The sequence below is a fragment of the Pristiophorus japonicus genome, chromosome 2, assembly GCF_044704955.1.
Source record: "Pristiophorus japonicus isolate sPriJap1 chromosome 2, sPriJap1.hap1, whole genome shotgun sequence".
Lineage (NCBI taxonomy): Eukaryota > Metazoa > Chordata > Chondrichthyes > Pristiophoridae > Pristiophorus > Pristiophorus japonicus.
In genome coordinates, this window is record NC_091978.1 from 66704969 (window position 1) to 66816983 (window position 112015).

Genomic DNA, 112015 nt, shown 5'->3' on the forward strand with positions numbered 1-112015 from the left:
CCTTGGTGAGGCCCCATCTGGACTATTGTGTTCAGTTTTGGTCTCCTAACCTGAGGAAGGACGTTCTGGCTATTGAGGGAGTGCAGCGAAGGTTCACCAGACTGATTCCAGGGATGGCTGGGCTGTCATATGAGGAGAGACTGGATCAACTGGGCCTTTATTCACTGGAGTTTAGAAGGATGAGAGGGGATCTCATTGAAACATATAAGATTCTGACTGGACTAGACAGACTAGGCTTTGTGTCTTAATGCGAGGAGTATCCGCAATAAGGTGGATGAATTAACTGTGCAAATAGATGTTAACAAATATGATGTGATTGGGATTACGGAGACGTGGCTCCAGGATGATCAGGGCTGGGAACTCAACATCCAGGGGTATTCAACATTCAGGAAGGATAGAATAAAAGGAAAAGGAGGTGGGGTAGCATTGCTGGTTAAGGAGGAGATTAAGGCAATAGTTAGGAAGGACATTAGCTTGGATGATGTGGAATCTATATGGGTAGAGCTGCAGAACACCAAAGGGCAAAAAACGTTAGTGGGAGTTGTGTACAGACCTCCAAACAGTAGTAGTGATGTTGGGGAGGGCATCAAACAAGAAATTAGGGGTGCGTGCAATAAAGGTGCAGCAGTTATAATGGGTGACTTTAATATGCACATAGATTGGGCTAACCAAACTGGAAGCAATACGGTGGAGGAGGATTTCCTGGAGTGCATAAGGGATGGTTTTTTAGACCAATATGTCGAGGAACCAACTAGGGGGGAGGCCATCTTAGACTGGGTGTTATGTAATGAGAGAGGATTAATTAGCAATCTCGTTGTGCGAGGCCCCTTGGGGAAGAGTGACCATAATATGGTGGAATTCTGCATTGGGATGGAGAATGAAACAGTTAATTCAGAGACCATGGTCCAGAACTTAAAGAAGGCTAACTTTGAAGGTATGAGGCGTGAATTGGCTGGGATGGATTGGCGAATGATACTTAAGGGGTTGACTGTGGATGGGCAATGGCAGACATTTAGAGACCGCATGGATGAACTACAACAATTGTACATTCCTGTCTGGCATAAAAATAAAAAAGGGAAGGTGGCTCAACCGTGGCTATCAAGGGAAATCAGGGATAATATTAAAGCCAAGGAAGTGGCATACAAATTGGCCAGAAATAGCAGCGAACCTGGGGACTGGGAGAAATTTAGAACTCAGCAGAGGAGGACAAAGGGTTTGATTAGGGCAGGGAAAATGGAGTATGAGAAGAAGCTTGCAGGGAACATTAAGACGGATTGCAAAAGTTTCTATAGATATGTAAAGAGAAAAAGGTTAATAACGACAAACGTAGGTCCCCTGCAGTCAGAATCAGGGGAAGTCATAACGGGGAACAAAGAAATGGCGGGCCAATTGAACAAGTACTTTGGTTCGGTATTCACGAAGGAGGACACGAACAACCTTCCGGTTATAAAAGGGGTCGGGGGTCTAGTAAGGAGGAGGAACTGAGGGAAATCCTTATTAGCCGGGAAATTGTGTTGGGGAAATTGATGGGATTGAAGGCCGATAAATCCCCAGGGCCTGATGGACTGCATCCCAGAGTACTTAAGGAGGTGGCCTTGGAAATAGTGGATGCGTTGACAGTCATTTTCCAACATTCCATTGACTCTGGATCAGTTCCTATGGAGTGGAGGGTAGCCAATGTAACCCCACTTTTTAAAAAAGGAGGGAGAGAGAAAACAGGGAATTATAGACCGGTCAGCCTGACATCGGTAGTGGGTAAAATGATGGAATCAATTATTAAGGATGTCATAGCAGTGCATTTGGAAAGAGGTGACATGATAGGTCCAAGTCAGCATGGATTTGTGAAATGGAAATCATGCTTGACAAATCTTCTGGAATTTTTTGAGGATGTTTCCAGTAGAGTGGATAAGGGAGAACCAGTTGATGTGGTATATTTGGACTTTCAGAAGGCGTTCGACAAGGTCCCACACAAGAGATTGATTTGCAAAGTTAGAGCACATGGGATTGGGGGTAGTGTACTGATGTGGATTGAGAACTGGTTGTCAGACAGGAAGCAAAGAGTAGGAGTAAATGGGTACTTTTCAGAATGGCAGGCAGTGACTAGTGGGGTACCGCAAGGTTCTGTGCTGGGGCCCCAGCTGTTTACACTGTACATTAATGATTTAGATGAGGGGATTAAATGTAGTATCTCCAAATTTGCGGATGACACTAAGTTGGGTGGCAGTGTGAGCTGCGAGGAGGATGCTGTGAGGCTGCAGAGCGACTTGGATAGGTTAGGTGAGTGGGCAAATGCATGGCAGATGAAGTATAATGTGGATAAATGTGAGGTTATCCACTTTGGTGGTAAAAACAGAGAGACAGACTATTATCTGAATGGTGACAGATTAGGAAAAGGGCAGGTGCAAAGAGACCTGGGTGTCATGGTACATCAGTCATTGAAGGTTGGCATGCAGGTGCAGCAGGCGGTTAAGAAAGCAAATGACATGTTGGCCTTCATAGCAAGGGGATTTGAGTACAGGGGCAGGGAGGTGTTGCTACAGTTGTACAGGGCATTGGTGAGGCCACACCTGGAGTATTGTGTACAGTTTTGGTCTCCTAACCTGAGGAAGGACATTCTTGCTATTGAGGGAGTGCAGCGAAGGTTCACCAGACTGATTCCCGGGATGGCGGGACTGACCTATCAAGAAAGACTGGATCAACTGGGCTTGTATTCACTGGAGTTCAGAAGAATGAGAGGGGACCTCATAGAAACATTTAAAATTCTGATGGGGTTAGACAGGTTAGATGCAGGAAGAATGTTCCCAATGTTGGGGAAGTCCAGAACCAGAGGTCACAGTCTAAGGATAAGGGGTAAGCCATTTAGGACCGAGATGCGGAGGAACTTCTTCACCCAGAGAGTGGTGAACCTGTGGAATTCTCTACCACAGAAAGTTGTTGAGGCCAATTTACTAAATATATTCAAAAAGGAGTTAGATGAGGTCCTTACTACTAGGGGGATCAAGGGGTATGGCGAGAAAGCAGGAATGGGGTACTGAAGTTGAATGTTCAGCCATGAACTCATTGAATGGCGGTGCAGGCTAGAAGGGCCGAATGGCCTACTCCTGCACCTATTTTCTATGTTTCTATGTTTCTATGCAAGAAGAATGTTCCCGATGTTGGGGAAGTCCAGAACCAGAGGACGCAGTCTTAGGATAAGGGGCAGGCCGTTTAGGACTGAGATGAGGAGAAACTTCTTCACTCAGAGAGTTGTTAACCTGTGGAATTCCCTGTCGCAGAGAGTTGCTGATGCCAGTTCATTGGATATATTCAAGAGGGAGTTACATATGGCCCTTACGGTTAAGGGGATCAAGGTGTATGGAGAGAAAGCAGGAAATGGGTACTGAAGGAATGATCAGCCATGATCTTATTGAATGGCGGTGCAGGCTTGAAGGGCCGAATGGCCTCCTCCTGCACCTATTTTCTATGTTTTGGTGTTTCTATGTTTCTTCAACCTGCCCAGCTTCATTCCCCAAAACTAAATCCAAGAGCGCCCCATCTCGTGTTGGGCTTGCTACACACTGACTAAAAAAGTTCTCTTCAATGCATTTCAAGAATTCTGCATCCGCTATACCCTTCACACTAAATTTGTCCCAATCAATATTTGGATAGTTAAAATCCCCTACTGTTACTACCCTATGATTTTTAAATTTCACAGCAATTTGCCTACATATTTGCTCCTCTATCTCCCTCCCACTGTTTGGGGGTCTATAATACACTACCATCAGTGTGATCGCCCCTTTTTTATTTTTCAATTCGACCCATATGGCCTTGCTTGATGATCCCACTAACATATCATCCCTCCTCACCACTGTAATAGTTTCTTTAATTAGTACTGCAACTCCTCCCTCCCTTTTTACCCCCCTCTCTATCTTGTCTAAAAATCCTGTTGCCAGGAATATTGATCTGCCAAACCTGACCCTCTTTCAGCCATGTTTCTGTAATGGCTATAATGTCATACTCCCAAGTGTCTACCTGTGCTCTTAGCTTATCTGCCTTTTTCGCTATACTCCTTGCATTAAAGTATATACCATTCAGCACAGGAAGACCTCCTTGCTTACTACATACGAAGCCCCGTTTCCTCTATCTTACAGATTCGCTTTCTAGATTCTTGCTATCCAACTTCTGCTTTACTTACTTCCCTTTTAAATTCGTTCTCAGGTTTCCATCCCCTGCCAAGCTAGTTTAAACTCTCGCCAACAGCACTAGCAAAACTCCCCGCGAGGATATTGGTCCCGTCGCAGTTAAGCTGCAACCCGTCCAATTTGTACCCAGTAGTGGTTCCAATGCCTCAAGAATTTAAAGCCCTCCCTCCTACATCAATTTTCCAGACACTTGTTCATCCTCTCTATCCTTCTAGTTTATACACATTAGCACATGGCACCGGTAGTAACCCGGAGATTACTACCTTTGAGGTCCTACCCTTTAATTTTCTTCCTAGCTCCCGAAATTCTTCCTGTAGGATTTCATCGCTCATTTTACCTATGTCGTTGGTCCGGATATGGACCACGACCTCAAGTTGTATGGACCACGACCTCAAGCTGTTTACCCTCCGCCCCCCCCCCCCCGGAAGCCCTGTGTCCGCTCTGTGACATCCTTGACCCTGGCACCAGGGAGGCGCAAAACCATTCGGGAGTCACGTTTACGGCTGCAGAAATGCCTGTCTGTTCCCCTAACTATAAAATCCCCGATCACTAGGGCTTTTTTTGTTCTTCGTCCCTCCCCCTGTGCAGCTGTGCCACTCATGGTGCCTTGGAATTGGCTCTGGCTGCACTCCCCAGAGGCTCCATCGTCATTAACGATACTCACAATTGAATATTGGTTTGAAAGCGAGATGAACTCATGGGAGTCTCCTGCGCTAGCTGCCTAGCACACTTACTACGTCTGCTGGTCACCCACTTCCCCTCTAACTGCACGCCTTTAAGATGTGGGGTAACTGTTATATATGAATAAAGAGTCTGACTGGATACTGTGAGCTCAAAGTAAAGTGTGACCTTAGTCTTTTATTGCAGGTCTCCAAGGTGCCGCTCAAGCCTGTGAGTCCTCCTTAAGTACCTGTGCTCCGGAGGGATTGTGGGATCCTTTGGGACTCTGGGGGATGAGCTCTCTCGTGGCTGTATAAGGTACATACAAGTTCACATACATAACATCAATCCTCCCCAAAATCAACAGTGTAACTATTTACAAGGTGAGTCGATCTGAGGCCTTTTTTTCCCTGGTTGATCGTCTCGGTGCAAATACTTGTTTTGGTGAATCATTTGTTGGGCTCTCGCTGGGCTGCTGTGCAGCTGGCCTTGCTGGGCTGCCTGGTGTGGTGAGTCCTGCTGGGCTGCTGCAGGTGACGGGTTCTGCTTCCTGGCCAACCGCAGCCAGGTTGCCACTGGTGTGTATGTTGGGGGGTCAAAGAAGGTAGGGTCCAAAGTTGGTTGCTCAGGATAGTCCGTGAATCTGAGTTTGATTTGGTCCAAGTGTTTCCGGCGAATGAGTCCATTTGAAAGTTTGACCCGAAACACCCTGCTCCCCTCTTTGGCCACAATAGTGCCGGGAAGCCACTTGGGACCTTGTCCATAACTCAATACAAATAAGGGTCATTGATTTCAATTTTGGTGACACATTAGCGCTATCATGATATGTACATTGTTGAAGCCGCCTGCTCTCTACCTGTTCATGTAGATCAGGATGAACTAACGAGAGCCTTGTCTTAAGTGCCCTTTTCATGAGCAGTTCAGCAGGTGGAATCCCAGTGAGCGAGTGGGGTCTCGTGCGGTAGATAAGCAGAACTCGAGATAGGTGAGTCTGCAGTGAGCCTTCAGTTACCATCTACAAGCCCTGCTTGATAGTTTGCACTGCTCTCTCTGCCTGACCATTGAATGCTGGTTTGAACAGGGCAGATGTGACATGTTTGATCCCGTTATGTGTCATAAACTCTTTGAACTCGGCACTGGTAAAACATGTCGCGTTGTCGCTCACAAGGACATCAGGTAGTCCGTGCGTGGCAAACATGGCCCACAGGCTTTCAGTGGTGGCAGCGGACGTGTTTACCGACATTATCTCACATTCAATCCATTTGGAGTACGTATCTACAACCAGAAGGAACATTTTACCCAAGAACGGGCCTGCATAGTCGACATGGATCCTGGACCACGGTTTGGAGGGCCAAGACCATAAACTTAGTGGCGCCTCCCTGGGTGCATTGCTTAACTGCGAGCATGTGTTACATCTGTGCACGCAGGACTCTAAGTCCTTATCGATAGCGGGCCACCACATGTGGGATCTGGCTATCGTTTTCATCATTACGATGCCTGGGTGGGTACTGTGGAGGTCACTGATGAAAGTGTCTCTGCCCTTCTTGGGGACCACTACCCGATTGCCCCACAGAAGGCAGTCTGTCTGTATAGACATTTCATCTTTGCGCCGCTGGTACGGCTTTATCTCTTCCCGCATTTCCACTGGGATACTGGACCAGCTCCCGTGAAGCACACAATATTTTTACTAGGGACAGTAAGGGCCCTGGCTTGTCCAGGTTCTAATCTATTGGGCTGTGATGGGTGATTGCTCACTCTCGAATGCTTCCATAACCATGACTACATCTGCGGGCTGCGCCATTTCCACCCCCGTGGTGGGCAATTGCAGCCTACTGAGAGCATCGGCACAGTTTTCTGTGCCTGGCCTGTGGCGGATGGCGTAGTTGTATGCGGACAATATAAGCACCTATCTTTGGATGCGGGCCGATGCATTAGTATTTATTCCCTTACTCTCAGAAAACAGGCATATTAATGGCTTATGGTACGTTTCCAATTCAAATTTTAGCCCAAACAGATATTGATGCATGTTCTTTACCCCATAGACACACGCTAATGCTTCTTTTTCAATCATGCTGTAGGATTTCTCAGCCTTAGACAGAATCCTGGATGCATAGGCAACAGGTTGCAATTTCCAAGATTCATCAGCTTGTTGCAATACACACCCAACGCCATACGACGATGCATCACATGCTAGTACCAAACACTTACATGGATCATACAACAAAAGCAATTTGTTTGAGCATAACAATTTTCTAGCTTTTACAAAGGCATTTTCTTGGCTTTTGCCCCATAACCCATTCATTTCCTTTACGCAGTAAGGCCTGCAGTGGTTCTAACAGTGTGCTGAGACCCGGTAAGAAGTTACGAAAGTAATTCAGGAATCCTAGAAATGACCGCAGCTCCGTCACGTTCTGTGACCTCGGTACGTTCTCGATTGCCTCCATCTTCGAATCGGTGGGCCTGATGCCGTCAATCGCGATTCTTCTCCCCAGAAACTCCACTTCAGGTGCCAGGAAAATGCACTTCGAGTGTTTCAACCTGAGCTCCACGCGGTTGAGTCGACTAAGAACCTCCTCCAGGTTCTGCAGATATTCGACTGTGTTCTGACCTGTAACCAAAATGTCGTCCTGGAAGACCACCGTGCGCGGGACCGACTTCAGTAAGCGTTCCATGTTTCTCTGGAATAGCGCAGCGGCTATCGAATTCCAAACGGGCATCTGTTATAAACGAAGAGACCTTTGTGCATATTGATGCAGGTGAGGCTCTTCAATGATTCCTCCAGCTCCTATGTCATGTAGGCCGGGTCAAGTCCAACTTCGTGAACGTTTTTCCTGCCGCCAGCGTAGCAAAAAGGTCATCAGCCTTTGGTAGTGGGTATTGGTCCTGCAGGGAGAAACAATTGATAGTTACTTTGTAATCACCACAGATTCTGTTGGTGCCGTCTCCCTTGAGGACTGGAACTATTGGACTGGCCCACTTGTTGAATTCGATCGGCGAAATGATGCTCTCTCGTTGCAGCCAGTCCAGCTCGATCTCTACCCTTTCCCTCATCATGTACGGCACTGCTCTTGCCTTGTGATGGGTGGGTCGTGCCCCCGGAATTAGATGGATCTGCACTTTTGCTCCTTGGAACTTCCCGCTGCCTGGTTCGAACAGCGAAGGACACTTGTTTAAGACCTGGGCACACGAAGTGTCGTCAGCGGGTGAGAGCGCTCGGACGTTGTCCCAGTTCCAGCATATCTTTCCCAGCCAGCTCCTGCTGAGCAGTGTGGGACCATCGCCCGGTACCACCCATAGTGGTAGCTTGTGCACCGCTCCATCGTAGGAGACCTTTAATGTAGTACTACCGATTACGGAAATCAGTTCCTTTGTGTAAGTTCTCAGTTTCGTGCGAATGGGAGTCAAGACTGGCCTTGAGGCCTTGCTACACCACAATTTTTCAAAAGTCTTTTTGCTCGTAATGGACTGGCTCGCGCCCGTGTCCAGCTCCATTGACACTGGGAGTCCATTTAATTCAACCGTCAGCATTATCAGGGGACACTTTGTGGTAAATGTATGCACCGTATATACCTCTTCCTCCTCGGTCTGAGGCTCTGGTTCGTAGTGATCCTTCGTGGATCTGTCCTCCTCTGCAACATGGTGGTTTGCAGGATTAACAGCTTGCCTGCACATACGTTGGAGGTGTCCCATTGCTCCAAACCCCTTGCAAACATACCCTTTGAAGTGGCATGAATGGCAGTGATGATCACTCTCGCAGTGCCAACAAGGTGTTAATGGCCTTGCAAACATCACCCTTGATGGTGGATTCTGAGACATCTGCGGGCGTGCATCTGCAGGCAAGTGGGGCCTGCCCTGTACGTTGCGATTTGAAAACAACATCACTTTGTTCACAGTACTTGTAACAGCACTCGAAATTTGCTTAGTATTGTCACTGGTGGCAATGAACGCCTGGGCTATCGCTATGGCCTTACTTAAGGTTGGGGTCTCTACAGTCCATAGTTTGCGAAGTATCACTTCATGGCCAATGCCAAGTACGAAAAAGTCTCTGAGCATGTGCTCCAAATGTCCTTCAAATTCGAACTGTCCTGCAAGGCATCTTAGCTCGGTGACATAACTCGCCACTTCCTGGCCTTCAGACCTTTTGTAGGTGTAGAACCGGTACCTCGCCATCAGAACGCTTTCCTTCGGGTTCAGATGCTCTCGGACCAGTGTGCACAAATCGTCATATGATTTCTCTGTGGGTTTCACTGGAGCATGCAGTTTTTTCATGAGGCCATACGTTGGTGCCCCGCAAACGGTGAGGAGAATCACCCTTCGTTTGGCAGCGTTCGCTTCTCCTTCCAGCTCGTTGGCCACGAAGTATTGGTTGAGTCGCTCCATGAAGGTTTCCCAATCATTTCTCGCCGAGAATTTCTCCAGATGCCCACTGTTCTCTGCATCATTGGGTTTGTCATCTGTATCTCGTCGCCTGTTGTTATATATGAATAAAGAGTCTGACTGGATACTGTGAACTCAAAGTAAAGTGTGACCTGAGTCTTTTATTGCAGGTCTCCAGAGTGCCTCTCCAGCTTGTGAGGCTTCCTTAAGCACCTATGCTCCCAAGGGATTGTGGGATCCCTTGGGACTCCAGGGGACAAGCTGGTGGCTGTACAAGGTATATACAATTTTACAAGCACAATAGTAACCATCTCCTGAAACGTGCTAGCCATGTAGTTCTCAGCCTCACGGATGCACCCTATTGACTCCACCCGCTGCTCCAGCTCCAAAATGCGGAGCTCAAGCAGTTGAAGCTGGAGACACTTCCTGCACACATGGTTGTCTAGGCTACGCGAAGCGTCCAGGACTTCCCACATGCCGCAGGACGTGCACTCCATGGGACTGAGCTGCACTGCCATCCCTCTAGTTAGCCTTATCTAGTTTAAAATCTACTTAAAAAGAAATAGAGAAAAGAGAGCTACTCACCAACTCATCTCACCAACCTCTATGGCCTCCCGATCTCCGAACTCCCGACCTCTCGGCCTCCGAACTTCCGACCTACTTAAAAAGAAATAGAGAAAATAGAGAAAATAGAGTTACTTACCAACTCACTTCTATGACCTCCTGGCTTCCGAACTTCCACCCTCTGAACTCCCGACTTGCCGACCTCAGGGCCGACCGACTCCCTGATCTCAGGGCCTACCAACTCGCCGACCTCAGGGCCTACCAACTCCCCGACCTCAGGGCCTACCTACTAGCCAACCTCAGGGTCTAACGACTCGCCAACCTCAGGGCCTACCGACACGCCGACCTCAGGGCCTACCGACTCACCGACCTCAGGGTCTAACGACTCGCCGACCTCAGGGCCTACCGACTCGCCGACCTCAGGGCCTAACGACTTGCCGACCTCAGGGCCTACGGACTCGCCGACCTCAGGGCCTACCTACTAGCCGACCTCAGGGCCTACCGACTCACCGACCTCAGGGCCTACCGACTCGCCGACCTCAGGGCCTACCGACTCGCCAACCTCAGGGCCTACCTACTAGCCAACCTCAGGGTCTACCGACTCGCCGACCTCAGGGCCTACCGACACGCCGACCTCAGGGCTTACCTACTCGCTGACCTCAGGGCCTACCGACTCGCCGACCTCAGGGCCTACCTACTAGCCAACCTCAGGGCCTACCGACACGCCGACCTCAGGGCCTACCTACTAGCCTACCTCAGGGCCTACCGACTCACCGACCTCAGGGCCTACCGACACGCCGACCTCAGGGCCTACCTACTCGCTGACCTCAGGGCCTACCTACTAGCCAACCTCAGGGCCTACCGACACGCCGACCTCAGGGCCTACCTACTAGCCTACCTCAGGGCCTACCGACTCACCGACCTCAGGGCCTACCGACTCACCGACCTCAGGGCCTACCGACACGCCGACCTCAGGGCCTACCGACACGCCGACCTCAGGGCTTACCTACTCGCTGACCTCAGGGCCTACCGACTCGCCGACCTCAGGGCCTACCTACTAGCCAACCTCAGGGCCTACCGACACGCCGACCTCAGGGCCTACCTACTAGCCTACCTCAGGGCCTACCGACTCACCGACCTCAGGGCCTACCGACACGCCGACCTCAGGGCTTACCTACTCGCTGACCTCAGGGCCTACCGACTCGCCGACCTCAGGGCCTACCGACTCGCCGACCTCAGGGCTTACCTACTCGCTGACCTCAGGGCCTACCGACTCGCCAACCTCAGGGCCTACCTACTAGCCGACCTCAGGGCCTACCGACTCACCGACCTCAGGGCCTACCGACTCGCCGACCTCAGGGCCTACGGACTCACTGACCTCAGGGCCTACCGACTAGCCGACCTCAGGGCCTACCGACACGCTGACCTCAGGGCCTACCGACTCGCCGACCTCAGGGCTTACCTACTCGCTGACCTCAGAGCGTACCGACTTTCCCAAACTCTCGGACTTTCCAGAACCCTTGGACTCTCCCAAAAATCTGGCAGATGGAATATAATGTGGGAAAATGTGGGTTATCCACGTTGGCAGAAAAAATAGAAAAGCAAATTACAATTTAATGGGGAAAAATTGCAAAGTGTTGCAGTACAGAGGGACCTGGGTGTCCTTGTGCACATGAAACACATTGGGCCCAAGTTTCCACATGATTTGCGCCTAATTTTTAGGAGCAACTGGTGGAGAACGGACTATCTTAGAAATCGCAATTCTCCATATTTTTTTTTCTGCAGTTCTAGTCAGTTAGAACAGTTGTACTTTGGAACAGAATTTTTTCTTCAAAGGGGGCGTGTCCGGCCACTGACGCCTGATTTGAAAGTTTCCACAGTGAAAACGTACTCCAAACTAAAGTAGAATGGAGCAAGTGAAGATTTTTGTAGAACTGAAAAAACCTGTTCTACACATTAAAAAATCAGGCGCAGGTTACAAATTAGGCGTCCAGAACGAGGTGGGGGGGGGGGGGAAGTCATTAAATTCTACAATAAATCCTTATTTATACTTCTACAAATATTATACAAATAAATCCAATCTGAATAAACATTTATAAGCAAAGAAAAGATTAAATAAACCATGTTCCTACCTGTGTGAAAGTGCTTCAGGCACGGAGAATGCTGCAGTCAGCCTGAAGCGCCCGTTCTTCCCGCGGGGGGAGGGGAGAGGAGGCGCCCGTTCTTCCCGCGGTGGGGGGGGGGGGGGGGAGAGGAGACAGTGAGAAGGCTGCAAGTGCTGATGGCAATGTGCTTTTATTTAAAAATGTTAAAAAATTAAACAGCTACAAAGAACTACAAAAATGGCCGAGTGCCAATGTTTTTTTCACACTGAGGATGCGCAAACGCTCCAACGCGCACGCGCAGCGTTGCCGGCAGGAAAAAATCTAATTTAAATAGTACCCGCTCCCTCCCACTTACAAAATCGGCGCGAGTGTAGGCTCCGCCCCCCTGGGCGTCGCGCCAGGCAGACAAGGAGCTGCAGAACGCTCTAGAATTGCGATTTTTTTTTTAGGCGCCGTTTTAGGCGCGAAAAACGGGCGCCCAGCTCAGAGCGGCGCCCGTTTTTTTATCGTGTGGAAACTTGGGCCCATAAAGTTAGAATGCAGGTACAGCAAATAATCAGGAAGGCAAATGGAATGTTGGCCTTTATTGCAAGGAGGATAGAGTATAAAAGCAGAGAAGTCCTGCTATAACTGTACAGGATAATGGTAAGGCCACACCTGGAGTACTGCGTACAGTTTTGGTCTCAATGACCCAGCCGCCACAGCTCTCTGGAACAGAGAATTCCACAGGTTTACAAATCTCTGAGAGAAAAAATTCCTCCTCATCTCAGTTGTAAATGTGCGACCCCTTATTCTGAGACTGTGTCCCTAGTTTTAGTTTCCCCTATGAGTGGAAATATCCTCTCTGCATCTACCTTGTCGAGCCCCCTCATTATCTTATATGTTTCAATAAAATCACCTCTCATTCTTCTGAACTCCAATGTGTATAGGCCCAACCTACTCAATCTATCTTCATAAGTCAACCCCCTCATCTCCGAAATCAAACTAGTGAACCATCTCTGAGCAGCCTCCAATGCAAGTATATCCTTCCTTAAATACGGAGACCAAAACTGTACACAGTACTTCAGGTGTGGCCTTACCTGTACAGTTATAGAAGGACTTCTCTGCTTTTATACTCTATCCTCATTGCAATAAAGGCCAATGTGCCATTTGCCTTCCTGATTACTTGCTGTACCTGCATACTAACTTTATGTGTTTCATGTGCACAAGGACCCCCAGGTCCCTCTGTACTGCAACACTTTGCAATTTTTCCCCATTAAATTGTAATTTGCTTTTCTATTTTTTCTGCCAAAATGGATAACCTCACGTTTTCCCACATTATACTCCATCTGCCAAATTTTTTCCCACTCACTTAGCCTGTCTATGGACCCAATTTTGGCCATGACTTGCTCTAATTTTTTTGAAGTAAGTTGGTTTTTCTGGCGTAAGTTAAAAAAATGCCCTTTTCCCCAATCAACTTGCTCCAGAGTAACTCAGTTAGGTACAATTTTTTTTAATTCAGGTTGTTTTTTTCAAGAGAGGGCGTTCCCAACCATTTACGCCAGTTTTGGCCATTTAAGCAATTCTGACCAGCTCAAAGTTACTCCAAATCCACTTAGGTCAATGTATGTAGCCAGCTCTGAAAAACCTTGTGGGCAGTTAAGAAATTGGTGCAGGTAAGTAAATAAGGACCTGCATCCAAGCATCAAGCACCAAACATTGCAAATAAAAGTTGAAATAACTCAATAAAAATAAAGAACTCAGGTAAATAATTGTAGTAAATCCTACTTGCATTGAACTCCGCCGGGGAAGGCAGCGGGCCGGCCTGTACGGGAGGCCATTCGGCCTGGGAAAGGGGCGGCCGGCAAAGACGCATCGAGAGGCTGAAGGGAAGGGAAGGGAAGGTAAGGGGAGGGAGGCGGGGGGGGGGGGGAGAAGCTGGGCTGGGCTGGCTGGGTTGGGCAGAAACGTGGCAAAGTATCGGGAGCCCGATTCTACTGCGCATGCGCAATCACGATCCTACTGCGCATGTCCAGCGTCTCGACACTGTTTCCAGCGCAGGACATTGGCTCCGCCTGCAGGCCCAGTTGCCATGCCACGCCAGCAGCTAGAAGGCCCGGGACAGCGGCCAAAATTGGCCCGAAGATATTTGCTGCACTTCCATGCGTGGAAAACTGCCACACCTCTGGCAAGTACGCCAGAAATCTCTAGTGGCCAAATTTGAGCCCTAAATCCTTCTGCAGATTTGTTGTGTCCTCCTCACAGTTTGCTTTCCCACCCATCTTTGTATCATCAGCAAATGTGGCTACATTACAATCGGTCCCTTCACCCAAGTCATTAATATAGATTGTAAATAGTTGAGGACCTAGCATTGGTCCCTGCGGCACCCCACTAGTTACTGTTTGCCAACCGGAAAATGACCCATTTATCCCGACTCTCTGTTTTCTGTTCATTAGCCAATCCTCTATCCATGCCCAACCCCGTGAACTTTTATCTTGTGCAGTAACCTTTTATGTGGCACCTTATCAAATGCCTTCTGGAGATCCAAATACACCACATCCACTGGTTCCCCCTTATCTACCCTATTCATTACATCCTCAAAGAACTCCAGCAAATTTGTCAAACATGATTTCCCTTTCATAAAACGATGCTGGCTCTGCTTGATTGAATTATGCTTTTCCAAATGTCCCGCTACTGCTTCCTTAATAATGGGCTCTAGCATTTTCCCAATGACGAATGTTAGGCTAACTGGTCTATAGTTTCCTGCTTTTTGTCTGCCCCCTTTTATAAATAGGGGCGTTACATTTGCGGTTTTCCAATCTGCTGGGACTGCCCCGGAATCCAGGGAATTTTGGTAGATTACAACCAATGCATCCACTACCTCTGCAGCCACCTCTTTTAAGATGCTAGGATGTAAGCCATCAGGTCCAGGGTACTTGTTCGCCTTTAGTCCCATTATTTTACTAAGTCCTACTTCATTAGTGATAGTGATTGTATTAAATTCCTCCCTCCCTATAGCCCCTTGATTATCCACTATTGGGATGTTTTTAGTGTCTTCTACTGTGAAGACCGACACAAAATATTTGTTCACAGTCTCTGCCATTTCCCTGTTCTCCATTATTAATTCCCCAGTCTCATCCTCTAGGGGACCAACATTTACTTTAGCCACTCTTCTTTTCCTTTTTATGTACCTTTGGAAACTCTTACTATCTGTTTTTATATTTTGTGCTAGTTTATTCTCATAATCTATCTTCCCTCTCTTTATCAACACCACTGCTAGAAGTAGCTCAGAAATAGGGCTTACCTGTCCTGTGATAAAACTTGGAAACTTCGGGTGGAACCAAACCCTCCGGGACATCAATAGAGATCAGGCAGATAAATCATGACTGCCTGAATGGTCACACACCAAAAGAACACTTCTACTCAAATAGGAATTCAGAAACAACCCCCCAGTAGTATTAACACTTGTCATCTATAGAGAGGTAACTTAGCCCTTCACCTAAATGTCCATTATTATTAAATGTCCATCTTACTCATGACTGTACTTGTATGCTCATCTACAAAAGTGTTTAACAAGACATTGAAGATATAAGTAAGGTGAAATGTTTAGTGCATCAGTTGTGGTTCAATAGGTAAAGAATCCAGCTGGCTTTAAAAAAGCCTCATGAACTATGAAGGATACTGCTTCAGAACATAAATGTCTTATCTTGATCATAATCACGTAAAGTGAAGTAGGTATGATAGACATTAAAGCAAAACTTCTGAAGCAATGTGGAAAGACATGATTGATCACATTATTCTCTCCCCAGATCATGCCATATGCATGCTCAGTCTGTTGGCCAATGGATAGGAATCATCCAAGCACATAAAAGGTTGCAATATATTGATCTCATCCATCATCCTATTTGATCTCAAACTTCCAGAATACCATATTCCCATTACAGCATCTAGCTGTTTCTTAAAAGGAGTCTAAAATTCTGGCTTCAGCCATCCTTCCCAGCAGTCCATTCCAGCGGTTGATTGCCCTTGGTGTAAATAAAATGCTTATGGTCCAAAAAAGGTAGGAAGCATTGCTGGATGTAGCTCTCGGAAATTTAGTGAGGTGAGTAGGTAACACAAGGGTAGGAGAACATCTTAGGAACAGCAATCATAACATAATTAAGTTCAAAATAAAAACTAAGAAGGAACAGAACCCATGATAAAGGTACCCGACTGGAGGAAAAAAGCCAATTTCAATAAGCTAAAAATAGAATGAGCCATGATAAATTGGAAAGAAAAATTGATAGATAAGACAGTGCACAAACAATATGAAATATTCAAAAAAGAAATATTCAGAGTACAAGTTTATATATTCCCACAAGTAGTAAAGGAGATGCAAGAAAAGCTGGAGTTCATTGGAAAAGAAGAGAAATTTAAAGTTAAAATGAGACTTGGAGGCACATGGCAAAACTCGAGCTAATAAAAGAAAATCAAGCTGAGAATAATAACATAAAAGAGAACCAAAAAGGATTACAAAAGTAAAAGGCAGTATGAAGAAATACTGGCAAGTAAAATAAAGGGAAATAGCGAGGATTTTATAAATATATATAAAGTAAAGTTAAAAGGGTAGGGCCAATTAGAGGTGAAAAAGTAAATCCAGTGGCGGATGAAAGAATGGCAATGTTAACGAGCCATAGTCATGCGAGTTCAATAAATGACAGTAAGACAATACGCTGACAAGCAAACCATCACTTATTTATAGTTGAGTCCTTCAAATGAGATAAAGTATTTACAAACTGTTGTGTATGTATAATATAAGTATATACCCTGTACACTCAATGTACAGTTAAAAAAGACCACTGAATGTAACTTCACACTGTATATACTATGCCTGTACCACCAGAGGGTGCAACTGGTGGAGACCTAGGGGGTCACCTGTACACTGCAGGTAATCAAGTATAAAGGGGAGCTCACCTTACTGTACCCTCATTCAGGAGCTACAATAAATGGACTAAGGCCACAACAGTTCAAGTGGAGTCATTACTAGAGTGCTTACAGACATAACAATTGGCGTCGAGATTACGAATTTCCATGCAAAAAATGGCTAATCTTGGCAACTTTCAAAAATTCGCTGATGGGGAAGATTGGGATGCCTTTGTGGAAAGGCTTCAACACTTTTTCATTGCGAACGACCTGGCGGGAGACATACCGACCTCGCTGGCTGATAAGCGTAGAGCTATCCTGCTCAGCAGTTGTGGGCTCACCATCTATGACCTTGTCAGGGACTTGCTAGCCCCAGAGAAGACGACAACCAAAACATACGCGGAGTTCATAACGATGATTCAGGAACAGCACAAACCTAAAGCGAGCATCCTCACAGCCAGACGCTGGTCCTACACACACCGGCGGCCCGAAGGCCAAGAAATCGCAAAATATGCTACAGACCTTAGATGATTGGCTGCACCGTGTGATTTTGGCAACCACCTCACCGAAGCACTGAGGGACATCTTTGTTATTGGAATTCGCTACGAGGGCTTCCTCCACAGACTGCTCTCTGCGGACACCATGGTCACCCTGCAGAAGGCAATTAACGTCAGCCAGGCGTTCATGGCTTCGGCCTGCGATTCCAAGAGGATGATGGCTCACCCCCAGGACCCCAACCCAGTAAGTACTGTGAATCGACTGGCACCCTTTAGAGGCGAGCTGTTACCCCGAGTCCCGTAACACTGAGTCCGCCGCATGGGGCCAACCGATTGGACAATCCAATCGAACGACCTAAAATGTTCTTGATCCAGGTGAAGCTGCTCACCTACACAAACGACACCATCCCAGTCATTGGCAGCGTGGATGTCCAGATGTGCCACAGCAGCGCGATGCATAACCGACCTTTATGGATCATTGCTGGTGATGGTCCAACGCTGCTAGGAAGAAGATGGATGAAACAAATCCTAATCTGTTAGAGCTGGGAAAGCCTCCAGGCCTCAGTGATCGACGTCCTATGTGGCCCCAAATTTGGATCCATCACAGCACCTGAAAATCCAACCGTCCAACTCGACTGCGCGGCGACGACACAAACCGTTCAACCCAACGGCGAGATGATCCAGCCCAAACGACCAGACCTCACCTTCCAGGCTCCAGTGGCAGGACTCCAGAGGAAGAAGATCGGCACAGAAGGTAACTTCCCTGTTTCTGTGGCAGAACCTGGGGAGAAAAGGATCACCGCAGCCTACCTCGTGGAGAGAAAGAAGATGGCGCCCGCACCACGAGGTGAAGCGCCTGAAGTCAAAATGGCCACGACTAGACCACGAGGGGCACCGTTGAGGGAGCAACACGTGATGCCGAGCAGCGAATCGGATTGGGGTAAAGATTGCAAGGCCCTCTTAAAGGAGACCGGCAAGCCAGCACAATTAAAGGGACAGTTCCACTCTTTGTACAGCGATGCTAGTGATGCACATATAAAAGATGTAATTAACAAATGCAAGTATCTAAATGTATGTTTGAACAGCGATGCCGGTAGTATACATGGAAAAAATGTAATTGACAAATGCAAGTATCTAAATGTAACCTTGTACAGCGATGCCGGTAGTACACAGGGAAAAGATGTAATTGACAAACGTGAAGATGTCATTGACAAATGCGAATATGTAAAGACAACTAACAGTGTCAAGTCGGGTGATTGCGGTCGGAGCCAATGTACCATGATTGTAAATGAAGAAATGATTTGCGATGCCGGGTTCTACATGTACACCGACAAAACCAAGGGCAACCTCCCGTCGGAAGCACCCAGGTCCAGCGGGCTACCCGATCATGTAGCCTGCACCTCCGGGACCAATGTGATGCCCCAGGGAGTGTGGCCACACACAGAGGGAGCATACCCACTGCAGGGCCAGCGATCAGCGGACGGCAAAGGCACCACTACTGGCACCCTGCCCCAGATTGGCTCTACCTCGTTGGCCACCAGGGCCATTACCAGGACCAAGAGGCTAGCACCCTCCAGCCCTCCCAACGGGACCTGGGATGACCAGCCTCCCACTACCGCTGAAGGGCAGCAGGGAGACACTGCAGCCCTCAAAAGAGGACAGGGAGGCCACACATTCTTGTGGCTCTGCCCACCACTAGGCAACAGCAAAGGACCTGAGACTCAGCCAGGTGAGCGATCCGAGCCCACCCAGCTGACAGGGGGCGCAGCACCGCCATCAGACAACCTGGACACAGTCCGGTCACTCTGGAACGAGCGTCCTCACCCACCTGCACCTACACCCCAAGGGCAAGACTGTGATACCACGTATGTACCTTACCTGTAAAATGTACTTGTTCCACTACTGCTAAACCCAAACAGTGATGTAACTAATCCTATTTTTTCTCTGTACATGTATGCACATGCAGGTGTTGAGCCACACACATGGTCTATGTATGGGGGAGGGGGGGAATGGATGTATGTAGCCATGGACACACATGGATCACACCCAGAACCCACTCAACCCCCATACAACCTCCAACTATCCACTGCTGACCATTTCCCAATGTTGTGGCAATAAGGACTTGGGGATCTACAGGGAGAGAGCCATTCCCAAGCACAGACAAGGTGCAAGGGCTTTGGGCACTCAAGTCGAGGATCAGAGCACACAGTGCAAAGGCCAGTTTCACAAGACTTAGGGGGGAGTGATGTCGTATATGTATAATATAAGTATATACCCTGTACACTCAATGTACAGTTACATAAGACCACTGAATGTATCTTCACACTGTATACATTATGCCTGTACCACCAGAGGGTGCAACAGGTGGAGACCTAGGGATCACCTGTACACTGCAGGTAACCAAATATAAAAGGAGCTCACCTTAATGTACCCCTCATTCAGGAGCTGCAATAAGTGGACTAAGATCACAACAGTTCAAGTGCAATACCTTACCTTGTGGAGTCATTACTGGAGTGCTTACAGACACAACACAAACCAAGCAGGGCAATGATACCATCGAGCATGCTATTCGCAGCTCAATCTTCCCAGGTCGAATCCAAATTCCCGTTACATATCGTTCATTTATATACCTTTCCCAACTATAAATCACAAATCTAAATGCCCTTGCGATATGACTACTGGGTAAAGTTATAAAAGGTCGCCAAACAAGCTTCATTTAAGTCCCAGACTGTGCCATGCATGGTTTCTTTTAGGGTCTGAGTTATGATAAGCATGCAGTTTTTTATCTGTCTTGGGAGTCAGGCTTTAGCATTCTTGTAGAAAAGGTAAAAGTATGAAAATCCGATGTCTTAAACTACATATTAACCATTTTCTGAAGCCTAAATCTAGGTTATTCCTCTTGAATTATTAATGTATGGCCAATTTTCAAACATTATTAGTGAAAGCACAATAAATGTTCACAATTTTTAATGCCACTGATAAATTCCCCGCCAACCACATTAGGTGATCGAAACAAATCCAGGAGATCACTCCGGCTCTGATATGGCTATGCAGTACCTACCTTTTGTACTAGGTGATCGCCACCCCAGCCAGAAACTGATCCAGCTCTCATTGAAGAAAATCAGCGATTCGGCTTACATAATAAGAACATAAGAAATAGGAGCAAGAGTAGGCCATTTGGCACCTCCAGCCTGCTCTGCCATTCAAAAACATCATGGCTGATCTGGTCTTGGCCTCAACTCCACTTCCCTGCCCGAAAGCAGGAAATTATAGACCAGTTAGCCAGCATCTGTCGTTGGGAAAATGCTGGAGTCCATTAGTAAGGAAGCAGTAGCAGGACATTTGGAAAAGAATAATACAGTCAAGCAGAGTCAGCATAGTTTTATGCAAGTGAAATCATGTTTGACAAATTTGCTCCAGTTCTTTGAGGATGTAACGAGCAAGGTGGATAAAGGGGAACCAATGGATGTGGTATATTTGGATTTCCAGAAGGCATTCAATAAGGTACCACATAAAAGGTTACTGCACAAGATAAAAGCTCACGGGGTTGGGGGTGATATATTAGCATGGATAGCGGACTGGCTAACTAACAGAAAGCAGAGAGTCAGGATAAATGGGTCAATTTCCAATTGGCAAACGGTAACTAGTGAGGTACCGCAGGGATCGGTGCTGGGGCCTGAACTATTTACAATCTAAATTAATGACTTGGATGAAGAGACTGAGTGGAATGTAGCCAGGTTTGCTGATGATATGTAGATGAGTGGGAAAGCAAGTTGCGAGGAGGACACAAGAAATCTGCAAAGGCATACAGACAGGCTAAGTGAGTGGGCAAACATCTGACAGATGGAGTATAATGTGGGAAATTGTGAGTTTATCCACTTGGGTAGGAAAAATAGAAAAGCAAATTATAATTTAAATGGAGAAAAATTGCAAAGTGCTGCAGTACAGAGGGATCTGGGGGTCCTTGTACATGAAACACAAAAAGTTAGCATGCAGGTACAGCAAGTAATCAGGAAGGCAAACGGAATGTTGGCCTTTATTACAAGGGGGATGGAGTATAAAAACAGAGAAGTCCTGCTACAAATGTACAGAGTATTGATGAGGCCACACTTAGAGTACTGCATACAGTTTTGGTCTCCGTATTTATAGAAGGATATACTTACATTGGAGGCTGTTCAGAGAAGGTTCACTAGGTTGATTCCGGAGATGAGGGCGTCGACTTATGAAGATCGGTTGAGTAGGTTGGGCCTATATTTATTGGAGTTCAGAAGAATGAGAGGTGATCTTATCGCAACATATAAGATAATGAGAGGGCTGGACAAGGTGGATACAGAAAGGATATTTCCACTCATAGGGGAAACTAAAATTATGGGGCATAGTCTCAGAATAAGGGGCTGCCCATTTAAAACTGAGATGAGGAGGGATTTCTTCTCTCAGAGGGATGTAAATCTGTGGAATTCTCTGCCCCAGAGAGCTGTGGATGCTGGGTTATTGAATATATTTAAGTTGGAGATAGACAGATTTTTTGAGCGATAAGGAAATATAGGGTTATGGGGAGCAGGCAGGGAAGTGGAGCTGAGTCCATGATCAGATCAGCCATGATCTTATTAAATGGCGGAGCAGGCTCGAGGGGCCTACACATCCTATTTTTTATGTTCTTATGTTCATCTCAGGAATCAATCTAGTGAACCTTCTCTGAACTGCCTCCAATGCACGAATATCCCTCCTTAAATAAAGAGACCAAAACTGCATGCAGTACTCCAGGTGTAGTAAGACTTCCCTACTTTTATACTCCATCCCCCTTGCAATAAAGACCAACATTCCGTTTGCCTTTCCTAATTACTTGCTGTACCTGCATGCTAATGTTTTGTGTTTTATGTACAAGGACCCTCAGATCCGTCTGTACCGCAGCATTTTGTAGTCTCTCTCCATTTAAATAATGTGCTTGAAATTCCGGCCTCGCCGGATCCGTACGGAATACATATGGATCCGGCAAGGCCCCGCAAAAGCCAGTTTTCGGCATATAATGCGCACACGCCGAAAACCAGCTTTTCCAATCTGTCAAGTTTTAGCTTGACAGATCCAATGCATCCCCTCAGCCAGGACATGCGCTTGGGTGAGATTGCTCTATTTGCCCATCTCTTGCCTAGCAAATGTCCACTCTACCTAAACGCACGCAGCATTTGAAATAAAGTAAATAAGTTGACGGCACAAATCATTACAAATGGGTTATGATTTGGTGGCCATTACAGAAACATGGTTGCAGGGTGGCCAAGATTGGGAATTAAACATACAGGGGCATCTGACGATTCGGAAAGATAGACAAGAAGGGAAAGGAGGTGGGGTAGCTCTGTTAATAAAGGATGATATCAGGGCAATTGTGAGAGATGATATTGGCTCTAATGAACAAAATGTTGAATCATTGTGGGTGGAGATTAGAGATAGTAAGGGGAAAAAGTCACTGGTGGGCGTAGTTTATAGGCCCCCAAATAACAACTTCACGGTGGGACGGGCAATAATCAAGGGAAAAATGGAGGCATGTGAAAAAGGAACGGCAGTAGTCATGGGGGATTTTAATCTACATATCGATTGGTCAACTCAAATCGCACGGGGTAGCCTGGAGGAGGAATTCATAGAATGCATACGGGATTGTTTCTTAGAACAGTATGTTACAGAACCTACAACGGAACAAGCTATCTTAGATCTGGTCCTGTGTAATGAGATAGGAATAATAAACGATCTCCTGGTAAAAGATCCTCTCGGAATGAGTGATCACAGTATGGTTGAATTTGTAATACAGATTGAGGGTGAGGAAGTTGTGTCAGAAACAAGCGTACTATGCTTAAACAAAGGGGACTACAGTGGGATGAGGGCAGAGTTGGCTAAAGTGGACTGGAGACACAGACTAAACAGTGGCACAATTGAGGAACAGTGGAGGACTTTTAAGGAGCTCTTTCATAGTGCGCAACAAAAATATATTCCAGTGAAAAAGAAGGGCGGTAAGAGAAGGGATAACCAGCCGTGGATAACCCAGGAAATAAAGGAGAGTATCAAATCAAAGACCAATGCGTATAAGGTGGCCAAAGTTAGTGGGAAACTAGAAGATTGGGAAAATTTTAAACAACAGCAAAGAATGACTAAAAAAGCAATAAAGAAAGGAAAGATAGATTACGAAGGTAAACTTGCGCAAAACATAAAAACAGATAGTAAAAGCTTTTACAGATATATAAAACGGAAAAGAGTGACTAAAGTAAATGTTGGTCCCTTAGAAGATGATACGAGGGATTTAATAATGGGAAATGTGGAAATGGCTGAGACTTTAAACAATTATTTTGCTTCGGTCTTCACAGTGGATGACACAAAAACCATGCCAAAAATTACTGGTCATAGGAATGTGGGAAGGGAGGACCTTGAGACAATCACTATCACTCGGGAGGTAGTGCTGGACAGGCTAATGGGACTCAAGGTAGACAAGTCCCCTGGTCCTGATGAAATGCATCCCAGGGTATTAAAAGAGATGGTGGAAGTTATAGCAGATGCATTCGTTATAATCTACCAAAATTCTCTGGACTCTGGGGAGGTACCAGCGGATTGGAAAGCAGCTAATGTAACGCCTCTGTTTAAAAAAGGGAGCAGACAAAAGGCAGGTAACTATAGACTGGTTAGTTTAAGATCTGTAGTGGGCAAAATGCTTGAAACTATCATTAAGGAAGAAATAGCGGGACATCTAGATAGGAATAGTGCAATCAAGCAGACGCAGCATGGATTCATGAAGGGGAAATCATGTTTAACTAATTTACTAGAATTCTTTGAGGATATAACAAGCATGGTGGATAGAGGTGTACCGATGGATGTGGTGTATTTAGATTTCCAAAAGGCATTCGATAAGGTGTCACACAAAAGGTTACTGCAGAAGATAGAGGTATGCTGAGTCAGAGGAAATGTATTAGCATGGATAGAGAATTGGCTGGCGAACAGAAAGCAGAGTCGGGATAAATGGGTCCTTTTCGGGTTGGAAATCGGTGGTTAGTGGTGTGCCACAGGGATCGGTGTTGGGACCACAACTGTTTACAATATACATAGATGACCTGGAAGAGGGGACAGAGTGTAGTGTAACAAAATTTGCAGATGACACTAAGATTAGTGGGAAAGCGGGTTGTGTAGAGGACACAGAGAGGCTGCAAAGAGATTTAGATAGGTTAAGCGAATGGGCTAAGGTTTGGCAGATGGAATACAATGTCGGAAAGTGTAAGGTCATCCACCTTGGGAAAAAAAACAGTAAAAGGGAATATTATTTGAATGTGGAGAAATTACAACATGCTGAGGTGCAGAGGGACCTGGGGGTCCTTGTGCATGAATCCCAAAAAGTTAGTTTGCAGGTGCAGCAGGTAATCAGGAAGACGAATGGAATGTTGGCCTTCATTGCAAGAGGGATGGAGTACAAAAGCAGGGAGGTCCTGCTGCAACTGTATAGGGTATTGTTAAGGCCGCACCTGGAGTACTGCGTGCAGTTTTGGTCACCTTACTTAAGGAAGGATATACTAGCTTTGGAGGGGGTACAGAGACGATTCACTAGGCTGATTCCGGAGATGAGGGGGTTACCTTATGATGATAGATTGAGTAGACTGGGTCTTTACTCTTTGGAGTTCAGAAGGATGAGGGGTGATCTTATAGAAACATTTAAAATAATGAAAGGGATAGACAAGATAGAGGCGGAGAGGTTGTTTCCACTGGTCGGGGAGACTAGAACTAGGGGGCACAGCCTCAAAATACGGGGGAGCCAATTTAAAACTGAGTTGAGAAGGAATTTCTTCTCCCAGAGGGTTGTGAATCTGTGGAATCCTCTGCCCAAGGAAGCAATTGAGGCTAGCTCATTGAATGTATTCAAGTCACAGATAGATAGATTTTTAACCAATAAGGGAATTAAGGGTTATGGGGAGCGGGCGGGTAAGTGGAACTGAGTCCACGGCCAGATCAGCCATGGTCTTATTGAATGGAGGAGCAGGCTCGAGGGGCTAGATGGCCTACTCCTGTTCCTAATTCTTATGTTCTTATGTTCTTATGTCCTTAAAACTCTTGCACCTGGTTAAAGCAGGCGCATAGCCCACTTTTACCAGTGTAAGAGTTTTAAAACAAATAAAAAACACATAAAAATAAAATTAAAAAAAACATTTTTATGTTAAAAACCCTGTCCACTAAGGTAAGTTTATTTTAAACCCTAATTACAACAGTTAAAAAAAAATCCAAAAATATATTTTTTTCTGACACATTTCATTAACTTTAATTTTAAATTAATCTTAAATATGTGAGGTGTTTTTAAAATTGTTTATTTGTGTTTGGGTGTTTGGGGCTGGTGTTTCTCATTCATAATAATGAGAACTCCTACTTATGGAGTTCCCATTATTATGAATGAGAATACGGTACCTTCGTTGGCTGTCCAGTGCCACATGACTCCAGCTCCTCCCGCCGCATCTCCAAGACCTGAACACGCTCCGATGTGCATGAAGAGGAGCCTCCGACCGGAATCGCTGGAGAGCGCAGGTGCAAAAGGTAGGTGCGGATCTTTTTTCTTATTTACAGGCGAGTGCCCGCGAAAAGCCCAGAACCGATTTCAAGCCAAATAATTTGCTTTTTTTTTCTACCAAAGTGGATAACCTCACATTTTCCCACATTATACTCTATCTGCCGAATTTTTTCCCACTCACTGAACCTATCTATATCCATTTTCAGATTCTTTGTGTTCGCTTCACAACTTGCTTTCCACCTATCTTTGTATCATCAGCAAATTTGGCTACATTACATTCGGTCCCTTCATCCAAGTCATTAATACAGACTGTATATAGTTGAGGCCGCAGCACTGACCCCTGTCATCATCATCATCATAGGCAGTCCCTCGAAATCAAGGAAGATTTGCTTCCACTCTAAAAGTGAGTGCTCCGGTGACTGTAAAATCCAATACAGGAATTACAGTCTCTGTCACAGGTGGGACAGACAGTCATTGAAGGAAAGGGTGGGTGGAGTCCAGCACTGCCTCCAGTGTGCCAGTGCAGCCTTTAGCTGCCTGAGGAGGAGAGTGTTCAAAGATCAGTCCCTCAAATCTGGCACCAAGCTTATGGTCTACAGGGCTGTAGTGATACCTGACCTCCTATATGGCTCAGAGGCATGGACCATATACAGTAGACAGCTCAAATCGCTGGAGAAATACCACCAACAATGTCTTTGCAAGATCCTGCAAATCCCCTGGTGTAGACGCACCATCAGTGTTCTCGATCAGGCTAGCATCCCCAGCATCGAAGCACTGACCACACTCAACCAGCTCCGTTGGGTGAGCCACATTGCCCGCATGGCCGACAGAAGACTCCCAAAGCAAGCACTCTACTCGGAACTCCTATACGGCAAGCGAGCCCCAGGCGGGCAGAGGAAACTTTTCAAGGACACCCTCAAAGCCTCCTTGATCCCTTTGGCACCCCATTAGGTACAGTTTGCCAACCTGATAATTATCCCGACTCTGTTTTCTGTTAGCCAATCCTCTATCCATGCTAATATATTACCCCCAACCCTGTGAGCTCTTACCTTGTGCAGTAACCTTTTATGTGGCACCTTATCGAATGCCTTCTGGAAATCCAAATACACTACACCTACTGGTTCCCCTTTATCCACCCTGCTCGTTACATCCCCAATTTGTCAAACATGAGTAAATGGGTATTTTTCAGAATGGCAGGCAGTGACTAGTGGGGTACCGCAAGGTTCTGTGCTGGGGCCCCAGCTGTTTACACTGTACATTAATGATTTAGATGAGGGGATTAAATGTAGTATCTCCAAATTTGCGGATGACACTAAGTTGGGTGGCAGTGTGAGCTGCGAGGAGGATGCTGTGAGGCTGCAGAGCGACTTGGATAGGTTAGGTGAGTGGGCAAATGCATGGCAGATGAAGTATAATGTGGATAAATGTGAGGTTATCCACTTTGGTGGTAAAAACAGAGAGACAGACTATTATCTGAATGGTGACAGATTAGGAAAAGGGGAGGTGCAAAGAGACCTGGGTGTCATGGTACATCAGTCATTGAAGGTTGGCATGCAGGTGCAGCAGGCGGTTAAGAAAGCAAATGGCATGTTGGCCTTCATAGCAAGGGGATTTGAGTACAGGGGCAGGGAGGTGTTGCTACAGTTGTACAGGGCATTGGTGAGGCCACACCTGGAGTATTGTGTACAGTTTTGGTCTCCTAACCTGAGGAAGGACATTCTTGCTATTGAGGGAGTGCAGCGAAGGTTCACCAGACTGATTCCCGGGATGGCGGGACTGACCTATCAAGAAAGACTGGATCAACTGGGCTTGTATTCACTGGAGTTCAGAAGAATGAGAGGGGACCTCATAGAAACATTTAAAATTCTGACGGGGTTAGACAGGTTAGATGCAGGAAGAACGTTCCCAATGTTGGGGAAGTCCAGAACCAGAGGTCACAGTCTAAGGATAAGGCGTAAGCCATTTAGGACCGAGATGCGGAGGAACTTCTTCACCCAGAGAGTGGTGAACCTGTGGAATTCTCTACCACAGAAAGTTGTTGAGGCCAATTCACTAAATATATTCAAAAAGGAGTTAGATGAGGTCCTTACTACTAGGGGGATCAAGGGGTATGGCGAGAAAGCAGGAATGGGGTACTGAAGTTGAATGTTCAGCCATGAACTTATTGAATGGCGGTGCAGGCTAGAAGGGCCGAATGGCCTACTCCTGCACCTATTTTCTATGTTTCTATGTTTCTATGATTTCCCTTTCATAAAACCATGCTGACTCTGCTTGATTGTATTATTATTTTCTAAATGTCCTGCTACTACTTCCTTAACAATGGATTGCAGCATTTTCCCAATGACAGATGTTAGGCTAACTGGTCTAAAGTTTCTTGCTTTCTGTCTCCCTTCTTTCTTGAATAGAGGAGTTACATTTGCGGTTTTCCAATCTGCTGGGACCTCTCCAGAATCCAGGGAATTTTGGTAGATTACAACCAATGCATCCACTGTCGCTATAGCCACTTATTTTAAGACCCAAGGATGCAGACCATCAGGTCCAGGAGACTTGTCCACCTTTAGTCCAATTAGTTTGCCTAATACTTTTTCTCCAGTGATTGTGATTGTTTTAAGTTGCCCCCCTCCCTATAGCCCTTGATTATCTATTATTATTGGGATATTTTTACCGTGTCTTCCACTGTGAAGACCGATACAAAATACTTGTTCAAAGTCTCTGCCATTTCCCTGCTTCCCATTATTAATTCCCTGGTCTCATCCTCTAAGGGACCAAAGTTTATTTTAACTATTCTCTTCCTTTTTATATACCTGTTGAAGCTCTTACTGTCTGTTTTTATATTTCTTGGTGGTTTACTCTCATAATCTCTTTTCTCTCTCTTATTTTTTTAGCTGTCCTTTGCTGGTTTCTAAAACATTTCCCAATCCTCTGGACGACCTGAGGACTGGGAGAAATTTAGAATCCAGCAGAGGAGGACAAAGTGTTTAATTAGGAGGGGGAAAATAGAGTATGAGAGGAAGCTTGCTGGGAACATAAAAACTGACTGCAAAAGCTTCTATAGATATGTGAAGAGAAAGAGATTAGTGAAGACAAACGTGGGTCCCTTGTAATCAGAATAAGGTGAATTTATAATGGGGAACAGAGAAATGGCAGACCAAATGAACAAATACTTTGGTTCTGTCTTCACAAAGGAAGACACGAATAACCTTCCGGAAATACGAGGAGACAGAGGATCTAGCGAGAAGGAAGAACTGAAGGAAATCCTTATTAGTCAGGAAATTGTGTTAGGGAAATTAATGGGATTGAAAGCTGATAAATCCCCAGGGCCTGATAGTCTGCATCCTAGAGTACTTAAGGAAGTGGTCCTAGAAATAGCGGATGCATTGGTGATCATTTTCCAACAGTCTATCGACTCTGGATCAGTTCCTATGGACTAGAGGGTAGCTAATGTAACACCACTTTTTAAAAAAGGAGGGAGAGAGAAAACAGGGAATTATCGACCGGTTAGCCTGACATCGGTAGTGGGGAAAATGTTGGAATCAACTATTAAAGATGAAATAGCAGCGCATTTGGGAAACAGTGACAGAATCGGTCCAAGTCAGCATGAATTTATGAAAGGGAAATCATGCTTGACAAATCTTCTAGAATTTTTTGAGGATGTAACTAATAGAGTGGACAAGGGAGAACCAGTGGATGTGGTGTATTTGGACTTTCAAAAGGCTTTTGACAAGGTCCCACACTAGAGATTGTTGTGCAAAATTAAAGCACATGGTATTGAGGGTAATATACTGACATGGATAGAGAACTGGTTGGCAGACAGGAAACAGAGAGTAGGGATAAACGGGTCCTTTTCAGAATGGCAGGCAATGACTAGTGGGGCACCGCAGGGCTCAGTGCTAGGACCCCAGCTATTTACAATATACATCAATGATTTAGATGATGGAATTGAGTGTAATATCTCCAAATTTGCAGATGACACTAAACTGGGTGGTGGTGTGAGCTGTGAGGAGGATGCTAAGAGGCTGCAGGGTGACTTGGACAGGTTAGGTGAGAGGGCAAATACATGGCAGATGCAGTATAATATGGATAAATGTGAGGTTATCCACTTTGATGGCAAAAACGTGAAGGCAGAATATTATCTGAATGGCGGCAGATTCGGAAAAGGGGAGGTGCAACGAGACCTGGATGTTAAGGTACATCAGTCATTGAAAGTTGGCATGCAGGTACAGCAGGCAGTGAAGAAGGCAAATTGCATGTTGGCCTTCATAGCTAGGGGATTTGAGTATAGGAGCAGGGAGGTCTTACTGCAGTTGTACAGGGTCTTGGTGAGGCCTCACCTGGAATATTGTGTTCAGTTTTGGTCTCCTAATTTGAGGAAGGACATTGTTGCTATTGAGGGTGTACAGCGAAGGTTCACCAGACTGATTCTCGGGATGGCAGGACTGACATATGAGGAGAGACTGGATCGACTGGGCCTGTATTCACTGGAGTTTAGAAGGATGAGAGGGGTTCTCATAGAAACATATAAAATTCTGACGGGACTGGACAGGTTAGATACAGGAAGAATGTTCCCGATGTTGGGGAAGTCCAGAACCAGGGGTCACAGTCTGAGGATAAGGGGTAAGCCATTTCGGACTGAGATGAGGAGAAATTTCTTCACTCAGACAGTTGTGAACCTGTGGAATTCTCTACCACAGAGTGTTGGTGATGCCAGTTCGTTAGATATAGTCAAGAGGGAGTTAGATATGGTCCTTATGGCTAAAGGGATCAAGGGATATGGAGAGAAAGCAGGAAAGGGGTACTGAGATGAATGATCAGCCATGATCTTATTGAATGGTGGTGCAGGCTCGAAGGGCCGAATGGTCTACTCCTGCACCTATTTTCTATGTTTCTATGATCACTAATCTTCACAACATTGTATGCCTTTGTTTTCAATTTGATAACATCCTTAACTTCCTTAGTTAGCCACAGATGGTTCATTCTTCTCTCTTTGCTGAGAGTTATGAAATATGTCCTTAAATGTCTGCCACTGCTTTTCTACCGTCTTACCCTTTAATCTATTTTCCCAGGCCGCTTTAGCCAACTCTGTCTTCAATTGAAATTGCCTTTATTTAAGTTAAGGATACTCGTTTGAGGCCCAAGTTTCTCACCCTCAAACTGAATTTTAAATTCTAACATGCTATACTCACTCTTCCCTAGAGGATCCTTTACTATGAGATCATTAATTAATCCTATCTCATTACACATTACCAGATCTAAAATAGCCTGCTCCCTGGTTGTTTCCACAACTTGACCCCAAGGCTACCTTTGCCAATTTGATTTGTCCAACCTATATGAAGATTAAAACTGCCCGTGATTATTGCTGTACCTTTCTTACAAGCCTCCGTTATGTCTTGATTTATCCTCTTCCACCACATGAGCCGATTCCACAGGTCCACTATCCTCTGGGAAAAGAATCACCTCCTGACATCTAACCTAGGTCTGGCCTTATACTTCCCTGGTCCTCCATAACCTAGATAATTAAAATAAAGTAGAAAACAATCATCTTAGAAACTTTGATCAACTCAACTCTAAGTCTCATACAAAAGCAGAATACTGCGGATGCTGGAAATCTGAAATAAAAACAGAAAATGCTCAGGTCAGGCAGCATTTGTGGAGAGAGAAACAGAGTTAACGTTTCAGGTTAATGACCCTAGTTCTGATGACCTGAAACGTTAACTCTGTTTCTCTTTCCACAGACGCTGCCTGACCTGCTGAGTGTTTCCAACATTTTCTGTTTTTATTTCACCTCAAATCTACACTTCTCGAAAGTGTGGAGTTCCAGCTCTTCTTGCCTATCTTGATAACTAAGATGCTTCAAAGTGGGAATTAGTGGCCCTCCTCTGCCCCCTTTTCAAAGCCTCAATATCACCTACGATGTGAGGAGATCAAAACTGCACACAGTATTCTAAGTGAGGTCTGTCCAAAGTCTTGTACAAGGGTAAACTAATATGATTTGTCTTATAGTCAATTGTCCTGTAAATGTACCCCTATTTGCTGAAGCTATTGCTTCATGACATTGCTCATGAATCTTTAAAGATCCATGCACGAGAGTGCCTAGATCGTCCTTTCTTCACTTGCTTTGTTAGAAATTACGGGTACCTAAAATGTGTATGTTTACGTGAATGAAATTGTGACTGTGTTTAGATGATTGTATTAGAGCTTGAATGCATAAGTTATGTTTTACTGGAATGGCTTAAGTTTTGTTTACCTGGAAAATTAGTATGAGGTAAGAGACTCTAGGGAGCCTTGGGAGGACAGGGCCGGATGTTTTAAGGGGAAGACAGTCCTCAACATGCTGTAAAGCCATGATTGATCAAGTGCAGCATCCACATATAATGGCTATGAGGACCCTTGACAGGTGGAAGATAACAGAGAGTTGGCCTTTTTCCATGGCTTAAACAAAGAGCTCGACATACTATTGGGCACCTTGTTTTAAGGGGAACTATTATAGGTTAAATGGTCTTGTCCATATTCTACTCCATGTCCCTACAAAGAGTACAAAAGAAAGACCTGAAAAGCCCTTAATGCAGATGGTGGAGTGAGGACTCCTGAGAGTGGATCTAATGCTGACTCCGGTCTAACACTCTTGGGTAGTTCAGGAAAAGAGAGGAAGAAGAAGAGCTGTTCATGCACGACAGCCATCTGTCCGATCGGGGCCGGTAACAGCTAATTCTCATGGTTGTATGTTTTTGCTGTATAACCATTGTGTTATATTTCATCTTAAACTATGATTAAACGCAATATACCCACCATATTGGTTTGCACTTGATCCTGATTATTTGAAAGACCAGAGATAAGTTAATCTCAACAGCTTTTCCCTTAGGGGTGTTTGTAAGTCTTCCTCGATTCCGAGGGACTCCCTATGATGATGTAAGTTCAGCATATTCAGAGAGGGGTGGGGAATGTATTCATTGTTATGCGCAAGATATCACAATTTTGTGGGACACACTGGATGTACGAGTAGGTATTTTTCTGTCCATCGTACTTTGTATGTTCATATGAAAGCATGCAGCAAGACCTGGACAAGATCCTGGCTTGGGCTGGTAAGTGGCAAATAATATTCGCACCACACAAGGGCTAGGCAATTACCATCTCCAACAAGACAGCCTAACCACCTCCCCATGCTATTCAATGACATTACCATCTCAAAATCCCAATCTACATCCTGGGAATGAGCAATGACTAGAAACTCAACTGGACCAGCCACACAAATGCCGTGGCTACTAGAGCAGGTCAGAGCCTGGTTATTCTGCAGTCAGTGGCTCACCCTCTGAATCTCCAAAGCCTCTCTCCCAGTGACAAGGAGCAAGTCAGGAGTATAATGGAATATCTTCACTTGCCCTTTTTAAAATATTCATTCACGGGACGTGGGCATCGCTGGCAAGATCAACATTTATTGCTCATCCCTAATTGCCCTTGAGAAGCTGGTGGTGAGCTGCCTTCTTGAGCTGCTGCAGTCCATGAGGTGAAGGCACTCCCAGTGGCGATAGGGAGAGAGTTCCAGGATATTGATCCAGCGACAATGAAGGAACGGTGATATATTTCCAAATCAGGATGGTGTGAGACTTAGACAAAGAGTGTTATGGTGATGGTCTTCCCATGTGCCTGCTGCCCTTGCCCTTCTAGAGTCATGGGTTTGGAAGGTACTGTCGAAGAAGCCTTGGTGAGTTGCTGCAGTACACCTTGTAGATGGTAAACACTGCAGCCACGGTGCGTCAGTAGTGGAGGGGGTGCCAAACAAGTGGGCTTCTTTGTCCTGGATTGTGTCGAGCTTCTTAAGTGTTGTTGGAGCTGCAATCATTCAGGCAGTTGGAGAGTGTTCCATTATACTCCTGACTTGCGCATTTTAGATGGTGGAAAGGCTTTATGGAGTTGGGAGGTAAGACACTCATCACAGAATACTCAGCTTCTGACCTGCTCTTATAATCATACTATTTATGTGGCTGGTCCAGTTAAGCTTCTGATCAATGGTGACCCCCAGGATGTCAATGGTTGGGGAGTTCCGTGAGGGCAATCCTGTTGAATTTCAAGGGAGTTGGTTAGATTGCAAGATAGTCATTGCCTGGCATTTGTGTGGCACGAGTTACTTGCCACTTCTTAGCCCAAGCCTGAATGTCATCCAGGTCTTGCTGCATGTAAGCACTGACTACTTAATTATCAGCGAACCTCCCTACTTCTGACCTTATGATGGAGGGAAGGTCATAGATGAAGCAGCTGAAGATGTTTGGGCCTAAGTCACTGCCCTGAGGAACTCCAGCAGCGATATCCTGGGGCTGAGGTAGTTGACCGCCAACGACCACAACAATCTTCCTTTGTGCTAGGTATGACTCCAGCCAGGAGAGTTTTCCCTCGATTCCTATTGACTTCAATTTTACTCGGACTCCTTGATGCCACACTCAGTCAAATACAGTCTTGATGTCAAGCGCAGTCACTCATCTCACCTTTGGAATTCTGCTCTTTTATTCATGCTTGCACCAAGGCTGTAATGAGGTCTGGAGCTAAGTGGTCGTGGCGGAACCCAAACTATGGTATACTTCCTTATTAAGGTGGAGAGTGACACAATTAATTCAGAGACTAGGGTCCTGAACTTAAGGAAAGGTAACTTCGATGGTATGAGATGTGAATTGGCTAGAATAGACTGGCAAATGATACTTAGAGGGTTGACGGTGGATAGGCAATGGCAAACATTTAAAGATCACATGGATGAACTTCAACAATTGTACATCCCTGTCTGGAGTAAAAATAAAATGGGGAAGGTGGCTCAACCATGCTAACAAGGGAAATTAAGGATAGTGTTAAATCCAAGGAAGAGGCATATAAATTGGCCAGAAAAAGCAGCAAACCTGAGGACTTGGAAAAATTTAGAATTCTAAATGGTAGACTTCCTTATTAAGGTGGAGTGACACAGTTAACTCAGAGACTAGGGTCCTGCACTTAAGGAAAGGTAACTTCGTTGGTATGAGATGTGAATTGGCAGAGGAGGACAAAGGATTTCATTAGGAGGGGGAAAATAGAGTATGAGAGGAAACTTGCCGGGAACATAAAAACACAGAACTTATTTCTTCCTATATCGACTATATCTGGTCCCCTCCCTCACCTCTTTTTCCAGTACATTGATGACTGTATTGGTGCAGTTTCCTGCTCTCACCCTGAAATTGAAAATTTCAATTACTTTGCATCCAATTTCCACCCTTCCCTCACCTTCACATGGTCCATCTCCGACTCTTCCCTTCCCTTCCCTTCCTTTACTTCTGTCTCCATTTCTGGGGATAGACTTTCAACCAGTATCCACTATAAGCCCACTGACTCCCACAGCTACCTGGACTACACTTCCTCCCATCCTGCATTTTGTAAGGACTCCATTCCATTCTCCCAGTTTCTCCGTCGCATCTGCTCGGACGACGCCACCTTTCACACTAGTGCCTCTGACATGTCTTCCTTTTTCCTCAATGGAGGATTCCCCTCCGCCGTGGTTAATATTGCCTTCTCCCATGTCCCTTCTATTTCCCGCACCTCTGCTCTCACCCCTTCCCCACCCTCTGAGAACCACGACAGGGTTCCCCTTATCCTCACCTTTCACCCCACCAGCCTCCACGTTCAACGGATCATCCTCCACCATTTCCGCCACCTCCAGCATGATCCCACCACCATTCACATCTTTTCCTCCCCATCCCTCTCAGCATTCCAGAGGGACCACTCCCTCCGCGACACCTTGGTCCATTCCGCAGTCACCTCCAGCAGCCCCTCCCCTTCCCACAGCACCTTCCTGTGTAAGCGCAGGAGATGCAGCATCTGCCCTTTTAGCTCCTCCCTTCCCACTATCCAGGGCCCCAAATACTCCTTCCAGGTGAAACAGTGATTTATTTGTACTTCTTTCAATTTAGTATACTGTATTCACTGCTCACGATGTGGTCTCCTCTACATTGGGGAGACCAAGCATAGATTCAGTGACTGCTTTGCTGAACACCTCCGTTCAATCCATACGTATGACTCTGCGCTTCCTGTCGCCTGTCACTTTAATTCTCCACTCCACTCCAAGTCTGATATCTCTGTCCTCGGACTCCTACACTGTTCCAATGAAGCTCAACGGAAGCTCGGGGAACAGCACCTCATCTTTCACTTTATGGCCTTCTGGACTCAACATCGAGTTCAACAATTTCAGAGCATAACCTCTGGCCATTTTTAGCTCCCTTTCCCTCCCCCATCTTATGTTTTTCTCCCTTTTTGTTTATAATGGTAGCTGGTCATTACTACGCCATTCATACCATATCCAGATTAATCTTTTTCTAACTTCTGTCATTACCATTTCAATTCAGCCTCATCATCCCTTTTGTCTCTCTAATCTCTCCTGCCTTCCACCCGATCACAGACCTTCCCTTTTGTTCTTTCTTCCCCTCCCCCTTTCAGTGCTTAAGAATGTGCTCTTTTCAAACATTCATCAGTTCTGACGAAGGGTCGTCGACCCGAAACCGTTAACTCCATTTTTCTCTCCACAGATGCTGCCTGATCCGCTGAGATTTCCAGCATTCTGTTTTTATTTCAGATTCCAGCATCCACAGTATTTTGCTTTTTTATTAGCATTAGTTGCTGTTTGTGAAAGAAACCAAACTTCTACCACCCTTTTGTGTGTAGAAATGTTTCTTAATGTCACTCCTGAAAAGTCTGGCTTCAATCTTTAGATTATGCCCCCTAGTCCTTGACAGTCCAACCAGCAGAAATATCTACCCTATCTGTTTCCCTTTAATATCTTGAAAACTTTTTTTATCACCACTTAACCTTCTAAATTCCAAGGAATACAGCTCTAGTTTGTGGAATCACTCCTCGTAACTTAACCCCTGGAATTCGGCTATCATTCTGGTAAACCTACGCTGCACTCCCTTCCAAGGTCAATATATCCTTCCTCAGGTGTCGTGCCCAGAACTGCTCACATACTCCAGGTGTGGTATATCTTTGTACAGCTGTGGCACAAGTTCTACCCCCTTGTATTCTAGTCGTTCAGATATAAAGGCTAGCATTCCATTAGCCTTTTTGGTTATTTTCTGTACCTGTCATGACATTGACCCAGTGACAATGAAATTGATACGTGTCTAATTCAGGATGGTGTGTGATTTGGAGTCATTTGTGGTCCCACAACATTGCTGCTTTTGTGCTGAGTGGCAAGAGATTGCAGGGGTGAGATGTTGTTGAAGTAACCTTAGTGAGATATTGTAGTGCACAGTGTACCAGTAAAGGTGGTGATGGAGCACTTTTATAAACTCCAACACTGTAGCTCTCCCTTTGTGTCAGCTCGATTATGTTCTCAACTCATGACTCACCCAAATTATTAAGATATCTTTTCCTTTCATATACGGATCAACCTGCTGTGTAATTTCAGCATTTCCTACTAACCACACCCCCCCCAAATGAAATCTATAAATGAATAAGATAGGCATACAAGTACAATTTTGAACTCCCTTTTCTCCCTTTTCCATTACTATTATACAACCATTAGTTATTTTTAGATTAAGAATCTTTATATTTTGCCTCATCACATTCTCAGGACATCTCAAGGTGCTTTGCTTTTGGAAATAATTTGAATGTAGATCATTATGTACAAGGCCCAAAAACATCAAGCAGAAATAATTAGATTAACACAGTGCATTTCACAAACTCAGGACGCCCCCCCAAGCGCTTTACAGCCAATTAAGTACTTTTGAGGTATAGTCACTGTAATGTAGGAAATCACTGTAATTTACACACAAGGTCCCACAAACAGTAATGACATTGAGCAGCATCTGTTTTTTTAATGATGTTGATTGAGGAATAAATTTCGGATAGGAATCAGGAGAACTTCCCTGTTCTTCAAAATAGTGCCAGAGTATCTTGGACATCCACCTGAGATGCAAACTCGGTTTAATATTGCATCCGAAAGGCAGCACACCCTAATTACTGCACTTGTGTCAGCCTAGATTTTGTGCTGATGTCCTGGAACGTGACTTGACCCCACAACGCTTTGACTCAGAAGAAAGAGTACTACCAACTGAGGCAAGCTGACAGTTCAACCTTATTTCCAGGATTTTTGGGGGGAATTTTTTCCACCCCACAACTTCCACAAATATGTTCTGAAATGAACCACCAAGTGTTTCTGTGCATTGTTCTGGCAAAGTACAAGATATCTTTTATTTAGAATAGATGACATTCTTTCTCCACAAGAACTGTCACACAAAATTCCATCATAAGAACATAATAGGAGCAGGAGTTGGCCATTTGACCCCTCGAACTGCCATTTAATATCATGGCTGATCTGATCATGGACTCCGCTCCACATAACCCTTTATTCCCTTATCGCTCAAAAATCTGTCTATTTCTGCCTTAAATATATTCAATGACCCAGCCTCCACAGCTCTCTGGGGCAGAGAGTTCCACAACCCTCAGAGAAGAAATTTCTCATCTCAGTTTTAAATGGGCGGCACTGTATTCTGAGACTATGCCCGCTAGTTTTAGTTTCCCCTGAGTAGAAATATCCTCTCTGCATCCACCTTGTCGAGCCCCCTTATTATCTTATATGTTTCGATAAGATCACCTCTCATTCTTCTGAACTCCAATGTGCATAGGCCCAAACTACCTTCTCAAAGTAGAATCAACCAAATGAACCTTCTCTGAACAGCCTCTAATGCAAGTATATCCTTCCATAAATACGGAGACCAAAACTGTACGCAGTACTCTAGGTGTGGCTTCGCCAAAATCCTGTAGTTGTAACAGGGCTTCTCTGCTATTATACTCTCTCCCCCTTTCAATAAAGGCCAACATTCCATTTGCCTTCCTGATCACTTGTACCTGCATACTAACTTTTTGTGTTTCATGCACAAGGACCCCCAGGTCCCTTTGGACTGCAGCACTTTGCAACTTTTCTCCATTTAAATTATAATTTGCTTTTCTATTTTTTCTGCCAAAGTGGATAACCTCACATTTTCCCACATTGTACTCCATCTACCAAATTTTTGCCCACTTAGCCTGTCTATATCCTTTTGCAGATTGTTTGTGCTTTCCCACCCATCTTTGTATCATTAGCAAACTTGGCTACATTCCATTCAGTCTCTTCATCTAAGTCATTAATATAGATTGTAAATAGTTGAGGCCCCAGCACTGATCCCTGTGGCACCCTATAAGTTACTGTTTGCCAACCGGAAAATGACCCATTTATCCCAACTCTCTGTTTTCTGTTAGTTAGCCAATCCTCTATACATGCTAATATATCACTCCCAACCCTGTGAACTTTTACCTTGTGCAGTAACCTTTTATGTGGCACCTTATCGAATGCCTTCTGGAAATTCAAATGCACCACAGCCACTGGTTCCCCCTTATCTACCTTGCTCGTTACATCCTCAAAGAACTCCAGCAAATTTGTCAAATATGATTTCCCTTTCATAAAACCATGCTGACTCTGCTTGATTGAATTATACTTTTCCAAATGTCCTGCTACTGCTTTCTTAATAATGGACTCCAGCATTTTCCCAATGACAGATGTTAGGCTAACTGATCTATAGTTTCCTGCATCTTGTCTGTCTCCTTTTTTAAATAGGGGCATTAAATTTGCAGTTTTCCAATCCGCTATTCAAAAGAATAGTGATTACTTACATTGCATAATTGAATGTGTTCGTAATCTATTTATTGATAAGTCACCATTCTCTTTATAAACAAGGGTTTCAGATAAAACATTTTTTACAATATTTAACTGTTTCCATCACTTCACGTTAAAACTATGGTCAACACCTTTCCTCCATTTTGTTCTTTCTATTTTCAATTTTTATTTCAACATAAAAAATCATTACCAGTGAAAGAGATGCACCATAATTTTACTTTTTAAGTTAGTCTCAACATATTTGTATGTTGATATCATATGACAACACAGCACAAGAGTCACTGTTTGCATATAGTTATTTAAAGCCTATCTGGCACCGACTGGCCAATACCTGCTACATGAAGGATGATCATGGATATGTGAAATACAAGGTATTTATTCAAAATAAATATTTCCAAGGCACTAAGAATGACCTAATGCAACCAGATCATCATCTGGAAACTCACTTAAGCCGTAACTTGTTACTGTTCACGAGACTATAAATTTTTGTTCTACATTGATTTCCTTACCACTGGTGGTTTTACCAGCATGTAATCAGTATTCTATGAGGCAAGACAAAAAGGTATTTCTGATTTATAATGTATTGAATCTAGGAAGGCAAAGTGGATCAAATGATGAGACCTCTTGTATTACTAAGTTATTTTTAACAATGGTTAGATTATAGATGTAAATATAAACAATGATGAATTTATGGTAAGAGTTAAACTGTGCATTGCATAGTTCAGTGCTGTAAACAATAGGTGAAACTAGCAGTGAAGGGAGCTGGGTTTGTGGGAAGGAGGGGGGGGGCGTCAGGGAGAAGAGTCCGAAAGAAAAGTGAAACCCTCCATCCAAAGAAAATATATGGAAGTGCATGGACTCAGACAGAAGAGGTCCTTTTCTGGTGAAACAACATTCATTGGCTCCAAAATTAACAGCTGTATCAGGACTCAATATTGAACATAAATTAATTCATACAAAACAGGATACCAAACGAGTTACAGGTTTCCAACCAGAAACATAGGAACAGAAGTAGGCCATTCAGTACCTCAAGCCTGTTCTGCCATTCAATGAGATCATGGCTGATCAGTGACCTAACACCTAACCAGTGACCTTTGCTCAATATCCTTTTATACCTTTGGTGAACAAAAATCTATCAATCTCAGATTTAAAATTAACAATTGACGTAGCTTCAATTGTCATTTGCGAGAGAGAGTTCCAAACTTCTATCACCCTTTGCATGTAGAAATGTTTCTTAACGTCACCCCTGAAAGACCTGGCTCTAATTTTTAGACTATGCCCCCTAATCCTAGACAATCCAACTAGCAGAAGTAGTTTCTCTTTATCTACCCTATTCGTTCCCCTTAATATCTTGAAAACTTCAATCAACCTTCTAAATTCCTGCGAATATAACCTTAGTTTGTGTAATCTCTCCTTGTAACTTAACCCTTAGTCCAGGTATCATTCTGGTAAACCTACACTACGCTCGCTCCAAGGCCAATATATCCTTCCTAAAGTGTGATGCCCAGAACAGCTCAGAGCACTCCAAGTGTTGTCTAACCAGGGTACTGCATAGCTGCAGCATAACCCACTTGCAAACAAATTGCATGCTATGTCATAAAAATATAGTACAACACTGTACAATGCATTTATAACCCCAATAATTGTAGAGTGTGGTCTCACTTCAATTCAATGTTATTGCTAGGCCGAGTGAATTCCAGCCTCAGTTTTTTCTTTCAAGTAGTTTCCTTTCCATATCTGAATTGGTGTTTCTTCTAAACACTGAAATAAAGCCAGTGCTTTTCTGTCCATACCAGTAATTTAAAATAACTTATAAATTGCACTTGGTAAATTATTTAAAATAGTCTAATTCAGATTCTACAGAAGTAGTAAAGACATGTGAGTAAGCCTGTTACAGTACAGCAGTATCAGTGAGCAGGAAATAGCATCTCATCATTCAATACAGAACATCAAACATCTCTCTTTTCATCTGGAATTTATTTTTAATTTTAACAGATAATCGGTTTAAAAAAAAAATATACAAACAATTGGCACTTAAAACATTGTTAAAACTATCTAACTAGAAAAAAAATAAAGCACCAACACAAACTATTGCTTAAGGAAACCCCAAAAAACTTCATGGAAGAATGATGGATGAGCAAAAAATAACTGACATTCCCTTTAGGAAATTAGGGTTAATTTTCTTTGCTTGATTTCTTTTAAAATCAGAAATTGTTTGTTGCCAAAAGGAGAATTTCATGAACTGAATTAAACGTGCAAATTAAGAATTATTTGTAACATATGGAACTCTTCGACGAAGTAATGGAGAAGGTTGATGTGAATATGAATTTGAAGAAGTTGTTTGATAAAGTACCACCTAATAGACTTATTAGCAAAAATGAAGCCCATGGGATTAAAGGGGTAGTGGCAGCATGGATATAAAATTGGCTGAGAGACAGAAAGCAGCGAGTAGTGCTGAATGGTTGTTTTTCAGACTGGAGGAAAGTATACAGTGGTGTTCCCCAGGAGTTAGTATTGGGACCACTGTTCTTTTTAATATATATTATTACTGACCTGGATTTAGGTATACAGGGCATAATTTCAAAGTTTGCAGATGATATAAAACTCATAAATGTAGTAAACACTAAGAACAATAGTAGCAGACTTCAGGAGGACATAGACTGGTGAAATGGGAAGACACATGGTAAATAACATTTAGTGAAGAGGAGTGTGAAGTGATGCAATATTAGAAGATTGAGAAGAGACAATTTATCTGGTACAATTTTAAACAGGGTGCAGGAACAGAGGTACACATACACAAATCTTTAAATGGTGGCAGGACAAATTGATAAGGCTGTTAAAGCAAATGGGATCCTGGTCTTTACAAATAGAGGCATAGAATACAAAAGTAAGGAAGTTATGCTAAACCTTTATAAATAGTTGGTTAGGCCTCAACTGGAGTACTGTGTACAATTCTAGGAATTAAGGGTTATGGGGAGCGGATGGGTAAGCGGAGCTGAGTCCACGGCCAGATCAGCCATGATCTTGTTGAATGGCGGAGCAGGCTCGAGGGGCTAGATGGCCTACTCCTGTTCCTAATTCTTATGTTCTTATGTTTTTATGTAGTCACCACACAAGGATATCAAGGCCTTGGAGAGGGTGCAGAAAAGATTTATTAGATTGGTATCAGGGATGAAGGACTTCAGTTACGTGGAGAGACTGGAGAAGCTGGAATTGTTCTCCTTAGAGTAGAGAAAGTTAAGGGGAGATTTAATAGAAGTGTTCAAAATGTTGAATGATTTTGATACAGTAAATAATGAGAAACTGTTTCCACTGGCAAGAGGGGCAAAAAAGATGGGTGGATGAGAATTAAATTTTTTTTTTTAAAAACGCAGTGCATGATGATGATCTGGAATGCACTGCCTGAAAGTGGGGTGGAAGCAGATTCAATAGTAATTTTCAAAAGGGAATTGGATAAATACTTGGAAGTGGAAAAAATTGCAGGGCTATGGGGAAAAAGCAGAGGAGTGGGACTAACTGGATAGCTTTCAAAGAGCCGGCTTAGGCACGACAGGCCGAATAGCCTCCTTCTGTGTTGCTGGATTCCATGATAGATTATGGGAAAGAAATAATGGTTGTAAATGTCAAATCCAATAGTCATTTGCTCAATCTCAACACTACAAATTCTGTGATTATAAGTCAGAGACAGCTCAACAGTCCAACCTACTTTAGTAGATTCTCATCAGCTTTTAAGCAAAGCTGATAGGAGAGATCTGCCTCTACAGGATATCTTATTGCTGCCTATCAACCCTCTATGTCTACCACTGGTGGATAAAAAAAAACTCTTCGCCATATCTGTGTAAGTTGATCGCAAAAATACATGGATGATTAAAACAGGTCCAGGATATTGAAGGACAGTTTATGTAGTCTAGCCTTATTGTATATTTGAATTTAAACAGCAGACAATACCAGATTATTTAACGAACATGTGCAATGATGTGTTTCCATCTCACTGGAGTTGCTCTGTTGCAAAGTAGGTCCACTGCATGGAAGCATATTTCCTAATTCACACAGCAGCATCAGTCTTAGTAACTGCTTCTCAGCGTGAACTTCTCAGTTCTGCTATCCCCTTTTACTGTACCCTACAGCATTTTATTTGTTCCCTTTACATATCAACATGAGGCACTATTTCATAAACACTGAATTCCAAATATAACATACAAAAGGGATGAATTTCAGAGGATATAAGCCATGGTGCAAGGCCAATGAGGACATCCATTTTGTCCCACCATCTACCACTTCACATAATACATACATAGTATGCTTCTCATCTTGTTTCTGTGCAAGAAAAATGACCTACAACACATCGTATGAGAACAGACTACACAAAAAGGGGTGATCAATCACAGAAAAATAATCTGTGTGCATATACATTAAAACTTGTCATTTCTTGGAATAGGATTTTCATAAAATCTAAAGGGCAAAGTAATGCACTCTGAAAAGAGAGAAACTGGATGAGTAGGATTGACCTTTAAGATGCGTTTTACCCTCTTTCTCTTTCCCTCCCTCCTCCCCCAAACCCTAAAAAAAAAGTGTCAACAGTTTAGATACTCTACTTTGGTCAGCAGAATTGGGGGGGGTTACACTTTTTGATTCTTTTTTTCATTATTTTAGCATTTAATTTTAGATGACTATGGAGATTTCCATTTTATTTTGTTGCAAATGGTTTTGAAATGGTCTGTTTCTCAAACATGCTGCCGCACTAGTGACTGGACTCAAATGTAGTAAGTCAAAAATGCAAATTAATGTGTTAAAGCTATCTTGGACAAAACAAAATAAATGATTGTTAACAGAGTTTTCGTCCATTAATACGTGGGTTTATTAAAACAATAATCTCTGCCGTATGAATCGTATTCAAAAAACTTATGCCTATAAATCTTTAAGTCACATTTTAAGTCTCCCCTGCTTGCCTGCCCTCATCAAAAAAAGGGAAGGAACCAGATAACAAGAAAAAAATGCTCATTAAACTGGTGGAAATTAAGCATCCTTATCCATGCACAGTGCTTTGAGAATAGTGCAAAGCTGTCACATTCATTAACTCTTCATTAAAAAGTCTGCTTATTACTGCAATAAAGGATATAGCTTTAGAAGTGATTTGAGCTTATTTTTAAACTCAGCGTAGATGTTATTTCAGATATCATCACGGCAAAAAACAAACAACTAAGATGACCATTTGATTGAGGCTTTTGTGAAGGGCAGAAAATTCCAGGCCACAAGTGCCATTTCAGAGATTCTGATTAGCAAAAAATGCCTTGGTCTCTCCACATACTGGATTAACACAAAGTGGACAACGTAGACTCAACTGCTTGGAAGAGGGTTCTGCTGATTTTAGATGTGTATTTACCAAATCTGCCAGAGCCTGGAAAATAACAGTAATTAATTAGTACAAAAAATTCACACAAACAAGCACTTTTACTCAGAGAACCATCATTATCAATCAATAAGAAAATATTTACGATCAAGTAAATGAGTCAGGCCATGAGAGTACAGATTGTGGTGGAAAACAATTCAATTGCTGCTGATGACCTCCGTTTTAGGCTGCTCGGTATAACCTTGGTCTGTCCCACTTAGCATGGCCGTCAAGCCACACTTTATTAGTTTGTGGGACCATCTCTTCCAACCTGAGCATCAGACCCCAAAAATTAGTGGGGAGGACCCTTCAGGGTCAACTGGGTTAACATTGCTCAAGTCTTGTCTTAATATGATGTCTAAATCATAGGTCCAGTCACTTTTTCCCTTGTTATTGAACCTTGCTAACAACAGAATGATTTGCTAGGCCACTTCAGAGGGCAATAAGAGTCAACCACTTAATGTCAGACCGGACTCACCTGTATGGTAAGAGTGCTAGGTTCCCTTATTATTGGACATTAACAAATCAATGGACTTTTATGATAATCTGGCAGCTTTCATGGTCATTTTTTTTGGTACTACCTCACAAATTTCACAAGTTGCCATGGTGGAATTTGAACCCACGGCCTTTGGGTTGAGTGAGAAAGAACTGTAGTGAGTGGTTGTTAAATAACTATATCCAAGCCTTTACACAAAATGTGTAGCTGTGATACAGAGCCATACTGACCCAGATCTCTGATCTGATCCTGCTCTTTACTGGGTAGGCCAATTTCAGCCAGAGCAGCAGTTGAGATGCTGTAATCGATCTCAGTATCCCTGGACTAACAAGCTCAGCTGTGGCACTCTCTACGGGCAAGTCAACTCCCAACACTCATGATACAAGCTTACAAATGACACTTGGGAACTTAGCTGATGCACTGGAGGGCTGATGCTATCCCAACCCCAGCATGACTTTAGGAGAGGCCATGAAATAACAGAAATGATGAAAGACCAACAATTTCTACTGGATATCTGGTTGCTTAATCTAAAATCATTTAAATTATTTTTCATTCCGCTACCTCCAACCACCCCCCCGCCACACACACACACACACACACACCACACATACTAAAAGAAGCTCGAGACAAGAGTAACAGACAGCACATAATTTTTCCATTTCAAAGTTACTGTAATATATTAGTCATGATATACTGTACATTGTTGGCATAGTACCCTGGGTTCTGCACCCTCCATCCCCATTTTTACTTCTGTATTTCAGTAGAGAGTGAGCATGATAATGTGCTAAACAGTTTTTGTGCACAGGGGACTTGCAATACAGCATCCAACAAGCTTGGCAATTTCATTAATGTTTAATGCGCTGCTCTAGGTAAGTTTATTACATATATGCTACAAAGTTGAGTTTGCTTATTTTGTAAATTTAATCAAAAGGTATGCTATCTGATTTTTTTTTTTAAAGTCAATTTATCAAATGTCTGTAAGAACATAAGAAATAGGAACAGGAGTAGGCCATACGGCCCCTCGAGTCTACTCCACCATTCAATAAGATCATGGCTTATCTGATCATGGACTCAGCTAAACTTCCCTGCCCGCTCCCCATAACCCCTTATCCCCTTATCGTTTAAGAAACTGTCTATTTCTGTCTTAAATTTATTCAATGTCCCAGCTTCCACAGCTCTGAGGCAGCGGATTCCACAGATTTACAACCATCTGAGAAGAAATTTCTCCTCATCTCTTTTAAATGGGCGGCCCCTTATTCTAAGATCATACCCTCTAGTTCTAGTCTCCCCCATCAGTGGAAACATCCTCTCTACATCCACCTTGTCAAGCCCCCTCATAATCTTATACGTTTCGATAAGATCACCTCTCATTCTTCGGAATTCCAATGAGTAGAGGCCTAACCTACTCAACTTTTCCTCATAAGTCAATCCCCTCATCTCCAGAATCAACCTAGTGAACCTTCTCTGAACTGCCTCCAAAGAAAGTATATTCTTTCGTAAATATGAAAACCAAAACTGCACGCAGTATTCCAGGTTTGGCCACACCAATACCCTGTATAGCTGTAGCAAGACTTCCTTGCTTTTATACTCCATCCCCTTTGCAATAAAGGCCAAGATTCTATTGGACTTCCTAATCACTTGCTGTACCTGCATACTAACCTTTTGTGTTTCATGCACAAGTGCCCCCAAGTCCTGCTGTACTGCAGCACTTTGCAATCTTTCTCCATTTAAATAATAACTTGCTCTTTGATATTTTTCTGCCAAAGTGTATGACCTCACACTTTCCAACATTATACTCCATCTGCCAAATTTTTGCCCACTCACTTAGTCTGTCTATATCTTTTTGCAGATTTTGTGTCTCCTCCTCACACATTGCTTTTCCTCCCATCTTTGTATCGTCTATTAATGTTCATTATTGATTAAAAGCTTATGTAGTGTGAGAATGGACATAATAGCATCAAAATCAAGATGAGATTTTAGAGGACCTCTCAGTGAAATATAAAGACAGTCTAGTAATACTGATGTAGGACTAACGACTGACCTTGTGTTAGCCTGCTTTCAAGAAAACACTGTTGCAAAAAAATCACTAGTTTCATACAATACTGATACATATAAAAATATGATGCTTTTCTATCTATGGACTAACACCCAAAGATTTACTATTAGTACACTACTGGTATTTGTCATTTGATAGCTCAGACAATTATCAAATTCTGTACTACATAGAAACATAGAAAATAAGTGCAGGAGTAGGCCATTCGGCCCTTCGAGCTTGCACCATCATTTAATATGATCATGGCTCATCATGCAACTTCAGTACCCCATTCCTGCTTTCTCTCCATACCCCTTGATCCCTTTAGCCGTAAGGGCCACATCTAACTCCCTTTTGAATATATTTAACGAACTGGCCTCAACAACTTTCTGTGGTCGAGAATTCCACAGGTTCACAACTCTGAGCGAAGAAGTTTCTCCTCATCTCGGTCCTAAATGGCTTACCCCTTACCCTTAGACTGTGACCCCTGGTTCTGGACTTCCCCAACATCGGGAACATTCTTCCTGCATCTAATCTGTCCATTCCCGTCAGAATTTTATATGTTTCTATGAGATCCTCTCTTATTCTTCTAAATTCCAGTGAATATAAGCCTAGGTTATATTCACTGGTTCAAGACACTTATTCAACCCCTTTATTTTCTCTGCTAAAATTGGCAACAGACCTGTAATCGGCAAACTATCCTTTCACAAAAATAATCTCACAGGGAAAATAAATGTCTTTAGAAAGTTAGATAGAATAAAAATATATTACCTTTATAAAAAGCTGATTTCCATTTAGTGACTCAGCTCGCCTAATGTTCTCTACACCACACTGAAATGGATATCATGGAAGACAAAAAGTTTTTTTAAAGTTACTTAGAAACACATCTCACCAGTACTGCATTAGTTTCCTACTTTACACAAACCTAATTGATAGGAGACTAAGTGAGCAGTGGCTCATTGCACTGCCTTTTCATCACTGGGGTCAAATCCAGCTCGCACTGATGAAATGGAAATCTTTCAGATTTGTGCAGACGCAATCCAATTCCTAGTTGTCATAAGTGCACAGCATAAAAGTGTCCCTAATATAGCATTCATTGGCAATGTCACGCACGGGCTTTAATGATGGCTGATGTGAGAAGTGGAAAAAGTTACATGAGTGCAGTAAGGCATGCCTTTGAGGTTGGGGGTTAAGGTACATTAATGGGGCACAATAAAAGGTTTACACTGCAGCCCGCATGAAGTAACAATGACGACATTGAAATTTTTTTTTTTTAAGTATCTCGCTCCCCAGTATTCTTCACCTCAATGAGCAGAAGAGTCATCCATCAAATTCTTGGAAAAAATTAATTTGAACAAGCACAAATGATGCGCTCAATCTCATTTGTTCTGTCAAAAAGATTGAATAAAGATCAGGATCAGAGGGAGGAAAAACAAACGCTAGCCAAGCTATCACCTTGGGCCTCTCTCATTCCCCTCCAAGTGGCTGGATACAAAGCAACAAAAGCAGAGTCCAGATACATTTCATCTGCCTGCTTTATGTCAGAAAGGGCTCATTGATAGGAAGAATGCAGATAGCTTATGAGGGGGAGGAGGGAGGAGAAAGGAAAGAGTTAAACAATATATTTTCTGCAGTTTGACATGTGACTCTACAGCAAACACACAGCAGCTTTGTTGTACTAAACTTGATGGATGACAGATAAGTTTATTATAATGTGTTGTCACTTTTATAGAACTACTAGTTATAGTTATAGCAGATGCATTCGTTATAATCTACCAATATTCTCTGGACTCTGGGGAGGTACCAGCGGATTGGAAAGCAGCTAATGTAACGCCTCTGTTTAAAAAAGGGGGCAGACAAAAGGCAGGTAACTATAGGCCGGTTAGTTTAAGATCTGTAGTGGGGAAAATGCTTGAAACTATCATTAAGGAAGAAATAGCGGGACATCTAGATAGGAATAGTGCAATCAAGCAGACACAGCATGGATTCATGAAGGGGAAATGATGTTTAACTAATTTACTAGAATTCTTTGAGGATATAACAAGCATGGTGGATAGAGGTGTACCGATGGATGTGGTGTATTTAGATTTCCAAAAGGCATTCGATAAGGTGCCACACAAAAGGTTACTGCAGAAGATAGAGGTACGCGGAGTCAGAGGAAATTTATTAGCATGGATAGAGAATTGGTTGGCGAACAGAAAGCAGAGAGTCGGGATAAATGGGTCCTTTTTGGGTTGGAAATCGGTGGTTAGTGGTGAGCCACAGGGATCGGTGCTGGGACCACAACTGTTTACAATATACATAGATGACCTGGAAGAGGGGACAGAGTGTAGTGTAACAAAATTGGCAGATTGAAGTTGAATGTTCAGCCATGAACTCATTGAATGGCGGTGCAGGCTAGAAGGGCCGAATGGCCTACTCCTGCACCTATTTTCTATGTTTCTATGTTTCTATGACACAAAGATTAGTGGGAAAGCGGGTTGTGTAGAGGACACAAAGAGGCTGCAAAGAGATTTGGATAGGTTAAGCGAATGAGCTAAGGTTTGGCAGATGGAATACAATGTCGGAAAGTGTGAGGTCATCCACCTTGGGAAAAAAAAACAGTAAAAGGGAATATTATTTGAATGGGGAGAAATTACAACATGCTGAGGTGCAGAGGGACCTGGGGGTCCTTGTGCATGAATCCCAAAAAGTTAGTTTGCAGGTGCAGCAGGTAATCAGGAAGGCGAACGGAACGTTGGCCTTCATTGCGAGAGGGATGGAGTACAAAAGCAGGGAGGTCCTGCTGCAACTGTATAGAGTATTGGTGAGGCCGCACCTGGAGTACTGCGTGCAGTTTTGGTCACCTTACTTAAGGAAGGATATACTGACTCTGGAGGGGGTACAGAGACGATTCACTTGGCTGATTCCGGAGATGAGGGGGTTACCTTATGATGATAGATTGAGTAGACTGGGTCTTTACTCGTTGGAGTTCAGAAGGATGAGGGGTGATCTTATAGAAACATTTAAAATAATGAAAGGGATAGACAAGATAGAGGCAGAGAGGTTGTTTCCACTGGTCGGGGAGACTAGAACTAGGGGGCACAGCCTCAAAATATGGGGGAGCCAATTTAAAACCGAGTTGAGAAGGAATTTCTTCTCCCAGAGGGTTGTGAATCTGTGGAATTCTCTGCCCAAGGAAGCAGTTGAGGCTAGCTCATTGAATGTATTCAAGTCACAGATATAGATTTTTAACCAATAAGGGAATTAAGGGTTACGGGGAGCGGGCGGGTAAGTGGAGCTGAGTCCACGGCCAGATCAGCCATGATCTTGTTGAATGACGGAGCAGGCTCGAGGGGCTAGATGGCCTACTCCTGTTCCTAATTCTTATGTTCTTATGTACTGTACTTATCCCCTGACTGGTATCCATTCATTGTTCAGATACAGCATCACGAGTCAGTAAGTACAGTATTCAACTTGTATCCAGAGCTAACAGATGCACAAATTTAGTGAAAGAAGGGGGCAGTGAAATAATTAAGCAGTACTAAGGGCTGCAACAAAATATCACAAGGTGGGGGTGGAGGACATTGGCCCTGAAATTCTGGCCGGAGGCTTCCGACCCAAATTTTTTTTACGAAAGTAGCTGATGGTCCCGGAAGCGCCTTCGATTCCGGTCGGAGGCCTTCTTTTCCTGTGCATCGCAGCACGTCCCCGTCTTCGAGATACGGACGGAGAAGCTGGAGTCACGTGGGCCTGGACAACCAATCACGGTACAGTATTCTCATGATAGTAATAGGAACTCCGATTTTACGAGTTCCCATTACTATCAGAGAATAACTCCCTAAAACACCCAAACACAACATGATTCATTTTTTTAAAACTCATATATTTAAAATTAATTGAAATTAAAGTTAATTAAATGTTTTAGAAAAACAAAATATTCTGGGGATTAAAATTTGTTTTAACGTGTTTTAATAGGATTTAAAATAAACTTGCCTTAATGGACAGGGGTTTTAACTATAAAAATGTATATTTAAATTTAATTTTTATATGTTTTAAAACTCTTACGCTAAAGCAGGCGTAAAAGTTTCAAGGACATTCGCTGGGCAAATAGCCCAATCTCGCCCACGCGAATGTCCTTGCTGCAGGGATGCGGAAAAAACGGCTTTTGCCAGGCCTCGCCGGATCCATACGCATTCCGTACGGACCCGGCGAGGCCGGGATTTCACGCCCATTATTTAGATTTGGTGCAGCTGATTGTTATAAAATGTTCATTATGAGAGGATGTAATGTACTTTTCGGATGAAAACAACTTCATTATACAGCTGAAAAGAAAGCAAAGAAAACTAACGATGGCATCCTCATACCACATCTCAATTCTGCACAAAACGTAACTTGTAACAAACCCATGCATACTCTACCAGAGACCAACAATACACTCTTAAGAGTGCATTAAAAATGCAAGTAAGCCACCTTGACTGAGATTTACACTTGCATTTGTGGACCTACGGTTGTCTACAGAAGCTCTATTGACAGCAGTACAGTTTGGCCAGTATGTCACCGCCATGCCCCCACCCCAAACAAAAAATAAATGCCTACCTTCCTCAACCAATTATAAGGGGAAATTCTATGCACAATGGTCATATATCACAAAAACCATGGCAACTTACCTCATTGGCTAAGATTTGTGCATATTCTATATCAAGTTCATGGAGCGTTTCAATATGATCGCTGGTGAAAGCTATGGGGACCAGTAGTAAGTTTTTCTTGCCTCTCTCACACAATCCTTTGATGGTGTCATCCGTCGAAGGGCCAAGCCAAGGCATGGGACCAACCTGTATTAAAGAAAAGCATCGCAGACAGAGTTAATGGAGGTATCTTCACATCATCTCCAGGAGCTGCAGCACAATGTAATCAGTTCAGGTTATTTGCATTTTGTGTTACTGTATTTATGAAAGGAAACTCAATGATGCCAACAGATGCACGAATACATAACTGAATCAAATAAGTGTCAACAACAGTTGCAATGCATGTCATATGCCAGTAGGTGTCACTTGGTGACAGCATTTCATGTCAACTTGAAATCAAAAACCATTCTACTCTATAGTCCAACAATTTTCCTTCACGTAATTTTAACAGCTACTCTATAGAACCTCTATTTTGTCATTTCTGTATTCTAATCCAATTCAAACACAACTTGGTCGACTAAAATTTATTTGAAATTATTTCCAATTGGGGAAAAAGGCAAAGCAAAAACAGTTTGAACTGGACAGGTCCCAAAAGTACACAGCAAGGAGAAATTAACATATGAAGCTTCATTTTAGCTATACAGGATCAAAGGCTCCCAAGCAGGCAGGAGTCCCAAACTGGTATCTGTAGTACAAGTATACCATAAAATTCTCCAAACTGAATTATGCAGTTATGAATGATGATAGGTATTCAGTTGGACTCTAGATCTAGATCTACTGATGCTTCGACTATTTTATCATCATCATCACAGGCAGTCCCTCGGAATCGAAGAACACGCTTAAAATGAGTCTTTAGGTGGCTGAGTAGTCCAATACGAGACCCACAGTCCCTGTCACAGGTGGGACAGATAGTCGTTGAGGGTAAGGGAGAGTGGGACAGGTTTGCCGCACGCTCTTTCCACTGCCTGCGCTTGGCGATGAGACTCGAGGTGCTCAGTGCCCTCCCGGATGCACTTCCTCCACTTAGGGCGGTCTTTGGCCAGGGACTCCCAGGTGTCAATGGGGATGTTGCACTTTATCAGGGAGGCTTTGAGGGTGTCCTTGTAACGTTTCCTCTGCCCACTTTTGGTTCATCTGCTGTGAAGGAGTTCTGAGCAGAGCGCTTGCTTAGGGAGTCTCGTGTCTGGCATGTGGACAATGTGGCCTGCCCAGCGGAGCTGATCAAGTGTGGTCAGTGCTACAATGCTGAGGATGTTGGCCTGGTCGAGGACGCTAATGTTGGTGCATCTGTCTTCCATGGGGATTTGTGGGATCTTATAAGAACATAAGAAAAAGGAACAGGAGTAGGGCATATGGCCCCTCGAGCCTGCTCCGCCATTCAATAAGATCATGGCTGATCTGATCATGGACTCAGCTCCACTTCCACGTCCGCTCCCCATAACCCCTTATCCCTTTATTGCTCAAGAAACTTGTCTATTTCCGTCTTAAATTTATTCAATATTCCAGATTCCACAGCTCTCTGAGGCAGCAAATTCCACAGATTTACAACCCTCAGAGAAGAAATTCTTCCTCATCTATTTTAAATGGGCGGCCCTTATTCTAAGATAATGCCCTCTAGTTCTAGTCTCCCCCATCAGTGGAAACATCCTCTCTGCATCCACCTGGTCAAGCCCCCTCATAATCTTATACGGTTCGATAAGATCACCTCTCATTCTTCTGAACGCCAATCTACTCAACTTTTCCTCATAAGTCAACCCCCTCATCCCCGGAATCAACCTAGTTAACCTTCTCTGAACTGCCTCCAAAGCAAATATATCTTTTCGTAAATATTGAAACCAAAGCTGCACGCAGTATTCCAGGTGTGGCCTCACCAATACCTTGTATTGCTGTAGCAAGACTTCCCTGCTTTTATACTCCATCCCCTTTGCAATAAAGGCCAAGATACCACTGGCCTTCCTGATCACTTGCTGTACCTGCATACTATCCTTGTTTCATGCACAAGTACCCCCAGGTCCCGCTATACTGCATCACTTTGCAATCTTTCTCCATTTAAATAATAACTTGCTCTTTGATTTTTTTCTGCCAAAGTGCATGACCTCACACTTTGTCATCTTGCAGAGACATCGTTGGTGGTATTTCTCCAGCGACTTGAGGTGTCTACTGTACATGGTCCATGTCTCTGAGCCACACAGGAGGGCGGGTATTACTACAGCCCTGTAGACCATGAGCTTGGTGACAGATTTGAGGGCCTGGTCTTCAAACACTCTTTTCCTCGGGCAGCCAAGGGCTGCCCTGGCGCAATGGAGATGGTGTTGAATCTCGTCATCAATGTCTGCTCTTAACTACTGTGCTGGCACCTTCAAATGGCATTTCACATGGTTGGCTCACACTCAAAGGTCCTGCTCAACATTGGTTTAAGTAAGGCAAGCTATGAAGGGATGAGAAATAAATTTACCACAGTAAATTGAGCTGAAAGATTAATGGGTAAACCGACAAACAATGGGAAGTATTCAAAGAAGTACTTGGTACGATACAAACCAGTACATCAAGTCATCGACCGGAAACGTTAACTCTATTTCTCTATCCACAGATGCTGCCTGACCGACTGAGTATTTCCAGCATTTTCTGTTTTTATTTCAGTACATCAAGGGATATGGAACAAAGGCAAGTTAAATAGAGTTGAGGTACAGATCAGCCACAATCTATTTGAATGGCGCAACAGGTTCAAGGGGTTGAATATCCTATTCCAGTAATGTAACCTCCTATAAAAAGATTAATAATTGCATACACTAGTGGAAGTTACCTTAGATTGCCACACCAGTCTAAATGGGTTACTGAAATGTAATGTTTCCATGACTCGTTGGACAGTTGCTCCCACTTCCTGAGGATAGGGGTCACCTCGATTCACTACCTGAAATATAGACATTGCTAAATTTAAAAAAAAATAGTTTTGCTGGATGGGAAAATATAGTTTGTTTAAAAACAAAACTTGTTCCCAATTAACACCATATATAATGAAACTATTCCAGTCAGCTTATTGTGAAAGACCTCACAACTGGAGTTTCCATCCAATATTATTCCAGTTGTTCACTTTATAGACAGAGTTTATTTTCATACCTTTCAAAATAGAATGAAGATATGGGGTGTCAGATCCTATTCACAGCACCTCTTTAGCCTACCCAACCCCATAACAGCCATATTTATTTTTTTGCATTTGGCACAGAAAGAATCTTTACAATATACTGCATACTTGACAACCAATACAAGTTTAATGTCTAAATTCATTACACAGAAAACGTCCATGGTATTGGCCCATAAATTGTATACAGCGCCAAAGGACAAATTACAACAGTATTTCCTCGACTAACAATTCAATTATTCAAAAATCAATATTAGATCCCACCCTAATCTGGTGCTACTGTCCATCCTCACAGTTGCAGTACAAACACTATGCATAATCATTTCCCTAGGCACAAAGCTCCACATCAGTTCCAGACAGAATTTGAACAGACTATGATTTAAAGCAGTTAACAAACAGGTTTCCTCACCGGAACAAAAATACTAGTTATTAGACCAAATTTGGTTTTGTTCCAAGGACTATTATAGCTCCGAACATTGCTCCAACTCCCCGCAACAAATTTTTCCAAGAAGGTAGAATTTTTGAAAAGATTACATGCAGTATTCAAAACTCCTCTAACACAACATGGATCTTGGTGAGCTCATGAAGTTTCAGCAGTGAGGATACTTGGTATCCTGACCAACATTTATTCCTCAAACAACACAACCAAAACAGTTATACAGGTGCAACGTTCCGAATCCGGAACTCCGAAAAGCGTAATTGTGCGAAAACCGGACAATTTGCGCATAGCGGATGGAGTCGCCTGGAATCAAGTCTGAAATCCGGAATCCTCGACCGAATCCGTGCCGGATTTCAGACCTCGACGCTCAAAACTCGGCACGGATTTGGTTGAGAATTCCGGATTTCAGACTATTAATTTTCTTGTCTGATATCTGTAAAAACCGGAACGGACTCGGTCCCAAGGATTCCAGACGTGGTACCTGTATATCTCGTTTGCTGTTTGTAGGATCTTTGTAGAAAACTGGCTGTCACATTTGCTGACATAATAAGTGACTTCAAAGATAACTAATTGGCTGTGAAGTGCTTTATTTTGGGATGTCCCAAGGACATGAAAGGCACTATATAATGCAAATTATAATTTTTTTTCTTTTTTGCCACATCTGTAGTCTTGATCGTCACCCGCTCATCCCTCTCCTCCAGGCTCTGGTCAGTGCTATAAAAGGGTTCCCCCGTCAACTCTAACCAGTTTTGGAGAAGGACCTCCAGACAAAGCATTAGCCTGTCTTTACTTCTTTAGATGCTGACATTTTCTGATTTTAAAATCAGATTTATGGCATTTTTGTCAGTGATACTGCTTTGTAGATCCAACATGAAATCTACCAAAGCTAACTGATTGCTTCCTACATCACAAATTGACACAATCAGATAAACTGTTAGTTGCTCAAAATAGTTGCATTTCTGCACTTGGAAAAATAAGCATCTAAACAAACCTAGATTTGAGCGTATTTCTGCCAATCCAGATAGAATTTGAGGAGCCTTGTGAAAACAGATTCTTTGGGCTAGAACCTCCACTTTTTTTGCATGCTTAATGCCCACTTAACGCCATTTAACCCCTGAAATGACACATAACGCCCAAATATCGCCCATTTTGGCACAAAATGGAAACTAACCGGGTTTTTTAGGAGACTTATTGCCGAGCGTTATTTTTCCCATGTGCTTAACACCAAGAAAAAATATTACTGCCGGCCCACTTTTTTGGGGCGGAATCAGCAGAATGGGCGATTTCAACATCCATATGAACGGCCAGGGTTACTTTCCTCATGGACTTAACGTTGAGATTCAATAATAACACCCGCCGACTGTTTTTTGTCGTAAAGGACATATTTACCCAAATTGGCGGCCATGGAGATCGCCCACCGCCAATTTCACCACCTCGCACACATATCGCCCACAATATCGCCCGATCAAAAAAACACCCACAAAAAGTGGAACTAACCGGGATGGACACCAGCGGTATAGCTGGCATTTGTTAAATCCCATTCTTGCTTGAGGAGCGGATATCAGAAAGATTTGCCTGAAAGAGCGCTGATGTGAGTGACAATGCTGACACACTGGTGTGTGTGTGCAGCTCAGACATCAATGGTGCCCATCACCTTGGTATCAGTTAAAGTTTACGTTGATTGATGTAAAGTTGTATTTAACCCTTTCATGGTAAGGAATCACCAGTGTGTAACGGTCCAGCTATCTGAGACAATGCGCAACAAGGTTATGTTCAATAACAAAAGTTTAATACCAACATTGGTCTCAATTCATAAGTGACACAACCAATAGCACTCAACCCCCACCCACACCCCACTTTTCCCACCATTGACATAAATCACATGGTCAACATGTCCAGCAACACAGAATATAAAGGCAAAGCAGGAGCTTGGTCCCCAGCTCCCATACATTGCAACAAACTGCATACACCCAGATGGAGATATAACACATCCATCACCTGCGCACTTGCACCTCACTTTCCTTCCCCCCTCTCTTTCTTCTCCCCACCTCTATTCCTTCCCCTCCTCGCTCCACGGCGCCTGGCCGAGGAGCTTCTCAGGCAGTGCCTCATTGGGAGGGATGAAGGCAGATGCGGTGGGTGCACGGGTACGGGAGCGGGGGGTACCGAGGGGGCAACATTCTCAGATGCAGAAGCAGGATCTTGGTCCTTGCTCTCATCTGTCATTCACAGTGTGATGCGGGGCCTAGGGGTGGAGTGCCGTGCTCGGGGACCAGTGGGAGCCCTCTGCCACCACTGTTCCAGGCTACCAGCTCCAGGACCTCCTCGATCCATTCCATGTTCTATCTTATTTGTTGGACAAAATCTCGGTGCCAATTATGTTCTTGGTGCTTAGTGGGCTTTTTGCTCCTAGTGAATCTCCCACAACAGCCAGACAAGCACAAACCACAGCCACACACGCTTTCAGCGCCTCCGAGCTCCCTCTCACTCCTCTTCTGCGCATGTCATGAAAACCCTTGACCTCCTGAATCACGGGAATTGAGCGTTGCCATGCCGTTGCTAAGGACGGTCACACTTTATGGCAGAAGACAAAAAAAATTTTACGCTACCGCCCATTTGATATCGCTCATGGTAACGCCCATTTTCAAGAATGTAAACTAGGTGTTTTGAGAATGGGCAAGAAGCCGGCGATCTGAAAACCCTTTTTTACCGCCCACGCCGGAAATAACATCCATTTCTGGGTGATAAGCTCAAAAATGGAGGTTCTAGCCTATGTCTTTAACCTCCCAGTTGTCCTTCGGACTTAACAAAATTCAAAAAAGGTACAATACAATGGCATAAATTGTTAATAGCACAACCAAGACAAAATAAGATTAGAATGGTACGTCTTCATTTGGATGGACCAGGTTAAATATTGAACTGTGATAGATTCAAAAGTGGGCCTGAGGCAAATAATAATTGGAAGCAAGAAGTGCCAAAAACTCCATGAGGGATGTGCTTCCAGTCATTTTTCACCCTTTTAAATACGATTGTTTTAAACCACTTACAGACATAGGTAGTGAATGAGCAGAGAACAAAATGACTACATCAGCCCTTTTCTCAGGTGGAAATCGATCAAGTTCCTGCTGTATATGATCAGCAAAACACTGCAAGATAAACAAAAACTGTTAAACATGAATGCAAATTCACTTACCAATTACTAATATGGAATAAAACGCCAAAAAGGTGAACTCCTAAGAAAAATTCTCTGATTATTCTAAAATATCCTAGATTCTTAGCTCATCCAAGATATTTTATTTTAAAAAGTAAAATGCTTATTACCCCAAAAGTAACTAGATGCATATATTAGGCAGTTTGCTCTATTATCCAGACCAAATTAAGGCACGCCATTCCCTCAAGTAGCTTTCCAAAACCACAACGACAATGTCAAGTCGTTGCGTGGAATGACCAGTATACAAGTAGGATATAGACAGTATGGCAGATCCTCTCATGCTTCTAGTTTCCTCACTGATGTGAAGTGCCTCTTTCTAGTGCTGCCCAAGGGTGGAAGCCAGGCTTGCTTTAAATACAAAAAGAGAAAAATAAACTTCTAAAACCCCACAGATAAAATTTAACATTTCCTATTTCTTAGCCTCCTGGCATGTGTACTGCAATAACCAGCTGCTTTCTCATCTGGACATTGTATAAGATACTGAGCACTCTACAAAAGGAAGAGATCTTATAGCTAGTTGATCCACAAACAACCTTACCTGAATTAATAATGGATGCGTTGGCCACCTGTCAATGGTACTCCATTTCATCTTCGATGCTGTGCCCTTGCCACTATAATATCGATATATTGCGTTTAAACTACTTCCTAAAAAAGAAAGTCAATAATCAAAGAAACTGTGCTCTCTCAGGTAGCTTTCAATCTGGTCAACCAATTCTGAGATCTCACCACCATCTTCCACTGAAACAGTAAATAATATGTTGCACTGAGATAGAAGATATGTGTTTTATTTTAAATTGAGATGAAGTGTACAGGGCCCTTAATACAGAATCACACTAACAATGAAGAATAGAAAAAAAGACAATGAGGTAAAAGATTAAGTTATGATTAGGTGACACCAAGCATTGGTTTTAAAAGCCACAAAACTGTGAGACAACAGCTCAGGAAAGTAAGGAGTTCCACAGTTCTCCGATCTTCAAAACGAATGAGTTGGAGACTGCGCTTGAATACAGTGAGGATGTAGGAAGGTGAAAGAGCATTTAGAATGGATATTTATAGTTTAGGAAGAATGAGACAATAGGTTAGAAGAAGAATGGCCATGGTAGTATCAATAAGACAGAGGGAGAGAATGTGGACACCAGAGATGAGAGAGAAGTTACCTATCGGACTACAATCTTTTTCTTGAATCCTGTGTCTCCCAAAATGTAGGCAAATTGAAGCCATGTACTCATTTGGCTTTTATAGAAATAGTTGAGCTATTCGTTAGGGGGCGGGGGTGGGAATGTTGGGCGTGAAAGAGGAAAACAAACTGTATGAAGGTAGATTTAACAATGCAAGAGATGCGATTTCCCCTTGAGGCTTGAAGAGTCAGTAAAACCAAAAACATCAACATGTGAATGATTAGAGTATAATCTTCAAAGGCAAGCAGTGGCAGCCATTGGTTAGATCAGTCTGTAAATACACTACCTAGTTTAGTACTGAAACATACAGATCAGGAAAGTCCCAGTACAATTCTAGTCTGTGCTGAGTCAGCAGAAGGATGCAAAATTGTCTAAAGTCAGAGAAATAAAGAATTCGGGAAAAATGCGAGACACAATTTTCAGTCTGTGCTGAGTAATCTGATGGAGCATGGGGCTACAATTAGCTTTAGCAACCCTAAATCAGGGATGTGAGAAATCATTGCGAGCTTTCACCTCTCATCACTATACTGCTACCCCTGCTGAAAGTACAAGTGGTGGAATCAAAAATAGAATCAGCTGTGATACTTCCTACCAATACAGTCAAGGCTCACATATAAATGTCTACTTAGATGAGTTATCCGAGGGTGACCACCGTCCATAACATACCTTAACAAGGAGTCAATACCTACATGGCGAGAAGAAAGCTGAAGAGAGAGAATAAAAACTATCAAATGACTTTGATTTGGACCAATTGTGAAACATCGTTTGGTGAGGGCAGAGGGAGAACAGTGTGATGAAAGTTTCAATGCGGGTCAAAGCTTTGGGAAATTATATTCCTTTTCCATGATCATATCCTTCTGAATAAGCTTGCATTGATAAACTGACCTGACCACGACACAAGGCAGAACTCTGCAACTAGAAGGCCCAGTCTCCTTCCTCTCCTACTCATGATTGAAATCAATATTGCTGAGCTTGAGTATCTCGTGTAAGCCACGAGTCAGATACAGGTGCAATGTCCCGAATCCAGAACTCCGAAAACTGGACATTTTTAGGCAAAACCCAAAATCCGGCACAGATTCGGCCGACGATTCCGGATTTCAGACAAGCAAATCGAGTCAAATCCGGAATTCTCGACCAAATCCGTGCCGGATTTCAAACTATTGATTTTCTTGTCTGAAATCTGGAAAAACTCAAAAACCGAAACGGACTTACTCCCAAGGATTCCAGATTTTGGACATTGTACCTGTACCTACAAAAAGCAGATTGCAACTCAAAAGAATACTTTTTAAGAATCTATTTTGTTTTTGTTAATTTTCTCCCCTCCTCTCCAAGTTACAGTTACACAGGTGCCACACAGCCTGCAGCGCTTCACCCAGGTGGCTATTATTCATGCATGGGCCTTGTCAGCGAGTGTCATCAGGCTACTTTTTTTTTTAATTATTTTTTTTATTATATTTTATTTTTTTATATACTTGACCATGGGAACAGCACAGGTGAACCCAATTTAACTTTCACCAAACATCCACACACACCTCTAGTATGGGCCACTGAATTGTGATCAGGAGCGAGAACCCTGGTTGATTTTTCCCTCCCTACCCGAGGGACGCTGAGGCCAATGTAATACACTTGCCACCGCCTCCCACTGAGATCAGGTAGGGGTTTGAACCTGTCAACTTCCTGGTTTTACACCTCTGCTACTCGCTAAACTCTCAGACCTGCAACTCATTAAAGCAAAGTTGGGCATTCATACAAGTGTAAGCATGCAGATTGATAATATAGCAATTGTACTCTACAAGACAAGCATTTATAATGACAAAACTGAACAAAGTTTTAAAACTTGCACAAAGTCAAAAATCAAATTGAATGCTCAAATAGATTGGAAGCGCATCATCTGGTTTCACAAACTCAATTCTAGTCCAAATCATAGAATCCTTTGAGGAAAAAACAAAATGAATTTCAGTATGGAAGGTAGCTTTGGAGAGGGTCCTTTGAACACACCATGTCACTTTAAAGAAACTCAGCAATTATAAATAGTGCTGATCATGAAACTGGACTAGTGGTGCATAAGTGCATTGTGTCCATAAAGCAAGGACAAGTTTGGCTACAAGCACATCAGTCATTGAACAGTCATAGCCTTGGCTCAAATATGTGTGTCCTGTCATTAGAGAATGGGGGGGCGGGGGGAGAGGAGGTAAAGATGGAAACCAGTATGAAAAATGTCTTTAATAAATTATAAATCCAGAAGTTAGCCTAACACTGAGAAAAGTATCTCTATATTTTAAAGGTGTAGATTTTGTGAACAATATTATCCAACTTATATACCCAACACTGTAGTACCTGTGGTAGAACAGCTGTATTGAGGATACTGTGTAAAAGCTACTGCTCGCTCAATCTCATCTCTCTCCATCTCTTCCACTGCTTCTTCTGTTAGCGGATGAACATATCGGAAACCAATGTAAAATTTATGCGGTGCTGAAAAAATGAGATGCACAAATACCTTATGAAAAGATTGCTTTTGAAACTTGTGGGTTATTTTTGTCTAATGGAATAGAAGTGGAACAAACTCAGCAAGATTCTCACAGCATATATCTTACTAATATGCTCCAAATCCTAGTAAAGCATCAACAGCAGGACTTATTTTTAAAATAAAAATTAATATACTTTTTATTTTAATATTTTGATTGATGTTTGTTTGCAACACAGAAAGTAAATTCTAAACTATAAAAAAGTGTTGAGGTGGAAGGTGGAAACAGACACGAGGCTGTACGAGCAGACTTCTAACCAAAATGCTCCAACCAAGTGGAGATGCCATAGCAATGTCTTCAAATTGATCCACAATGGGCAAGCTAATAAACGGCTTTAGGCTCCAGTTTGCAAGGTGCCAAAAGCAATGTTCTAATTTAAAGCCAATTCAGTTTCTTTATTTCAGATTCCAGCATCTGCAGTATTTTGTTTTTGTCTCAGTTTTTTTTAAGATGACATTACTTAGTTACCTAAATGCAATTAGTTTTGCTTAAAACATAACCATTTTTAACACTCTTACTTAATCTATTATACCCAACCATTAGTGGGAACTAAACTAATTATGGAGTGAAGTCACAAAATGAAGCACGGACTGGAATCTAGACCAATTGCATGGTTGGATGCAGAGAAGACCACCAGAACCTTAGTACTTTGTTTTTAGTGTTTGATAAAACATAAAAAAGGGACAGAGATGGATGATGAATTAGAATCAACTCAGGTGTAGAAAGAGAAATAGCAAGGGAAAGATAGATTGGATTGAGAGAGAAAAAAAGTCAAAGGCAAAGTAAGAAAAAAAAAATACCTAAAATTTTACCAGCCGAAGGAATGAGACCCCATAGTTTAGATTGTTCCCTTTCTGGGCCAGAGGGGTGGATTGGCATTACAATTATCATGTTGCTAAAAGAGTATTTACGCTCTTAATTACCAAGCTTAACTTTCTGTGATGAGTTTAATGGGCAATTAATGTGTACATTCAGCAAGTTCTTTGAAATAATGGAGTGGTTAAGGGCAAGATGCCAGTAATGTCAGATATGCCATGCAAATAAGGGAGCAACAGAAATCGACCAGCAAGTTCTGCAGATTTGCAACTCAGCAAGTGTTGTTTAATCCCCTAAATTTGTGGCTGATTTGCGCATTAATAATGGTGTGTGTTTTTAACACACTTATTTTTACAGCAAGATCCCACCCATTATAACAGCATTTTGCACTGGAAAAATAGGCTAAATCCATGTACATGTTACAGCTTTTTTTTAAATATACAGAAACCGGCCTTGACTGTATTTTCACATGAATGCACACACATTCCTAGTTGCTGCAACCAACTGCAGTATCTCTTGGTCCACTCTGTAACAGAGAGCAATTTCAGTTTGGAAATACAGATGAAAAATTTGCTTAGACTTATAATTGTCTTAAGAAGGTGAAAAGACTTCTATGGAGAAGGGAAACTTAATGTGAATGAGTTCGTATCTGGGGCAATAAGATCCTCATTAGAAAGATTCAACATCAATGCTATTTGGAACTTAAATCTTTCTAATATTCTAATGACCGCCTTCCATGTTTCTTCAGATTAAGTCCCAGCAGCTAGCAACTGTGACGATGAGATATTAGTAGTTGTTCCATGTTATAATGACGTGAGTAGCACGTGTAGCGAGTTGGTCTTACCGCAGGGAAAGGGTCCACAGCCAGCTAGGGAATGGAAGACCAGCAGGAAGAGTAGAGCAAGGAAGGTAGTGCAGGGGTCCCCTGCGGTCATCCCCCTGCAAAACAGATACACCGCTTTGGGTACTGTTGAGGGGAATGACTCATCAGGGGAGGGCAGCAGCAGCCAAGTTCATGGCACCGTGGCTGGCTCTGCTGCACAGGAGGGCAAGAAAAAGAGTGGGAGAGCGATAGTGATAGGGGATTCAATTGTGAGGGGAATAGATAGGCGTTTCTGCGGCCGCAACCGAGACTCCAGGATGGTATGTTGCCTCCCTGGTGCAAGGGTCAAGGATGTCTCGGAGCGGGTGCAGGACATTCTGAAATGGGAGGGAGAACAGCCAGTTGTCGTGGTGCACATTGGTACCAACGACATAGGCAAAAAAAGGGATGAGGTCCTACGAAACGAATTTAAGGAGCTAGGAGCTAAATTAAAAAGTAGGACCTCAAAAGTAGTAATCTCGGGATTGCTACCAGTGCCACGTGATAGTCAGAGTAGGAATCGCAGGATAGCGCAGATGAATACGTGGCTTGAGCAGTGGTGCAGCAGGGAGGGATTCAAATTCCTGGGGCATTGGGACCGGTTCTGGGGGAGGTGGGACCAGTACAAACCGGACGGTCTGCACCTGGGCAGGACTGGAACCAATGTCCTAGGGGGAGTGTTTGCTAGTGCTGTTGGGGAGGATTTAAACTAATATGGCAGGGGGATGGGAACCAATGCAGGGAGACAGAGGGAAACAAAAAGGAGCCAAAAGCAAAAGACAGAAAGGAGATGAGGAAAAGTGGAGGGCAGAGAAACCCAAGGCAAAGAACAAAAAGGGCCACTGTACAGCAAAATTCTAGAAGGACAAAGGGTGTTAATAAAACAAGCCTGAAGGCTTTGTGTCTTAATGCAAGGAGTATCCGCAATAAGGTGGATGAATTAATTGTGCAAATAGATGTTAACAAATATGATGTGATTGGGATTACGGAGACGTGGCTCCAGGATGATCAGGGCTGGGAACTCAACATTCAGGGGTATTCAACATTCAGGAAGGATAGAATAAAAGGAAAAGGAGGTGGGGTAGCATTGCTGGTTAAAGAGGAGATTAATGCAATAGTTAGGAAAGACATTAGCTTGGATGATGTGGAATCTACATGGGTAGAGCTGCAGAACACCAAAGGGCAAAAAACGTTAGTAGGAGTTGTGTACAGACCTCCAAACAGTAATAGGGATGTTGGGGAGGGCATCAAACAGGAAATTAGGGGTGCATGCAATAAAGGTGCAGCAGTTATAATGGGTGACTTTAATATGCACATAGATTGGGCTAGCCAAACTGGAAGCAATACGGTGGAGGAGGATTTCCTGGAGTGCATAAGGGATGGTTTTCTAGACCAATATGTTGAGGAACCAACTAGGGGGGAGGCCATCTTAGACTGGGTGTTGTGTAATGAGAGAGGATTAATTAACAATCTCATTGTGCGAGGCCCCTTGGGGAAGAGTGACCATAATATGGTGGAATTCTGCATTAGGATGGAGAATGAAACAGTAATTTCAGAGACCATGGTCCAGAACTTAAAGAAGGGTAACTTTGAAGGTATGAGGCGTAAATTGGCTAGGATAGATTGGCGAATGATACTTAGGGGGTTGACTGTGGATGGGCAATGGCAGACATTTAGAGACCGCATGGATGAAGTACAACAATTGTACATTCCTGTCTGGCGTAAAAATAAAAAGGGGAAGGTGGCTCAACCGTGGCTATCTAGGGAAATCAGGGATAGTATTAAAGCCAAGGAAGTGGCATACAAATTTGCCAGAAATAGCAGCGAACCTGGGGACTGGGAGAAATTTAGAACTCAGCAGAGGAGGACAAAGGGTTTGATTAGGACAGGGAAAATGGAGTACGAGAAGAAGCTTGCAGGGAACATTAAGGCGGATTGCAAAAGTTTCTATAGGTATGTAAAGAGAAAAAGGTTGGTGAAGACAAACGTAGGTCCCCTGCAGTCAGAATCAGGGGAAGTCACAACGGGGAACAAAGAAATGGCGGATCAATTGAATAAGTACTTTGGTTCGGTATTCACTAAGGAGGATACAAACAACCTTCCGGATATAAAAGGGGTCAGAGGGTCTAGTAAGGAAGAGGAACTGAGGGAAATCTTTATTAGTCGGGAAATTGTGTTGGGGAAATTGATGGGATTGAAGGCCGATAAATCCCCAGGGCCTGATGGACTGCATCCTAGAGTACTTAAGGAGGTGGCCTTGGAAATAGCGGATGCATTGACAGTCATTTTCCAACATTCCATTGACTCTGGATCAGTTCCTATGGAGTGGAGGGTAGCCAATGTAACCCCACTTTTTAAAAAAGGAGGGAGAGAGAAAACAGGGAATTATAGACCGGTCAGCCTGACCTCAGTAGTGGGTAAAGTGATGGAATCAATTATTAAGGATGTCATAGCAGTGCATCTGGAAAATGGTGACATGATAGGTCCAAGTCAGCATGGATTTGTGAAAGGGAAATCATGCTTGACAAATCTTCTGGAATTTTTTGAGGATGTTTCCAGTAAAGTGGACAAGGGAGAACCAGTTGATGTGGTATATTTGGACTTTCAGAAGGCTTTCGACAAGGTCCCACACAAGAGATTAATGTGCAAAGTTAAAGCACATGGGATTGGGGGTAGTGTGCTGACGTGGATTGAGAACTGGTTGTCAGACAGGAAGCAAAGAGTAGGAGTAAACGGGTACTTTTCAGAATGGCAGGCAGTGACTAGTGGAGTGCCGCAAGGTTCTGTGCTGGGGCCCCAGCTGTTTACATTGTACATTAATGATTTAGACGAGGGGATTAAATGCAGTATCTCCAAATTTGCGGATGATACTAAGTTGGGTGGCAGTGTGAGCTGCGAGGAGGATGCTATTAGGCTGCAGAGTGACTTGGATAGGTTAGGTGAGTGGGCAAATGCATGGCAGATGAAGTATAATGTGGATAAATGTGAGGTTATCTACTTTGGTGGTAAAAACAGAGAGACAGACTATTATCTGAATGGTGACAGATTAGGAAAAGGGAAGGTGCAACGAGACCTGGGTGTCATGGTACATCAGTCATTGAAGGTTGGCATGCAGGTACAGCAGGCGGTTAAGAAAGCAAATGGCATGTTGGCCTTCATAGCGAGGGGATTTGAATACAGGGGCAGGGAGGTGTTGCTACAGTTGTACAGGGCCTTGGTGAGGCCACACCTGGAGTATTGTGTACAGTTTTGGTCTCCTAACTTGAGGAAGGACATTCTTGCTATTGAGGGAGTGCAGCGAAGGTTCACCAGACTGATTCCCGGGATGGCGGGACTGACCTATCAAGAAAGATTGGATCAATTGGGATTGTATTCACTGGAGTTCAGAAGAATGAGAGGGGACCTCATAGAAACGTTTAAAATTCTGACGGGTTTAGACAGGTTAGATGCAGAAAGAATGTTCCCAATGTTGGGGAAGTCCAGAACCAGGGGTCACAGTCTGAGGATAAGGGGTAAGCCATTTAGGACCGAGATGAGGAGAAACTTCTTCACCCAGAGAGTGGTGAACCTGTGGAATTCTCTACCACAGAAAGTAGTTGAGGCCAATTCACTAAATATATTCAAAAGGGAGTTAGATGAAGTCCTTACTACTCGGGGGATCAAGGGTTATGGCGAGAAAGCAGGAAGGGGGTACTGAAGTTTCATGTTCAGCCATGAACTCATTGAATGGCGGTGCAGGCTAGAAGGGCTGAATGGCCTGCTCCTGCACCTATTTTCTATGTTTCTATGTTTCTATACAGATGCATGTATTAAGACTAGTGAATTTACATACTTATGTTGGTCTGGCTTTAAAAGTTCACTGTGTGGTGCATTTCAACTTCCAATTTAAAAAAAAACATTTTGGAACTCTTATCAACACTGATTCCAATACCTTGTCCTCCCTCTTGAGAAACCAATATGAAGGGTTGAGGCCCATACTACGGTTTAAAAGACCACGAGAAAAGAAAAGATAAATCAAGGGGTGATTAGAAAAAGTGCAATACCTGAAGATTTGAAGTACGAATCAGAGTAGAGGGAGCAGGATAGTTAGAATAAATACATGGCTTGAGCAGTGGGAGGGATTCAAATTCCTGGGACATTGGGCCCAAGTTTCGGCCTCAATTGCTCCTGATTTTTTGGAGCAACTGGTGTAGAACGGAGTATCTTAGAGATTCAAATTCTCGGCATTTAGTTTGCTCCAGTTCTAGTCAGTTAGAACAGTTTCACTTTGGAACAGAATTTTTTTTCCAAAAGGGGGAGTGTCCGGCCACTTACACCTGTTTTCAAAGTTTCGGCAAACTAACTTAGAATGGAGAAAGTGAAGATTTTTGTACGCTCGAAAAAACCTTGTCTACACTTTAGAAAATCAGGCGTAGGTTACAAATCAGGCGTAGAGAATGGGGGGAGGTTAAAAGGAAGTTTACAAACATTAAACACTTCAGTTTTACAAATAAAGAGCCATCATCAATAATAAATGATAAAAACATCAATAAATCAACCAATAAATCAATCAAAAAAATTAATAAGAAATAATTTTTTTTTTAAATCAATAAATAAAACATTTTCTACTTACCGACTGCAGCAACGGGAGCTCTCCAACAGCATGCTGGGATGCCGCCCCTCCCCCCCTCCCCCTAGTGTGTCTCTGTCTGTGTCTCTCACTCTCTGTCTGTGTCTCTCACTCTCTGTCTGTGTTTCTGACAGCGAGAGGAGGGGGAGGAGGGGGGTAGAGGGAGAGAGGGGGGGGGCAGGGAGGGAGGGAAGAGGGAGGGATGGGGGAAGAAGGGGAGAGGAGAAGGGGAAAGGGGGGAGGAGGAGAAGGGGAGGGGGGGAGGAGGAGAAGGGGAAGGGGAGGGAGGAGGAGAAGGGGAAGGGGAGGGAGGAGGAGAAGGGGAAGGGGAGGAGGAGGAGAAGGGGAAGGGGGGATGAGGAGAAGGGGGAAGGGAGGGGAGGAGGAGAAGGGGAAGGGGAGAGGAGGAGGAGAAGGGGAAGGGGGGAGGAGGAGAAGGGAAGGGGGGAGGAGGAGAAGGGGAAGGGGGAGGAGGAGAAGGGGAAGGGGGGAAGGAGAAGGGGAAGGGGGGGAGGAGAAGAAGGGGGAAAGTGAAGGGGGAGAGAAGGGAAGGAGAGGGGGGCGGAAGGAGAGGGGGGAAGGAGAGGGGGGGAGGAGAGGGGGGAAGGAGAGGGGGGAAGGAGAGGGGGGAAGGAGAGGGGGGGAAGGAGAGGGGGGGAAGGGAGGGGGGGAAGGAGAGGGGGGGGAAGGAGAGGGGGGGAAGGAGAGGGGGGGAAGGAGAGGGGGGGGAAGGAGAGGGGGGGGAAGGAGAGGGGGGGGGAAGGAGAGGGGGGGGAAGGAGAGGGGGGGGGAAGGAGAGGGGGGGGAAGGAGAGGGGGGGAGAAGGAGAGGGGGGGGAAGGAGAGGGGGGGAAGGAGAGGGGGGGAAGGAAGAGGGGGGGGGGGAAGGAGAGGGGGGGGAAGGAGAGGGGGGGGAAGGAGAGGGGGGGGAAGGAGAGGGGGGGGAAGGAGAGGGGGGGGAAGGAGAGGGGGGGAAGGAGAGGGGGGGGAAGGAGAGGGAGGGGGAAGGAGAGGGGGGGGAAGGAGAGGGGGGGGGAAGGAGAGGGGGGGAAGGAGAGGGGGGGGGGAAGGAGAGGGGGGGGAAGGAGAGGGGGGGGAAGGAGAGGGGGGGGAAGGAGAGGGGGGGGAAGGAGAGGGGGGGAAGGAGAGGGAGGGGAAGTAGAGGGGGGGGGAAGGAGAGGGAGGGGGAAGGGAGGGGGAAGGAGAGGGGGGGGAAGGAGGGGGGGGAAGGAAGAGGGGGGAAGGAGAGGGGGGAAGGAGAGGGGGGGAAGGAGAGGGGGGGGAAGGAGAGGGGGGGAAGGAAAGAGGGGGGAAGGAAAGGAGAGGGGGGGAAAGGAAAGGAGGGGGAAAGGAAAGGAGGGGGGGAAAGGAAAGGAGCGGGGGGAGAAAGGAGGAGGGGAGGGGGGAAAGAGAAGGGGGGGGGGGGGAAGAGGCTGAACGGGCCGGGCCCGGCCGGGCCCAAGACTTCGGGCAGGGCCCGTCCCCAGCACCAGATTTACAGGTAGGTGGTGTTGGGTCGGGTCGGGTCCAGGGTCTGGGGTCGGGAGTGCGGGTCGGGTCGGGTCGGGGGGGGGGGCGGGTGGGGGCGGAGGGAGCTCGGTTCGGTTCGGGTCGGGTCGGGGAGGGAGGGAGGGAGGGAGGGAGGGAGAGGGAGGTCAGGTCGGGTGGGGGAGCGCGGGTCGGGTCCAGTCCGGGGGGGGTCGGGTCCGGTCCGGGGGCGGAGGGGGGAGGGAGCGGGCGTCGGGTCGGGGTCGGGTCGGTCGGGAGCGTGGGTCGGGTCGGGGCGGGAGGGAGGTCGGGTCGGGGGGAGGGAGGGAGAAGGAGGTCAGGTCGGGTGGGGTGGGGAGCGCGGGTCGGGTCCAGTCCGGGGGGTCGGGTCCGGTCCGGGGGTGGGTGGGGGAAGCGGGAGTCGAGTCGAGTCGGGTCAGGATGAAGCAGGAGCTGGGCATGGGAGGCAACCTTATGCACGCAGCCCCAGTGAGGCCATTCGGCCAGGGCTAGGGGCTGCGTGCTTCGGGCCCCTCCCACACAGTTTTGTGCACCTGGAGCTACTGCACATGCGCGCCCACTGTAGCGCGCATGTGCAGAGGTCCCGGCACTGTTTTCAGCGCAGGGATCGAGCCCCGCTCCCTACAGCTCGTGCTACACCGCGCCCGACTCAAGAGGACCAGCATGGAGCCGGAGAATCTGTAAGTTTTTTTAGGCGCACTTTGTGGCGCGAAAAATGGGCGTCCAGGTCGGGGCTGCGCCATTCTAGGCGTGGCCCGAAACTTGGGCCCAATGGAACCAGTTCTGGGGGAAGTGGGACCTGTACAAAAGGGGCGGTCTGTACTTGGGCAGGACTGGAACTGATATCCTAGGGGTAACATTTGCTAATGCAGTTCGGGAGTGTTTAAACTAATATGGCAGGGGGATGGGAACCTATGCAGCGAGACAGGGCGAAGTAATATGCAGTCAGAAACAGATGGTAGAAAGGTAAACAGCAATAGTGGAAGGCCAAGTAAACAAAGGTAAGAAACAAAAAGGGCCACACGACATCATAATTCTAAAAGGACAAAGGGAGTTAAAAAAACAAGCCTGAAGGCTTTGTGTCTTAATGCAAGGAGTATCCGTAATAAGGTGGATGAATTAACTGTGCAAATAGATGTTAACAAATATGATGTAATTGGGATTACAGAGACGAGGTTCCAAGATGATCAGGGCTGGGATCTCAACATCCAGGGGTATTCAACATTCAGGAAGGATAGAATAAAAGGAAAAGGAGGTGGGGTAGCATTGCTGGTTAAAGAGGAGATTAATGCAATAGTTAGGAAGGACATTAGCTTGGATGTCGTGGAATCTATATGGGGAGAGCTGCAGAACACCAAAGGGCAAAAAACGTTAGTGGCAGTTGTGTACAGACCTCCAAACAGTAGTAGTGATGTTGGGGAGGGCATCAAACAGAAAATTAGGGGTGCATGCAATAAAGGTGCAGCAGTTATCATGGGTAACTTTAATATGCATATAGATTGGGCTAACTAAACTGGAAGCAATACGGTGGAGGAGGATTTCCTGGAGTGCATAAGGGATGGTTTTCTCGACCAATATGTCGAGGAACCAACTAGGGGGGAGGCCATCTTAGACTGGGTGTTGTGTAATGAGAGAGGATTAATTAGCAATCTCGTTGTGCGAGGCTCTTTGGGGAAGAGTGACCATAATATGGTGGAATTCAACATTAGGATGGAGAATGAAGCAGTTAATTCAGAGACCATGGTCCAGAACTTAAAGGGTAACTTTGAAGGTATGAGGCGTGAATTGGCTAGGATAGATTGGCGAATGATACTTAAGGGGTTGACAGTGGATGGGCAATGGCAGACATTTAGAGACTGCATGGATGAACTACAACAATTGTACATCCCCGTCTGGTGTAAAAATAAAAAAGGGAAGGTGGCTCAACCGTGGCTATCAAGGGAAATCAGGGATAGTATTAAAGTAAAGGAAGTGGCAGACAAATTGGCCAGAAATTGCAGCGAACCTGGGGACTGGGAGAAATTTAGAACTCAGCAGATGAGGACAAAGGGTTTGATTAGGGCAGGGAAAATAGAGTACGAGAGGAAGCTTGCAGGGAACATTAAAATGGACTGCAAAAGCTTCTATAGATATGTAAAGAGAAAAAGGTTAGTAAAGACAAACGTAGGTCCCCTGCAGTCAGAATCAGGGGAAGTCATAACGGGGAACAAGGAAATGGCAGACCAATTGAACAAGTACTTTGGTTCGGTATTCACTAAGGAGGACACAAACAACCTTCCGGATATAAAAGGGGTCAGAGGGTCGAGTAAGAAGGAGGAACTGAGGGAAATCCTTATTAGTCGGGAAATTGTGTTGGGGAAACTGATTGGATTGAAGGCCGATAAATCCCCAGGGCCCAATAGTCTGCATCCCAGAGTACTTAAGGAGGTGGCCTTGGAAATAGCATAGAAACATAGAAAATAGGTGCAGGAGTAGGCCATTCGGCCCTTCTAGCCTGCACCGCCATTCAATGAGTTCATGGCTGAACATGCAACTTCAGTACCCCATTCCTGCTTTCTCGCCATACCCCTTGATCCCCCTAGTAGTAAGGACTTCATCTAACTCCTTTTTGAATATAATTAGTGAATTAGCCTGAACAACTTTCTGTGGTAGAGAATTCCACAGGTTCACCAATCTCTGGGTGAAGAAGTTTCTCCTCATCTCGGTCCTAAAGGGCTTACCCCTTATCCTTAGACTGTGACCCCTGGTTCTGGACTTCCCCAACATTGGGAACATTCTTCCTGCATCTAACCTGTCTAAACCCGTCAGAATTTTAAATGTTTTAAAAAGCAGATGCATTGACAGTCATTTTCCAACATTCCATAGACTCTGGATCAGTTCCTATGGAGTGGAGGGTAGCCAATGTAACCCCACTTTTTAAAAAAGGAGGGGAAGAGAAAACAGGGAATTATAGACTGGTCAGCCTGACATCGGTAGTGGGTAAAATGATTAAATCAATTATTAAGGATGTCATAGCAGCGCATTTGGAAAGAGGTGACATGATAGGTCCAAGTCAGCATGCATTTGTGAAAGGGAAATCATGCTTGACAAATCTTCTGGAAATTTTTGAGGATGTTTCCAGTAGAGTGGACAAGGGAGAACCAGTTGATGTGGTGTATTTGGACTTTCAGAAGGCTTTCGACAAGGTCCCACACAAGAGATTAATGTGCAAAGTCAACGCACATGGGATTGGGGGTAGTGTGCTGACGTGGATTGAGAACTGGTTGTCAGACAGGAGGCAAAGAGTAGGAGTAAATGGGTACTTTTCAGAATGGCAGGCAGTGACTAGTGGGGTACCGCAAGGTTCTGTGCTGGGGCCCCAGCTGTTTACATTGTACATTAATGATTTAGACGAGGGGATTAAATGTAGTATCTCCAAATTTGCGGATGACACTAAGTTGGGTGGCAATGTGAGCTGCGAGGAGAATGTTATGAGGCTGCAGAGTGACTTGGATAGGTTAGGTGAGTGGGCAAATGCATGGCAGATGAAGTATAATGTGGATAAATGTGAGGTTATCCGCTTTGGTGGTAAAAACAGAGAGACAGACTATTATCTGAATGGTGACAGATTAGGAAAAGGGGAGGTGCAACGAGACCTGGGTGTCATGGTACATCAGTCATTGAAGGTTGGCATGCAGGTACAGCAGGCGGTTAAGAAAGCAAATGGCATGTTGGCCTTCATAGCGAGGGGATTTGAGTACAGGGGCAGGGAGGTGTTACTACAGTTGTACAGGGCATTGGTGAGGCCACCCCTGGAGTATTGTGTACAGTTTTGGTCTCCTAACTTGAGGAAGGACATTCTTGCTATTGAGGGAGTGCAACGAAGGTTCACCAGACTGATTCCCGGGATGGCGGGACTGACATATCAAGAAAGACTGGATCAACTGGGCTTGTATTCATTGGAGTTCAGAAGAATGAGAGGGGATCTCGTAGAAACGTTTAAAATTCTGATGGGTTTAGACAGGTTAGATGCAGGAAGAATGTTCCCAATGTTGGGGAAGTCCAGAACCAGGGGTCACAGTCTAAGGATAAGGGGTAAGCCATTTAGGACCGAGATGAGGAGAAACTTCTTCACCCAGAGAGTGGTGAACCTGTGGAATTCTCTACCACAGAAAGTTGTTGAGGCCAATTCACTAAATATATTCAAAAAGGAGTTAGATGTAGTCCTTACTAGTAGGGGGAATCAAGGGATATGGCAAGCAAGCAGGAATGGGGTACTGAAGTTGCATGTTCAGCCATGAACTCATTGAATGGCGGTGCAGGTTCGAAAAGCCGAATGGCCTACTCCTGCACCTATTTTCTATGTTTCTATGTTTCTAAGAACACAAAATGCTGAAAGAATAGATTGGGTCCACTGACAGAAAGAATGCTGAAGAATTGGATTGAGTTTTGCCAGTCAGACTGTAATGAAAAAGATTTTAAATTCTTAAAAACCTCCTCAAAACCCACCTTTTTGACCTACATTTCACGCCCCCCCCCACAAAAAAAATATTCTCCTGTAGATATTCACAGAAATTTCCCATCTGTTCAAAGCTCAAGTGCTACATATCTTTTGCCAAAGATGCTTGTATATAAAACTTATAATGACATTATGTTCAAATGCTGAACCCTCAGTTTAAAAAGACAAATACGCATACATTGTGGGAGAGAAAAAGTGCAGACTAACTACCTTCTTCTATTACTCTTATCTAATCAGTTCAGGAGTACACAGTAAGTTCAGTTGCTTCCCTGCTCCAGGTTATCCCCTAACTACAGTTTGTCTTAAGCAAGAAAAATGGGTGGGAGAAGAGAAGGGTGTGCCTCTCTCTAGTTAATTCTCAGAAATGTAAGCCAAACAATTTACAGTTTTCAGCTATCCAACAGGCCAGAACTATGAAATTACAACACCCAAAATCTAGAATTCACTGGAGATAGGGCCATAGGGTTCCCATAACAACCACGTATCTTGTGCTAAAGCAGCATTTCTGCTATAGCAGCCACTTTCAAACTTTAACCAATATTTCTCCCCATCTTTTACGCCAACACCCCTATCTTCCTCAGACAGTACAGCGTAACATAAGGCCCCTGTTAATATAGTAGATTAATAAAAATCACTCATTCTATAAATGCAGCAACCCTGATGTAAATATTCTAAGTTAATTTAATCACCAATTTTTAATAACATTGCAGAAGTGTAAAGTAGTTATGTCTTTGGTACTGTATTATACATATTTTTGAGAGTGGAATCTGAACTCCTATGCAAATGATACCCAGGTTGTAAGGCTGTGAAATTCCAATGATTTCTAGTGGCACTTTCTGCTCAGTTCGTGCTGACATTACTGATTTAGTTGCTGAACATTTGCAGAAGCCACTGATGTTAAAAAAAGAAACCTTAAATCATCCAGAGGTGGAGTAAATTAGGAAAAATGTGTAATGCTCTGCTTGTAAGTGAATATGTGCTGCAAACATTTACTAAACTTGCAAGGAGCAGAATAAAAACTGTATTCATAACAGTTAACGTATTGGGAGAAAGAGAAAGACTTCAGATCACAAATCCTAATTGGATTCTATATAATTGAGTGGATTCTTTCTTTGGCAGAAGGAGCACTTTTATTTATTGAAAATAGCTTAACTCCTCAAAATCTAAACTATTGAATGGGAGAGCAGAATAAGAGTAAAGTAAATCCACATATTTTGAATTATTGAAGGAAATCAGAAAAAAAAAGTGGAAAACTACACAAAAGCAACAGTGCAATGTATTCGGGACAGAAAGACGGAAAATTAAACTGCAAGAAGCAACAAAAGATAAAAACATGCAAGGATTGCATATTGAACCAACTTAGGTCAGCCATCTAGAAAAACCTATTTTCCTCTAACTCAGAGGTGGGCAATTATTTGGGCTGGAGGGCCACTTAAGTTTTGGTGAGCTCTCAAGGGCCACCTACCAATGTTCACCAATTGCGCAGCCCTGCACAGGCCACTCCTCAGCTCCTGCCGCATGTGCGGTTGCATAGTGGCCGGACACGCAGCGAACTTAAAAGGACCACGCGCGAAAAAAAAGAGGGAACGTTGTATAAACATAAATTCAGATAGTAATCCAATGCTATCTTACATACACATGTATTTGATATTGCTTGCAAATGAATCAAAGATAAAAGTTGAAAATGTGATATCTTCTGGACTCTGTAAATCAGTTCTGTGAAGTAGAGCTGTACTCTCTTTAGAGCCTGCGTCAGAACCAATTTCCCACCTCAGTCATCCTTAAGTCCCTCTGCAAAGGTTAGTAATGCCGTCCCAATTGGTGCCAGATGAGAACTCCCCAGCCGACATACTCTGGACACCGTGAGAGGAAAGATGCAGAGCCCGTTACTTTCTTCGGTAAAAGATTTGTGGAGATGAGCAGCCATGATGCCACTCTAAATTGGATAGGGTATATTCAAGTCCGCCATTGGGGCCCAGACTCACGGAACGGATCCTTTTAAGATTTGTCCAGGGAGAATCGCTTTTGCGAATTATTAATTTGAATGAAGGGTTACTATGTTTTTTCCTTGGCTGCAGTTCGGGTCTGTCTCTGACTCATGAAAAGTGAAAATGGCTAAGACGGATGTGCACTCATGCTCCAACTTGCGTTCTATTTCTGTCCCATCCAGTGGGCCGGAAGGAATGACTTGATGGGCCGGATATGGCCTGCGGGCCATATTTTGCCCACCAATGCTCTAAAACCATCCAACAGTCTCTTAAATAAGTCTACAGTTTTTGGCTTCACTACTCTATCCGCGAGCCCATTCCCAATATTGATCACAGTGGAAAAACTTCCCGAGATCAATCCTAAAATAGCATTTCACCAATATGGATCTATACTCCCTTGTCCATGCTTTACAATGAATTAATGTTCCAAAAATACCTTTTCAATGCCATTTAATATCTTGTATACTTTCCATGTAATTTCCTGGGCTGGTTTTGATCACCTGTGGGGGTCAAAGATGAATTTTCCAGATTACTTTTCCCCCTTATTGGCCCTGTGTTTTTTGCCTCTCCCAGGAGATTACGTGGCTGTAGGGGTAGCTATGAAGCAGTGTTTAGTCATCATGTTCCGGCCATGAGGCAGGCTTGAAGGACCAGCTGGTCTTTCCTTGCCTGTCAATTTTGTATGTTCGTTAAAAAGTCCCCTCCTTTCAAGGATAAAAGGCCAAATCTTTTCTCATGATGCAATTCTCTAGTACTAAGGATCATCTTTATGGTTTTTCTTTACACCTTTTTAGGAAAGCAAAATATTACTTCATTATGTTTGTAGCAGGAACAGCACTGAAGAACAAATGGTATTCCTTAAGAATGAGTGGGGCAACAGTATGGCGGAACATAAAAACTATGGAAATATTGGTGATATTGTCAAGGAGTTAAGTAAAGATATGCATTCAAAAACTAGGGTCATTATGGCATCAAATCCAGATGAAATTCATCACATACTGAAATTAATGGGGACCAGGATGTGGTGGGGACTCATCATAGGCAGTCCCTCGGAATCGAGGAAGACTTGCTTCCACTCCCAAAGTGAGTTATTTGATGGCTGAACAGTCCGATACGAGAGCCACAGACCCTGTTACAGGTGGAACAGACATTTGTCGAGGGAAGGGGTGGGTGGGGCTGGTTTGCTGTGCGCTCCTTCCGCTGCTTGCGGTTGACCTTTTCATGCTCTTTGCATTGAGACTCGAAGAGCTCAATGCCCTCCCGGATGGACTTTCTCCACCTCGGGCGGTCTTCAGCCAGGGTCTCCCAGGTGTCAGTGGTGATGTCACACTTTACCAGGGAGGCTTTGAGGGTGTCCTTAAAATGTTTCCGCTGCCCACCTTTGGCTCGTTTACCATGGAGGAGCTCCGCATAAAGCATTTGCTTAGGGAGTCTCGTATCTGGCATGCGAACTATATGGCCTGCCCAGCGAAGCTGATCGAGTGTGGTCAGTGCTTCAATACTGGGGATGTTAGCTTGGACGAGGAGACTGATGTTGGTGCACCTGTCCTCTCAGGAGATTTGCAGGATCTTGCAGAGACCTCATTGGTGATATATCTCCAGCGACTCGAGGTGCCTTCAATATATCGTCCATGCCTCAGATCCATACAGGAGGGTGGGTATTACTACAGCCCTGTAGACTATGAGCTTAGTGGTAGATTTGAGGGCCTGGTCTGCAAACACACTTTTCTTCAGACAGCCGAAGACTGCACTGGTGCACTGAAGGCGATGTTGAATCTCTGATTCAATGTCTGTCTTTGTTGATAAGAGGCTCCCGAGATATGGGAAATGGTCCACTTTGTCGTGGGACGCGCCGTGAATCTTGATGATTGGAGGGCAGTGCTGTGCGGTGGCGACAGGCTGGTGGAGGACCTTTGTCTTATGGATGTTAAGCGTAAGGCCCATGCTTTCATATGCCTCAGTGAATACATTGACTATATCCCGACGACCAAGTTAGAAACATAGAAACAGAGAAAAATCGGTGCAGGAGTAGGCCATTCGGCCTTTCGAGTCTGCACCACCATTCAATAAGATCATGGCTGTTCATTCACCTCAGTACCCCTTTCCTGCTTTCTCTCCATACCCTTTGATCCCTTAAGCTGTAAGGGCCATATCCAACTCCCTCTTGAATATAACCAACGAACTGGCATCAACAACTCTCTGCAGTAGAGAATTCCACAGGTTAACAACTCTCTGAGTGAAGAAGTTTCTCCTCATCTCGGTCCTAAATGGCTTACCCCTTATTCTTAAACTGTGACCCCTGGTTCTGGACTCCCCCAACATCGGGAACATTCTTCCTGCATCTAACCTGTCCAGTTCCATCAGAATTTTATATGTTTCTATGAGATCCCCTCTCATCCTTCTAAACTCCAGTGAATACAGGCCCAGTCGATCCAGTCTCGCCTCATATGTCAGTCCTGCCATCCCGGCAATCAGTCTGGTGAACCTTCGCTGCACTCCCTCAATAGCAAGAACATCCTTCCTCAGATTAGGAGACCAAAAACTGAACACAATATTCCAGGTGAGGGTTCACCAAGGCCCTGTACAGCTGCAGCAAGACCTCCCTGCTCCTATACTCAAATCCCCTAGCTATGAAGGCCAACATGCCATTTGCCTTCTCCACCGCCTGATGTAACTGCATGCCAACCTTCAATGACTGATGTACCATGGCACCCAGGTCTCGTTGCACCTCCCCTTTTTCCTAATCTGCCGCTAGTCAGATAATATTCTGCCTTTGTGTTTTTGCCACCAAAGTGGATAACCTCACATTTATCTACATTATACTGCATGTGCCATGCATTTGCCCACTCACCTAACCTGTCCAAGTCACCATGCAGTCTCTTAGCATCCTCCTCACAGCTCACACCGCCACCCAGCTTAGTGTCATCCGCAAACTTGGGAGATATTACTCTCAATTCCTTCATCTAAATCATTGATGTATATTGCAAATAGCTGTGGTCCCAGCACTGAGCCCTGCGGCATCCCACTAGTCACTGCCTGCCATTCTGAAAAGGACCCGTTTATCTCGACTCTCTGCTTCCTGTCTGCCAACCAGTTCTCTATCCACGTCAATACATTACTCCCAATACCATGTGCTTTCATTTTGCACACCAATCTCTTGTGTGGGACCTTGTCAAAAGCCTTTTGAAAGTCCAAATACACCACATCCACTGGTTCTCCCTTGTCCACTCTACTAGTTACATCCTCAAAAAATTTTCGAAGATTTGTCAAGCATGATTTCCCTTTCATAAATCCATGCTGACTTGGACCGATCCTGTCACTGCTTTCTAAATGCGCTGCTATTTCATCTTTAATAATTGATTACAACATTTTCCCCACTACCGATGTCAGGCTAACCGGTCTATAATTCCCCGCTTTCTCTCTCCCTCCTTTTTTAAAAAGTGGCGTTACATTAGCTACTCTCCAGTCCATAGGAACTGATCCAGAGTCGATAGACTGTTGGAAAATGATCACCAATCCATCCACTATTTCTAGGGCCACTTCCTTAAGTATTCTGGGATGCAGACTATCAGGCCCTGAGGATTTATCAGCCTTCAATCCTATCAATTTCCCGAACACAATTTCCTGACTAATAAGGATTTCCTTCAGTTCCTCGTTCTTGCTAGACCCTCGGTCCCCTAGTATTTCCAGAAGGTTATTTGTGTCTTCCTTCGTGAAGACAGAACCAAAGTATTTGTTCAATTGGTCTGCCATTTCTTTGTTCCCCATTATAAATTCACCTGATTCTGACTGCAAGGGGCCTATGTTTGTCTTCACTAATCTTTTTCTCTTCACATATCTATAGAAGCTTTTGCAGTCAGTTTTTATGTTCCCTGCAAGCTTCCTCTCATACTCTATTTTCTCCCTCCTAATTAAACCCTTTGCCCTCCTCTGCTGAAATCTAAATTTCTCCTAGTCCTCAGGTTTGCTGCTTTTTCTGGCCAATTTATATGCCTCTCCCTTGGATTGATCACTATCCCTAATTTCCCTTGTTAGCCACGGTTGACTCACCTTCCCCGTTTTATTTTTACTCCAGACAGGGATGTACAATTGTTGGAAGTTCATCCATGTGCTCTTTAAATGCTTGCCATTGCCTATCCACCGTTAACTCTTTAAGTATCATTCGCCAGTCTATTCTAGCCAATTCACGTCTCATACCATCGAAGTTACCTTTCCTTAAGTTCAGGACCCTCGTCTCTGAATTAACTATGTCACTCTCCATCTTAATAAAGAATTCTACCATATTATGGTCACTCTTACCCAAGGGGCTACGCACAACAAGATTGCTAATTAGTCCTTTCTTGTTACACATCACCCAGTCTAGGATGGCCAGCCCTCTAGTTGGTTCCTCGACATATTGGTCTAGAAAACCATCCCTAATACACGCCAGGAAATCCTCCTCCACTGTACTGCTACCAGTTTTGTTAGCCCAATCTATACGTAGATTAAAGTCGCCCGTGATAACTGCTGTATCTTTATTGCACGCATCCCTAATTTCTTGTTTGATGCTGTCCCCAATTTCACTACTACTGTTTGGTGGTCTGTACACAACTCCCACTAGCGTTTTCTGCCCTTTGGTATTCCGCAGTTCTACCCATACAGATTCCACATCATCCAAGCTAATGTCCTTCCTTACTATTGCGTTAATTTCTTCTCTAGCCAGCAACGTTACCCCACCTCCTTCCTGAATATTGAATACCCCTGGATGTTGTGTTCCCAGCCTTGGTCACCCTGGAGCCATGTCCCCGTAATCCCAATTATATCATATTCGTTAATAGCTGCCTGTGCAATTAATTCGTCCACCTTATTACGAATACTCCTCGCATTGAGGCACAGAGCCTTCAGGCTTGTCTTTTTAACACACTTAGTCCCTTTAGACTTTTGCTGTCATGAACATTTTACAGAGCTCAGTAGACAACAGTGCAACAAAAAACCTCTCAGGTCCTTGATAATTTTTGTTTATTCAAGAGGTCCATTTCCTTAGTGTAGTTATTAAAAAGTCAAATAATCTGACAAAAACTGCAATACACAACCTTGGTCACTAGATACATTAAAATTGATGACCAACACACTTATAATATAGTGGTATAGTAAACTAATTATCTTTGCTGGTGGAGCATTATGAGCTAAAGCCGTACCGGTCTCCGGAGATACTTCATCGAGCAGTTTCACCATGCCAGTTCCTTGCTTGGCTGTCCACATTTTAATCGGAGACCCTCCACCAATCGTGTGATACTGTTCCCGGATCTTTGGAGCACGGCGCCTTGCAATAAAAGGAGCAAGTTTGCTGTGGGACAAAAAATAAATCACTAAAGGTAAATCACTGTTTTCCCTTCCCACTGCTGCCTTATGGAGGATCCCACTCTTTCAGTCTAAAAGGGAATATGGGCCATGAGTCTCTACTGCTTGCTCACCATCAACAGTGTTACATGATAGGAGTTACCTTTCTACAAGGCAATATTTAACTGAAATGTTTATTTCCCCTTCTTGGGATGTATCCATTATTATAAAACAAGCCAACCAATCAACAAATACATCTCATACTATAGAGCAACAATCTAAAAGGATAGTTAAAAATATGACAGAAACATAGGTCCTCTGCTAAAGTTATACAGTACTGCTATTCATCAAAACCTCTCGAGAAATACAAACTAGTAAATGCTAAAATACTTCTAAACAAATATCTTTGTCCAATGGAATAGGAAACCTCATTGCTGACTTTACAGTTAAAGGACATGCGAATGTTTGACTCCAATATAAAATGTTTAAGCATGTAGTATATTAATAAAATGGAGAATTGCAAAGATTTATAGCATATCAATAGATAAAAATGATAAAAAGGCAAAAACAGTTTGAAATACAGACATGAATAGCAAACTAAGATACTTTGCGAAAGTATCTGAATTATGATTAAAAATTAGAATGAATACCACTGTACATGTATGGATATACAATTGAGGAATTAATCTATTTTTAAAAAAAGATAAGAATCAGATATGCTATTTTATACGAAACACACATCACTTTTAAAGCATTTTCTGCTGTTAAAAATGATAACTTAAAAAAAAACAGAATTAAGCTACAACTATAGGATTTACCTTTGAGCTGGAAGGGGAATAAGATCTTTATCCATGAAAAGCCGAAGTAGGAAATCATGAACATCATCTAAAGTTTCAGGTCCTCCCATGTTTAACATGAGGATGCCAGTCTTGGGTTTCCTGATTAAATGGTAGAGCACACAAGTGTTTAGCAAAGTAACACATGTTGCGCAATTTGTTAAACTGCAGATTGGGAGAAATTGTAGCCTTATACAAGACAGAACATTTCAGAAGTGAAAACTGTTAGGTACTTCTTTTGAATTCTGCTTTTCTTCCCAGAAGATACGTAAAAACAAATTCAAAAAATGATCAGAGGGAACCCCAATATACTGATAATCACCATATACATTACTGCTTTACAGGCCTCATCATAAACTATAGACCAGAATTTATTTTCATATTAATGTATTAAGGTATTTTCAGTGGAATGCAATGGAGATAAGGACTATTAACAACTCAGAAATGTGCCTCCCTTTTAACTGTAAGAGCAGTTCGGTCAGTGCCTCTCTTCTCAGGCCAGGAGAAGCAAAGAAAGAAAGACTTGCATTTATATAGCGCCTTTCACAACCGCCGGACATCTCAAAGCACTTTTTGAAGTGTAGTCACTGTTGTAATGTGGGAAATGCGGCAGCCAATTTGCGCACAGCAAATACCCACAAACAGCAATGTGATAATGACCAGATAATCTGTTTTTGTTATGTTGATTGAGGGAAAAATATTAGCCAGGACACCGGGGATAACTCCAGATTCCTTCATAACATTGCTAATGTAACTGTAAGAATCAATGACTTGCTCGAAGTTCTCTGGCACAATGGATATGTAATCCCCTAACTTTTTATCAGGGAACTATTAACACTTGCTTTTGAACTGTGAGCTACCACTGGGGTCAGACCTCCACCATATTAATATGCCTTCCCAGTACACCATTTTAAGCTTTAACATAATCCTATACTTAAAAGCTAACAATGTTGTTGCCTATTATCTATGCAAAAAGTAGTTACCACATTTAAGTCATAGAAGGAAATTTGTTTTTTAAAACTGGAGCTAAAAAGACTTCCGATATTTTATTAATAGACTATCATTTTAGCATATTCAATTTGACTCCCAATTTTTTCCCCCTTCTATCTTGAAGGCAATGACCAATGCATGCGCATGGTTCCAACGGGAATCCTAGAGAGAATTAATAAGCCATTAGACTGGAGGTGGGAGGGGGGGGGGGGCGCGGGTGGGGGGGGGGAAAGAGAACAGGGATGAGAAGCAGACACACAACCAAAGCCAAATTAAATCCTGTCCCTATCAGACATCCATGCATTTACTTTCCAGAAAGGGCCACTGTTTAGCAGCGTGGCTATTTTTTCCCCATCCTTAGTCCACAGACACTGAAGCCAACTGTAGCAACCCTACTGTTGCCTTGGCTGAAATCAGAAAAGCTGGGACCTTGTTGGTCCGTACACCTCAGTATCCTACCAAGCAGTACATTTGCCTGATGAACATCTAGAAAGCCTACAGGGATCATTTTCATCTCATGCTTGGGCAGTCATGTGGCACAGCAAACCACCTGCCCATTGCAGAACCTGCCCAATTTACATCACGTCAAAATCAACAGGATGAAAATTACCAGCCAGACGGTGAAGATGAAAATTACTCCCCATATCTTCAAGGATTCATAAAGTTAGCAATCACATTTAAATTAATTGGACAAGCCTCTTGTAATCTAACATGCACACAAAAGAGATTACCACAACTCGATGTTGAAGCAACATGAAAAACCAAAGTTCCACAAGAACAAGAGCCTTGATTTATTGCTATTGAGGGAGTGCAGCGAAGGTTCACCAGACTGATTCCCGGGATGGCAGGACTGACATATGAGGAGGGACTGGATCGACTGGGCCTGTATTCACTGGAGTTTAGAAGGATGAGAGGGGATCTCATAAAAACATATAAAATTCTGACGGGACTGGACAGGTTAGATGCAGGAAGAATGTTCCCGATGTTGGGGAAGTCCAGAACCAGGGGACACAGTCTAAGGATAAGGGGTCAGCCATTTAGGACTATGAGGAGAAACTTCTTCACTCAGAGTTGTTCAACTGTGGAATTTCCTACTGCAGAGAGTTGTTGATGCCAGTTCATTGGATATATTCAAGAGGGAGTTAGATATGGCCCTTACGGCTAAAGGGATCAAGGAGTATGGAGAGAAAGCAGGAAAGGGATACTGAGGTGAATGTTCAGCCATGATACTGAATGATGGTGCAGGCTCGAAGGGCCGAATCGCCTACTCCTGCACCTATTTTCTATGTTTCTATGAAATTATTTCACCAAATTAATGGCAATTATCTTCCATTCCAATATCAGTGGTCTACTGCACAAATGCAATATAGTTCAACTGTGTATTCACAAACATTATCCTTTGGCAATTATTCTAAATTTCTGTGTTGCTGTGGTGTAAAGGTTATGGCTTGTAACAATGCATATTTATCTTCACACGGGCAATGTTCTTAGTTGACAATGACAATTAATTTTCCCAGTACAAATCCTCTAAGTAATGTGCAAAGTAGTCATATTTATCAAGTACTTGAACATCAAACTCCTGAACAACATGCAGTAATTGTATTATTTTTAGGCCTACATCCATCAGCAGCAACTGTTCCTTAGATACAGGTAATTGACAGAGTATCCAAGTAATTCAACACACCTATACGGATGGGAAGGTTAGAAAAAAATACCTTTAAGCATATGGTGGCAATTCTCTGTCACAAACTGGTTGAAGCAGAGTCCATCAACTATTTTAAAAGGGAATCAGATAATTGCTTGAGAGAAAGGGAATTATTTAAGGATATAGGGAGTGAGCAGGAGAATGGGATTTGGCTAGGTGACAAATAAAACACCAGTGCAGACTTAAAGGGTCAAATGGCCAGTTTCTGTGCTTTGATGATTCTATGCAGACAATCTGCAAAACCCCTCGAGTTTTATTCTGTCGAACATGCCCAGCAGTGTAAATAACAATCACAAGGATGTCTCGGGTTGTAATGACACCCTGGTGTATCAAAGATATGGCAAACAATCAAGATTTCAGTATTTCTTTTCAGGTTTGAAACATTGCTTTCCAGCTCCCCGACAACTACAAATTCCATCTTTTGCAATAGTAATATGGGGTACAGGATACAAGGTAGCTGCACTTTGTTACCCAACTTTCATCAGCAACAAAAGCTACACAACAGCCCAGAATTTGCTGTAACTGGTCCCTTGCCCATTTAATCTTAATATTTTGTGCTGCAATTGCTGGAAGCGCAATATGGAATTCTTGTGTATTTTTGGGAAGCAATTGATACATTAGTGTGAGAATAAGAGTTGGGTGTTTGGTGTGCACGAAACATTATCACCACCATGTTTAAATACAAGATTATTTTAAGAATCTCCAACCAAGCAACTGAGAAATCCACAAAGACACAGTTTCTGCGTGTCTGATAAGAGTGTACACCCTTTCCCCGTATAGGGACACACCCTACTTACCCAACTCCAGGGAGCTTTAAAATACACGCTGGAAAAGCCAAACATTAGGAGACGCCCAAGGGTACGGCTCAAGTTTAAAATCTGCACATTTTACCAACATGTGGCACTATTAAGTTTCCCACTGCTTGTTCAGTTAGGACTAGCCTACCTTAGGAACATAGTACCAATGAAGGCACTAGCTGGCAGAATTATTCTGACGTTCAATGGAAAGAATCCCAGTCCTCTCGGGTCAAACAGTGAGCTAGACTGACTGGTCAGTCATCAGTGCCCTGGAGTACTTGCCCAAGGGAGGACAGTCACTAGTTGGTAATTAAGTGAGTAATTGGTTATCAACACGTTGTGTTGCAAACCTCAGGACAAACACAAACCATATGCCACCAACTGGAAGTGCCAAACTTCAGCAACATCTGTTTAGCTCTCTGCAACCCAATCATAATAAGCAGCAAACTGTGAATTGACCAGCTAATGTTTCCATACCCAGCCTGCAGCAATTTCCCCCAAATCTCAAAGCTTCCTCATCAGATATCTGCCTTCAGCATGGCGGAAGGGCTGACAAAAGGCAGTGTGCGACATTCCAGTCACCTTGACGCTCGAGAGGAGTTTTTTTTTAATAAAGTGAACAATCCCCATGAGGCTTATTTCTTTACCCAGGCCACTGACAGTTTTAATAAATACTCCAAATAATGGACATTTGGGATATTTATTAAGAAAAAAATGGACATGACAATTTCTCTCCTCCCCCACAGTTCACTTGTGCTTATTGTGTTTGCAAGTTCTTAAAAACAGCTTTCCACACAAAGTTACAAAAATGTAGTTTACCTTTCATTAAACTGAGGTTTTTCTTTCACATCAGCTATCTGCCCAGCTGATGCTGAAGTTGAATGCCATTGCCATGGAACACGAAGGCACAATTTATTTGAACTGTTCTTTGTAACTGCATAGGAAACAAAATAAGTTTTCCACATCATCCACCAACGTGTTTAGGTGACTGATAAATAATTCAAAATACACTATCAGTAATGCAAGCATGACAGATTAAACAAGTCAATTATTCTTTACAACTTCGTTCATGGAGCTTGTGTAAATATTACCTGATCTCTTTCTACTGACTTCAAATAAATACTACCAGAACAAATTACTTAAAAACTGAGCACAAATATTTTAAGGTTAAAAATTTGAGTCGATTGACAAGGCAAATTTTACGTTTCATCCAGTCTAAGGCAAACATAGCCTAAAAATACCTCTGTCCAAAGCAAATAGCAAATATACTACACACTTCAAATGCAATACACTTGTTTGATACTTTAGATCCAATATATTTTGGACATTGCTATTTGAACAATGATGCAGTTTGCTAACGTAAACAGCATGCTCCACCTACAGCAATATCTAATCTCATATATCCAAACAACAGACTTAATTACTATATCAGTATATAAAAAGGAAGTATTAGTAAGAGCTGTGGAAGTAAATTCAGAAAGTAGTAAGTGTTGAGCCCCATCAGATAGCTCGCAATCTGTGTGTCCTATGTGACCTCAAATGAGGCTTCTGAACCCATATCCTCTCTGTCACAAAGACCACCTCTGAAACATCACCCATCTGCACCACTGCCTCAGCCCATCTGCTGCTGAAACCCTCATCCGTGCTTTTTGTTACCTCCAGACTCAACTATTCTAATGCTCCTTTGGCCGCCTCCCACCTTCCACCCTCCACAAACTCCGCTGCCCATATCCCAACTCATATCAAATCCCATTCACCCATCAATCCTGTGCCCGCTGACCTACATAGGCTCCCCATTCCCAAATACCTCCATTTTAAAATTTGAGTGTTCAAATCCCATCTTAACCTCGGCCCTCCCCATCTCGAACCTCCTCTACCTTTCTTTACAACCCTCCGGAGCTTTCCTCCAACTCTGGCCTCTTATCTATACTCCTTTTCCTTCACTCCACCATTGGCAGTCGTGCCTTCAGCTGTCTGGGCTCCAAGCTCTGGAATTTCCTCCCCAAACCTTTCCACCTCTCTCACTTCTTTAAGACTCTCCTTACAAGCTACCTCTTTGACCCAGCTTTTGGTCACCCGTCTCCTTCTTTGGCTCGGTGTCCATTATTGTCTGATTACGCTCATAAAGCGCCTTGAGATGTTTTACTATGTTAAAGTAGATATATAAATGCAAGTTTTGATGTCTACCCACTGGTATGGTTACTTTCAGGTTGGCAAACTGTAATTAGTGGAGTGCCACAGGGATCAGTGCTGGGGCCTCAACCATTTACAATTTATATTAATGACTTGGATGAAGGGACCGAGTGTAACGTAGCTAAATTTGCTAATGATATAAAGATAGGTGGGAAAGCAAATTTGAGGATGATGTAAAACATCTATGAAGGGATATAGATAGGCTAAGCGAGTGGGCAAAAAATTGGCAGATGGACTATCATGTGGGAAAATGTGAGGTTATCCATTTTGGTAGGAAAAATAAAAAAGCAAATTATTATTTAAATGGGGAGCGATTGCAAAATGCTGTAGTACAGAGGGGTCTGGGGGTTCTTGTGCATGAAACGCAAAAAGTTAGCATGCAGGTACAGCAAGTAATCAGGAAGGCAATGGAATGCTGACCTTTATTGCAAAGAGGATAGAGTATAAAAGTAGGGAAGTCCTACTCCAACTGTACAAGGCATTGGTAAGACCACACCTGGAGTACTGCGTACAGTTTTGGTCTCCTTGTTTATGGAAGGATATACTTGCATTGGAGGCAGTTCAGAGAAGGTTCACGAGGTTGATTCCTGAGATGAAGGGGTTGTCATATGAAGAAAGGTTGAGCAGTTTGGGCCTATACTCATTGGAGTTTAAAAGACTGGGAGGTGATATTATTGAAACGTATAAGATTCTGAGGGACTTGACAGGTTGGATTCAGAGAGGATGTTTGCTCTTGTGGGGAAATCTAGAACTAGGGGACATAGTCTCAGAATAAAGGGTCAACCATTTAAAACGGAAATGAGGAATAATTTCTTCTCTGAGGGTCGTCAATCTTTGGAATTCTCTACCCCAGAGAGCTGTGGAGACTGGGTCATTGAATATATTTAAGGTGGAGATAGACAGGTTTTTGAGCGATAAGGGAGTGAAGGGTTATGCGGAGAGGGCAGGGAACTGGAGCCGAGCCCAAGATCAGATCAGCCATGATCTTATTGAATGGCGAGCAGGCTTGAGGGTTCAGATGTTCTTACGTCCAGGTTGGGAGGAAGTGAGGGATGCAGGGCAGGAGCAATTTTAAAGTGAGGTTCTGGGAGGGAACCAACACCTGGACTGGCAGTTGGGACCAGTGTCTAGCCTGAGATGCAGCTACACAACAGGCCAAAAATCTGTCTGCTGATGTCATGATGGCTCCAGAGTCACGGCCCTGAAGCACGTTAGGGACCAGTGCAACATGTGCAGATGAGATAGACATTGAAGGTATGAGCCTGGGACCTGAAACTGAAAGGTTTTGAGGTATGAGTTGGGCTCAAAGCTAGGAGACAGGTGGGCCTGAAAGGGTGGACTTGAGGCTCAAAGCTTGAGTGGAAGGAGGGAGGAGGTATGCAAAGGAGGCCCGGGCTTCATGTTGAAGAGGTCAGGGAGTTTGCCGCTTGCTTTGGACCCCAACCACCCATTTCCCGCCTCGAGTTAAAACTGGGGCAAACAAACCAATTGTAATTCATTGGCCGAGAAACACTTTGCATTACCTCGAGGACATGAAAGGCACTACATCTATGCAAGTTCTTTCTTCTTACTTCAGGGTTTGAAACATGTAAGATTCTAAGGGGGCTTGAAAAGGACAGAGAGGATGTTTCCCCTCATGGGGGAATTTAGAACTAGGGGGCATAGTTTCAGAATAAAACAGAAATGAGGAGGAATTTCTTTCCTCAGAGGGTCATGAATCTTTAGCATTCCCTACCCCAGAGAGCTGTGGAGGCTGGGTCTTTGAATATATTTAAGGTGGAGATAGACAAATTTTTGAATGATAAGGGAGTCAAGGGTTATAGGGAGCGGGTGGGGAAGTGGAGTTGAGGCCAGGATCGGATCAGCCATGATATTGAATGGCGGAGCAGGCTCGAGGGGCCAAATGGGCTACTCCTGCTCCTATTTCTTATGTTATATTCTGTTCTTATGTAATCCCTTTCTAAACCTCTCCACCTCCCTCTCCTCCTTAAAACCCACACCTCAGACCAAGCTTTTACTCATCCTTCATTATTTTGATAACCTTTCATTAAACGGAAGCTTTTCTGTCACATCAGCTATCTGCCCAGTTGCTGCTACAGAAGTTGAATGCCATTGCCATGGGACACAGGGGCACAATTTATTTGATACTATGATACTGCTATCTCCCATTGGGCTCAATGTCATTATGAACAGAGCCCAAAGTTCTGGCAGTCACTTTTCAATGTTCGGAGAACTAACATTAAGAAGATTCCAAACTAAGATTAAAAAGTTGCCAGGAGGTTCAATACACAAGCTTGGTACTTTTAAAATAAGGCTTTGCAACAAGCTGCAATTATCGTGCACCCATTGCAAGACACAAGCAACGCAAGACAACCTACCAAAAATGGGCTCAATTCTTAGCTTCAAGTTTGCTTTGAAGTCAAATCTGACTCAAGCTATAGTGTTTCTGTATTGATGTATATCCTGGACCTCTTTGCAGTTATGCAAAAATAGTACTGAGTGAATACGCTTGTAAATAACACAGCTGCTGAACGGGCAGCATAAATTTCAGTTTCACTAACCAGATCAAGGATTTCCAATACTGGTATGTTTCACATATGCCAAGATTTACACTTGGGGTTAATATTTCAGATTAATGGATTTATAATAAAACAATACATGACGTATCAGAGACTGGAGTATGTTACAAATTTTCCCAGAAAATTTCAATCACCAGATAAGAGAGTCAACCAGGGGCAAACAACGTTCCAACGTTGGCAAGCACCAGCATGTTTATCCCTGCATCTCTCATCCAAGTTGAAAAATATATTTATATTTGTTCTGGGAATGTAGGCAATGCAGAAAAGGCTATATTTAATTCCCAATCCTAGTTTTTCTGAGACGGCGGTGAGGGTCACTTTAGAGAGCATGACGAGTTAGCTACATATTATGGGACTGGAGTCAAATGTAGGGAAGACCTGCATGGGTGGCAGGTTCCCTTCCTTACAGGACATGAGTGAAGCAGTTAGATTTTTACAACATGGTCGCTTTTCCACCCTGGAGGTAGCCAACAAATCAGAATGACTCGGTCCAATTTCACCATTTGCCATGTTGGGATCCAGTAGCATAATGATTACATAGATTACATAGAAAATAGGTGTTCGAATAGGCCATTTGGCCCTTCGTGCCTGCACCACCATTCAATAAGATCATGGCTGATCATTCACCTCAGTACCCCTTTCCTGCTTTCGCTCCATACCCCTTGATCCCGTTAGCCATAAGGGCCTTATCTAACTCCCCCTTGAATATATCCAATGAACTGGCATCAACAACTCTCTGTGATAGGGAATTCCACAGGTTAACAACTCTCGAAGTGAAGAAGTTTCTCCTCATCTCAGTCCGAAATGGCTTAGCCCTTATCCTTAGACTATGTCCCCTGGTTCTGGACTTCCCCAACATCGGGAACATTCTTCCTGCATCTAACCTGCCCAGTCCCGTCAGAATGTTAAATGTTTCTATGAGATCCCCTCTCATCCTTCTAAACTCCAGTGAATACAGGTCCAGTCGATCCAGTCTCTCCTCATATGTCAGTCCTGCCATCCCGGGTATCAGTCTGGTGAACCTTCGCTGCACTCCCTTAATAACAAGAACGTCCTTCCTCAGATTAGGAGACCAAAATTGAATACAATATTCCAGGTGAGGCCTCATGAACACCCTGTACAACTGCAGTAAGACCTCCCTGTTCTATACTCAAATCCCCTAGCTATGAAGGCCAACATACCATTGGCCTTCTTTACCGTCTGCTGAACCTGCATGCCAACTTTCAATGACTGATGAACCATGACACCCAGGTCTTGCTGCTCCGCCCCTTTTCCTAATCTGCCGCCATTCAGATAATATTCTGCCTTCGTGTTTTTGCCACCAAAGTGGATAACCTCACATTTATCCACATTATACAGCAGCTGCCATGCATTTGCCCACTCACCTAACCTGTCCAAGTTACCCTGCAGCCTTTTAGCGTCCTCCTCACAGCTCACACTGCCACCCAGCTTAGTGTCATCTGCAAACTTGGAGATATTACACTCAATTCCCTCATCCATATCATCAAAAAAAAGGGCCACTTTACAGCAAAATTCTAAAGGGTCAAAGTGTATTAAAAAGGCAAGCCTAAAGGCTCTGTGCCTCAATGCGAAGCGTATTGGGAATAAGGTGGACGAATTAACTGTGCAGATAGCAGTTAACAGATATGATGTGGTTGGCATCACGGACACATGGCTCCAGGGTGACCAAGGCTGGGAACTCAACAGTCAACATTTAGGAAAGATAGACAGAAAGGAAAAGGAGGCGGGGTGGCGTTGCTGGTTAAAGAGGAAATTAATGCAATTGTAAGGTAAGACATTAGCTTGGATGATGTGGAATCGGTATGGGTGGAGCTATGGAATACCAAAGGGCAGAAAACGCTAGTGGGAGTTGTGTACAGACCTCCAAACAGTAGTAGTGATGTTGGGGAGGGCATCAAACAGAAAATTAGGGGTGCATGCAATAAAGGTGCAGCAGTTATCATGGGTGACTTTAATATGCATATAGATTGGGCTAACCAAACTGGAAACAATACAGTGGAGGAGGATTTCCTGGAGTGCATAAGAGATGGTTTTCTAGACCAATATGTCGAGGAACCAACTAGGGGGGAGGCCATCTTAGACGGGGTGTTGTGTAATGAGAGAGGATTAATTAGCAATCTCGTTGTGCGAGGCCCCTTGGGGAAGAGTGACCATAATAAGGTGGAATTCTACATTAGGATGGAGAAGGAAACAGTTAATTCAGAGACCATGGTCCAGAACTTAAAGAAGGGTAACTTTGAAGGTATGAGGCGTGAATTGGCTAGGATAGATTGGCAAATGATACTTAAGGGGTTGAGAGTGGATGGGCAATGGCAGACATTTAGAGACCGCATGGATGAACTACAACAATTGTACATCCCTGTCTGGCGTAAAAATAAAAAAGGGAAGGTGGCTCAACCATGGCTATCAAGGGAAATCAGGGATAGTATTAAAGCCAAGAAAGTGGCACACAAATTGGCCAGAAATTGCAGCGAACCCAGGGACTGGGAGAAATTTAGAACTCAGCAGAGGAGGACAAAGGGTTTGATTAGGGCAGGGAAAACAGAGTGCGAGAGGAAGCTTGCAGGGAACATTAAAATGGACTGCAAAAGCTTCTATAGATATGTAAAGAGAAAAAGGTTAGTAAAGACAAACGTACGTCCCCTGCAGTCACAATCAGGGGAAGTCATAACTGGGAACAAAGAAATGGCAGACCAATTGAACAAGTACTTTGGTTCGGTATTCATTAAGGAGGACACAAACAACCTTCCGGATATAAAAGGGGTCAGAGGATCTAGTGAGGAGGAGGAACTGAGGGAAGTCCTTATTAGTTGGGAAATTGTGTTGGGGAAATTGATGGGATTGAAGGCCGATAAATCCCCAGGGCCTGATGGTCTGCATCCCAGAGTACTTAAGGAGGTGGCCTTGGAAATAGCGGATGCATTGACAGTCATTTTCCAACATTCCATTGACTCTGGATCAGTTCCTATGGAGTGGAGGGTAGCCAATGTAACCCCACTTTTTAAAAAAGGGGGAGAGAAAACAGGGAATTATAGACCGGCCTGCCTGACATCGGTAGTGGGTAAAATGATGGAATCAATTATTAAGGATGTCATAGCAGTGCATTTGGAAAGAGGTGACATGATAGGTCCAAGTCAGCATGCATTTGTGAAAGGGAAATCATGCTTGACAAATCTTCTGGAATTTTTTGAGGATGTTTCCAGTAGAGTGGACAAGGGAGAACCAGTTGATGTGGTGTATTTGGACTTTCAGAAGGCTTTCGACAAGGTCCCACACAAGAGATTAATGTGCAAAGTTAAAGCACATGGGATTGGGGGTAGTGTGCTGACATGGATTGAGAACTGGTTGACAGACAGGAAGCAAAGAGTAGGAGTAAATGGGTACTTTTCAGAATGGCAGGCAGTGATTAGTGGGGTACCGCAAGGTTCTGTGCTGGGGTCCCAGCTGTTTACATTGTACATTAATGATTTAGACGAGGGGATTAAATGTAGTATCTCAAAATTTGTGGATGACACTAAGTTGGGTGGCAGTGTGAGCTACGAGGAGGATGCTATGAGGCTGCAGAGTGACTTGGATAGGTTAGGTGAGTGGGCAAACGCATGGCAGATGAAGTATAATGTGGTTAAATGTGAGGTTATCCACTTTGGTTGAGAAACAGAGAGACAGACTATTATCTGAATGGTGACAGGTTAGGAAAAGGGGAGGTGCAACAAGACCTGGGTGTCATGGTACATCAGTCATTGGCATGCAAGTACAGCAGGCGGTTAAGAAAGCAAATGGCATGTTGGCCTTCATAGCAAGGGGATTTGAATACAGGGGCAGGGAGGTGTTACTACAGTTGTACAGGGCCTTGGTGAGGCCACACCTGGAGTATTGTGTACAGTTTTGGTCTCCTAACTTGAGGAACGACATTCTTGCTATTGAGGGAGTGCAGCGAAGGTTCACCAGACTGATTCCCGGGATGGCGGGACTGACCTATCAAGAAAGACTGGATCAACTGGGCTTGTATTCACTGGAGTTCAGAAGAATGAGAGGAGACCTCATAGAAACGTTTAAAATTCTGACGGCTTTAGACAGGTTAGATGCAGGAAGAATGTTCCCAATGTTGGGGAAGTCCAGAACCAGGGGTCACAGTCTAAGGATAAGGGGTAAGCCATTTAGGACTGAGATGAGGAGAAACTTCTTCACCCAGACAGTGGTGAACCTGTGGAATTCTCTACCACAGAAAGTTGTTGAGGCCAATTCACTAAATATATTCAAAAAGGAGTTAGATGTAGTCCTTACTACTCGGGGGATCAAGTGGTATGGTGAGAAAGCAGGAATGGGGTACTGAAGTTGCATGTTCAGCCATGAACTCATTGAATGGCGGTGCAGGCTCGAAGGGCCGACTCCTGCACCTATTTTCTATGTTTCTAATGTATATTGTAAATAGCTGGGGTCCCAGCACTGAGCCCTGCGGTACCCCACTAGTCACTGCCTGCCATTCTGAAAGGACCCGTTTATCCCGACTCTCTGCTTCCTGTCTGCCAACCAGTTCTCTATCCATGTCAGTACATTACCCCCAATACCATGTGCTTTAATTTTGCACACCAATCTCTTGTGTGGGACCTTCACCTACTGTACTCACAAGTGATCATTCTACATGCATGGATCCAGATAGAATGCCACAGTAACCTACCTAAACACTTCAGGGAGGGTTTTAGACAACAGAAGCCCAATCCTGTCTTCATTGGGAACCAGTACTTTCTCCAGTAGGGGCCACTGCATAACGATCAGGAACAGGAGTTCAAGTCAATATTTTTCCCTCCTCAGCCCAAAAGCAGAAGACAACTGCAGGGCTCCTGTAGCTGATAAGCAAACTCAACAGATCAAAGATTAAATCTTGGGCCTTTCTGGGACTTATAAAGTACAGTACTACAATGTGGGACACTTGCCAATATTTGAAAAAGTTACTAATTACAAAGCTAAAGTAAAAGCTAATTTAACTATTAAAATCTTTCAAACTGCTTTTAAACTTGGGAGTATGTTTTAAAAATTCATTCATGGGATGTCGACGTCGGCAGTCAGGCCAGAATATATCACCCATCCCTAATTGCCCGCGAGAAGGTGGTGGTGAGCTGCCTTATACAACTTAGTGGCTTGCTCGGCCATTTCAGAGAGTAGTCAAGAGTCAACCGCATTGCTGTGGGTCTGAAGTCACATATCGACCAGACCAGGCAAAGACAGCAGATTTCCTTTCCTAAAAGGACATTAGTGAACCGGATGGATTTTCATGACAAAACAGTAGTTTCATTGTCACCATTACCAACACTAGCTTTTTGTTCCAGATTTATGTAATTAACTGAATTTAAATTCCCCAGCTGCCATGGTGGGATTTTAACCCATGCCTCTGGATCAGTACTGGATTACGAGTCCAGTAACATAACCATTATGCTACTGTTCTTTGAACAAATCCCTAAAATAAAAAAATTCAGTTACTTTAAAAAAAAAATAAATGAAGGTTAATGTTGTGATCTGGAATGCATTACCTGAAGAGGTAGAGGAAGTTGATTCCGTAAATAAATTTAAAAAGGGAGTTGGACGGGAGGACGAGGAATTTATAGGATTACGGACAACAAGCAAGATTGTGGGACTAAGCACGACTGCACTTTCAAATAGTCAGCATAGGCATGATGGGCCAAATGACCTCCTTCTGTGATGTATCTATGATTCATAGAAACATAGAAAATAGGTGCAGGAGTAAGCCATTCGGTCCTTCAAGCCTGCACCACCATTCAATAAGATCATGGCTGATCATGACCTCAGTACCCCTTTCTTGCTTTGTCTCTATACCCCTTGATCCCTTTAGCCATAAGGGCCATATCTAACTCCCTCTTGAATATATCCAACAAACTGGCATCAACAACTCTCACCAGTAGAGAATTCCACAGGTTAACAACTCAGTGAAGAGGTTTCTCCTCATCTCGGTCCTAAATGGCTTACCCATTATCCTTAGACTGTGTCCTCTGGTTCTGGACTTCTCCAACATCGGGAACATTCTCCCTGCATCTAACCTGTCCAGTCCCGTCAGAATTTTATATGTTTCTATGAGATCCCCTCTCATCCTTCTAAACTCCAGTGAATACAGGCCCAGTTGATCCAGTCTCTCCTCATATGTCAGTCCTGCCATCCCAGGAATCAGTCTGGTGAACCTTCGCTGCATTCCCTCAATAGCAAGAACATCCTTCCTCAGATTAGGAGACCAAAACTGAACACAATATTCCAGGTGAGGCCTCACCAAGGCCCTGTACAACTGCAGTAAGACCTCCCTGCTCCTATACTCAAATCCCCTAGCTATGAAGGGCAACATGCCATTTGCCTTCTTCACCACCTGCTGTACCTACATGCCAACTTTCAATGACTGATGTACCATGACACCCAGGTCTTGTTGCACCTCCCCTTTTCCTAATCTGCCTCCATTCAGATAATATTCTGCCTTCGTGTTTTTGCCACCAAAGTGGATAACCTCACATTTATCCATGTTATGCTGCATCTGCCATGCATTGTCCCACTCACCTAACCTGTCCAAGTCACCCTGCAGCCTCTTAGCATCCTCCTCACAGCTCACACCGCCACCCAGCTTAGTGTCATCTGCAAACTTGGAGATATTACACTCAATTCCTTCATCTAAATCATTGATGTAAATTGTAAATAACTGGGGTCCCAGCACCCCACTAATCACTGCCTGCCATTCTGAAAAGGACCCGTTTATCCTGACTCTCTGCTTCCTGTCTGCCAACCAGTTCTCTATCCACATCAATACATTACCCCCAATACCATGTGCTTTCATTTTGCACACCAATCTCTTGTGTGGGACCTTGTCAAAAGCCTTTTGAAAGTCCAAATACACCACATCCACTGGTTCTCCTTTGTCCACTCTACTAGTTACATCCTCAAAAAATTCTAGAAGATTTGTCAAGCATGATCTCCCTTTCATAAATCCATGCTGACTTGGACCGATCCTGTCACTGCTTTCCAAATGCGCTGCTATTTCATCTTTAATAAATGATTCCAACATTTTCCTCACTACTGATGTCAGGCTAACCGGTCTATAATTCCCCGTTTTCTCTCTCCCTCCTTTCTTAAAAAGTGGTGTTACATTAGCTACCTACCAGTCCATAGGAACTGATCCAGTCATAGACTGCTGGAAAATGATCACCAATGCAACCACTATTTCAAAGGCCACTTCTTTAAGTACTCTGGGATGCAGACTATCAGGCCCCGGGGATTTATCGGCTTTCAATCCCATCAATTTCCCTAACACAATTTCCTGACTAACAAGGATTTCCTTCAGTTTCTCCTTCTCACTAGACCCTCGGTCCCCTAGTATTTCCGGAAGGTTATTTGTGTCTTCCTTCGTGAAGACAGAACCAAAGTATTTGTTCAATTGGTCTGCCATTTCTTTGTTCCCCATTATAAATTCACCTGATTCTGACTGCAAGGGACCTATGTTTGTCTTCACTAATCTTTTTCTCTTCACATATCTATAGAAGCTTTTGCAGTCAGTTTTTATGTTCGCAGCAAGCTTCCTCTCATAATCTATTTTCCCCTCCTAGTTAAACCTTTTTGTCCTCCTCTGCTGAATTTTAAATTTCTCCCAGTCTTCAGCTCTGCTGCTTTTTCTGGCCAATTTATATGCCTCTTCCTTGGATTTAACACTATCCTTAATTTCCCTTGTTAGCCACGGTTGAGCCACCTTCCCCGTTTTATTTTTACTCCAGACCGGAATGTACAATTGTTGAAGTTCATCCATGTGATCTTTAAATATTTGCCACTGCCTATCCAACGTCAACCCTTTAAGTATCATTCGCAGTCTATTCTAGCCAATTCACATCTCATACCATCGAAGTTACCTTTCCCTAAGTTCAGGATCCTAGTCTCTGAATTAACTGTGTCACTCTCCATCTTAATAAAGAATTCTACCATATTATGGTCACTCTTCCCCAAGGGGCCTCATACAAGATTGCTAATTAGTCCTTTCTCATTACACATCACCCAGTCTAGGATGGCCAGCCCTCGAGTTGGTTCCTCGACATATTGGTTGAGAAAACCATCCCTAATAAACTCCAGGAAATCCTCCTCCATCGTAGTGCTACCAGTTTGGTTAGCCCAATCAATATGTAAATTAAAGTCGCCCATGATAACCGCTGTACCCTTATTGCATGCAACCGTAATTTCTTGTTTGATGCTGACCCCAACCTCACTACTACTGTTTGGTGGTCTGTACACAACTCCCACTAGCGTTTTCTGCCCTTTGGTATTCCGCAGCTCTACCCATACAGATTCCACATTATCCAAGCTAATGTCCTTCCTTACTATAGTGTTCATTTCCTCTTTAACCAACAATGCTACCCCACCTCCTTTTCCTTTCTGTCTATCCTTCCTGAATGTTAAATACCCCTGGATGCTGAGTTCCCAGTCTTAGTCACCCTGGAGCCATGTCTCCGTAATGCCAATTATATCATATTCGTTAACAGCTGCCTGTGCAGTTAATTCGTCCACCTTATTACGAATACTCCTCACATTGAGGCACAGAAATCAAAGTTCCTCTGTCTGCGTGGTGATTCAAATACCACAGTTTCTCTCTATCTACCCTATCAAATCCTGTCGTCATCTTAAACGCCATAATTAGACAATTGCTTAATCTTCTATACTCGAGGGAATACAAGCAGCCTACTCTATGTAACCTGCCCTTATAATTTAACATTTTAGCCTAGTATCAACCTGAATCTGTGCTGCAGCCCATCCAGTGACAATATATCCTACTCCAGTATTCCATACAGGGTCTAACCAGAGCTTTATACAGCTGTAACACAACTTCAACCCTTTTTTATTCCAGAGCTCTTGAGAAGGCCAACATTCCTTTAGCCTTTTACTATGGGCCTGAAATTCCAGTCGGTTGCTTCTTTCGAACAAATGCCTCTGAACCGAGAATTGTTACAAAAGTACCTGGTGGTCCGGGAGGCGCCTGCGATTCCGGTGAGGAGGCCTCCTCTTCCCGCGCTTTGAAGCGCTATCCCATCCTCGACCAATCAGGTGCAGTATACTCATTAATAGCAATGAGAACTCCGTATCTACGAGTTCTCATTGTTTTTTTTTCTCATTTAATAGCAAACACATTAAACACAACATAAAAAATAAAAAACATACCTCACATAATTAAAATGAATCGAAATTAAAGTTAATTAAGTTAGAAAAAAATATTTTTCCAATTTTTTTAAAGTTTTGTAATTAGGGTTTAAAATAAACTTACCTTTTTAAGGGCATTCGCTGAGCAAGAGATGAGCAAATAGCGCAATCTCGCCCATGCGAATGCCCTTCTCCCCAAGATGCTTTGGATGTGTCAAGCCAGAATTTGACAGATCGGAGAAGCTGATTTTTGGTGCTTTTCCGATGCCTTACCGAGTCCGTGTACACTCGGTATGGACCCGGGGAGGCCGGAATTTCAAATAATTTTTTGTACCTGTACACTAGCTTTCAGTGATTTTTGTACAATGACTCCTAAATCTCTCTGCTCATCCATCGTTCCTAGCTTCTCGCCTCTTGAGAAAACACTCTGATGTACCTTTATTGGGTCCAAAGTGAATGATTAGACACTTTCCTACACTGAACTCCACCTGCCCCAATTGTGCCCACTCGCTTCACTCAACCTGTCAACTTTTCGCCCCCATCGACACCACTTACTGTCTCGCCTCACAGTGTCATCAGCGAACTCGGCTCTCTGTCCCTTCATACATTGATCAGATGAAGCCATTTAGATTTGGATCTGTCCCTGTCCAAGGATGGTCCAAACTCGGGTTTACAGGTAAAGTAAACAACATCGAATTAAAAAAATTAAATAACGTCAGCTGGCGTGGTTCGCTTCTAGAAATTCCGGTACATCAGCCGACACGGAAAGAAGCATCTTGGCCGCAAAACACCTCCTGCATCCTCCGCTAAAAAACGCTGACGGGACGGGCGAGCGGCGCGATTTTCCTGCCGGGAACAAGCCTGAGGAAAAGCTACACAACAGCCGCCCAGACCCGTCCCCCCGCCCCGCCGGTGGCTGCCCGCCCCGGGTGCAGGAGGCACTTCCATCCCGGGGATCTGAAAGTCGCCACCGTCTACAAACCGCTTGTTTGTGGGGTTTTTTAAATATATAAAACAATATAGCGTCAAACTCACCGACACACGCGCGAGCGGACAGCCTCAGCAGCGCCATGTTGTGCAGCTCTGAAAGCCGTCCCAGGAACCAAGTCCTGCGCTCACTACCCCTGCAGCGGTTCCACTTGGTTGCGAAATGTGCACCAGCAGCGTCACCTGACTGTCAATGTGTACCAGCAGTCCCACCCTCCTCTTACTCTGCAACATCACACAAGCAAACCACATGGAGGTGGTAGCTCTTCCTGCAATTTTTTTAAAACCATCTTTCCAATAATACCGTAAAGAAAGTTTGTAAGAACCTTGTTAAATGTGGATAAGAAATGCTGAATATTGGGGTCTGCAGCAGATGATCATGATTTGTTTGCAATAAATACTGTAAGACGAGAGCGTGTTGCACAAGTGCCATGGAGTGAGTCACGTTTTTTTTTCCATTGCACAATAGATCTCGTTTTTCTTGTTCGTTTTCTTTACAGCATTGCAAGATAAGACCCTATTGTATCATATTTCGATCGACTGAATTGTAACATTTCTCTTCGAGAAATTCTTGGTATTTACAGGTGGTTGGTTAGTAACATAGGGACTCAAACTCTGGATTTTCACTAGAAGATAGACGTTAAAATAATTTTGGTGACACAGGTCAGGAGCAGCGAGGCCCATAAAAGGGGGTCCAGCAGTCAGAGAAGCCAGCTGGTGGAGGGGCAGAAGGTAAACAAAGAAGTAAAAATAAATCAAAGTGTGATGTCACAGCCAAGCGGGTAAGTGATGGGTTGCTGAGTATTTACTCTTTATTTTTATTTTCTTATCAGTAGGTAACCTTTGGCACAGTTGCCAAATTAAGTTAATTTAAGGGTTAAGTCATGGCAGGAGAGCCCAGACCCATGGGAAGTTCGGGACGCTTCCAGTGTCCCTGACTACTATGTGTACAGAAAGTGTGTCCAGCTGCAGCTCCTGATAGACCGCATTGCGGCACTGGAGCTGCGCATGGATTCACTCTGGAGCATTCGCGATGCTGAGGATGTCGTGAATAGCAAGTTTAGTGAGTTGGTTACACCGGAGGTAAAGATTGCACAGGCAGATAGGGAATGAGTGACCATCAGGCAGAGTAGTGGAAGGAAGGTAGCGCAAGGAAGGTAGCGCAGGGGTCCCTTGCGGTCATCTCCCTCCAAAACAGATGTACCATTTTGGGTACTGTTGGGGGAGATGACTCATCAGGGGAAGGCAGCAGCAGCCAAGTACATGGCACCATGGATGGCTCTGCTGCACAGGAGGACAGGAAAAAGAGCGGGAGAGCTATAGTGGTAGGGAATTCTATTGTAAGGGGAATAGATAGGCGTTTCTGTGGCCGCAATGGAGACTCCAGGATGGTATATTGCCTCCCTGCTGCAAGGGTCAAGGATGTTTCGAGCGGCTGCAGGGCATTCTGGAGGGGGAGGGTGAACAGCCAGTTGTCGTGGTGCATTTCGGTACCAACGACATAGGTAAAAAACGGGATGAGGTCCTACAAGCTGAATTTAGGGAGCTAGGAGTTAAATTAAAAAGTAGGACCTCAAAAGGTAGTAATCTCAGGATTGCTACCAGTGCCACATGCTAGTCAGAGTAGAAATAGCAGGATAGTTAAGATGAATATGTAGTTTGAGGAATGGTGCAAGAGGGAGGGATTCAAATTCCTGGGAGAGGTGGGACCAGTACAAACCGGTCGGTCTGCACCTGGGCAGGACCGGAACCGATATCCCAGGGGGAGTGTTTGCTAGTGCTGTTGGGGAGGGTTTAAACTAATATGGCAGGGAGACAGAGGAAAGCAAAATGGGGGCAGAAGCAAAAAAGGTAGAAAGGAGATAAGGAAAAGTGGAGGGCAGAGAAATCAAAGGCAAAAATCAAAAAGGGCCACATTACAACATCATTCTAAAAGGACAAAGAGTGTTAAAAAAGCAAACCTGAAGGCTCTGTGTCTCAATGCAAGGAGCATTCATAATAAGGTGGACAAATTAACTTCGCAGATAGCTGTTAATGGATATGATGTAATTGGGATTACGGGGACATGGCTCCAGGGTGACCAAGGCTGGAAACTCAACATCCAGGGGTATTCAATATTCAGGAAGGATAGACAGAAAGGAAAAGGAGGTGGGGTAATGTTGCTGATTAAAGAGGAAATTAACGTAATAGTAAGGAAGAACATCAGCTTGGATGATGTGAAATCTATATGGGTGCACTTTAAAGATCCATTACAAGTGAGTGTTCAGAAATGGGATTTCTGGCCAAATTTCCCTTCCCAAGTCATAAGAACATAAGAAAAAGGAGCAGGAGTAGGCCATAAGGCCCCTCGAGCCTGCTCCGCCATTCAATAAGATCATGGCTGATCCAAGCATGGACTCACCTCCACTTCCCTGCCCACTCCCGAAAACCCCTTATCGTTTAAATAAATTTGAGACAGAAATAGTTTCTTAATGTCCCAGCTTCCACAGCTCTCTGAGGCAGCAAATTCCACAGATTCACAACCCTCAAAGAAATTTCTCCTCATCTGTTTTAAATGGGCAGCCCCTTATTCTAAGATCATACCCTCTAGTTCTAGTCTCCCCCACCAGTGGAAACATCCTCTCTGCATCCACCTTGTCAAGCCCCCTCAATCTTATACGTTTCAATAAGATCACCTCTCATTCTTCTGAATTCCAATGAGTAAAGGTTCAACCTATTCACCCTTTCCTCATAAGTCAACCCAAGGGGCACAAAGGCCAATTCTGGCATGCGACCCACTGGCCAAGCACAGAACAGCTATGAACCAGTGGATTTACAGGACTTTCAAGGAAGAACAACAAATAATCTCTCCTTAAATTTGTTTTCTTGTTGAGAAACCAGGTAAACAAGTAAAAAATGAAAGATGATCAATCTGGATTAAGTGAAAACACGCTTGAGTTTTAAAACCGTGAAGCTTGTAGGAAAAGGGTGGGCAAAGAGTAGCCTAGTTTTTAAATGGAGGAGTTCCTATTATGTATTGTTCTTTCAGAAACTTGATACAGTAAAGTAATCATTAGTTATACTGCCCTACTTTATAGAAAACTGGCGCAAAAAGTAACTTACGAGAAAAGGCAGCTAGCAATTTACAAGCAGTATTTAAACATCTGAATATGATTGTTACTGTGTTGTTGGTATTATGCAAATATCAACAGGGCAAAAGTTTGGATAGTAGAGAGGCATAGAAATATTGTGAAGGTTTGCTCAACTAGCAAGGACAAATTTTGCAAACTGCATCCTTGGGGGGCTTAAAGAATATAATTTAGTGGGAAGGGTAGCATAGTGGTTATGTTACTAGATTAATAATCCAGTTCTGACGAAAGTTCATCGACCTGAAACGTTAACTCTGTTTCTCTCTCCACAGATGCTGCATGACCTGCTGAGTATTTCCAACATTTTCTGTTTTTATTTCAGTAATCCAGAGGCCTGGATTAATGATCTGGCATTGTAAGTTCAAATCCTAATTATGGGGAATTTAAATTGTTAATTAAATAAATCTGGAATAAAAAGTGAATATCAGTAAGGAGGAGGAGTGGAAGATGCCGGTGCGTGAATTCTTTTAATGTGGGGTGGCCGTTGCAAACTGGCTACCACAGGATCTTAGCTGAGCAAGGTCTTGGTCCAGTGGCAAGGGGATCCAAGACAACTGGAGACCAGGCACTGCTGTATGAGCCTCGTTGTCTACGGCGAGATGTTGGCCGCAAGCTCGGCGCTGAGTAATGCCCTAGATGGTAAGTGGTCCGAGGCTTGGTTAGGGGCAGGCAGTGGTCCACTAGAGTTCAGAGTGGAAGGTCAGGTTAATCTACATATTCACTGGGCTAACCAAACTAGTAGCAGTGCGGTGGTGGAGGATTTCCTGGAGTGTATTAGGGATGGTTTTCTCGACCAATATGTCGAGGAACCAACTCGAGGGCTGGCCATCCTAGACTGGGTGATGTGTAATGAAAAAGGACCAATTAACAATCTTGTTGTGTGAGGCCCCTTGGGGAAGAGTGACCATAATATGGTAGAATTCTTTATTAAGATGGAGAGTGACACAGTTAATTCAGAGACTAGGGTCCTGAACTTGGGGAAAGGTAACTTTGATGGTATGAGACGTGAATTGGCTAGAATATACTGGCCAGTGATACTTAAAGGGTTGACAGTGGATAGGCAATGGCAAATATTTAAAGATCACATGGATGAACTTCAACAATTGTACATCCCTGGCTGGAGTAAAAATAAAACGGGGAAGGTGGCTTCTCGGCCTTTTGGCTAAGATCAAGTGTAGTATCTGTTCTTATCAGTTTAATATCCCCTATGGGGACATGATATTGAATTGATTTTTGGACAGGGAGCTGGATCAAGGGCATACCCCGTCCACTCCCTGCACCGACCAGGTATTGCAATATTTCCAGGAACGGTGCAACTTCGCCTCTCGGCCTTTTGGCCTAAGATCAAACACATTGGCGCAAAGTGATCTTTGGCGTTAGAGTTGATCTGGAACGAAATTGGATTAAAAAAAATAATAAAACAGGGAAGGTGGCTCAACCGTGGCTAACAAGGGAAATTAGGATAGTGTTAAATCCAAGGAAGAGGCATATAAATTGGCCAGAAAAAACAGCAAACCTGAGGACTGGGAGAAATTTAGAATTCAGCAGAGGAGGACAAAGGATTTAATTAGGAGGGGGAAAATAGAGTATGAGAGGTAGCTTGCTGGGTATATAGAAACTGACTGCAAAAGCTATTATAGATATGTGAAGAGAAAAAGATTAGTGAAGACAATCAGATTCAGGTGAATTTATAATGGAGAACAAAGAAATGGCGGACCAGTTAAACAAATACATTGGTTCGGTTTTCACGAAGGAAGATACAAATAACCTTCTGGAAATACTAGGGGACCGAGGGTCTAGTAGGGAGGAGGAACTGAAGGATATCCTTATAAAGCGGGAAAGTGTGTTAGGGAAATTGATGGGATTGAAGGCAGATAAATCCCTGGGGCCTAATAGTCTGCATCCCAGACTAATACAGAAGTGGCCCTAGAAATAGTGGATGCATTGGTGATCATTTTCCAACAGGCTATCGACTCTGGATCAGTTCCTATGGACTGGAGGGTAGCTAACGAAACCCCATTTTTTTTTAAAAAAAGGAGAGAGAGAGAGAAAACAGGTAATTATAGACTGGTTAGCCTGACATCAGAAGTGGGGAAAATGTTGGAATCAATTATTAAAGATGAAATAACAGCGCATTTGGAAAGCAGTGACAGGATCGGTCCAAGTCAGCGTGGATTTATGAAAGGGAAATCATGCTCGACGAATCTTCTGGAATTTTTTTGAGGATGTAACTAATAGATTGGACAAGGGAGAACCAACGGATGTGGTGTATTTGGATTTTCAAAAAGCTTTTGACAAGGTCCCACACGAGAGATTGGTGTGCAAAATCAAAGCACATGGTATTGGGGATAATGTACGGACGTGGATAGGGAACTGGTTGGCAGACAGGAAGGAGAGTCGGGATAAACAGGTCCTTTTCAGAATGGCATGCAGTGACTAGTGGAGTGCCGCAGGGTTCAGTGCTGGGACCCCAGCTCTTTACAATATACATTCATGATTTAGATGAAGGAATTGAGTGTAATATCTCCAAGTTTGCAGATGACACTAAACTGGGTAGTGGTGTGAGCTGTGAGGAGGACGCTAAAAGGCTACAGGGTGACTTGGACAGGTTAGGTGAGTGGGCAAATGCATGGCAGATGCAGTATAATGTGGATAAATGTGAGCTTATCCACTTTAGAGGGAAAAACACAAAGGCAGAAAATTATACGAATGGCGGCAGATTAGGAAAGGGGGAGGTGCAACGAGACCTGGGTGTCATGGTTCATCAGTCATTGAAAGTTGGCATACAGGTACAGCAGGCGGTGAAGGCAGCAAATGGTATGTTGACCTTCATAGCTAGGGGATTTGAGTATAGGAGCAGGGAGGTCTTGCTGCAGTTGTACAGGGCCTCGGCGAGGCCTCACCTAAAATAGTGTTCAGTTTTAGTCTCCTAATCTGAGAAAGGACGTTCTTACTATTCACCAGACGAATTTATGGAATGGTGGGACGGACATATGAGGAGAGACTGGATCAACTGGGCCTTTATACACGAGTTTAGATGGATGAGAGGGGATTTCATAGAAACTTACAAGATTCTGACAGGACTGGACAGGTTAGATGCAGGAAGAATGTTCCTGATGATGGAGAAGTCCAGAACTAGGGCACACAGTCTTAGTATAAGGGGTAGGCCATTTAGGACTGAGATGAGGAGAAACTTCTTCACTCAGAGTTGTGAACCTGTGGAATTCTCTACCGCAGAGTTGATACCAGTTCATTGAATATATTTAAGAGGGAGTTAGATGTGGCCCTTACGGCTAAAGGGATCAAGAGGTATGGAGAGAAAGCAGGAAAGGGGTACTGAGGGAATGATCAGCCATGATCTTATTAAATGATGGTGCAGGCTCGAAGGGCCGAATGGCCTATTCCTGCACCTATTTTCTATGTTTCCATGTCAGGGTGCTCAGTCATGGTACTCACCATGTGCTGGAGGAGGAGGCCCGGCTATATCACCATTGGGGGAGGAGAGGCCCAGCTGCCGTTGGAGGAGGGGGGAAGAGGCAAACCGCCATCGCTACAGAGGAGTTCCGAGAAGCACAGCCAGCAAGCATGGGGCTGCATCCATTTTAGTTAGAACAATCCGACAAATTCGGGCCTACTTCAGGCGCGTACCTTCCCTCCAAACCTCCACGCAACTCAGACGACGAAGATCGCACTACCAGTGACGACAGAGCTTTCTGCAGCGGCAACCTGGACTTCTTCCCTGCTTCTTCGATGTTGACTCAGATGCCCCACCCGATCCCAGACGCAGCCCGGCAAACCAGATGATTGGGTCCTCTCCAGCAGCGGCAGCTGGGCCTCTCTTCCAAGGCGGCGATCAGACCTCCTCCCCTTCAGCGACGGTGGCGGGGCCTCCCCTCCTTAACGGCGAGTGCCCATGCAATCCCAATAAATCCTGTTCGATTCACTATTACATCAGTAACGATGACCATGTAACGACCGGATTGTCGTAAAAACCCATCTGGTTCACTAATGTCCTTTGGGGAAGGAAATCTGCTGTTCTTACCTGGTCTGGCCTATATATGACTCCAGACCCATCGCAGTGATTGACTCAACTTCCCTCTGAAATAGCCTAGCAAGCTATTCGGTTGTATCAAACCACGATGACAAAATATAATAAAAATAAAACCGGATTGATCACCCGCGTCAACCTAGGCATCGGATTCGGACATGACAATTCACACCCCGCCGAGTCGATACTCCTCACTCACATCTGGGAACTTGTGCCAAAATTGGGAGAGCTGTCCCACAGACTAGTCAAGCAACAGCCTGACAGCCATACGCACAACATCCCAGACTCCTCCATTCTGCATCACCAGAAGTGGCGGCAGAGTGGTATACAGCCCTGGGAGTCTTCAACATTGACTGCAGACCCCATGACGTCTCATGGGATCAAATCAAGCATAGGCCAGGAAACCTCCTGTTAATTATCACCCATCGCCCTCCCTCAGCTGATGAATCAGTCACATGTTGAAAAAACCAGTGCATCTGTTCGTCACTTAGAGTGGTTCGATAGCAGCACTAATGACCAAGCCCTGAAGAACACAGCTGCCAGACTAGGCCTGCAGCAGGTGGTGAACCAATACGAGGGGAAAAACCTCGTCCTCACCAATTTACCTGACGCAGATTCATCTGTCCATGTATTGGTAGGAATGACCACCGCACAGTTCTTGTGAAGACCAAGTCACGTCTTCACATTGAGTACACCCTCCATCGTGTTGTGTGGCACCACCGCCGTGCTAAATGGGATAGATTCAGAACAGATCTAGCAGTTCAAAACTGGGCATCCATGAGGCGCTGTGGGCCATCAGCAGCAGCACAATTGTATTCCACCACAATCTGTAACCTCATTGCCCAACATATCCCTCACTCTACCATTATCAAGCCAGGCAACCAACTGTGATTCAATGAGTGTAGAAAAGCATGCCAGAGCAGCATCAAGCTAACCTAAAAATGAGGTTGCAACTTGGTGAAACTACAACACAGGACTACATGCATGCTAAAAAGTGGAGGTAGCATGCTATAGACAGAGCTAAGTGATCTTAAAACCATCAAATCAGATCAAAGCTCTGCAATCCTACCACATCCAGTCCAATGAGTGGAGGAGGCTCCATGAACATCCCTGTCCTCCTGCGATGGAGGAGCCCAGCACACAAGTGTAAAAGACAAGGCTGAAGCATTTGCAACCATCTTCAGCCAGAATTGCCGAGTGGATGCTCCATCTCAGCCTCCTCCTAAGGTCCTCATATCACAGAAGCCAGTCTTCAGCCAACTTGATTCACTCCACTTGATATCAAGAAATGGCTGAGCGCACTGGATACAGCAAAGGCTATGGGCCCAGACAACATTGCAGTGCAAGGTCTGTGCTCCAGAACTTGTCGCACTGCTCCACTACAGCCACAACACTAGCATCTATCCAATAAAGTGGAAAATTGCCCAGGCATATCTTTGTCCACAAAAAGCAGGACAAATCCAATCCAGCCAATTCTCACCCATCAGCCTACTCTCAATCCTCAGCAAAGTAATGGAAGGGGTCAACAACAGTCCTATCAAGTGGCACATACTCACCAATAACCTGCATGGACAGGAGATGAATTCCAGAGGTGAGGTGCAAGTGACTGCCCTTGACATCAAGGCAGCATTTAACCGAGTGGCATCCAGGAGTACTAGTAAAATTTAAGTCAATGGATATCAGGTGGAACACTCCCCACTGGCTGGAGTCATACCTAGCACAAAAGAAGATGGTTGTGGTTGTTGGAGGCCAATCATTTCAGCCCCAGGACATTGCTGCAGGAGTTCCTCAAGGAAGTGTTCTAGGCTCAACAATCTTCAGTTGGTTTATCACTGACTTTGCCTCTATCATAAAAAGGTCAAAAGTGGGGATATTCACTGATGATTGCAGTGTTCAGTTCCATTCACAACTCCTCAGATAATGGAACAGTCCATGCCCACATGCAGCAAGACAGACAACATTCAGGCTTGGGTTGATAAGTGGCAATTAACATTCATACCACACAAGTGCCAGATGAGTATCTCCAACAAGAGAGAGTCCATCCATCTCACCTTGACATTCCAACGGCATTATTATCGAATCACCCAACATCAACATCCTGAGGGTCACCATTAACCTGAAACTTAACTGGACTAGCTGTGGCTACAAGAGCAGGTCAGAGGCTGGGTATACTGCAATGATCCATATCATGATTTCCCAAAGCCTTTCCACCATCTACAAGGTGTGATGGAATACTCTACACTTGCCAGCTCCAACACTACTCAAGTAGCTCAGCACCATCCAGGGACAAAGCTGCCCGCTTGATTGGCACCCCATCCTCCACCTTAAACATTCACTCCCTCCACCACCGACATGCCGTGGCTGCAATGTGTGCCATCTACAAGATGCACTGCTGCAACTTGCCAAGGCTTCAACAGCACCTCCCAAACCCGTGGCCTCTAACACCTAGTAGGATAAGGGCAGCAGGCGCATCGGACCACCACCACCTCCAAGTCCCACACCATCCTAACTTGGAAATATATTGCCGTTCCTTCATCGTCACTCGATCACAATCCTGGAACTGCCTCCCGAACATGACTGTGGGTGGTATGCACTACCTGATTCAATAGTAACTTTCAAAAGGGAATTGGATAAATACTTGAAGGGGACAAATTTGCAGGGCTATGGGGAAGAGCAGGGATGTGGCACTAATTGGATAGCTCTTTCAAAGAGCAGGCACAATGGGCCGAATGGCCTCCTATGTGCTGTATCATTCTATGATTCTAATTCTCGGGACCTTGCCAATGTCAGAGCAAGCATCAGGTGGTGGTCCAAGTAAACTCCAGGCATAAAAAAATTCAACTGTAAATGTTCTGCAATGATTCAGTTTCAAATGGTCAGCATTGCATTTAGAAAATAAGTTCCAGTCCATAACACATTAAGTATAGCTCAGAAATGGTCAAGTTAATTTATCAGTGTTTATCTCAAGTCCCAGTGTGGTAACAAAAGCAAAGTAGAGTGGTTTAACAGAATTATTCAACCTCAGGTCCGGTGGCTTTGAACCCATTTCAAAACTTGTACAGTTAACTCGTTTCAAAGTTGCATAATTCAAGTTCTCTGATACTTCACTTTTTTTTTTTTAAAAAACACTAATTCACCACTTTGCTGTTATTCACCTAACCCCATCAACACCCCTGCTTTTTCCCCATAACCATTTTTTATTTCTCACTCATGTGTTTACCTAGCTTCCCCTTGACTACATCTATGCTATTCACCATAATTACTCCCTGTGGTAGCAAGTTCCACATTCTAACCACTCTCTGGGTAAAGAGGTTTCTCCGGAATTCTTTATTGGATTTATTAGTGACTATTTTATATTTCAGATAAATTTGCTGTGCCTTTTCTATCTACCAGCACTTCTTTCCTAGTGCTACAAATGCTGTGATGGTTATTTCACGATGT

At 44.0% G+C, this 112015-nt stretch overlaps 1 protein-coding gene and 1 pseudogene across 2 annotated transcripts; one reads left to right on the top strand and one right to left on the bottom strand.

Annotated features, from left to right (window-relative positions):
- Window positions 1-39804: 39804 nt before the first annotated feature.
- fech (ferrochelatase) lies at window positions 39805-101553 on the bottom strand. 2 transcript variants are annotated; one of them, XM_070867641.1, is made up of 12 exons: window positions 101447-101527; window positions 95922-96090; window positions 87270-87384; window positions 82941-83060; window positions 81981-82129; window positions 62335-62469; window positions 59358-59464; window positions 58656-58754; window positions 54834-54941; window positions 52013-52177; window positions 48135-48194; window positions 39805-44844 (listed from the first exon to the last, which is right to left on the bottom strand). In XM_070867641.1, the coding sequence occupies exons 2-12, from the start codon at window positions 95971-95973 to the stop codon at window positions 44710-44712; spliced, it is 1245 nt and encodes a 414-aa protein (XP_070723742.1). In that variant the 5' UTR covers window positions 95974-96090; window positions 101447-101527; the 3' UTR covers window positions 39805-44709. The 2 variants fall into 2 exon arrangements, with proteins under 2 accessions (XP_070723742.1, XP_070723752.1); XM_070867651.1 differs by lacking the exon at window positions 95922-96090 and having other exon boundaries at window positions 101447-101553.
- Window positions 101554-105668: 4115 nt separating this feature from the next.
- On the top strand, window positions 105669-105847 carry LOC139251420 (U2 spliceosomal RNA; annotated as a pseudogene).
- Window positions 105848-112015: the final 6168 nt, after the last annotated feature.

Excerpts from the sequence above, each read along its gene's own strand:
- fech (XM_070867641.1), bottom strand. The coding sequence starts at position 95,973 with ATGAAGACAGGATTGGGCTTCTGTTGTCTAAAACCCTCCCTGAAGTGT. Across the intron at positions 83,061-87,269 it reads AAACCTCAGTTTAATGAAAG|GAAACCCAAGACTGGCATCC; the intron begins GTAAACTACATT and ends CCATTTAATCAG. Across the intron at positions 54,942-58,655 it reads CTCATTCACTACCTATGTCT|GTAGTGAATCGAGGTGACCC; the intron begins GTAAGTGGTTTA and ends TCTATATTTCAG.